General features: G+C 41.6%; 7 protein-coding genes across 22 annotated transcripts; 6 read left to right on the forward strand and 1 right to left on the reverse strand.

Annotated features, from left to right (window-relative positions):
- Positions 1-1071: 1071 nt before the first annotated feature.
- On the forward strand, positions 1072-28393 carry PDPK1 (3-phosphoinositide dependent protein kinase 1). Of its 5 annotated transcripts, none has more exons than XM_058850206.1 (14): positions 1072-1165; positions 12398-12667; positions 16162-16204; positions 16395-16532; positions 17719-17863; positions 20207-20304; positions 21060-21135; positions 22855-22923; positions 23438-23534; positions 24807-24980; positions 25404-25621; positions 26424-26481; positions 27396-27548; positions 28149-28393. In XM_058850206.1, the coding sequence occupies exons 2-14, from the start codon at positions 12455-12457 to the stop codon at positions 28254-28256; spliced, it is 1590 nt and encodes a 529-aa protein (XP_058706189.1). In that variant the 5' UTR covers positions 1072-1165; positions 12398-12454; the 3' UTR covers positions 28257-28393. The 5 variants fall into 5 exon arrangements, with proteins under 5 accessions (XP_058706189.1, XP_058706186.1, XP_058706185.1 ...); XM_058850203.1 differs by lacking the exon at positions 1072-1165 and adding an exon at positions 1341-1456; XM_058850202.1 differs by lacking the exon at positions 1072-1165 and adding an exon at positions 1501-1655.
- Positions 28394-33450: 5057 nt separating this feature from the next.
- On the forward strand, positions 33451-73263 carry KCTD5 (potassium channel tetramerization domain containing 5). 4 transcript variants are annotated; one of them, XM_058850210.1, is made up of 8 exons: positions 33451-33879; positions 41161-41269; positions 42368-42459; positions 43300-43395; positions 46397-46513; positions 59828-59953; positions 62427-62485; positions 67039-73263. In XM_058850210.1, the coding sequence occupies exons 1-7, from the start codon at positions 33463-33465 to the stop codon at positions 62469-62471; spliced, it is 1002 nt and encodes a 333-aa protein (XP_058706193.1). In that variant the 5' UTR covers positions 33451-33462; the 3' UTR covers positions 62472-62485; positions 67039-73263. The 4 variants fall into 4 exon arrangements, with proteins under 4 accessions (XP_058706193.1, XP_058706194.1, XP_058706195.1 ...); XM_058850211.1 differs by lacking the exon at positions 62427-62485; XM_058850212.1 differs by lacking the exon at positions 46397-46513.
- Positions 73264-75063: 1800 nt separating this feature from the next.
- Positions 75064-87386, forward strand: UBE2I (ubiquitin conjugating enzyme E2 I). Of its 4 annotated transcripts, XM_058850216.1 has the most exons (8): positions 75068-75345; positions 75455-75676; positions 79270-79348; positions 79591-79674; positions 82001-82073; positions 83696-83805; positions 83965-84044; positions 86730-87386. In XM_058850216.1, the coding sequence occupies exons 1-8, from the start codon at positions 75080-75082 to the stop codon at positions 86791-86793; spliced, it is 978 nt and encodes a 325-aa protein (XP_058706199.1). In that variant the 5' UTR covers positions 75068-75079; the 3' UTR covers positions 86794-87386. The 4 variants fall into 4 exon arrangements, with proteins under 4 accessions (XP_058706200.1, XP_058706199.1, XP_058706202.1 ...); XM_058850217.1 differs by lacking the exon at positions 75455-75676 and having other exon boundaries at positions 75064-75345; XM_058850219.1 differs by lacking the exons at positions 75068-75345; positions 75455-75676 and adding an exon at positions 76370-76394.
- Positions 87387-88913: 1527 nt separating this feature from the next.
- TSR3 (TSR3 ribosome maturation factor) lies at positions 88914-92754 on the reverse strand. Its single transcript, XM_058850226.1, has 6 exons — positions 92595-92754; positions 92281-92497; positions 91249-91442; positions 90352-90525; positions 89567-89630; positions 88914-89488 (listed from the first exon to the last, which is right to left on the reverse strand). The coding sequence occupies exons 1-6, from the start codon at positions 92686-92688 to the stop codon at positions 89356-89358; spliced, it is 876 nt and encodes a 291-aa protein (XP_058706209.1). The 5' UTR covers positions 92689-92754; the 3' UTR covers positions 88914-89355.
- GNPTG (N-acetylglucosamine-1-phosphate transferase subunit gamma) lies at positions 92707-101962 on the forward strand. 6 transcript variants are annotated; one of them, XM_058850220.1, is made up of 11 exons: positions 92707-92795; positions 92876-92930; positions 93184-93251; positions 95358-95412; positions 95526-95609; positions 96641-96734; positions 98018-98132; positions 98676-98758; positions 99011-99139; positions 100549-100630; positions 101775-101962. In XM_058850220.1, exons 1-11 carry the CDS (start codon positions 92753-92755, stop codon positions 101900-101902), a joined length of 936 nt encoding a protein of 311 aa, XP_058706203.1. In that variant the 5' UTR covers positions 92707-92752; the 3' UTR covers positions 101903-101962. The 6 variants fall into 6 exon arrangements, with proteins under 6 accessions (XP_058706203.1, XP_058706204.1, XP_058706207.1 ...); XM_058850221.1 differs by having other exon boundaries at positions 93217-93251; XM_058850222.1 differs by having other exon boundaries at positions 92741-92795; positions 92899-92930.
- Positions 101963-102385: 423 nt separating this feature from the next.
- On the forward strand, positions 102386-103669 carry LOC131584772 (ubiquinol-cytochrome-c reductase complex assembly factor 4). Its single transcript, XM_058850231.1, has 2 exons — positions 102386-102750; positions 102908-103669. The coding sequence occupies exons 1-2, from the start codon at positions 102725-102727 to the stop codon at positions 103218-103220; spliced, it is 339 nt and encodes a 112-aa protein (XP_058706214.1). The 5' UTR covers positions 102386-102724; the 3' UTR covers positions 103221-103669.
- A 20828-nt stretch (positions 103670-124497) lies between these two features.
- LOC131584337 (histone-lysine N-methyltransferase EHMT2-like) lies at positions 124498-127600 on the forward strand. Its single transcript, XM_058849323.1, has 3 exons — positions 124498-124788; positions 125228-125332; positions 127583-127600. The coding sequence occupies exons 1-3, from the start codon at positions 124651-124653 to the stop codon at positions 127598-127600; spliced, it is 261 nt and encodes an 86-aa protein (XP_058705306.1). The 5' UTR covers positions 124498-124650.
- The last annotated feature ends 13475 nt before the right edge of the window (positions 127601-141075 follow it).

The raw sequence follows: 141075 nt of genomic DNA on the forward strand, positions 1-141075 counted from the left end.
TAAAAATCTTTCTGAAAAGAGTGTATCAACTCTGGAACACTGAGGTTGCCCTGGCCCTCCACGCCACCCCCATTTGAAGCTAAATATCTGTATTTTGTTGATTCTGATGTTCAGTATACTAGATGGTCTTTTCCTACCTCATCCTTTTGAGTAATCCCTCACACTTCTGGGAATTCCTTAAAAACTCAATTTGTTCGCTGCAGTGTTGTGCACTGTCGCTAAAGGACACAAAATGATTGACACGAACACCTCTCAATGTTAGAACAGGAAAAGAAAAACTTTATTCTCTGACTCCAGTATTTATAGATTCTCGACAATGACCAGGGATTGGATAATTAAGCTACCACCTTCCCAGGCACACCGGTCATGCGAAATGTGATACACAGCATGAATAAATTCATGCTAAAGTTATAATCTTGTCTGACAAGAATCCTAGCATATTTCCAGGAAACTTTCCCTGACGAGATTATAGTGATAGGATGCAAGGCCAAAATGTTCATCTGCAAGGGGCGTATTTCCAAGACACCTCCGTCCGGTAAGATTATAACAATGCGCACTCATAAATATTCGTCTGCAAGAGGTATATTTCCAAGAAACCCAACGAAATTACAACATATACGCCCAAAACAGCACGAATATTTGTCTGCAAGCAGTGTATTCCAAAGGACTCCCGAAAAGCCTGAAAACATATAAAAAACACCCTGGGACAGTCACAGTTTGTGAAGCATGAGTGGTGGAGTGTGCTGCAGAAAGCCTCCTCCCTGTCTCACCCGGCACTGTTCACCCGGCGCAGTGCCAAACTGATTTTTGCTTATGGTTTCTTTTTACGATTGTATTTTGATTATAGAATATTTTTTTTAATTAATCAAATTGGCTACTCATTTATAACAGAAACGTCCATCAAAAGACGTTTCTTAGAAGGAATGTGATAAGCAACTTATGCTTATAGAACTTTCATGGGAAAGTAACTAAAACTATGAAAACATTATCAGAAGGCTTTAGGTTTCAGGGTGACAGTGCACCGCTGGCCCCACCCTTCCGGCGTCTGTGGCCCGCGGGCTCACACATGGCCTGAAGCCGTTAACGGGCACCGCGGGCTCCTGCGGACCGCAGGGAAAACAGCCTGGCACAACCGGCGAGGGAGCGCGGGTGTAACGCAGACGAGGCAGGTTCTCAGGAGCAAACACCCCCACTGGAATTACTCTTATGACACGCTTGAGTTCCGAGCTGTGCGGAGAGCGCGGCGCTCCGGGCGCTCCCGGAGCTGACGATCGCCGCTGACGCCGCCGTCGTGGCACGGACGCGGCTGTGAGCGTCCGGAGGAAGCGCTGCCCTGCGGCCCCGCCCTCTTCCGCCCTTACTGCGCGGCTTCCTGCGGGCGTCAGCCCAGCACTACGCAGCCTCGCCTCGGCTCGGGCGCTGAGGCTGACGGGGGCCCCTCTGGCCCGACCCGAGTGTGAGTGACAGTTACCACCGCCAATGAGCGAGCGCAGGCTGCGGAAGTCCTGCCTGCGACGGGGGGGATTGTTGTGGTGACGTCAGGGGCGGGGGACGCGGGTGCCCCATTGGCTCAGGCTGGGCCGAGCGCCTGGCGCGGAACGGGTGGGGAGCGGCCCCGGTCCGGGCGGGCCATGGCCAGCACCGGCAGCCCCCTGGTGAGTCCGGGCGCGGGGGGCGGCCCACGGGCCAGGCGGGCCGTGACCAGCACCAGCAGCCCCGTGGTGAGTCCGCCCGGGGCCGCGGCCCCCTGGGTGCTGGGGGAATAAGTAGGCCCGGGCGCCAGGGCCGGCCCGTGAGAGGTGGCTGCCCGTGGCCAGCGCTCTGGCGGCGGCGGGATCGCGGTGGGCTGTCGCGAGCGGCCCCATCTCCTGCCCCCGCTCGAACAGGGCGGGTGAGCGGGCGCTGCCGTCCGTAGGACCAGTCTTATCTCTGCTGCTCGCATTTCTTCTTCCGCCCCCCGCTCCTGGGTCGCTGCGGGCCTCGCGGGAAGGCCCCGTTCTCCGCCTAGCGTGGCCCTTTCGCGGGAGGAGGTGAGGCCGATGGTGAAGGGGCCGCACCGCGGCCTTCCGCGGACCTTCGTTTTCGGTTCCGGGTGCGGGGCGTTGGCGTGGCTATGCCGGGCCGTATCCCACCGGGAGAACAGGCATTGTTGCCCTGTAGGAGCTACCTGTCACTCTGTAATCGATTTCTTTTGTAGTAGGAACAAACGCGTGAGGAAGATCGTGAGGGACACAGTAGGACGCCGTTTCAAACGCAGTTGTTTACGTTAGTCTGACAGCGTAAACTCGTTTTGTGTGCGCTGACATATCTAGAAGACGAAGTTGTAGCTGGTGTACAGACGTGGTAATGGTAAATCTTCATTTGTGTTGTAAGTTACACAGTTCAGTTAGTGTAGACATTCCCTTATGAAAAGAAAAATAATCACCAGCTTTCACTCATGTTGGCAAAACTATGTGGCACGGATATCTTCCTTATCCTTGTGTGCAAGCTGCTGTGCTTTTGGGTCTTGTGTTCTGTCAGTAGCAAGTTGCCAAGTTTCAATCTGCAGCACTTAAAACCTTTTCATCAGCTGGAATTGACTAAGGAGGGTTTTCTGTGGAGAATGGCACAGCCATGTTGATTCTTGACATCCTGTTTCAGTGCGCTCTCGTCTTCATACTCAGTGATTTTTTTCATCAGGGTGGTACACAGAATCTTATTTATTGACTGAAGATGAGAAGTACTGTGTAAATAGCTCTACAGAGCACATAAAATGCTGCATCAAGGAGAATCAGATAAGCCGCTTTTTGATTATTAAAGGAATTAGTTTTGCTTTCTTGCTAATTGATACAGCTCTATAAAACTGCTTCTTAGCATCAGAGATGACTTCTGTTTACTTGGACTCTTAAACAGAGGGGTATGCTTCACTTTGTGTTTCTGCTCTTGCTTGTTGCTCATCTTTTTCAGGGTTTTTTCTCAAAAATACTTGCATTTCTGTTCCTTTTCTATATACAGTTTAGGTTCTTGCCCGTAGGAAAAACATGCAGAGAGGGGGGAAAATTAAGAGCACAACTGATGACCATTTTGGTAAAAATTAGGATATTTTGTCAGGATAATTCTTTTTAATTCCTTCTTTTCCATTCTATTTAATATTTTCCTGGTAAGGTGAGTATACTGACAGGCAGTACCGGATAGAGGTGGTCTGATTCAACTAACCTTTTTGTAATTCAGATGGTATAAAATATAGGAAATCCAGTGTTTCTGAGACTGAGCAAGTTACTGTTAACGTTTACGTGATGGAGTTAATGACATAATGAGTTCTGTGATTATTGAATTGTAAATGCTTAAGATGGGATTAGGGAGGGGAGGTGTGAATAGAACACAGCTTTGCAAGAAATATTCTAACAATTTTCTTCCAAAACAGTTAATATCTGTATTTTTGTATACAGGAACAATTCCTAAAAGTGTTCCATTATTTACTAAAGATGTGACACTTTGTACTTCAAAGATGGAAGCTATTTTAGTGCAGCTTTAGTTGCAGATGCCAGTGTGATCTGTGTTATTTGCTGTTAATACTATTGAGAGTATATTGGGTCTCAAACCAAGAAGTGCCCTTCCTTTCAAAATGAGGAGTTTGGAAGTATGGTAATTAACGTCTTCATTTGCAGCAACATCTTCACTGGAATATTTAGCTGCACTAGCAATTACTAGATTCTACCAGTGTTTCTGACCTGATAAAACATATAGTGTAGTTACGGATCTGGCAGGATGAAATTGCTAGCTTCTTTTTATTCCCCCAGTGGAAGTAATATGAACTACACTTTTCAAAGAACTGGGCTTTCAGAGCTTACATAGGAGTAAGTTTTGTATCTATGTTAAGAATTAGATTACTCTGTGTTAAGAGTTCTGTTTGTATTTATTTGTAGGTGTGCAACTTCCAGATACATATATAGGGAAAACCCTTCAAACCTATCTATTTACTGTTCTCCTCTCCTTGGTTTTCAACATAAAGCCATGACTAGTCTTTATCACTCATGTGTAGGCTTTTGACTAGGATAAGTTTTCAGTAAATCCCTTACAAGAGCAGGCTGCAGGAATAAAACATAGTAGAAGACATGGATGTTGAAAAGGTGCTCAAAGGTGGAAAAGTCAGAAGTTCTAAGAGGAGCAGTTTTATATGCATTCATATTTCTAACATTAAAAATTCTTAGAGCTAGTGGAAACTACATGATCCACAGAATAATCTGAGTATAATAGTGATGTTCTAGTAAACAGTGATTCCACTGTGTGGGTAGACTTTTTTTTAAAACAAATTTTTCTTCAGGTTATTGATCTATTACAGTGCCAGAAGTAAAATCTGTTTCATTTAGCTCTTGAAACTCTACAAGCAGATTACTGTAGCTGGATGTTGTAAGATACCCTGCAGGCTCAGGCTCATTGCACTTTGCAAAAGCAGATCAGTTGGAAAGCAGCATTGCTGGAAAAACTTGGAAAGGGATGCTGACTACTGAAGTACTTGGAGGAATTTTTTGTACAGAAGGCATGAAACCAGGAGCAAAATCGCTTTGTTAGACTGAAAAATGTAGTAAACTGGCAAAGTAATAAATTTGGTCTATGAATATGCGAAATACTTTAGTAGTATTTGTTTTTAACAGTAAACTTGTATTTATATATATAAATATCTTTGTCTGGAAAAGCTATAGAACTAGCACATTTATGGCATTCAGAAAATATGCGAGTGACCTTAATTTGGAAAACACTATTTTTGAAAGATAAATCCTTTTCCAAGTTCCTCATATTGGAGCTTTCCAAAGAATATGTACAATGCCCAGGAGTTATTGTTTCTGGTATTTCAAATGGAAAAAAACTTTCTTTGCAAGTGGCCAAGTTAGATTATATATATATAATGTGTATATAATAAAAGAATAAAAAAAGGGGAAGAAGCAGATTTTCCTTCCTTCCCACTTCCCTTTCTGACATCTTATTTGCAGGTAAGCTTATGGAAACTTACTGCGGTCTAAAGTATCTGGAAGGACTGAAGAGCAAATGCACAAAGCTAGCTATTTGGTCTAGAACCTTATTTTTCACCCCATATGAATTCTACTCAAAATTGCTGTAGGAAATAAGTGGTTTGCTGCGTGAGTACATACTGAACTTGAGAATTGATTTCTGCTTTAAAAATACAAGCTCTAAATGCTTCACTTGCAAATATTGCAATTCCTTATGGTGAAAAAATTGCAAGGATTAGCTTGCTTAGTGCATTCTGAAAAAATACTAAATTCAGTGTTTGGTTCTTTATTAGTCCTGCAGGAATTTACAGGTCTTGACTGTGCCATGAATCCTTTGTGCACACACTCCATCTACATACTGCCACCTTGGTGTGTCTGCTTCTCTGTTCTTCACTCCAAGCTGTTCTCTTTGCCTTCTATAGCTGCTAGCAAGGAGCCTGGCATAGCCTTTTGTGTTTGCTAGCCTGAGCCCCCATCTATGCTGTGCAGCACCTGATTAGCAGTGTGCCTTGTGAGGTAGATGGTGGTGTGGCCTGGGATCCAGACTGTTGTGATCACAGATGGTTTTTGTTTTCTTGTGAGCTAGCCTAGATCTGTTTATGTTAAATGAATTCTCAATGGCTTGTTTACATTATGGCTATTTGGGCCATAGGCTGACTTTATGTTCTTGGAGATTTGAATGGTTTCCTGTTTCTGATTTGTTTTGAAGCACTAGGCAGTGGAAGGAGGCCTTAAATTGTCTATCTCTGAAGATGAGTGGAACTTAAGTGTTTTGCTAACAGTAGAGGAGGTTAGAGAGTAACTGGCTGATATGCAGGTTCTTATAAATTCTTTCATTAGCTTGAATCCCTACCTGATTTTGGAATCAGAATCCTGGAAATCATTGGCAAGAAATACCTCAGTATGTAAGGCGGTCAAATTTAGAGGAAGGCATTTGCATAAGCTAAAATTTTGGATCAGCATTGCTTGGTATGTGAAAAATTAATTTCTCTAAAAATGAAAAGAGTCTTGTGAATAAAATACCTTTATTCTCTAAAGGTCAAAACAACCTAAGAATGTAGAGGTGTTCTCTGTGCTTCCAAAGCGTTGAGCCTCTTGGCTGTATTTTTGCTGATATGTGAAGCCGATGTCCTCATTATTCACTTACGGATGAACTGTTTTACGGATTTACTGCACAAAGCAAGAAATGTCAGTAGACAAACAATAATTCTGTTTCCCACTACTGCAGAGGTACCAGCCATTTTAGGTAAAATAGTATGTTTGGATAGGGGAAAGCTTGAAGATTTCAAGTTTTCTCCTTCCATTAATTTGTACAGTCTGTAATCATGAAATGTATTACCAGGGCATGATTTTTAAAGCTCTTTTGTTTTCTTTTAAATTATGGCTATTTCCATCAAGATACTTTGTTAAGAGATTTTTTTGGGGAAATGGTTTTATGCAGTGCTTCAATGAGTGCTTACATTTCAGCACTAAAGAGGTTTCAAACGACACTGGGCATGAAGGTGAGCATAGTTGTTTTGGTGGGTTAGAGCCTAGACTTCATTAATCAGTTAGCACAGCAGTCTGTCTGGACAACAGCAACAAAAACTCACTCCTTTTATGCAGCCAGATGCTTTTGAAATTTACATGATTAATTCATAAAAATGGTCTTTAAACAACAGGTTTTTTATGTGGCAACTTCTGAGATAAAAAAATTTCATAGATGTATGACTTCAGATTCTCTTGAAAAACAAATTTGTGTTAAAATAGTTTTTATAATTGAACTATGAGATTTTAATATGTTCATTTAAATGTAGTAGTTGGTAACCATTTATGAATCTTGATCAAAGTATAGATTTTGACAAATTGGCTTCAGACTGGTTTGCTGACTGCAAAGGTCAGTTTTTTCAAGATACGTGGTGTTAAACAGGTAGTTTGTTGGCTTGTGTGCTAAATTTTAAGTTCTCTACAGTAATCTTTTGCATACCGTTTGATGATGAGGTTTGAGAGAGTGCTGATGCACCTCTGCAACATAAATGAAAACCACTACTACACAAGAATGTTTGATGTTAATGCTTTTTAAATACCTACAAATTACTAATACGTGGAGTGGGGTTTGTTTGCTGCAGCTTCAAGAAAATGGCTTACTATTGTCTTCCAAGAACTCTATAGAAAAAGAGTGTCCTGTTGTTACGGGAAAATATTTTTGCAACCTAGTATACTTTTTAATAAGTGTTCTTGGTTTGTTTTTTTGTTTTTTTTCTGAGAGAAGTCTTTGCTCTTAGAAATCATGTTAAATTTCTGTCAAGCTGAAAGTGTGAGCAGAGTACATCTTTAAAAACCTTGCAATTATTTTGATGTTTTAATATGTCTATATGTATTTTAGTGTCAAAGTTAACCTGTTAAGTGGGTGAACAATTACCTTAAAGCTGTGTGATGCATTCAAAGTACTTCTGAGGCTTGGTTTACTGTGAATTTTGTCCCGTTCATTTCATGCTTGATTTTATGTTACAGTCAAAAGACAGTCTGGTAGCACCTAGTCACCTTTTCTAATGAAAGTTTTTTCCCTTTAGGCAAGTATTTTAATTATTTTAAGATAGTAATAATGTTGGTAGTTAGATGTATTGTTAAAATCTTGAGTTTATCTGACAAATTTCTAAGCATATTCAAAGTGTATATAAAGAGAAACTGGAATGCAATGGAGTTTGATTAATCAGTGTATTGTTTCTCTCTATGCAGATACATGTACAATTGGTTAATAGAAAAAAGATGCTGTTGGTCGCTTAGCAGAAAGTCTGACAATCCATTTTTAGACAGACATCCAGAGCATAAATAGACATGAGCATATAAGGTCTGAGAATTTACGCTTACTGCAGTTCATGAAAGCACACCATCTATTATTGCTCTGTGTTGTCTTCATTCAGGGTGCTTCACTCTGGTGCAGCAGCAGACAGAATTTATGAAAGGAAAACTGCTGTTAAATATTGATAGGGATCACACAATAACCATTACACTTCCTGCAAACAGCTCCTGTATGGTATTGGTATTTATTGGTACAAACTGTACTGTACTCTCTGCACTGAAACGTGAGGCCTTCAGTTGGATTTTGTTTCTCTGAATCAGTGGGTTTGTATCTTCAGTTTCTTGAAGTTTCCGTTTCTTGAATGCTTTTGCCTGCATTCTCATTCAGGTACTATGAGGCATAGTTTGAAGACGTGTATTTGGGTCGATCTAAGTATCTGACCTGATCGTTTCCTTTTTTCTTTTGGAATATGCTAGAATTTCCAGGGTGTAGTTACACAGTAACCTTTGAACTGGAGATTGTCACAGCTAGATATTGGGAACATAGAGAAAGTTAACATTTTAATGGGATTTTAGTGGGGTATGAGGGGGTAGGAGGCCAGTGGAAAAGCTGTGTGTAGTATCTGTTAATTATCCCTTTATCCCTTCTGATGCTCTTTTTCAGATATGAGATCTGTGTCACATGCAGTTGGTGCATCTTTGTGGTAGTTTGGCATTTAGGGAAAGAAGTAGGAAACAACCCTCTGAAGCACCAGTGTGCTATGAAAAGAATATATTAAATATAACTGCTTAGCTTTTAATTTTTTCACATCAAAACTTCAGGCTGTCAATATTTCAATCGTAAGCAATACAAAACAAATTTCAGTTTCAGAACTTTTGTCTTACGTGGCAAGGTCAAAACAGTTTACAAAACAGCTCAGGCCAAACCTGTCTTAACTTAAACTGCCATTAGCAGACTCTTGGGTTGTGCCAATCTTCTAGCTTATAGTATCATTAGCATTATTTATAATAAAGTACCAATTAAGGTTTAAAGGTCATGTTGCTTTATATAAAAAATACTTTCTGTTACCAAGGTCTACTTCCAAAATAAATTAGCCTTCTAAGTAGTTAGATGGAGGAGGTTTTTTCATCATGTCTGCCCTATGTCTTAATGCAGCTTGAGATTCTGTAATAGTCAGCAGTCAGACTCAGTGTTAACAGACAGCTGAGAGGTCAGGACCCTGTTCATACTGATCTTCTTTGTAATAGATCTTGCTAATAGAAATTCAGAAATAGCAAAGATATTCTCAGTCATATTCAGTGCTCAGCATCCTGTCAGTTAGTACAGAAGTAAAGGATACTGGAAGCTTCAGAAACTCAGTCTCTAGAAGTATTTTTTGCTGTTCTCACTATTGATAGAAAGGTCTCAGCAAAGTAGTGTTGCAGATTTTGTGTTGGGGAAAAAGCCAGTGGAGATGCAGTTGCTGTGGTTGTAGTTGCTTTAGAGAAGTGTGGTATGCATTTGATGCATATATTAACAATTGTAGTGAGTGCATTCGTCAAAATGCTGAATTGCTAAGGGAAAAAGTACGAGTCCTTTTAGGTGGTGGGGAGGAAGGGAAAAACGTGGTGCTGTATAGTGGGCTTTTTGCATTGATTACAGTTTACTTAAAGTTTATTTCTACTATTTGCAGGCAAGTGGGGAAAAGAACAGTGTTAGTGCTTAGTTCATGTATAAATAGAAGGAGTGCTGTTTCTAGTTATTTAGTGAAAACTACTTGAAGAAGATTTTGAAATGACTATTGGTCTATAATGCCACAAATATTCAGCAGATTTGTTATTTTCGTCCTTGAAAGGTTTTCAAACTCAGGTATGTTGCACTAAGAATGAAACTACTTCTATATGAAAGTAAATGAAAAGGAGAGCCCTTAAGGTTTTGGGAAAGTAATGTTAGAGATTAATTTTTAAAGAGATAGAATTACTAAATCAGTGGTTATCAGAATGGTCCGTGGTGATACATGACATGCAATAGGTAAGTCTGTTGTTACTATGTGAGGATCTGTGTTTTCACTGGCTTGCCAGCTGAGAAATGTTGATAATTGCTAGAAGGAGAGCATCCTCAAACTTCTGAGAATTGCAGATGTAGTTTAGAACATTTTAAATTTCTGTAACTGACTATCTCACTGAAAAAATGTCTGTATCTGGCAGAAGAAGGATCTTACGTCTGATTTTTACAAAAGAGTGATGGTTAGATCTGATAAGGTAGCCTGTATTTATCTCTGGCATATTTGAAAACCGGTATGTAGACATATATGGTTTCTGCAAACATGTTTTTTGGACCCTTTCAAAATAAAACTATGAAGGTAAATAATACAGGACAAAATACTAAGGGAGAATATGTGGAAGGACGGGTGTAGGAATTACCTTTTTCTATGAACATTGAGGTGCAGCATAGCACACCTAGTTGCATAGTTCTGTAATTTCTTAGGTAACTGATCCTTTTAAATCTATTGCATGTTCCTCTGTCCTCCTTGTTGCTAGTCTTGACTTTCCTTTGAGAAAGTCAGGGGACTAATTGGTGTTATATCCTGGTTGAAAATAATCTTCTCTTCCTGCAAAGTTCTTTACTCCTGTCTCTTCCCTGAGGATTTTTCTGTACTTGATATTCACTGTGACTTAGTTTCAGCTTCTGTGTAGTGAAACACAGTGCATCCAGCACCTTTTCCCCTCCTTTCTCACAGTGTTCTCTGATGTTTTTTCATCATGTGGTGGGTTTTTTTCTTCCTTATTTGCTTTCTCAAGGTGATCTTGCTAGCTGCGGAATCTCATTCCCCCTCACCTCACAGTGCTACTGCTTTATTTACCTGTAAAACCTCATTTGTGACTGGAGCCAGTTCATCATTTAGATCCAAATATTTAGTCTGTGTGTATGTGTGTTTTATTTACTGTATTTCATTTAATGGGATGGATTTTATACTGGCATCACTTCAGTTGCTGAGCACTCGTGCTTCTGTCAGTCTTGCTGCAGGAAAGGTATAATCTGTTTTTAATTCTAGCTAGTGTGTATCTTCAGACACAGTGCTGTTTGAGTAGCTGTCTGAAGGAGAGGTGATTCATCTGGGATGCGAAAATGCTGTGGACAATAGTTAGTCTGCAGAAGGTGACAGCTAACGTGTACATATATATATGTATGGCATAAAAGGAACTGTGACCTACAGCATATGCATTTTAATGTGTCTATGCATAATAATAGTATAAATTTTAGCAGTAAATAAGGGCAGCTTTTCTCTATTGCACAGAGCACAACCAAGTGAGGAGTTGCTGCTTATTTGGGAGCTAGGTTCCTCAAGACCATGTGCAACAGTGAGTGCCAGTCCAATTCCCTTCTAAGGTGGTTTCTGACAAAAATGCAGAAAACTGTTTCAAATTGTAATTCATGAGGTAAAAAAATCATTTTTGTGAGAAGTAATTTTTGATTTGGTAACATGATGTATGTTACAGACTCTCTGACATGGTTGTACAATATGTCTGGTTTGAGATTAGGTGATTTTCATTAAGTCATAGTTTCATTCTGCTGGGTGTATGTTAGAATACTGAGATTTTAAGAAAATGTTCCGCTATGGTGTTAAGTTTCTTAAATATTTCCTCAGTTTCTTATTCCTTGGGGTTTTTTGGAGTTTTTTTTGGTTGTTGGTTTGTTGGTTTTGTTGTTGGTTTGGTTTGGTTTGGTTTTCGTTTTTTTTTTTTTGTTAGCAGTAGTTTAGCAGAGCTCTCCTATTTATTTGTATTTTCTGGCCAGTTTCAGGTAAAACATCAGAAGCACTGTCTGACTGACAAGGTTCCTTGCTCTTACTTAGGGGAAATTGATAAATGGGTAACAAATGACAATTTGCTTTGTATATTACATTAATCAGCTTTAGGAGCGTGTCTCCTTGTATTTGCTGTTTTCCGGGCTACATCTGTTCTTTTTGTTTTGCAGTTGAGTTGTCTTTATGTGGCCATACGGAAAATTTAAGTAGTGCACTCCCTTGTTTTAAAAGGTCATGAACCGAGCATTCTTCAAAAGAAGTTTTAGGTGTTGCTGATTATTAAACCCTCCTGCTGATCTGCCTTTTTTATGTTATCTCTTTCCTTCTCATCCTTTCCCAATGTGTACTAAAGAGAAATACTACCAGAGAAAGTGAAATTCCAAGTAAAAAATTAAGAATGTGTCCTTTGTCTCCATTAAAGTTTTCATGTGTTCATTTGGAGTTCATTGCAACTTGGATTTCTGAACTAATGTTACTGGTAAATACAGGTGTTCATTGTATGACTAGAAATTTAAGGTGATGTTACTCATAGAAGATACTAGGAAATTTGATGACTTGGTGTTAGGAGCATTTTTTTTTTTTGAGCTTAAAAAAAAGCATTCTTGAATTAAAGTGTTCAGACCTCTGACCTATGGCTATATGACAGCATGACCTAAACAGAGTTATTTATCATACTGAAGCTGCCATTTCCAAAATAAATTCTTATATTCCCTCCTAAAGAGATTTTTAATGATAACCCTTTCAAAGAAGATTTTTTATGATACTTGTATGGAAATAAAGTGAAGTTGTGCATGGTAATTATGTCAGGTGTGGGAATAATAGTTAAATTTCTCTTTTCAGTATGATGCTGTTCCAATCCAGTCAAGCGTGGTGTTATGCTCCTGTTCATCCCCTTCAATGGTGAGGAACCAAGCAGATTCCAGCACTCCATCTGTCATTTCCACTTGTGGCAGCAGACAGGGATCTAACATGGAGGGAACGGCACCTGAATCAAGATCTAATTCAAACTCCTTGCAGCAACATACGGGACAGCAGCCTCCACAGCCTCGAAAGAAACGACCTGATGACTTCAAATTTGGGAAAATTCTGGGTGAAGGATCTTTTTCAACGGTAACTTCACTTTTTATAAGAAGTGACAGATATCTTAGATAAACTTGAAAATTTGTTGTGTAAGATTGATGAGATTGAAACGTGGAGAGAACAGCTTGAAGAGTAAATTAATAGGGCATAGTGGATTTAAGCTTAACTATTAAAATTGAGTGCCACCCTAAATATGGGTGGTGAGTTGTTTTTTTTAAGCTCCTTTTAAATTGATCAAAAGTCCTGTTGTATCCTAATGACTTGATGCTTGGATATTCAGTCAACATTGTTTTCTAATGTGATCTAAGTGTGATAGCTATAGTAGGTTATGTAAAAAGTTTGATATAAAGGATTGGAACTGGTCTAGCAGCTTGTGGTAAAAACTATGCGATGTCCTGTCTATGGCAGGAGGTACTGCCAGATGCTTTTGAAAGAAAGAACACTGATACTTCTCCAATATTCTTTCTCAGCCTCTGGTCCTTGAGGACTTAGTGAGTCACAGCCAGTATGTTTGTGTTCAGTAGCCTTAAATGGTTTGTTTCTCACATCCATGGCATTGCACAAAAATAAATTACTTAAGTATTACCTTAATGAATCCATGAAGAAATTAATACTTTCATCTGATGGTTCAGTAGTTTCCCAGTTGTAAGACAATAATATTTCTGTATATTTTTCATATTATTTTGGTTGTAGGTCACTAAATGTTGGGGTTTTCTAGTTCTTACAGTACAGCTTACTGCTGTGTTTAGGATGCAGGCCTCTAGTATCCATCAAGAGTAATTTGCATAACTTGCAGGTTTCCCTAAAGAATCTCCAAGAGAGTCGTTGTGGTTTGGGTATACTAGGATGGTTTGCTTCAGTTATACACTTTTCATTTCTGCTTTTGGTCTCTGAAAGTTAATGCCATGTTCTATTTAGTAGAGAAATACATAGGGCTTAGCTCAGACTCTGAATAAACTTTTGTCCAGCTCTCTGCTACCTGTCTCCCTGGACTCCAGCACAGCCCTCTGAAGTATCAAATTCAGAGCATTCGATCTGTGGGGCATGTATCTTTATGTTGTTCTCAAAACGTATTGTTAAAGAGCATATGATTTGTTCATATTCAACATGGTTGTAGACCCAGAGAGCTGACTGTACTCCCTAAGATCCTCACCAATATGTTAACTGAAAAGTGTTTATCGCAAGCAGCAGGGGTCTTCATATTGCCTATATCCAATGACAGCTTCAGATTAAAAAAATATTTTGTTCAAGGTCGTAATTAATATGTTCCGTTTTCTTTGACTTGTGTACCACAAACTCTTACCTGGTTCCAGGGCTGCATTTTAAATTGAACAGAGATACACATGATGTGGCTTCACGGTTTTTCTTCAGAGCACTCTCCAATCTTGTGGGATCTTCTTCTGCAGCTGCAACTTCTTGGGCCCATACTTGATATAAACAAACACACAAATGCAGGCCCTTCTACTTTTGTTCTGCTCTTTTAAATTAATGAACATCTACTTGCTTTGTAGACAGCTTCAAGCTTCTTTCAGAATGATATCTGTTATGTGGTGGAAAAATTGTAATTCTCATGATTGAGGAGGCATGTTGTGTAGCTCACCTCCTTCTATATGGCGGGTACATATATATTCCACCTTTGTTTTGTCACCACCTATAAATGAGGCCTTTCTTAAAAACAGGAGCTCTAAGGAAGTATGATTGTCTGACCAAAACCAGTTCTTAAATGCAGATTTAATCTGGCAGCCTTGAAGTATTTGTTCAAGTTTAGAGTGGGGCTTAGTCATGATGTATCCAGGTATGTTGGCAGTTATTTCTGCTTTGTAGCCTCTAAGGGTTCTCTGCCTATCTCCCCTCCCTTCAATTTGGGATGTTTAACTACTTTTCTTGCATTGCTGTTGTCTAAATTTACAACTTACACATCTACATGTTCTATGAATGCTTTTGTTTTTCTGTTAGTTTTACAGTTTTGGTTTTTTTTTAAGCTATCCAGCTAATGTCTAATAACTTTCTATAGAACTTGCATTCCTTAGTGATATTACTTCTTCCCATAGGGTGGATAAGATTCAGGTCCCTCATAAGAGATGTTGTATTAATATTAACATGTGCCTCTGAGTGGGTTTTTTTGGTTTGGTTTTTTTTTTTTTTCCTCCTGTGCATTTCTACTGTGGGTAATACCTGTGAAATACAATGGTAAGAAATTGGACTGGAAGAGAGTCAGCCTTACGCTTAATTTGCCAAGATATATTTTCATCTGTGTCAGCTGATCCCTTCTGCCGTCTGAGTATGGTCTCTGTGTATGTGGGGTCTTATTTAATAGCTGCCTTTTAAACTGGCCTCCTTTCAGAAGATTTAATGGTAGATATGGTTGATGAAACCTAGCTACAAATACTAGAAAAGTTAATAACATTGTCATTCAACTGCACATCAACACAATTTAGTGTTATGTGTGTAAACAGAAGGATCTCAAAAATCCTTTATGTAGAGATGCAGATGTTAACAGACTGGTTTTTAACATTTTTAATATAAATTTTCATTTCATTTTCAAATACTGTAAACTTCAATGTGTTTTTAGGAGATGAAATTTTAAAGAAAATTAAGGGTGCCTATTACTCCTGAATTGAGGTCAATTTTCTAGTACTAAAGAGTGTAATTGCATGCACTTCTTTCATCTGAAAAAATGCCTTATTTGGATTTCCTAAATACCTAAAATTTAGCATCAGCTGTGTGTAGTAATATTTTGGAGTTCTCTTGTTATAACTGATTTTGCAAGGGATTAGAAGCAAGCCTGGTGCAGTGATTAAAAGAAATAGTATAAAGTTAAGATTTTAGCAAGCTGTTGAAATGGTATAAACTTAAAATGAGAAAAATAGAAAACTGCTTATCTATTGTTACAAGGTTATTGATTCTTTCTCATGCAAGAGAACTTTTCAGATTGTCTCTAAAATTGCCTTCTATAAAGTTCTTTCTTGAAAATGAGCCTTGTATTCTTCCAAAAGCTTTTCTCTTTAAAAATCTAAACCTGCTTGCCTGAAATTTCATCCCTTGCTTCTACTAGTTGGAAATATTTTGTTCCTTTTATTTAAATATTTTTCTTAACAAATTGTAAATAGTTGAAAGTTCTGTCTCACTTCTTACTTTTGCTCACTCAGATAAAGTTTATCTTTCAATCTTTGCCATCTGCATTAAGGGAAATACTGTGACAATTATTTTTATGAATATTCCTCAGTGTACTTCTTGCGTTTTGTTCCCCTTGTTAGGAAAATTTGGCAGTTTACTTTGACTTACATTACAATCTTCAGAATTCTTCTGGAAAAAAATAATTCAGTATTACACTCTTACATGTGTCTTTTGGCAAAACAAACATTGGTCTACTGAACTGAGTTTCTGCAGAAGTCTTGCTGAAGCCAGCATAATATGAACACATGCTTAAATATTTTGCTGTGTTCAAGTACCTACTGGAAGATCAGTATTAGTGTATGTGTTTAGTGGACAGTTTCAATATGTTTTCTTTCCTCTGGCAACAGGTTGTCTTGGCTCGAGAATTGGCAAGTTCTAGAGAATATGCCAGTAAGTATTGACTCCTTTAACGTGAACTTTTTGAAAATATGGTATCAAATGTAGTCCAGTTACAAAACACCTGTTGAAGTAACAGAATTAGTGGTTTCATGTTAATTATATGTAACCAAAAAACTCCAAAACAAGATGGGCTTCATTTACTTGTACCTCTTGCATTTTTACTCTCTCTTTTTTCATTAAGTTAAAATTCTAGAAAAACGTCATATCATAAAAGAAAACAAAGTACCGTATGTGACACGAGAGAGAGATGTAATGTCTCGTCTGGATCACCCTTTTTTTGTGAAACTCTACTTCACCTTTCAGGATGATGAAAAGCTATGTATCCTTTGCATATTAAAACTCGCTGTAACACTTTCTTAGGAGTAACAAGTTCCTTTCCTAACAGAAATGATGGAAATAACTTGAGGTGTTTAGAATATCCTAATGCATGTGATGCAATTTTTGTAGTCATGCTTTTAACAGAAATTAAGCAGATCAAATCAGTGGGTCCTCTCAAAGAAAAGAGTAGGTGTCTTATGAGATGGGGGAGCAATTAAACAAAGTGTCTATTGAAGGGTGGCTTGTAACAGTCCAAGTTTGAAATAATTTAAAAATTCTAAATCGGGAGGATGTATGGGAAGAGTTTTAGAAGTGTTTTATTCATGATGCATATATATGTGTGTGTGTATCTATCTGTCTATCTGTAGTAAAACACAATAAGTTCTGCATTTAAAGTAGGATAGCCAGCTTTGTTTCATACTAGTTTAATTTCTATAATTAGAGCTATTGTTACTTTATTACTTTTTTTTTTTGTAAAGATGAAGGTACTTAGAGAATAATCTGGATCCTCTGTTTAGGCTACTGCTTCCCCAGCTCTCTCTAGCAGTAATTGCAAAGTGCGGTTTCATCCTGGAAGCTCATTGCTTGGCAGTTGGCTTTTATCTTTTTTTCTTTTTTCTTTTTTAACCTTGTGAAGAAAATATTAATTATATGAACTTCCTCTTAAACCTTCTGCTTGGAATTGGCTGTGCCAAGCGTAAAGGTTTAGATCATTCTATTTCTGGGGTCAGTAAGTAGTTTTCTGGTTTCCCCAGAGGCTGCTAATAGTGCTGGCAAGCCCTATATATCATAAAGTATGAGCTCACAAGGCTTCTTTTGTAGTGTAAACACTTGCTCTGGTACTTACCAGGTAATGGGACAATTTTTAACTTCTATCAGTTATTACTGTAAATAACTCGCTTTGAGGGCAGTTATGTATGTCATTTAAATTAATTATTTAGGTCACTCTGGAAAAACTATGAAGGTAACCCTTTATGTAGTTTTTGCTATGCTAAGAAATCTGGACCCATGTCCTGGGTTGTTAATATATTTAAGAAATTATTTGGCGTTGCTGCTTAAGTCTCAAATTAACCAACTTCTTCCCTGTTGTTCATGTATTTTTAGTAGTATTTTTCTCTTTGGAATAAGATGTGGAGATTTTTGTTTTAGAGTGGCTTAGAGATAAACCTTAACTAAGTTACATTCAGATTTTGGACTTAGCTATGCCAAAAACGGGGAGCTGCTAAAGTATATACGCAAAATTGGCTCATTTGATGAGACCTGTACAAGGTTTTATACTGCTGAAATTGTATCAGCCCTGGAGTATTTGCATGGCAAAGGAATAATTCACAGGTAATACAAAGTTGAGACAGACATGCAGTTGATCATGTAAGAAGTGTTTTTTTTTCTAGAAATGTTCTTCTTGATGTTAAAAGCAAAGGTGGATTTTGTGGAAAGCTAAAGAGAGCACAAATTGCATTTGATCACCTCTAGCACAGTTAACATAAGTAGCTAAACATAGCAAACCTGAGGAGTAGAGCCAATCACTGTTATAGCAACTGTTGGAGCAGGAAAAAATAAGAAAACCTGGCCTGGAGTTAACATTACCAAAAGCTCGTGTTTCAAGCTTCATCTGTAGGCCTGAAAACCAGAAACTGACTTTTTTGTTTACTTTTTTTCGTGTGCTGTCCTGTAGCAAAAGTAACTAGAATTCTTTTTGTGTTTGGCTTAATGTTTACTATATAATCAAATAGAATTAATCTATATCAGTTTTTATTGAGTGAAAAATTTCCACAAAGCTGCACAAAAATTAGGTAAGTGGTGAAATCGGTAAAGTTTTGAGTGGTACTTTCAAAGTTGTTCTTGATGTAATATATTGTTTGGATAATCATGTTTTGTCATTCATGTTTATTAAATAAAGCTTTATGTACTAGGCATTGGAACTGCAGAACTTCTTTTTGGAGAAGAAATCTATTGTGTCTAGGTTACCAAGCAGTTGTTATGGGACACTAGATGCTGTTTGGCAAAAAGCTGACTAATTACAATTCTGATAGCATTATTTCTTTCAGTTATTACAAAAACAGTTTTTCCTTTTAAATATAAGATTCTGTGAAATAATTTGAATTAGAATCTAAGGCGGGTGGATGTGGAGAGTACTGAAAGCGTAAGATTTTCTATGGGGGTGGTGGGGGGGGAAGTTCAAGAGCTCCCAGTTTCACTTTGGTTCTACAGTTCATGTGTTTAGGCTGAGAGAATGCTTAAAAAATGAATGCAGAATGATTGTTAGTGTTACTAAGCCTGTATTGTAAACCTTATATTGGAGAAGAGCTGCTTTATATTTGTTTCTATATGAAGGACCTAATGAGGAGCTCAAAAGAAAACAGTGAAATTGTGCAATTACAGAACTTAGTATGAAGTTTAGGAGGACACAGCTCTAGCAATGCCTGAAAACTCTTGGGATGTTTTGCTGCCTGAAGAAATAGGACATGGGATAGAACCACTTCAAGATGTCAAGCTGCCCTGGAAAATTTATTACAGATATCTCTCTGTATCTAGATATATATCTATAGATCCATAATCCAGTATTAATGTAGGTATACAATATGTTATATAAGCAGTATATATAAGTGTGGATAGAGCACAATATATCTACTTACATACATATCTTAATAAAGCCCTACGCAGAACTGTTAGAAGGGTCCCTTCCATTCCTGTACTTTCTACTTCTCTCGTAGGACAGGCAAAGGAAAATCAACAGGATTTTTATGGCTTGTTGCTCTCTGTGCTAGTTTCCAGACTTTGAACTGTACAACTCATACTTTTCCACAGTAGCGGGCTTTAATCTGAAGAAAATAATGCTGCACAGTGATTGACAGAAATAGTTTTCAGTTTTCACTGTTTTGTTCTTACCAGTCAAGCAAAACAACTCCCATGTTCCTAGATTTCTTTAGGAAAGCATTCAAAGCTTCTGCTTAGAAGGGAAGTATGTGGGGTTTTTTTGGATCAGCTAAGGAAACTTGATGCAAAGGCATATCATATCAGTGTAACTGAATGCTCTTAAGATGTTTCTAATGCACCTATTGACATCTAACTCTGTACTGCTCTGTACTGTTGTGTTTTTGATACTGTGAAGCCTGTTTTTATTCAGAATCAGAGGCAGTATCTATGCAAATGGTAGGCATGCATTTAAAATGCAGATTATGCATGGAAGTGATACACGGTTCTTACCTGGTCAGGACATTTAGCTGGGGCTGGGTTTGCCAGTGTTTAACTAACTGGAGTTTTCCACTGAGGAAACAGGTGTAGAAAATCTTAATGCCATATCAATCTGTCAGATGTTATTTAAATTAAGGCTTTGGAGTGAAGGGGTTTGGGGTTTTGTGTGTGTTTTTGTGAAATGGGGTCTTTGTTGGGATTTGTTTTGGGTTTTTTGTCAGTTTTGTTTTTTAAAATTTTTGAACATGTGACATGCACATTAGCCTAGTTTTGAGCTTGATGTTTTAAAAAAAAATGTTAATTAATGGATTTACCAAAATCTGTTAGTCTGCAGGTTGACAGCTACAAGTTAGAGAAGTTGTTGTAACATTGCTGATAGAATGTCTGCATCATTTATTATAGCATTATGTACCCAAGTCACTAGACAGTTTTTCAACTTTAGTTGTATGTTGTTTGAATATAAAAATTTGTCTTTTCCAGGGACCTTAAGCCAGAAAACATCTTATTAAATGAAGATATGCACATTCAAATAACAGACTTCGGAACAGCAAAAGTATTATCTGCAGATAGCAGACAAGGTTTGCCATTATTCATTATGTGACACAAATAATTATAGCAAGTAATCCTTTGAAAATGTGCATATGTTGTATTTACCAGATTGTAACCTTCAAATATCATTACCTCAACTAAATCACTAAAAGGTCTCGAAATAGTTTTGATTGTCACTACTTAGATTATGTCAGAGGAGGTAATATTTGGTGTAGTGGAATACCAGCTAGATTACCAAATATACTGGGAAGGTAAACTACTTCAGATTACTTAGTTTTCATTTGCAAGGCAAGAATACAAAGAAATTGGTACCATGGCTCACCTAATACAGTAGGTTTTAACTCTGCTTACATGTTTAACTCCAGTGGCTGTCAGAATTGCTTAAATGTGAAGGTTGTAGAACTAATGTGTCTGCAGTTGTTACTAATAGCCTGTAAATAGATGCTGCAAACAATGCCTGAAAAAAGTACTAGGCTGAACTGAATTCAATTGACTTTCTTTCTTGACTGTAGCAAGCTTATGTAGGTAGATTTTATAGCTAAGTACGTACCTAATTGCCTAGCTTCTTGAATCAAATAGTTATCACTGGAGATTGATGAGTTTCTTCCAAGCAGGTTTTGTGGATAGGTAGAGAAGTTAAATTCTCATTGGTTCTTTGCAGCATTATGTAACTTGCAGTGGATTGCCTTTTGGGTTGTTTTTTTACGTGGGTGGGGACAGGGGAGGAAGGGGAATATTGGCTTATACATAAGTGTTTGCTTATTTCTTTCTATTTCCTTAATAGCACGGGCAAACTCATTTGTAGGGACAGCACAGTATGTTTCTCCAGAACTGCTGACAGAGAAATCTGCCTGTAAAAGGTGAGGACTATATTCAGAACTTTACTGACTCAGTCAGGAACCTGTCAAATGGAGAGGAATGGATAAATCAAGCAAGCAAGCTTAGTATTTTAAAGAAACAAGACGCTCAAGTATTTAAAGAGAGTTTGAAATTCATCTACTTTTTTGACTTCTACTAACAGGATTAGGTGTTGTTGAAAAAGGAGGTGTGTGTAAGATGAAGCTGGATTTCTTACGCATAAATACATCAGAAAAACTTTTTTCTGTTATCCAAGTAATTATTTTAATTACATTTTATATAAGATTGCTCAAATATGGTATTTCCTGCAGTAGTAACAATGGAATGTCACATGCTGTTCAGTTAAGGAGAAGGCTACGGCTTTTTTTGACTTGTATTTAGATCAACTTTAGATCTTTCCTAAACTGTACTTAGGATTTGAAACATTTTAAAGCTCATCTCTCTCTCTCTCTGTATGAGTTATGCATTTAAGAAATTTCTTAATGCATTAAAATTACTAGTTGATGGTAATCTACTCAATGTGTATACCTATGTTATTGCAATAATGGAAGAATAAGCTAGTCATTGACAAATCACAGGTAAAATGGATCATCTATATGAACAGGTGTAGTAATTTGTGCTAGCATTTCTTGAAGTGATAGAGATACCATCATGTCGCTAAAGGACACGAACACATCTCAGTGGTATGACATGAAAAAAAAGTAACTCGATTTTCTGACCCCAGTATTTATAGATTCTCAACAATGATCAGGGATTAGATAACTAAGTTACCACCTTCCCAATCACACTGGTCATGCAAACGGTCCATCAAAGAAGTTTCTTAGAAGGAATGTGTAAACAACTCATGTTTTCAGTTACTTTCCTGGGAAAGTAACTAAAACTATGAAAACAAGATCAGAAGGCTTAGTTTTCAGGACAACACCATCAGATTTTTCACATCTTTTTGTGAAGCGCTTTTGTCTGTTTTGGCTAATGGAAAGACAATCGTAATACCATCTCCTTTTAGAAGTTGCATAATGCTTCACCTGTACTGTACAGAAAACTCTTAATTTGAGTAGTTTTAAGTCTTTGTTAGTATTTTAGTCTTCCATGAAGATTTTGAAGCTTTAATCAAATCTATGGATTTCTTACCTCGATGTAAAATAAGTTAGAAGTGTTCTTTCAGGCTGACACACTAAAACAACTTTCCTTTACCCACCACACTAAAATGTAGCTTTCCCTCACATACCATTATAGCTTGTCTTTTTTTTGTGTGTGTCTTAAGAGAAGCTTTAAGTGAAAAAGGTAAAAAACAACTGCATTGTAATATATTCCCTCTCTTTTTTAAATCAAATATTTAGAGGAAAGTATTTTAACTCTGAAGGGACATACAATGAATTAAGTTGGATGCATCTTTGAATTGTCATGTGGATAATCAGTACTCTTTTCAGAATCATTACATACCCATTATTTTGACTGAGAATTCTGCTGTCTTCCACTTGTGCATGGAGTCAGTTTTTATGGGACTGTTACTCTACAGTTTTTTCTAGAAAGTTGTGTTGCTTGCCTACTCTTCTGTCAAGGGCTGAAGTGAAAATAGTGTGGAAATTACACAAAGCAGGTTTGTCCACTGCATTCATGCTATGTTCTAAGTAGCAGAAGGTGAAGACTTTTTCTTCTTAAATTACGTTTTAAAGATTTCTTCTGCAAAAAGGTGCTATGTTTTTTCCTTTGTTTTGAAGCTCTGACCTCTGGGCTCTGGGATGCATAATATATCAACTTGTAGCTGGATTGCCTCCATTTAGAGCTGGGTAAGAGATTTGAGCTCATTATTACATGTGGATAATAAATATATTGTCTCTGATTAGATTTTTACCTTACTACCAGCTCTGAAGTATTTTCATAATGCAGAGCTGGTATTAATGTCATGCATGCTTTTATTTGTCATTTTTGATGTCATGAAGTTGCTTAGACAGGTATGACTAGAGTTCCTGTGAGAGAGATTCCTTAAGCTATCCTAGGATTTTGCATGTAATTTGTGCCACGATGGTAACTATGTAACTATATGTGAAGAGGTTTATAAGCCATATCCTCAACACTCCGTTGATTCATTTGAGCTTTTCTTGTTATTTCTCAAGTATCTGGTGATTACAGGATCATAGTACCCCTTCACCCTAGGAAGATTTATGGGAATGTAACTTGTAGATTTCTTGTTTAATATTTATTATCTTGTTTATTTATTATTAATAAGTCTGGGTTATTCAGGTTCCAATGGAAGAACCTGGGAGAACTAATAGCAAGAGTTAATATTTTTCTCTTCTGCAGAAATGAATATCTTATATTCCAGAAGATAATAAAGTTGGAGTACGACTTCCCAGAAAAATTTTTTCCCAAGGCAAGAGACCTTGTGGAAAAGCTACTGGTAAATATTTGTGCTTTTCTTCTTGAATGCACTATGCTTGTCTTGGTCCATTTTGTAACTGACCAAGTACCTAAATGCCTAATTCCTTGAACCAAGAGATATCACTGAAATTGATTTGTCATTAAATGGTTTGGTGACATTGGAAACATTCAACTTATGTAGTTCTCTTTTCTGAAAGTTTCTATGCACTCTTGCAAATCTTATAATATGAACATCTGTGAGCATTACTGATTGTGCAAAGGATGGTCTTGAAAATCAACATCTCTTATTAAAGAACACTTCATTTTTTTTTAATTTTTTTTTTTAAATCTGAATTCTAAAGTAAGGTCAAAGAGTGTCTTTCTGTGAAATGGAAGCAAACAATTCTAGATACTGTGTATTACAAAAAAATTAGATTCAAATGCTTAGGCTTACATAGTTCATTGTTTTTGAGTTGTATAATGGATCGTTTAGTTGGAAACAGCGTTCTGTACATCACAGGCAGATATATTCATTCTAGTATCAATCCAGTTGCTAGCATGCACTTTACGTGTCTCAGTAGTATCAGCCTAAGAATTACTGTGCCTCTGAAGGTTTGACAAGAAGGAAGAAAAAGTAATTTTGTTCCATCAGTGAGATTGTAGTTGTGACACTCAAGTGAATATGCAGAGAACATTTTAGGTGTTAGAAGCTTTTTTAAGTTCAAAAGTCTATCACATTAGCAGGGGATGAAGAGGAAACACTTACCTTTGTGGATGATGATAAATACAACCTAAAAGGCCTATGAGTGTGTTCCTGTATCCAAGACCAGTTCTATGGCCAAGCCAGTGTCTCCTGAATGGTGAAGTCCAGGTTGTATTAAGCTGGTTGTATCCTGAGAACTGTGTCATTTTAAGGTGCTCGAGAGGTTGATATTTGACACTGACTATAGTTCCCGCAGCTTCTTGCATCTCTAGATTGTGATGGTGTACTAAAATGAAGTGTGCTTCATCAGGCTTTCTCTGTGTATTTGTTTCAGTCTTTACAAAGAAGCAAAGCCAAAAAATTGTGTGGACCTAAAGAAGTGCTCCTGTCCTTAGATCTGTGAGCTGATCTAATACAAAATGTTGTTGACAGGACATACTGACAAATAACATCTTTTATTATAAACAACCTCCTTATATTATAGATATGTATGATTAGGGCAGGGGGACAAACTGGTTTTATGTTTTCACATGGTGCTTTGCAAATGTGAATTAATGCTTGCCCTTTGTCATTATTTTATGCAGCTTACCTTAATTTTCATTTGCTTAGGTTCTAGATGCTACCAACCGATTGGGTTGTGAAGAAATGGGAGGATATGGACCTCTTAAGGCTCACCCCTTCTTTGAATCCATTGTGTGGGAGAACCTACATCTTCAGACACCCCCTAAACTCACAGCATATTTGCCTGCTATGTCAGAGGACGATGAAGACTGTTATGGAAATGTATGTTTGTCTACTGCTATACTCAGCTCTGCTGCTGCCTGAGACTTCCATTGTAGCATAATTATAGAATATTAATATAAATAATATAAATGTTAATATAAATATTTTCACTGAAACTACTGATTAGTTATATTTTATTGATTATTTTAATACTAAGAAACTAATAAAAATTGCTAGTTAAATTTTTACTGAAATCAGCATTTGTTTTCTGATAAAGCGAGTATTTAGAAAAAACAAGGCTGGCTTGCTTTTGATCAATCATACTTTTTTGCGTAAATGTCTGCTGATCTATAGGGAATAGGGTGGGGTTTTGCCCAAAAGCAAAATAAACTAAAGCATGCTTAAATTAAAAGCCACAGTTTAGTACAAAATAAGCTTTTTAATAAAAGACATTTAATTAATTCATTTTGTTTCTTCCTTTAGTACGACAATCTCCTGAGTCAGTTTGGTTGCATGCAAGTTTCTAGTTCTGCCTCTTCCCATTCACTGTCTGCTGCAGAGACAAGTACACCACAGACATCAGGAGGAAATATTGAACAGTATATTCATGATCTTGACAACAATTCCTTTGAGCTGGATTTACAATTTTCTGAAGATGAAAAGAGGTTACTTCTGGCAAAACAAGCTGGTGGAAATCCTTGGTAGGGTCTTTGAATATAGCTAAATAACTTGCACACCAATAAAGAATCCTGAAAAATAAGTGATTTTGACTCAAATTAGTATTTGTCAGTCTTAGTATTTTCAAGTAAACAATTACCAACTAGATTTTTCTTGGCTTCTCTTTTTAAAGCAGGTTTTAAAGCAAAACCCTAATATTTCTAAAATTTACAAGGTCTAGAATATGATGCGGAGTGTGTTTATAAGATAGGCAGAATGACGCTATCCAGCGCTGCTGAGTCTTTGCTCTACGGTCCTAGAACTAGAAAAGGTTCCTCTTTTTTTATGGATGCCATAAGTTATTGGAATTTTTTGCATTATAATATTCTGTGGATATCTAACCAAAATAGCTTCAGACTATGTAACAGCATTTCTTTTCACTCTTTAGAGAAGTCTCTCATTTGTGAATTTTTGTCATTGTTTTTGTTCCTTGGGCAGGTGGAAGGGGTAGCATTTTGTTGGTTAGTTGTTTGGTTTGTTTGGGGCTTTCTTGTTTATTTTTTGGTGCTGTTCTGTTTGGTTTTATTTTTTTTTTTGTTTTGTTTGTTTTGTTGGGATTTTTTTTTTTTTTTTTTTGGGTTGGTTGGGTTTTTTTACCCCCATCAAATTTCAGAAAAAACTCTTTGGTCAGGACTAAGGAAGAGTCCAAAACTCTTGTACTGAAGTTGTTCAGGACTCTCATGGAAAATTACATGCTAGGAAGTGACATGAAAAACCGCTTGATCATTATAGCTGTTTCTGAGAAAGAATTACTTCTGGAGTAATAGTTATTTTCCTTTTTCTAAGGCATCAGTTTGTAGAGAATAACTTAATCCTAAAAATGGGTCCAGTGGACAAAAGAAAGGTAAGGGCTTTTGTTAATTTCCTGTAACAAGATGGAGATGTCAAATTTTTGCACACTTGCAGCATAGATGAAGCAGCCTGTTTTAAAGCTTCTTTGTTTAAACAATTTGTCACCTATAAACAAGTTATTTTAAAAAATTCAGTGTTTTCTTGTGAGTAGATTTTTTTTTTCTTAATTTATGATTTTTCTGATATTGTGATGTGCTCTTGATTTCTTTGAAAAGCCTAAGTGAATCTGCTATATAATTTTGAGATTGTAGAAAATAAGTGTTTGCTTGTCCTCTTCCTCCCAATCTGATATAATCTAATAAACAGTCTTTCTTGATGCATGCCTGAATGTGGTTTGAACCACAAATAACAAAAAATTATGTACAAGCCCATGTGTTCCTCAACTGTGGTTTTTTTCATGGATCTGACTTTGTGCCTTTATCCTTAAAGAGGCAGAGGTGATGTTAGAACAGCTTAAAGTGTTAGCTTCAACAGTTTACAGATAAGCAGGGTGCATCAGCTTTAGACAAAAGAGAATCTTCTTTCCTCTAAGTTACTAGCTGCTTCTTTGTAGTCTTTTCCACAAAATCATGACTACTGATTTCTCTGAAAAACAGATTCTGCTTCACTCGGTACTGCTAGGTGGTTTATATTTTGTTAGAATTTGTAGATACTTTCCTAATATAGTACTTGTGTTTTGCCATGTAGTAGAAATGCACTGCAACACCCTAAAAAAGGAGTGAGGTCAAATAGGTAAAGAAAAATTAAAGACACACACGCACACAACCCCCAAACACAAATATACCGTCCTAGCACTGAGCTGGTTTTATTCTGCCTTTGTTGTTCAGTTCAGAGATGTGTAAATTTACATTTTTATTTCCCTCATGTTTTTTTTTTTTGCTTTGCTGCTTCTACTTTTCTTGTTAGGGATTGTTTGCACGTCGGCGCCAATTGCTGCTTACAGAAGGGCCTCACCTGTATTATGTGGATCCTGTCAACAAAGTTCTAAAAGGAGAAATTCCATGGTCTTTAGAGTTGCGTCCAGAAGCCAAGAATTTTAAGACATTTTTTGTTCACACAGTAAGTTTCTTTTCTGAATTTATTTGTAAATTGCTCTAAGGTCCTTGGGCAATTTCTGTAAGTTATCGAAAGGATTTTTCTGGAGAAAGTATAACTGCTTAGATACAAAGTTTCATAGTCCTAATTTAAAACAAAACTAAACAAAAACCTTAACGAAGTCAACCAAAAAAAAGGACAAAATCTATACCCCCCAAACAAAATCAAATAATAATAAAACAAAAATCATACAAAAACTCACTCTGGCATACATGTTTATCCCAAAAATGCAACTGTATTTTTATTATTAGGGTTTTAATAAGCCATAAGTTTTATGGGATTTTGGGCTTTGAAGAATGTTCTTAAGGATTTCTAAAATTTAGCCCCCTTTGTATGTAGCGAATCATGAGAGGTGTATAATATATTTTCAGATGACTGCTTAAAAATATTCAGGTGCTAGATATATGGTTAATCAGTAATATATAATTTATATAGCTGTAATTCAGTTTAACTTTCAGAAAGTTAATGAACTAATTTTGGATAATTATTGATAGGTGCAGAATTACTACTGCTTTTTGGTTAAACTTTGTTCGGTATAATCATTAAAATGTTGTTCACTTATAGCCAAACAGGACATATTACCTGATGGACCCAAGTGGGAATGCTCATAAATGGTGCAAAAAGATACATGAAGTTTGGCGGCACAGATACCACCAGAATGCTGCAAAATAGTAAAGCTCATCCAAAATTTCCCAGTTTCCCTACTTGCTGCTAGAACTCCGTGTGCAGCCGATCAGAGGAATCTTTTCAACCCACCTATTACCATCTCAAGGGGAAGCATACGTCTGAAATGTTCTTGGGAGGTTTTTTTTGGTGTTTTGGGTTTTTGTTTTTTATTTTCTTCTTTTGTTTGTTTGGGGGTTTTTTGTTTGTTCTTTTTTGTTGTTGTTTTTGGGGTTTTTTGTGTGGGTTTTTTGGTTTTGGTTTTTTGTGGTTATTTTTTAAGAAGAAAAAAAGGAAGAAAATCAAAAACCTAATGGAATTCAGGGTTGCTTTGCTCTCTCCGTGCTTCTGTTGAGGCTTCCACATGCATATCATTGCAGTGAAGATCTTGCTTTTGTGCACTTCAGTTTCTGCTCCAGACTAGTAGACAGACCTTGCATTACCAGCCTCACTTGATTTAAAACAAATCCACACGCACACACACCAAATCATGTACCAGCCTTGCATTTTTATAGGGCTGGAGTTTTCTGTGACTCTCAGATTATCATTTAACTGTGTTTCATCAGGGAGCTTTTTTATGCCTCTCCTAAGTACCACCTCTTTGTTTTCCTTTCCTCACAGTCCCCCAGCTTATTGGTATATGGCATTTGTAGCCAGGTCAGTTGCACTCTTGTGTAATTCCTAACATAGTTCTGGTTGCAGGATTTGTGTGGTACTTTTGTAATTATGTGAATGAATCAGATGTATTTTTCTGGCAGACAGGCTCCAATGGTAAGGCTTTTGAGAGAGTAAAATGCTGAACATAGCACTGAAATTTCTAAAACTGAAATGTTTGCTTCTGAAGCATTTTAAACATTAAGTCTAAATTTTAATATAAGTCATATGTGTGTTTAATCAAGGGACAATAAACTTACAAGCATGCTTTTAACTAATGCTAACTAAAAGAAAAACTAGTTAGTATGGGGGAGAAAAAGCTACTATTGAAATAGTAAATAGTTTTTCACCTTTTCAGCAAATGAGGGCTAGAAGCTTTCTTTCCAGGGTGTGCATGTGTTGTGCATATTAGTGGGGCCAGCCTATTTAATTGGGTAGAGAAGTGAAAACTTTGTACAATTGATTACCTGACCTTTTTTTTGTCTCATTGGGTAATGAGATGTCAATTCTATTTTTGGTCCTTGGCCAAACATTCAGGAACTCTAGAAAAAATGCAAGGAATTGAAATATAGATAATAAAGTAATCTGGTGAGAAAATCAAAGGCAAATATTGATACAAAGGGGAAAATATATGGTACTTAAAGCATATCTATAAAATGAAAATATTTTTCATATCAATCTCCTTTATCCGCTTCAAATTATGACTGTTTTTTGTGGTCAAACATTTCTTGTTTGTCTTTGTTACAAAGACACAGCTTCCTGTGTGCTAAAAAAAACTCCCCCGGTGGTATTTTCAACATGCCTGTGTTCCTGAACCTTGCAGAGGGGAATGACCTAGGTCTGGACAAAGGCATTCCTTCCTTGTTTTAAAAGCAGTGTAAACATTACCCCTATTCATTCACTCACTACACATACCGTTACTCTGCATTTTGAGTTGTCATTCTATGATGTGTTTTTCCTTTCACCAAAGAAAGGTTTCTCTACAATGTTGAAAAAACTTATAGGCTACTGTTTTCAAGAAGCAGTATTTTAAAAACAATGGTGTATCAGATTTCTCAGAAAATACATGAATGTTGAATATTTTCTTGTACAGGGTGAAGGAGATTTATTACTGATCTCTTAAACTGTTATGTGGTTGAACTTGATGGCAGTTCAGCTTTACTCATCTTTAAAAGAGACAGTGCAGTTGCCTTTTCTTTTGGAGCAACTGCATTCCTGTCCTCTGTATCCCTCCACGTACAAAAACCTGAGAGAAGCAAATCCCTTGCTTACTGTGTCTGGTGTTAAGGGAGAGAAGGGGTCCTGTAAATGGCTGAGATGAGGAAGACAGAAAAGTGTTCCCTTTGCATCATGAGAAATTTCATCACATACAAAATACACTCCTTGTTACTCAAATTTGAATAGCACAGTGCACCTTTGATCTGTGTCTGTAGTAAGCTCTATGTACCATTCTAACCAAGGTGACATGTATTTTAAGTCTGTTGCGGTGCTATCCCTTTGTTCTCCAGCTGTCAAATTCTGGCCATGTGTTGTGTCCACTGGAGGCAGCCCTACCACTTTCAGATTTAGTCTGTGGTGTAGAGATCTAAACAGACATATTCCCAACTTTATACAGAAGAGTTTGGCGGTGATGGAGATTCACAGTGCCACCGCTGTTCAATGTGTGACATAACTTGGTCTCACATAGAAAATCTGGCAAAATGACCTCCATTGGCTTTTTAACTAGGTAGGAATCTAGGTGTGCTTAAACATCTTTTCTCTAATATTTAGATTTTTACCATAGCAAATTAATTGTTTTTTCACACCTTGAAAATCTTCTCTCAGTAGACTTTCACTGTGCCCACCAGAGGCTTTTAGCAAGCCAGATCTTGGTAGCAGTAAGCTGTCAAGAAGGTATCAGAAGGTTGATGTCTGCATCCTAGAAGTCCTTTTTTTTTTTTTTTTTTAAATTTACAATGCTGTTATTGGAAAATGGTGAGCATCTCTTACAGTAATCACTCCACTTAAAACTTCAGTATTCCTAATCCAGTCTTACTTAGCTACTGCTTTTTTTGGGAAGGAACTAGAACTTTCCTGGGAGAGGTATTTCTATTTCTTGTACTACACGTAGAATCTGTGGGTTTGAAAGGTGGGAAGAGTATGGAGTGAGGCATCAAAAAGCATTCACAGATTCAAGTATGTTTTATCAGTTTGTCCACTTAAATGTGTGTTGACTGGTGCTGCATACTATGGAGGGCTAATACCCATTTTAAATGCTTTTGCCTGATGTGGGGTAAATTAATCTCTTTGTCCTGAAAATCACTTCTGTGGTTCATGGGAGTTCATGGAATGAAATGTGCAAGGGAAGTTCTTCAGAGCTGCACATAGGCCAGGTGATTTTTCTGCTTTTAATCCAGGGTTTTCAAAGCAGAAAAAAAAAATGTAGGTACTTGAAGACTCTTCTTAAGATTCCTCCTTACTGCAGACCTACTGAAAACCCAGTATGTTGATTCATTCCATCTCTTGCAATTTGAACAATTGCCAATCATTTATGAAGAATTTGGTCAATAATGTAATTTTGCTTTGCTTGGTATTTGAACTTTAGAAAGGTATTTATTCCATTTTTTTCTGTGGTGTGGAGTTTAAGAAAGAATGAAGTACTACTGCCCAGTCACAAGAAGTTTAAGACTACTTTATTAAACTGGGAAATCAGTTTGTTACCATTTGCCTTAGAGTCCAGTTTGTAAAGGTTTTGTATTAAGAAAGAGTTACTTCAGATGTGATGTTGAGGCATTGTTAGCAAACTGATATTACCTATTAAGATTCCATTTGTTAGGCATTTAGATGCTGAAAAGATAAAACTATCAGTACTGTGTTCTACTTTTCTCCTTCTGACATAATTGTGAAGTATCTGCTATATATGTCTGAAAAGAATTGCAGATTACAACAAAGATGTGATGATTCTAATTCATAGAATTAGGCGTTTATAGTTCAAGATGCTTAATTTAATGTGCTTGATACAATTACATTTTGTGCCGTGAATTTTGAAGAAGTGAGAGCTTCCCACATGTACATTTTCTTTTGAATGATATAGTAAAGTCAGGACAATTATTTCATTTGGCCTGTGTACAAAACATTTGATTTCATCACCTTGCTGAGGAGAGAACTTGTGTATTAATAGTTGCCCAAAGATGTAGCCTCTGGATGGATTCTGATCATTCTTTCTATTAGTAAATTGCACAGATAGGTATGGTATTTATATCTGAAATTTTCCTGAATGCCTGTAATACTCCATGGAAATATTTTATGAATCAAATGGAAATACTCCAGCAAAGCCTCGTGATGCAGACTGTCCATCAGTTGATCAAGTGAGCTTATAGACAAGTCATTCTGTGACCCAAAATGGCATGTTTTTATTTATGACTGATAATTTCAGAATGTTTCCTCTTTCATAGAAGAAATGACTGTTATGCAGCAAAGAGTTGGAGAGGTTCTGAAGCTCCCAATAGCCTGGTTTTAGAATAAATAGAATATGCTGAATTGGAAATGTCATCAAGTCCAACTCCTGGCCCTGCACAGGACTCCCCAGCAATCCCGCCGTGTGCCAGACACCTTCTTGAACTTGGGCAGGCTTGGTAGTGTGACTGCTTCCTGGGGAGCCTGTGTTCAGCCACCCTGTGAGTGAAAAACCTTTTCCTGACACCTAACCTAAACCTCCTGTGACTCAGCTTCATGCCATTTCCTCAAGTCCTGTCCCTGGTCAAGAGAGAAATCTGTCAGCTGGGCAGTGGATTGTAGGTGGTTGCTGTTCGAGAAAGCTTCCTATGGCTATGTACTAACTGACTTGAGCTGGTGGATGTTTGAAATGGTAGCAGAACTGAAAGTTACTATATCTGACAAAAGAGAAAAAATAGGAACCAGGAACCATAATAAATTTTGATAGTTGTATGCTGTTTTCAGGTTGGTGGCAGTCAGTTACATGTGTAATATGCTCTACCTGATTTGTAGCTGTAACTGTGATGTACAGAAAAAAGAAAAAAAAAAAAAAGAAAAAAAAGAAAAAAAAACCCATCCCAAACAAACAAACCCCCTAACCTCCCCTCAACAAACCATAAAACAATCTCCCCTCCTCCAAGAACTCATGAAAACAGAAGCAAATAATGCAATGCTATAAGATACACTTTTTTGTATTTTTATTCTTATAAGGTTATTTGCTGGCTCTTGTTGGCCTCTAGTTCAGTCTGTGTTATTTAAATTCTAATATATGAATTACTTGGATTGAATTCATGTTCGGGGCCATGGTGTTGTATGTATTGATGTACAGCCTTGAATGTGAATAATTATTGTAAACTATATTTTACACCTTTTTTCTGGCTTTATTATATAAATTTTCTATTGGTCGATGATTTAATCATATCTCATAATTTAATGACTGTTTATTCTCCCCTCGACAGATCTCTGTGCTGTAGATGTGTAGTTAGTGACTGGATGACGGATTTCACTTATGCTTGGTAGCCTGTAATAAAGACATATAGGGTTCTGCGCGGTCTCCGCCTCTTCCTTCCGCCGTGGGGCGGGGGGCATGGGGCAGACGGGGACGAGCCCGCGGCCCCGGCCCGGCGGCGGCTCTGTGGCTGCAGCCGAGGCGCGGAGCCGCCGCCGCCGCTCGGCCGAGCAGGGGCAGGGCGCTGTTCCAGCCGACGCTTCCGGTGGGCGGCGCGCCGGGGCCTGGCAGCCGGGGCGGCCCCTTCCGGCGGTGGCGAGCATGGCGGCGGAGAACCACTGCGAGTTCCCGGTGCCCCCGGCTGGCGGCCTCGGCGCGGGCGGGCCCTGCCGTCGGTGTAGCTCGGCGCCGCTGCCCGGTGCGGGGCCCGGAAAGTGGGTCCGGCTGAACGTGGGGGGCACCTGCTTCCTGACCACTCGACAGACGCTCTGCAGGGACCCCAAGTCCTTCCTCTTCCGCCTCTGCCAGGCCGACCCCGACCTGGACTCGGACAAGGTGAGCGCGGGCCCCGACGCGGCCGCTCCCCGCTGCGGGCCCGCTCCCCGCCCGCCGCGCTGAGGGTGTGCCGCGGCCGGTACCCGCTCCCGCTGTGACGCCTGCCCAGGCGGCCGCCGGCGTGAAGGGAGCCCGGGGCCCGGCGCCGCGGTGAGGGGCAGCAGGAACGACTTTGCTGCCGCGGAGGGAGTCTTTCTGAAGAGTGTTGCTTAATGAGTGATGTGGTGCGAAGCAGTTGGGTTCGTGAATAACAAAACTTCTCATAAATACAGCAGAGACCACAGTATCGTTTGTACGTTTGTGTAATTTTTTTATGTTGTCTGACGGGGTTTAAGTTTTAGCGTTTTAATGGAATGTCTGCGTGCACTGACACTGTTATTTCTGCACTGTCATTATTCACTTGTTCAATTACAAGAACCAGAGCAAAGTACTTTTGATAATAATCTCTCACTTAGATGTAGCATTCTGTCTTTTCAGCAGTTCTTGGAGAAAAATGTTATATATTCTGCATAGATTGCAAGTAGTGGCTAAATATTTCACTCTGACTCATTGTTAGTAGAGGAAAAAAAATTGTTAAGACTTTATTTGTGGTGTGGTATGTAGTACTGGATATAAAGTATATAGTGTTGGCACTGAAGGATTTTGGAGCATCATGAGCAAAAAACGTTTTCCAGTACAGTTAGGGAAAAGAAAGAAACAGCTAATAACCCTGTAACCAACAGGTTGAAAATGAGGAGTTGAATATTATATATGAGTTTTGAAATTTTTTTCAATGAAGTTAGTAGATTTCATCCTTTTATCAGACATAACTTCTAGAAAGGATATTTGAACACCTAGGATAGGGAACAGGATGTAATGTTCCTGAGTTAGAAGAAAGAAAAGTTGAAGTGTGGTGGTGTGGGAATTGTTTTGTTGTTGTCCTTGGTTTTGGTTAAGGTTTTTATGGAGAAATTAAACTAGCCTATGAAAGTAAATTTAAAAAATGTAGGTGGCTTGCTGATAGATCAGCTGTCTTTGGGACAGAGTAGGAAAGTGTTCCTCTAAGGTTTCTCAATTAAAAAATAAAGCACTGTCGCATGCTCTGGCAGATGGGAAGGCCAGCTGTATCCTGGGGTGCATCAGGCCCACCATTGCCAGCTGGGCAAGGGAGGGGATTGTCTCCTCCTGCTCTGTTTTGGGGTGTGGTCTCACTTTGAGTCTTGTAGCCAGTTTTGGGCACCACAAAATCAGAAGGATCTCTTAGAGAGCATGTGAAGGAGGAACACAAAGTTTCTGAAGGGGAAGCCATATGAGAAATAGCTGACGTCACTTAGCTTCTTCAGCTGGAGAAGGGGAGGCTGAGGGAAGGCTCATTCCTGTCTGCATCTTCCTCCTGAGGGGCAGTATTGATCTCTGTTCTGTGTGACCAGTGACAGGATCCAAGGGAATGGCATGGAGCTGTCAGAGGAGGTTAATGTTGGATATCAGGAAAAGGTTCTTTCCACAGAAATTGGTTGAGCACTGGAACAGGCTTCCCAAGGAATGGTCATGGACCCAAGCCATGAACTTGACAGAGCTCAGGCACATGGTGGGATTCTCGGGGCTGTGCTGTGCAGGGACAAGAGTTGGACTTTATCCTTGTGGGTCCCTTCCAACTCAGAATATTCTGTGATTCTATGATTTCCTTAGTGCTGCTGTAAAGAGCTGAGAGGCTCCAGAAAGAGGTAGCATGTTGGCCTTTAAACTGCCTTCAGGTACTAATGTTGAATAGGACAGGGCAGCCTGTACTCTTGCTGTTAGGTATGTTTCCTTCCACTTGTAATGGAAGAAAGATTAACTAACCTTTGGCACACTCTGTGGCCAAACTAGTTTTGAATGCAATAGGATAGTGACATTGACTCTCTGAATTTAGTATGTTTCACAGTGTCACTCACAACTTTGTATTTAAAACTTTGAAAATCGTTTCAGCAAATGAATGAGCAGCAGTGGTCATATTTACTGTTCAGAATAGGATTTATTTTCCACAGTATTTAAATCTTGTTTTAGAGATGAATACATGAAAATAGACAAGCAGAGCCTTGCTCACCTTTTCGTCATTGTTTAGCTAATTTAATGCTTTTACTGCATTACTGTTAGTAATTTACATATATTTTCCTGTTTCAGCATCTTCCTATTTTAGCTATATACCAATTTTTCTTTTGCAAACTGTTCTAGCATTCTTTTAACTTTCCCGTAAGAAGGAGATTGTCAAACTTTCTGAATAAGGTTTTGGCAGTAGTACTTATGCTTGGTTTTTAATGCCTTTGTAAAGCTGGCATAGAATCTGTCAAAGAAGAAAGCACACAAGCACTGAGTGTTTTAGAAAAATCAAAATCTTCCTAGTAGCGCAACCTTGACTGTCAGCATCAAGAACTATCTAAATTGTAGTCATTATTCTAAGTAAGAGATACATTTCATTTGTCCATGAGATTTCTGACTTGTCAGATGGGTTGTGTTACTGATGTAGTTTTGATAAGTACTGCTAGTCTGCAGACACTCATTAGGCTACACAGTTTCTAAAAAATTCACTAGTTCAATATTTTAAAAGCACAGATTATAGGGGAGACATTTATAAATCCAGATTTAATACCAAATATTACTGTATTTCTGTGCATGTTGCTGCTTTATCAGAGCTCAGAATATGTAAATTGTGTCATTTTTTTAAATATTCATGTTAAATATTCATATAGCCTTGAGCCAAGAGCTCAAGCATAACTTGAGTGTATCCTGATGCAGCATTGGATCCCAATGAAGATAACTAATCGGAAATAAATTTATGACATTTCAGATAGTGTTTTAGTGCAGTTCTTGGGGAGATTGTTAAATGAGATTAAGGAGGTGAATGTATTTGGTCCACCTTTTGAGTCCTACTGGAATCCTGTACTGGATTCTAGCATCCACAGTTCAAGGTCATAACAGGGCAGTGACTAGTCACAAGGTGAAATATGGTTTGGTGAAAAGTTTTAAAGGACAAAACTTACTTTGGCAAGAAGTTTTTGAACTGACTTCTCAGTCCAGAAGAACATACATGGAGACAAGGAATCTGTTGATAGTGAAGCCTGTTCAGTCTAGTAAAGGTGTTGTGAAATCCATCTAGCAAAGTGTCAAACTATAGATGTCCTTGCTAGAAAGTATATAATATTAGCAGTGACAGTAATTATTTATTGGAATGGTTAAGTTTCACTGCTACTTTCTAAAGGTTAAATTTCACTGTAAATAAATTGAGTTCTTTGTGTGTTTTAAACAAGGATCAGGGTAAGTGTTCATTATGATTCCTTTAAGCCTCAGTCTATAAAGATTGAAGTGAAAACATTTGCAACTGGAATACATGATCATTTAATTGCTTTAGTCAGTATTTTTACAAAGGAATGCAGTTGTGAGCTACACATGACTTTTCATTGGTATGCTGAACCAGGTGATTACTAGGTTTCCTCTAAAATTCCATGGTGTTTGTAACTTGAACTAAACATTAGTGTGGGAGAGTGGTAATAAACACATGCAGTCTTCACTGTACATGGGCAGTGCTGTCTTTTAAATGGTGTCCTCATAAGCACATATGAAACTACTAGAAGGCCTAGAACTTACAGGCAAGAAAAAACTCTTGAGAGAAGAATGTAATGCCGAGGTAGAACTGGGTAAAGATACAAACATCCATGTGATTAACTAGCAGTTTAGGGTTGGATGCACAAAGACAACGTGCATTTGTTTTGAGTTTTCTTATGAAGATTGTCAACATTTGCAGGAAAGACCTCTAAGTGTGGGATGATGTGACTACACTGAATAGAGAAGAAACTAGAATTTCTGCTGCTGTTCCAGTAAACATTAACACCTGTTTGTATAAAATACATCTGAAAGAGAGAGAACTTTGAAACATTATTAGAATATAGATTTTTCTAACATTTGTGTTATTCACCTGAAGTTTGGGAAATGGCTTCAAAAATACCTACGCTTGTTGTGTCAGCAAAGATTCAAACTTGTTCAAAGCTTGTAGAAAAACAAATTACTAGTTAGCAGAGGAATCTGCGTAGCTGGAACATCAAAAGCTATTAATACTTAAGCTAGCAAGCCTAAGGCTAGTTACGTACATGCAAACTAGCTGCCTCTTTAAATTGTCCAGATCACATTGGATCACGTTTGCAATTTATTATTTTATCTTACAATAAAACTGTTTATATTAAAAGTGTCGAAATGCTAATTACATGTGAAAATACAGTGTGCTTTCATGTATATGTGGTTGAAAATAGTCCTGATAATATTCTGAAAGACTTAAGACCTGTATTTTTAGAGTTCTAGGTAGAGCAGATGACTGCACTTCTATGTCAGCTTGTATTGGATTTATGTTTACATTAATATCCTTAAAGATCTAGTGTAATCAGCTTTTCTTAGTGGTTTCAACATTAAGTACTTAGCATACATTGAAGGCTATTCAGGCAGCTCACTCAAAAGGAGTGATAAGGCATTGTCTGTAGGAAGATGCTGAGGCAGTAAATATTTTGCTGCACTCCTGTGCATTATTTGCATATGGTTACAATATTCTTTACTGATTGGTTCATCTTTTGGCTCTTGACTCCCTGGTGCTAGTGTGTAGTGTATCTGAGCTGTAAGGTCAATGTTCAAGACACACATCCTCCTCTTAATGTTAATTAATGCATATTTTCTATGTCTGTAATCTGAGTAAGCGACTTTGGTGTGGAATTTAGATGCTCAAGTGAATCCTGCTGACAGAATTTGGGTTGCACGCTGCTAGAATTTAGCCAGAGTTCTTTAACTGTTGATATTTATTAATGTAAAAAAAAAAAAAAAATTACAGCAGAAATTATAGGGCTTTTGTGTGCCTTCTTTTTTATTATTTTTCAAGACACCTTGTTGTCTGAAAGGCTTTGTAGAGTATGACACTACTGAGATGGTATTTTTTTCATGTATGACCTCTCATAAGGTAGAAGTTGAACGACAAGGCCTGATACAGCTTCTTCCCTTTGTGGTTTCATTTGAAGCTTGTTTAGTATATAGAAATCAACTCAGAAAAAACTAATTTCAGATAATGTAGGCCTTTAAATTATTCTTTTTCATGCCTTTTGTGCAAGGAGTGAAGTAGCCATTGTTACTTAAGATTTCATTTAGAGCTTTTAATCACTTTGCTTCCGTGACCCACCTCTCTGTCTCTGTAGTGGTATAGAGCTGATGACCGGTATTGCTTCAGAAGGTGATGTGAGAAAACACTGCAGTGTAAAAAATTGCAATCATCTTAATGAGGGACATTATTTCTAGAGATTTGTTTTTATTAACTGGGAAGACTTCTAGTTTTGTAACTATGTGTTTCTTAATGCAGTTCAGATGATGACCAAGTACAGGGTTCTTTTCTTTAAAACAGAGTTTCTTTTTATCTGTTTTAGATCTTCCTTTCCAACCTCACTGGTTTCTTTTCCTTTACTAAATAATACTTTTCAGCTTATAATTCATACAGTTGTTCATTCAGCTGTTTTTATTTCTTTGGGTTGTATCTGTAGATTGTACATTCCTGAAGTGTTACGGTAATGTACGTATATTTATAGATGAAATATTAAAACAATATTGCTTCATCTATCTATGGTTTTGGTTCATAGTCTCGCTTTTGTGAGGCCATGAGCTTAGATCAGAAGAAATTGCCATTAGACTTCATAGAGTATTGTCTGGTCTGAGTGTAGGTTAACTGTGAGCACGTTTTAACATGTTAGCATTTTCTTGAACAGTTAATTTTATACAAAATTATAAACTCCTTCACTTCTTTTGAAATGACACTGTGTTTAGGTGTGTAAAGCATTTAACTGTAGTTGTAGAAAGGATTTATGGCTTTTGTAGTTCAGGCTGTCGTCTTTCTACATTCTACCAGTCCTGGTTAGACAAGTGCAGTTACTCAGAAACTAAATCTATGTACCTGAAAATACATCTGCCATGGTTTTTTTCCGGCGAACCATTTTAGGAACTCTACGTACAACAAGTAGAGAGAGCTTTCAGGTATCACAGTTCAGTAATCAAACCTTTTTGTATAAGCATTAATGTTCAAATGCAGAGGATTGAGTCAGTAGAATTTCTTTCATATGGAAGAGCTATTATTGCTAGTACCTATGGTTTTGAGGGAGCATGATTCACACATAGCTAGGAATATTAGTAATGATGACTTTTTGAGTATCTCCCTTAAAATACTAGAGCATTAAAAATAAGTAAAAAAGTATTTGGGGTGCCGCCGCATCTCTCCAGTATATATCTGTAGAATATCCATGGCACCAAAACCTTATGTACTAATGGATTAATACAATCAGTAATCCACTTGGTAGTAGAAAGGAGCAGTGGATCCGTTAGAAATCTCTCTTTGAATCTTCTTTCAACCTCTGGCCAGCACAAAGTATGTCAGTACTGTCCTGATTGTAGGGGTTCACACATAGATTCTAAGTAACATAGGAATTATCAATTTTACTTCTTTATCTCTTTGTCAAGAATATCAGCTCTGCAGGTGAATTTTTGGAACTGTTTTGCAATTCAGAAAACACTGTGGTCTCTTTGGTAAACTGAGCATTAATTTGGTCTGTTCATCTATTCCTTCACTTGTCTGCATGAGATAGGTAGGAATTGCATCTTCAGTGTACTTTTTTCTTTTTTGAAGATGCATTTACAGCCCTTGCTTGGTACACAGCAGTTCTCAGTGAGAACCCTAACCTTAACTGTGAGTACGTGTATATCTCAGCTAAGACAAAAGCAAATGTTTTTAGAGCGAAGTGTTGAGGTTAAAAAGAGTTAGGTTTGTTTGCCTTTAATAAAAAAAAAACAAAATAAAAACCTGGTATTTGAAGCTCACTCGAATGTAGACTTCGTTCTGATTCTTCAGGCTCCCAAATAAGATTTCCTGGTTTTAAGAGCTATTTTTAATCTTAACTTTCAGTGTTCTCACTTACCACTTAGGTCTTTCATGTTAACAATGTTGTTAATCATTGATAAGGCGTTGGGGGATTTATCAGATAAGAAAAGTCATGTATTGGATAGTTTGATTGATCAGTCTGACACCATGACAGTTGTATTGTTTATTATTGTCTTTAATAAATCCAGCTTTCGGGACTGTGGCTACGTCTGAATACCTGCTCACTACAAGATGAATATTAGCTCCCAGTTCCCACTTAGATGTTCAAATCATTGTTTTGGTTTTTGGTTTGTTTGGTTTGGGCTTTGGTGTTCTCTTGCTTTGTTTTGGGTTGTTTGTTTGGTTTGTGTTTGTTTGTTTTTCTAATCTAGGATGAAACAGGTGCCTATTTAATAGACAGAGACCCAACCTACTTTGGGCCAGTGCTGAACTATCTCAGACACGGGAAACTGGTCATTAACAAGGACCTAGCTGAGGAAGGTAAGACATTTCTAACTACCTTGTTTGTTGCCACTTAACTATTTTCACTTCTTTTGAGTCAAACCAAAACTAATGGCAAACGTTAACCAGTGTAGCATTTGTATCTGTTCCAAGCAAAACTGATAGGTATCAGGCAGTTGTAGTATATGGGGTTATTTGAGCGTTTTGAGTATGATTCCTGATTTCACAACCCCCATTCTCAGTTGGAACATAAGCATTCAAACCAGGGGGGATATGCCTTTTATTGTGTAATCGTGTATCTTTCCTGTGTGACTGTGAAATACTTGGGTTTAGTCCTCTTTAAGCAAAAGAATGCTGCCTAGGAAACAAGCTTTAGAAGATATAAAGCAAGCTAAAAGTGAAGCTCTGGCATGTTCAGATGTGTGGAATATGCTTTTAAAGACTGAATTCTGCCCCCAGCTTCTCCCTCCTTGTTCCCAGTTTGTATCAATTTTACCCTAATGGTGGATGACTGTTTTAAAACGTACAGTAATAAAACTGTATCGATAGCATGTTGAAGAAATTTATCAAAGAGAAATACAATTTAACAGTACTAGGAGGAAGGAATATGAAATACATTTTCCATGTGCATTGTTAAGCATACTGTGTGTGGAGAATAGGTAGGCCTTGAGTAGAAGCAGTATGTGTCCTTAAGCTTTTCTTAGTTTCAGACTCTTAAGATCTCAAATGACAGGAAGAAAAATTTTCTGTTTGCTAGCAGCTGCAGAGATTTTCAATGGGATTATTTAAATTTCTCTCTTATATTCCAGCCTGAGGGAGGGCCTGAGGTATGGTGGTCTTATCAGTCTCCTATGGAATGGTATCTGTGTGCATTTTTTTGTTTCTTGCCTCATTTTGTATGTGAAATGGCATCAGTTATATTTGGGATATTTTTAGGGCAATTTTTTAGAATGAGCCAAACATTGAATTACATGTGCCTGAAAGAAGCCAGAATCATTAGGTTGGTGAACTGTCTTATCATAGGGAAAAACAAATAATTTTCTGTAGCTGTTGAGAGGATAATCTTATGAGCTAGTTGGTGATTTTGGCATGGAATCTTTAGTTACACTGTCTTCCCAAAAAATGTTTTCCTACTAGGTGTACTGGAAGAGGCTGAATTCTACAATATCACGTCTCTAATAAAACTGGTAAAGGACAAAATAAGAGAAAGAGACAGCAAAATCTCACAGGTGAGGCTGTTTTCTTGTGTGCTTTTGATTATTTGTCTTATGACTAGTAGTGACCGGGTTCCATTTGTTTTTTTATATAACTCCTGATTTTCCCAGTAGGATACTGAATGGCTGCCTTCATCACTGGATGATCTGCAGCCACTAGTATACAAAGATTGATATTCTTAATTGCTGGCTCCTGCCAACTTGCTTACAAAGTTCACAGATCTTGTTCAAAAACTGAAAAAATTCCAAGTAATTGGTCCAAAATGTCCGGTAATAGTAGAATTTGTCATAATATCATTTCTGGAAATATTTGTTAGAGAGCAGCTTTTGTAAAACATAGCTTTCTCATTGACTTTTAAATGCTCTAAATATGATGAGGTTGCCTAACTATGGTATATCTGCTGTTTATACAGCATGTTTATGCAGCATAAGTACAGATGCTTTTTAGCTCCTGTCATAAATTTTTGTAGCAAAGTTTCTTCATTTGTAAGGCTCTGTGATTGAGAAGGTTGCCTCTTCTCATAGCAGCTCATATTTTCCATGAAAGTAAATGTGATAAAGTTTGTTCTTTAATTCTGCTACTCAGGCTTCCCTGGTAACTGAGTCTTCATGGACATATTACAAACTTTTATTGTTATTGACAAATTTCTCTTGAAGCCAGGTTGCTGGATCACAGGGTTGCTCTTGCTCTGATAGCATTTACTATAGGTCTCAGCCAAAATGGTCCTAGTTCATTGCTCTGGATGGTTCAAAGTGGTGTTGCTTACCATTTCTAGAGAGTAAGGGCAACTTCAGACAAGTCACAAATGCAGTAAATTCCATGCCCTATTGAGCATCTTATATTTTTTCTTGAAGGTGCCAGTCAAACATGTCTACAGAGTGCTGCAGTGTCAGGAAGAGGAACTCACTCAAATGGTTTCCACAATGTCCGATGGCTGGAAATTTGAACAGGTAAAAATTCCACATGGGATACAGTTAATGTAGTCTTCTAAAAAGGAGTATGAAGTATCTTTTGAGAAAGAGGAATATAAATTAAATTCCATGCATCTTTTTTTATTCAGTAATTTTTAGAATTTGGATAAACATACAGAGCTAAGTTAAAATGTGTTTGCATTTATCATAAAACAACAAAAAAGTTCCAGGAGGTAAATTTTGCTGACTTTCTATAAAAACATCTGCAACACGTCTGAAATGTAATTCTTCAGTGTCTACACATGGCAGCTGAAGGGTGAATCAACCAGAATTAAGTAATACTAGTTTATATGAATGGTAGGCTGGATGTGAAGAGCTCTGGGTAAAAGAGATGAACTTGGGAGATAAATGTTTGCCAGGCCCAAAGAGTGGTTCTTCAGATAAAAAAACTGATACACAAAGGAGGGTGAACTTTACCCTGTGTGGATGTGAAGCTTGACAGCTGTGAGCTATGTGAATGTTTTAGTTTTTTTCAGTGCATAAAAATAGCTTTGTGTGTACATTAAAGAACACACTGTAAAATCACAAGATCTGTTATCTTTGATAGTTGGTGTAAGAAATTGACTGTACAGCTGCTTCATCCTTCACATTCCTAATCCAGCAGGGTATTTAAACTGCATTGGAGCAATGAATTTGTTAACTCGGAAACACAAGTGTTCATCTGCTAGCACCTTTTCCAGAGTCTGATGCTTACAACAGGAAAAATTGAAATAAGCACATGCCCATTTTCCTGTGCAGTCTCTAATAACACAACAAAGCAACATTTAAAAAATGCTCATGACACAAAGGTAGAAGAGAACATTTTGTTTATATTTGATAAAATGTGTAAGGTGCTAGTGACATGGAGACAGCCATGAGCCAATAGACTAAATGGGCACAGAGCGACCTTTTTATGCTTCAGTACTCCACTTCAGGTATTTCCAGGTCTGTTTGCCGTGCCACAAATGTTGTTCAATTCCCTGAAAAAAAATCTCACTTAATACACAACTGTTTTTTGGCCAGTGCGTGGAAAAAGGTTTTTCAACATTCTTCTTTGTCAGGGGAAACTGGCTTTTATTACAAATAGAGCTCCTTTACTTTTTAGTAGATTAAATGAGACCATATGTTTTACCTGTTCTAAACCCTTTGGGGCTATTGTATTTGGGAGTGATACTGCTTTGACAGTGCAACTGCTGAAAGACCTATTATAATCTCTTATAGAACTGGAAGAATCCAGTGGTTTTCTTGGACATAACATCCTTGTTTCATCCAGCTGTCTCCCTACTTCCTCCCTCTCCCACGTTGCACATATTTAGACACATAGTTTGAAGTAGATAAACACAACACCTGTATGATCTCATAATACTCATTACCTCACTATAGGCCATTCCCTCCTGTGTACTGCAGACCTGCTTGTAGCAGATGTCATTCACTTGAAACAGGATTAGAATATTGTGCATAAACAGTTTTATTGTCAATACCTTCAAACACTGTAGTATTTCTGTAATTTTTTCTAAGCCCGTGTTGCTCAGCAGCATGTTGTCTTTCAGAAGCAGTCTTTGGGGCAGTACCCACCGTGCTCTGTATGTGAAAAAAGATGGAATCGTCAGCTTTTTCAGAGGAGTGTTATTCTTACAGATTGAGAGTCCTTGTGCTTTGAGCCACATATAACATGTACAGGTTGTTGATTTTGAAAAAAAACCATGTTTTTATGCTTAGCATTTCAAAATTTTATCATTAAATATGATTGTATATGGTTATTAAATAGGAGTTGAAAGTGCTGAACTGTTGGTGCACTTAAGCAGATGTATTGATACCCTTTTCCAAACAACACATTTGAAAGCTCTGCTAGAACAGTACAAGTATGTATTAGTCCCAGTCCAAACTCCATTACCAAAAATTATGCTGCCTCACTTTTGTGGTTTATTTTGTAGAGATTTTTAGCTTCGATTGTTGCCTCTTCAGACAGTCAGAAAAAACCCCAGTATTTTGGCACTACAATAGAATAAAAAACTGTGGGCTATACAAAGTGGCTAAATAGAAAATGTTGGTCATGTAAATTTTAATGATTAATGTAACCAGAGTCTGACACCATAATGCAGTTGTAGGAATGTTCACGGTATGAGTAGGATGGTATTTAAATGGTGTCTTCAAAATTATTGACATACAATAGCAGAATATATGTAAAGTTACTATTCATAGACCTTCTCATCCGTCATAATCTCTAGTTTACTCAGAATAGGCAGTTGTTCTTTAACTCTTCACACTTAATTTTAAGTTCTAATCTCCCTAAAGTGCACTGACAGGCTATGCTTTAAATTTAAATGGGCTAGGAATTGTCATGTGTTATTTAGATAAAATACATTTTGTAATAAGAGGTTGAGAAATTTAGCTGAGGTTGAACTTTAAATTATTAGATGTTTGGACAGTGTTCTTGATAGTGATTTTTGTGGGAACGAGACAGTTTTACACTCCAGTTATTTTCTTGGATCTTCTGTAAATTACTCCTTCTAAAGCTAATCTAGAGCACTCAAAGTTTTTTCCTCTTGTTGACTTACGTTTCCTTATCTGTATTTTATCAGTATTTGGAATAAGATTAAGCTCTTTAATACCCAGGCTTTATATATTGCTTTACATAACACCTTCCAGTCTTATATCCATGTTACCTTCTTCACTTGTCAATCAATGTGTGACAGAAAAATAATACTTACTTTCACAATGCACCAAACTTTGTTTATCGGAGTAGTTGGCTACAACACAGGTGTATGGGGAGTTCTCTGTCTTCTTATCAGTAACCCTTAACTTCCGTCTAAATTAAAAAGGGCTTTGCAACTGCCTCAGTAAATTTTATGTTGAAGTGAAAGTTGTAGCTTGATAGCAACCTGTTCTAGTGGCAGGTAAGCATTACCTGAATGTTTGAGCTCATCTGTTACTTGTACAATTTGGATAACAGTATGTGCTTCAGCTTTACAAAGGTTTCTTTTTGATTGATTATTTTCAGCTTGTCAGTATAGGTTCCCAGTACAGCTGTGGCCGGGCTCAGCAGTCAGAGTTGCTGCTGATAGTGTCACGGGAAGTGAAAGGGGAAGAGAGATGCTTCCAGAAATACTGCAGTGAGGTGTGTCACACCATTCTTTTTGCCCTCACACTGATGTGCTTGGCCTCCTTGCATTTCTGCTGCTTTCAGATCATTCCACTTTTTTTCTAAATGTACGGCACATAGTAGTTTGTGTGTATTTGTGACTGGCTTTTATTTACATTCACAATATTTCATTACACATTATGAATGTCCACATTGTAAAAATAATAGAAAAACAACCTAACAAAATTCCCTTGGTACTTTAGTTCAAGGGTTTTTTTAGGAAGAGTTATCTCCTCAATAGATAACTTCTTTTCCTTAAATTTTCCTCCAAAATTTAGCAGCCTTTGATCCATACTTGTTAACTAAGAGGTACAATTCAAACCTAAGGAGCCCTAAAAATACAGCTTTGAATTCAGTGGGTCCAGAAGGGGACATTTCTGGTAAACTGGGAAAATTATTATTTCATCCACCAAAATTAAGTTCTGAGTTTGAACCCTTTATTTCTGGTAACGCAGAACATAACTGGAATAACGAATAACAGGAGTTTTTTAGAAGTAAAATACAAAAGAGCGAAGGGAGAACAAAATGAACAGTTTTGAATCTTAGGTTGAAAAAACTTGAAAAACTGTGTTTCCTTGGCTTTATTGTTTTGTTGCTTTAGGGTTTTTTTCCATCCTGGGAAATTTTCTTGAAATCCAAATGGAGAATCTTAGCTTGCTTCATTCACTTTTTTCTTTTTTTTTTTTTTTTTCTTCCTTCCTTTTCCCCTTGTTCTGCTATTTTGATTGCTGTGTTACTTCCAAATATTCATGAATTTGGGAAGGAGTTTTTGCTCTCAGTAATATTGGAGGCAGTTTCTGGATCTTTAAATACCTGTGCTGAATTTTGAAGTGTGTATGTGAATTGATTTGGGAACCTGGTACTTTGTCATTTTTTTCATTAACAAAATGCCTGGAGGACTTGTGTCGCTGCCCGAATCGGCCTCTTTTGCCTCGGCTAGCTGTGGCCGATGTCAGCGGCAGGAGTGGGGAACCAGGCAAGCACTGCGAGGCTCAACCTGGAACCTCCAGAGCTCCTCTGCGCTCTGGCGTTGAGGCTTACAGGGCGACACAGGTTGTGACGAAGGGAGAAAGAGTGCTCAAACTCCTCCGATTTCCCAGGAACAAGTTTATTCCAACAGGTGCAGAGCTGGGACCACAGGGGAGAGGTCTGAGCCGAGACCCTGGGCACCCCCATGCGCCAGGTTTTAAGGACCGTGGGCGGCTCGTATGGTGACCAATGGGACAACAGCCACGGAGGGGTTAAGGGTGGGGATTACAATATGCAGGACCAATGGTAGGGACCCGGGGGGGGGGAAAGCAACTGTACAATCAATAGGGCGTCGAGGAAGGGATGATAGGCAGGGAAAGAACTGGAACAAAAGGTGGGGGTTCACATAGATTGACAGGGCTTAGGGGCAGGATTAGGGTGATGGATGGGGAACAATCTGGAAAAATGGGAAGGGTTTACCATGATGGGCACCTGGGGACAAACCATTCTTTATGACCGGGGAGCAACTGGGGTAAACTACCTCTGAACTTAATAAAACCAAGCAATATGGGCGGCAACATCTCCCCCTTTCCTTTTAAGAAACAGAGGAAGGCGTGGGGTCTAGGGGAGCAGAGGGTACAGCAAACCATTCAGGAGTGGGAGAGGGAAGAGGAGGAGGAGGGGAAAGAGGGTTTACATCAACATAGTTAACTTGCCGTGGGGGGAATAACAAAGAAAGGATAAATTGAATTAACCACTTCCGCAATACCGCGAATGTACCTAATAAAATTCACAAAAACAATCTATAATATGGTTCTTATAACAGAAGAGAGCCATCCGGAGACACCCCATCCTGTAGGAGCACGGTGGCTAGTGCGACGTTCGGGGTGGTCATCCTTCTGATGGCTCTCTAAAATTAAAGGAAAACAAATACTTCAGTTAACATAAAGGGAGAGCAAAAAATCAATAGAGAAAAGGGGTTCGAGACATTCCTCCTCCTCGTCGTCCTCGGGGGTTACTGGGGCGGCCTGCACGGACGCAGCGACATCCTCTTGCTCATCTGGTGGCCTGGTAGGATGTTTTGGGACATAAGGTTTCACCCACTTTTGTGGGATCCACCTTAGTCCCTGGGGCGAGGAGACGCAAGCGTAACCTCGCCCCCAGGTCACCAGATCGAATGGACCCATGATCTTTTGGGTCTCTGGGTCCCGGACCAGCACTGGAGGGCGATGTTGGAGCTCGTAGTTGCTGGTGGAGTTAAAGTGCAGTGCCACTGGAGGATTGGGATTAGTATCAGTACAGTTCAGAAAATTGATAGTAAACAGCGCCTTTGATAGCCTATCCTGAGGGGCGCAACCTTTCATTGAATCCCATTGACGTTTTAGGACGCGTTTGAGCGACTGGTGGGCTCGCTCTACAATCGCTTGGCCGGTGGGGGAGTGTGGGATGCCTCTCTTATGTGTCACTCCCCAACTCTGCAGGAATTCTTCCAATTTCCTGGAAATGTATGCTGGGCCATTATCTGTCTTTAGCTCTTTGGGGACCCCCAGCACAGAGAAAGCCTGCAAGAGGTGTTTGCAGACATGCTCGGCTTTCTCTCCTGTGTGGGCAGAAGCAAAGACTGCCCCTGAGAAAGTGTCTATGGATACATGTACGAACTTCAGCCCGCCAAATTCGGGAATGTGAGTTATATCCATCTGCCACACCTCACAGCTCCCCAGGCCTCGAGGGTTCACCCCCGCCCCTAGAGAGGGCATGACAGTGGTCTGGCAATGGGGGCATGTGGCCACAATGGCTCTGGCCTGATCCCGCCGCAGGTGGAATTGGCGGACCAGGCCAGGCACATTCTGATGGAACATTTGGTGGCTCAGCTTAGCTTGTTGGAACCGATCGGGGAGCTGAGCCATGGAAACAGGGGCAGCGAGGGAATCAGCCATCTGGTTTCCCTCGGCTACTGGGCCGGGGAGATCTGTGTGCGACCTCACATGCATCACGAAGAATGGTTGCTTCCTGTGGGAAACAGTATATATTAATTTAGAAAGCAACTCGAACAATTTTGGGTTAGAGACCTCCTTCAGGGCAGCGTGTTCTGCTCTGGCAACCACCCCTGCAACATAGGCCGAATCAGTGACTAAATTGAAAGGTTCAGAGAACCTCTCAAAGGCCCTGACGACTGCATCCAACTCAGCAACCTGTGGAGATCCCTCCACATATTGAACATCTGCTTCCCACTGCTGAGTCTCAGGATTTCTCCAAGTCACCACAGACTTGTGAGATGCCCCGGATGCGTCAGTGAACACAGTCAGGGCTTTGAGGGGCTTCCTGCTCCGTACTTCTTTTGGAATTGGTTCGAATTTGGAATTGAAAAATTTGTGGGCAGGGGCATGAACAGAGACCTGGCCCTCAAAACTATCTAAAGCAATCTGGAGTGTCTCATTTTCCCGAAGTAACTGATTAAACATCTCTTTTGTCAGCTTATTTGGGGACTCTTTGTCCCGAGACAAGCTGACTGGTACCCGAATGCATGCAAAGTCGCACCCAGCCATCTCCCGAAGCCTGGCCCGAGCTCTCCCGATGAGCTGAGCCATCAGCTCCTGTGGCCGGGTGACACTTTTGGACCTTTGATGACTCAAGAAAACCCACTCTATGATTAAGAGGGGATCCTTTGAGCCCTGGTCCCACTGAAAAATCAGCCCACTGAGGTGTGGCATTCTCCCGAGCACAATAAACTCAAAAGGCAGGGTCGGTTCGTACCGATGCGCCTGTCTTTCAACAAGGGCCTCTTCTACTTTCTCCAGGGCTTTCCTCGCTTCTGGGTTCAGGGTCCTGGGAGAACTCAGCTCTTTCTCCCCCTTCAAAAGTGTGAAGAGGGGGGCTAGGTCTTCAGTGGAAAGGCCCAGCCAAGGCCTGACCCAGTTTAAGGTCCCACACAGCGAGTGAAGGTCTGACAAGGTTTTCGGATTGCTGTTTATTGCCAATTTTTGAGGCACAACGGTCCTCTCAGCAATCCGCAGACCCAGATACTTCCAGGGTGGCATCCGTTGAACTTTATCCTCCTGGAGTTGAAAGCCTGCAGATGTTAAAGCCTTAACCACTCGGTCAAGTGATCGGGTGAGTAGATCGTCATGGGGGGCGCACACTAGGACATCATCCATATAGTGATGGATGATGACCTCCCCCATCTCTTTGCGCACGGGAGACAGCAATGAGGAGACATACCACTGGCAGATGGTGGGTGAATTCTTCATGCCTTGTGGCAACACCCGCCAGTGGAATCTCCTCATTGGGGCTTCTCGGTTGAGGGTGGGCACCGAGAAGGCAAACCGTGGGGCGTCATCAGGGTGCAAGGGAATTTGAAAGAAGCAGTCTTTTATATCAATTACGGCCAGATTCCAATTTCGGGGGAGCATCGTTGGAGTAGGCATCCCTGGTTGGAGGGGTCCCATGTCAACAATGATTTTATTGATGGCACGAAGGTCGTGAAGGAGCCGCCACTTGTCTTTCCCCGGCTTCCGGATAACAAATACCGGGGAGTTCCAAGGGCTGGTAGTCTCTACAATATTACCTTTTAATAATTGCTCCTCCACGAGCTCGTTGAGCGCTCTTAATTTGTCTTTTCGAAGCGGCCACTGATCAATCCAGATTGCTTCATCAGTGGTCCAATCAAGTTTTTGGAAGGGGCGCTCCACAGTGGCCGCTATTAAAAATCCCGAGGGGTTTTCGGGATTTCAATCTTTACCCCCCATTGTGACATAAGGTCTCTCCCCCACAAGGGAACCTGGAAATCCGCAATGAATGGGCGTAAATTTGCTAATTGCCTATCCGGCCCCATAATTTGCACTACGCTCCTTGATACTTGCGCTAATTGAGTACCCCCTATACCCTGAATTTTCCCTGCCACAGGTTGCAGCTCCCAATGTGACGGCCATCTCCTCTGGGGGATGATCGTCACATCTGCCCCCGTATCAAGCAGACCCTTCAGATGGACAGATTCCGCACCCTGCTTGATGCTGCAATCGATGATGGGTTTGTCCTCACCCACTATTTCTGTCCAGTAGACGCCTGGTGCGTGGTCGTCCACTGGGACTCCCTCCGGGACAGGAATATATTGGGCTATGATTTGCCCCTTTGGGAGAAAATATGGTGGGTGAATGCAGCGCGCTAAGAGGAGGAGATCTTCCGGACCCTCTGGGAAGGTGATCGGGGAGATCTCAATCTCTGGGGGTGTGTGTTTAGTGTCCCCGATGGCGATGTACTTACAGTCACATCCAGTGTTTTTCTTGCCTCCCTCCAGTGGATCCACAGCAACTACTGTCCAGTGCTGGGTTTGAAAGAGGATGTCCTTGGTGGTGGTTAGATGTCGCGTCCGGTTGGGTGTCCAAGCCTGATGTGAAAAGCCCCCCTCCCCCGCAAGACCTGCCCCATTTATCGCTTCGCGCGGGGCAGGCTCGCGCAGCTCCCCTAGTTTTTTTTTATTATTGTATTGTTTGCCCTCGCCCCCGCACTGCTCCCTTGGCTAGGATGCTCTGCCGGGCAGTCCCTAGCTAGATGTCCAGGTTGCCTGCAGCGGAAACACAGTGGTTGACGCGCTGGTGATGGTGGAAACTGCATCACTGCTGCCGTAGGCGCTCGTCTCAACTGTTGCGGTGGGATGGCTCTGGACATCCCCATCATCGGCACCTTTCTGGAGCAGGCTTCGATGAGGATGTCTAGTGTCGGGGTTGGGTAGAGAGGCAAACTGAAAATTATCTGTTTACAAATGTCATTGGCATTGGCTTTTGCCACTTCTAATACAAGCTGTTCTTGTAGATTTGCCTCTTCTACTTGCTTCTCTGCCTGGGCTTGCAATCTATTGATAAACTTATTAAAAGGTTCATTAGGGAGCTGGAAAATACTCATTAAATTTATCTGGGGTCCCTCCTCAGGTAATGTATTGAAAACCTTTTCTGCGGCCTCCATGATTTTAATCAGGACAGGCCGGGGTAATACCCTGGCCTGCTCCTCTGGCTTGTCCCAATTTCCCTCACCGCACAAGTGATCTAAAGTCAGAGGGACTCCATCTATACATCTATCAATACTGTGCAAGAGGCTTGGAAGGATGGTCTCTAATGATCTCTTCCACCCCTGTTTCCACAACCTGAAGTCAGCTGTGGAAAGGAGGCAGGAAAACAGCTCCTTCAGATCACTGGGCACCATTTCGTTCGCAGAAAAGGTAGCTTTTAATAGACCTTTAAAATATTCACTACCTCTCCCAAACTCCTTCTGTGCCTTGCACAGCTCTCTCTTAGTCTGGAAGGAGAGGGCTTCCCATTCCCGGGACCGCCCCCCCCTTCCACTAGAAGTCACCGGTGCGGCAAGGGGGATTTCTACCTGTTCCGGGTTCTGGCTTCCAGGCTTACCACCTCTAGCTCCCAAAGCATGGGAACCGGGTGTGGGACCGTGGGAACCGGAAGAAAGGGCGTGGGAACCAGGAGCCGGAGGGGGCGGGACTGGAGGACCGACTGAGGAGGAGGGCAAGGGGGAGGAGCGGCAATCAGAAAAGGCGGGGTTTAGGTGCATGACTTCAGAGGGGCCCGCCCCTGAGGAGGAGGAGGTTTTCGAGGGGAACTGGGTGGAGTTAGGGTAGGGAGAAGGGGTGGAGCTAGGGAGGAAAGGGTTGTTCCTGGGGGTCTGAAAGGGATTATGGGGAGAAGAGGCACAAGGGAAGGTCCCAGCCATGTGGTCCCCGCCATTTTGTGCCCTCCGGGAGCCCTCTTGAGGGTTAGGAGAGGGGTAGGGGAACACAGGGGAACACTGGAAACTGGGGGAAACTGAGGCACGGGGGTCTGAGGGTGAAAACTGGGGACTTGCAACTTGGGAAATGTTTAGCTGAGGGTTTGTAACTGGGGAGACGGGGGAATCGAAAAGTGCTCTGGTAACTTGGCCAGGGCTACCAGGGCAGGGGTTCTGGGAGAGACGTGGGGGGCCAGGGGTCCTGTTACCCTTGGGGGAACCCTGAACAGGACAATTTGCCCTGCAGGTCGCTCCGCAGGTCTCCCTCAACTCGGGATCAGGGGGAGAGGAACACGGGGATGGGGAAACTGGGGAAACCGGGGCAGTCTGTGGCAGCTGCTCCTGCAAATTTTTTTCTTTTATTACGGCAGACTGAATTAAGATAAACAATGTTACAAATTTGTCAGCCGATGTATCTCCTTCATTTACTAACTCTGTTAACTTTATTCCGACTTCATTCCAAAACTCTACGGTGTTTGCTCTGTCTGGGGTGAAGTTGGGGAAATGCAGGAACAGCCATCTCACAAACTGTTTTACCCTCCCACGAGAAAACCGTCTACTCTCTCCTTCAAGGGTAGTCACAACTTGGTAGAAAACTCTTTTTTGCTGTGCTGACGGACGTGCGCCCATCTTTTTAACCCCAGCACAGCAATTCCCACCACCCCCTGCAGTTAAAGGCACACGTAACAAAGTACGGGTCTGAACCGGGCTACCCCACACTCCCTCCCCGAGGGATTCTCAACACACAGCAGGGGGAGCTGCACACCAACACACAGCAGGGGGAGCTGCACACACTTGCACACCCCCTCGTCCCCCACGTGGGGCTACTCACCCAATTCCAGACCGGTGCTGCAGGAGACGTCCACAAACCCCGAGGCGATCGTCGGCACGTCGACGGTTGCCACCTCGATCCCCAGGAGCAGCACTCGACAAAAATGAGTTTGCTCTACCGGGGTAGCTGCCGCTCACAGTCTTTTGTAAAATCCACACAAGTGCGTAGATTCACCGACTTCTCCGGGGGTCTCCACGTCTCACGAGAGGCCCCACGTTGGGCGCCATCTGTCGCTGCCCGAATCGGCCTCTTTTGCCTCGGCTAGCTGTGGCCGATGTCAGCGGCAGGAGTGGGGAACCAGGCAAGCACTGCGAGGCTCAACCTGGAACCTCCAGAGCTCCTCTGCGCTCTGGCGTTGAGGCTTACAGGGCGACACAGGTTGTGACGAAGGGAGAAAGAGTGCTCAAACTCCTCCGATTTCCCAGGAACAAGTTTATTCCAACAGGTGCAGAGCTGGGACCACAGGGGAGAGGTCTGAGCCGAGACCCTGGGCACCCCCATGCGCCAGGTTTTAAGGACCGTGGGCGGCTCGTATGGTGACCAATGGGACAACAGCCACGGAGGGGTTATGGGTGGGGATTACAATATGCAGGACCAATGGTAGGGACCCGGGGGGGGGGAAAGCAACTGTACAATCAATAGGGCGTCGAGGAAGGGATGATAGGCAGGGAAAGAACTGGAACAAAAGGTGGGGGTTCACATAGATTGACAGGGCTTAGGGGCAGGATTAGGGTGATGGATGGGGAACAATCTGGAAAAATGGGAAGGGTTTACCATGATGGGCACCTGGGGACAAACCATTCTTTATGACCGGGGAGCAACTGGGGTAAACTACCTCTGAACTTAATAAAACCAAGCAATATGGGCGGCAACAGACTTGTTCTTTTTCTTGCAACATATGTGGTTATTTAGTCTGGAAGATGAGTATAAAGTTATGAAAATAACATGATAGTGAAATGACTTAATAGAAACAAAGCTTTGCTTATGATTTTATATGGACACTTAATAATGAAATTCTAGATTTGAAACATGGACTGTTACTCTGCTTTATTCCAGAATCTTCTTTCAATGTACCAAGCACTGTCTGTTTCTTGCAGTTGTATAGGTAACATTTGGAATGTGAAATGTGGGGTTTTCAGACTTCTGGCAACAGAGAAAGAATTGTGGCTTTTTAGGGATGTGTAGGGTACAGGCAGAATGACGTTATTCATGTGTTCATGTCCTCAAAGTAAAAGTCAGCATTGTAAAATGGAAGATGGGGAGGACAGTGAAGAAATTAATGTAGGTATAAAATAAAATAAAAATTATAATTTAAAATAATTAAGCTTTGAAGTCTGACTCTTGGATTAAGAGACCTGAAATAAATATTCTTTCAGGCCTGGTGTCAGTCATCAGTGCTGAATTATAAGAGCTGTTACGTGCGTATCTTCATAACCTTTTACAAATCCTTTGGGAAGGCAGAACAAATGTATTATATGTCTAAAAGGCATAAAGTCCATTCTTAGATTCATACAACTTGATTCTCTAAAAAAAAATTGAGTGGAGGATTTTATTTAATTCTATTAGCTGATAGTATAATTAAAAACTAAAAAATGGAGTTTTTTCAGGCTTTCTAGTGTACAAGGAGTTCACCACATCTGAAGTAGAAGCAGTAATATTCAAAGTACAAGAATATTTAAGATAGAATTTGAGAATAATTGGTACAGAATTTACTTGTTTTTTGATAATCAGACCATCACAAAATGGAGAAGGAAGTTATTAGTGGTGAAGTAGAAAAGCTAGTTAATATGAGTAACTTTAGTGGTAAGCAGAGGAAGAAGAAGAAGAAAGAAGATGACTGGGCTGCTGTTTGTGCAAGCTGGAGTGGTTATCTGAGGTAGCAATACTATTGCTGAATTGTCAGGTAGATATACTATATAGATTTTGAATCAGTATTATTAAATCAATATAGCAAATCTGTATAGTAACATCTGCATGTTACTGAAACGTGTGTGGTTTTGAGATCTGTCTCAGTTCAGTTAGGCATGAGATTAGTTCACTTCAAAAATAAGGTTCCTTATTATGAGACAGGAAGTTCCTTCTTGTGATTTCTTTGTCTTTTCAGGAAAACTGTGACCTCTGTTGGCACATGAAGCAATAGCTATATGTCTCTTGATTTAATAAAAATAAAAATAATTCTGCTTTCCATTCATGCCCTTTTTTAGCTGTAGCTGACAGTTTACCAGTACCGTCAACCTTTATTCCATGCAAGCAGTAATGGATCCTTATCTAATGAATTTTCTGCAATAAGTAGCATTGCCATTTTCCTGTGCTCAGTTCTGGCACTGTTGGGGCTCATAAGGATGCTTAAACAGGATCACACTGCTTTAGTAAAAGGAGTGTAATGAAACAGGTCATGGAAAGGTTAAGCCAATGCAGAAAAATAGATACATGCATGTGTATGTACATATGTATGTATATAAAAGCATACAAATCTATGGAATTTACAGTTTCAACGTGTCCTTTTATCCTTCCTTAAGTTCTTGGTAATTTAAGCCACATGAAGCAAATGTGGCTTCAAAACAAAAACAGTTTGTCCTTTCAGAAAGTCTGAGAAACAGTAGTCTGGATAATCTGAAATCCTTTGACCTGTTTTTCATACCACAGATTACTCTGGTGTGTTGTGGCTTCTTTTAGGGGGTAGGATGGCGGTGGTAGTGTGGGGGCAGATGGACATGGCAGGGGTGGTCTTCCAGTTTTTTTTACCAGCATTCTTCTTAAAGTGTTGTCACCAATACTGGGAACAATGAAGTGAGTTGGAATAGGAGTGCTAAAACATATTTCTGATCTCAGTTCCTGACAGAATAGATCCGTTCTAATCGGCAATCATTTTCCATTGTTTCTTTTTCTGCCGTCAGCCTTACTGTTGATCATTTCAGAAAGCTACAGTTACATTTCTAGCATGCAGTTGCTACTATTCAAATTATACATTTTTAGCTGCACACATACGAAACTGTTTATGAGAGTATTGTGAGTTGGAGTTTTGAGGAACTTGGGTCTAATTCTGCAAAAGTGCCTTTATCAACTGATCAGTAGTGGCAAAAAGTCATTCAATGTTTTGCAGTCAGCTAAATTAATAGTTCTACCCAACTGGCCAAAACTATTCAGTCTTCCATGTCTCCTGAAAAGACTTATGTGCAAAAGGTTAATTTATGTAGTTGAATTATGAAGCATTTGTTAGTAGCTACCCACTGAAGACCTGTCAACCTGGTTGAAGCAGGATTGATTACTTGGCTGATGTTTGGGTCTTGTATGGTATCTACTTTCAGAGAGGTCATTTGTTTCTTTAGAGGGTCAATAAGTAAAGAAGTATTTTACCTTCTGGTAATTATCATAGCTTACCTAATAGCAAGTTATTGCCATTTTCCAAGAACAGTCAACTGTATACTAATTAAGTCTTATGTTTGAATTTTATTCTTCAAACTTCTCTTCAGAGAACATGAATTTTGAGTGGCTTTATTTAAATATGTATGCAAGCTTTCTGAATGTTTTCTAGCCTGTAAGTGTGTTTAAAACGTTGTTCAATGTCCTACCTTTCACCTTAATGATTGAAGCAGTTACTGTATTTGTTCTAAATGGTTTGCAATTGCTATATAGTGTATAGTTTAAACTTTATACCACTCTGTTGAGTTTAAGGCAACTTAACTGCTATTTTTTTCTGAAAATTTGTGTATATTTTTGTTGATAGGGAAAACAATCAACAAATCATCTCAATATTTGAAGTAAATTTGGGTTGATTTTCCAGCTTTTCAGTATACTTTCTTAGTCCATCTTGTGCAACAAAGAAACTTATTACTCTGTGGGTTTTGTGATTCTATAATACACAAATATGTTATGGTGCATACTGCATAGTGCTCATTGCGAAAGATTAGCTGATTTAACATCTCAAGGTAAATGAGGTCTTTTATATGCATTGGTGCATCTAAGAAACCTGGGTGTTCGTGACTTCATTGCACAGTTTAGGTTGAAAAAATGTCTTTAACATATTAATGTTTGATCAGCCTGTGTTCATTACTGATTATGTATATATTTTGCAGAACTAGAGTGGTGTTAGAAGAGGAGAAGGCAGGGGAGGTTTCTGGTGGTCACACTCGGTGTTATTAAAGTATGTAATTTGAGAGCGATGAATTTTGATGGCCAGTACTGCTCATGGAAGGCTGAGCCTTGTATGCTGTAATATCATCCAGAAACTTTTTACAGTGCCTAGGCCTGGCATCAAGTTGATTCATTATGTAGACAGACTGCCTTGCTGCACTATGTAGACGTTGGCTTTGTCCGTCTGTGGAAGTGATTGCTTGGCTGTCTTACTGCAGTTCAGGAGCATTTGTACATCTCTGTCCCCTCCTTACTAAGTACAGTGAGGCTTTGTTTTCTTCTGACAGTGCTATATGGAAGCTGCTTTTAACCTTGGTCTAACTTCAGTTTTTGTTGGGGGAATAATTTAATCCCTGAAGTACAACCTCTGGATCAGGATTTCATTTTGGCTTCATCTCTCATGCTTTAATAAATATTTTACTCTCTTTGGTGTTCTTCTAGACTAATGGTAGTACATTATTTGTCTTCACAGAGATAACTACAGTGTTTTAAGTGCTGTTACCCTAAAAAAATAAGTTAGGACTTTTCTGTGTGGCCATTTCTAGAGCACTTGAATGGTATAGTGGAGATTTGGGAATAGGGCACTCTTACTGTATATGTGTGGTGATTTGGTGAATAAATATAATTTGGGTAACAACAGTTTTATTTTTAGGACTTTGTGTCAGTAGATCTGACATTATCTTGTAGATCACACATTGTCTTATTGTGCTTTTGAAATAAAACTTTAAAATAAATGAAACAGCTACATATGAATTGAATCTGGCTTGGAAAGGCAGGCTATGTAAAGCTTCTAGCATTAGGTAAGTGTATTGTGTGTAAGGTAAGACAATTTCTGCCATTTGAAAAACATGCTTCATAAGAAGTAGTAGTGATGTTGAGTATATTCTTCTTTCTCAGTAAATTGTCATTTATCATTCAATATATATAGAGACTGCAGGGACTTGAAAATATGTTGCATTTCATTATACATGGCTTCTGCTTGTAGCACTTCCTTGATTAGCTTTCTTGTAGCAGTATGTATGAATTTCAGATGTTAATCTTGATGTCCCACCACACTGTGTCTTGTTGTTTTCCAGTCAGATGCAAATACTCTGTTTGTTCATTCAAAATACGTTTTAATAGAAATACCATTATTCTGTAAGTAGTGATGGGTGTCCCTTCAGGCTAAAAAGGTTCCTGCATGCAGCCATTTACATGTAAATCATGTCACGTTAAGATACCACATATAAACTTTAAAAATTAACTTTGGAGGATAGGAAGGTTTCCAGTAAATAACAGAAACAGGGAACAGGCTACTTCTCCACTGGCCTGCCTCCACAGTCTTTTCTTTCACAGGATAATTATAACTGTAAATCATTAATTCTGTAACTGTTGAGAAAAAAAACCCGTGTGTATCTTATCATCAAAGTGTGTATTGTCAATGTATTTGTCAGCATCAAAATGTATTTGCACTGAAGTGGAGAATTATGCTTCAGGCACAGCCTACAGTCTGAAGAGTGAGGAGTCTTTGTACTAATCATGAGACTTTATGAAATTTGCTTTATGTGGAAATACAATTTACTTTCTTTTTTTTCATCTTTCAGCTGGTCAGTATTGGTTCTTCCTATAACTACGGCAATGAAGATCAGGCTGAATTTCTGTGTGTTGTCTCAAAGGAATTGCATAACACTCCTTATGGCACAAGCAGTGAACCCAGTGAAAAAGCAAAGGTGAGTTACTAGACACTGGACTAAAGAAATGGTGCTGAATTGGGTGGGCTTCACAAGTCATGATAGATCTACTTCCATTCTGGACTATTATTTAATTGTTATTTTTTCCCCTTGTTCAAGACTAATAATGATTCCCTGTCCATTGTATGAGGGACTGTAAATGGTACAGTCAGCATGCATTTGTTATGCATGCCTGAATTATTTAAATATGATACTCCACTTTTTCAGTAACTCTTTTTTTCAGGTATTGGCAGATACTTGCTCTTTACAGCTGAGAAACTAGGTTTTGTTTCTTATACATTTGAATGACACTGGTTCAGTTAAAAACTGGTTTTCTTGCTTGACTTCAGCTGAAGCAGTCTTACTGTCGAGAGTGGAACTTGAAAGATGCTATCTCTGTAAAACAGTAATGTGCAATATGTTATAAAATGAGGGTACTTGTTAATGTTTTCAGGGTTCTACCAAGTTTACTTTCAGTAACCAACTTTACACAAAGATTGTAATGGGCACAGTATCTTAACATTTTACACAGTTGTATTTCAGAATTGGTACAAAGGAAAATGTAAATCCACAGCCGACTAGTCTTAAGGCAGAGCAGTTCTGTAATGTAAGTGTATTCAGTGTCATGAGTAGTGAACAGCTTTTATCACTGTATTGCTGCTTTGTGTGAGGCAATGACTACAAAATGACAATGACAGACAAAATGCTTATACCTGTTGTTTGCTTAAGAGCTTTTGATTTCCCTTATGTAGATGGAAAACAATTGGTAAAACATCAAAGCTTGCTTCTTCAAGAATCACCTTCAAAGAAATTGATTGTGAAATAATGCTAAGAATGGTTCTGAGTCCTGGTACTAAGGCCTCAAATAGATTAAACTTCATTGCTTTCTATGCTTTGTAACATGTTTATGGAGCTACGCATATTGAATAATTTTTATAATTTGCACTATAAAAATACTCTAAGCTGTATGTTGGATCCCTAGTGAAATGAGTAACTTATGTTCATCACTGTAGAGATATAACTTCCAATGGGTTGTAAAGGATCAATGTAGTCAGAGGTAAACAGTGAAACTGAGTAAGCTATGTCTTACTCCTTCAAAACCCTGGTTTAGGTCTGCTTTTGCCAGGATGCTTGAGGAAGACTTTGAAAGTTGACATGTTAGAGGTGTGTGGTGATAATTTAGGGCTGAGATTTAATAATTTTAATGTTTAATAAACATCTTCATAAAGAACGGTAGTGCATCTTCAGGTAGTTTCAGAAGTTGCCAGAGTCACATTGCATCCTTAATGTAAAAGAAAATATGGATCAAATGCAAGTGTTAAAGACAAAAAACAAAAGCTAGTTGAGACTGCATTGTGACTGTGTAAATGGAGTAGCGCTGAGAGAGGCTGTCTTAGATGTCTCCATTAATGTGTTGCTTGGTCATTGTTTCAGAGATGAGAGCAGAGCATCATTTGACCACTGTGATGAATAGGAATTACTGTTAATTTTGGTTGGAGATATAAACATTCACTCCTTTTGTCTGGAAGAGTTAAGCTGTTGCTAGCAATTAATAGACAATACTTGAAGAATAATTCTTTTATATAGTATTTTCTAAAAGATCATATTTTTGTATATTGGTATATGTTGTGACTGGGGAAAAAAAGGAAAAATAATTATTTTTTTTTCTTGAGAGGTTTCTGACAGCTGTGTTCAGGAATCTTGACTTTGGGAGATGTTGTCTCCAAAGTTCCCTCTTAGCAAGCATTATCTTCTAGTCTCTGTAGTGTCTGAGTTGGTCTTCATGAAGTTCATATGATAGAAATTCTGGTACCTACTTTTATATACAGACTAATATGTTCATGTACTGGGAGACTGAATTATAAGAAAGTCCTCCTATTACCTTTACAGCAGACTGAGTTAGAGAAAAAAAAGACCTGCCAGTATGTAATTTTTATTGACAAACACTTCAGTTTCAGTTAATAGTCCTGGATTTTCAGAATAGGTGAAAGTATCTTCAGATAGCCATCTAATCAAGCTTCACCTTCATTCATTCTTAGGGACTTCTTTCTTGTGTTTTCTGGTTTTAGTTAACAGCATAGTAAGTTAGTAGATGACTTCTTTGTAACCTGCTACTACACCTAAGCAAAGGAAATTAATCATAAATGGTTCCACTGGCTTTTACTGGTAGCCTGTATTCCCACAAGCAGTCTTCTCTTTCATACCACTTTATTGACCTGGCTATTGACGTCTATCTGCTGGCTTCACAATATTTGGAAGAGGAAATTGTCATGAAATCTGTTGCATTCCATCTTGTAATGGTCAGCTGTCTTACTTTTTTATACAAAGAGTGAAGGTCCCAGGTAAAAGTGAATAAATGTCATTGCCAGATGCTTCAGGTGTAAGTGGATTGTACTTTGTTGCAGCTCTGACTCACTTACAATCTCTTCTTTTCCCTTCCTTCTATACGTGCTGCATGCTGCATGACACTCAGAGTGAGGATGAAGAAACGGATTACGATATGAATGACTCAGATTAAGTGTAAATGTCATGGTGAGCACTAGCTGCCCTAGGATTTTAACCAGATGCTTTTCTGCCCCATCCAATTCCCACCCCTACTAGTGCTGTCCTTCGGCAAGTCCTGGTGGTGTGTGTGTGTTTGTGATTATAGTTGTGGAATGGTAGGCAAAGGTAGAATTCCTGTTCTGGATATTGCTTCTCTGACAGAATAATTTGTGTTGCTTTTATGAGCTGTACTGTGAGTAGTACCTTTAAAGCTTTGCTGAGAAGGAAAGTTCTTCATGTAGATTCTAGGGCCAGAATTGCTTTTCATTCATTAATTTCTTTCTTTTTTTATGTGCACCAGCTTTTCTGTCAGATAGGTTTTTTACATGTAGAGGCATCTGATAGAAACTTACTGTATACATTTTCACTAAATATCTGACTCGGCAATAATTTTAACAAACTTGATTGAAGTGCCACATAGTTCAAAGGTGGTCTTAACTGATAACTTTGAAATTAAGGATTTTTTTAGTAAAGATGTGCCAAATACAAGTAAATAGTGTCATCTTGGTGCTACAGTTGTATTTATGACAGGAAGCAACTCTGGGGAAGGATCCTTTCCACTGTAGTTTGACATCTGATTGAAGATCAAGTTACATTAAAAGTCACAAATGGAAGAGCACAAAAAAAGCTTCATCTGAAAAAACAATTTAGGCACTTTTCCTAATATGTCTTTAAGTATTCTACTCATATTTATTCTACTCTCTAGTTTCCAGAAGGTAACATAGCATTGAATGTTCAGTGGTATGTTCTGGGTGGTCACTTGAACCTATATAAATTGAAGATAGGTACCATTGCATGAGATTAAACTTCAGCTTTTCACCTGTATACCTGAATTTTTTAGCTGTAAAGCAGCCTTACAGTTATCTCTGAAGTTTGGACAATGCTCTCACACACATGGTGTGATTCTTGAGGTTGTCTTGTGCAAGGCCAGGATCGCCACTTAATGATCCTTGTGGGTCCCTTTCAACTCGGGATACGCTGTGATGCTATGAAGTCGCTGCGCTTGGCTGCAAAAGAACCGATATTATTTTCTGAAATGATGCGAACAGAAGCTACTGCTAGGGTAGTGTAAAGCCTTTTGCTAGGTCTTCAGGAGTGGCTGAAAGGAATGGATCAAATCTGAGGCTTTATTGAAGCAAAATAAACTGGCACTCCGCTGGAATTGAATGTAATATTCTTAAGCTCCCTGAGAGGCACAGTCCTTGAAACACTTTACTATCAGCAGTAGCTTTATTTTGAGTGGGAAGAAATAGTTTTCATGTTCTGCTTCTCTAAGAAGCAATCACATTCAGGTCCCTAGAACATGAGTGTTCATTCAGCATTGTTTAGAATTTTTAAGCCGGCTTTGGATCTGGTGCACCTATAGGGAAAATAGAACAGAAATATGAAGATAAAGAAAATCCTCTATACAGCAAGTCTGTACTAGAGTTAGGACAACCCCCAGTATCAGTACAGACTGGATGACAGATGGATTTACTGCGGCATTGCAGAAGACTTGGGGATAATGGTAGGTGAAAACCTGAATTTGAGCCAGCCATATTTGCAGACTAGAAGGCCAGTTATCCAGGACTTCAACAAAAGATGCATGGCCAGCAGGTTGAGGGAAATTATTCTCCCCCTCGACTCTACTCTCACAAAATCCCACCTGGAATGCTGCATCCAGCTCTCAGATTCCCAGTACAAAAAAAACCTGTGAGAGTGGGTCCAGAGGAGAGAGATGAAAATGGCCTGTGGGCTGGAACACCTCTCCTGTGAAGACAGGCTGAGACAGTTGGGGTTGTTAGGTCTGGAGAAGAGAGCCCCAGGGCCGATGTTACTGCATTTCCAATACTTAAAAAGCCTTATAAGAAAGGTGAAAAAAAGATTTTTTACCAGGGTTCATGGTGACAGGACAAGGGGTGAGGTTTTTAAACTGAAAGAGGCTAGCTTTAGATTGGATATAATGATGAGCATGCTTTTTAACATTAAGGTGGTGAGACACCTGGCACAGGTTGTCCAGAGAAGCTGTGGTTGCTCCATCTCTGGAAGGGTCCAAAGCCAGGTTGGACAGGGCTGGAGCAACCTGGGACAGTGGAAGGGTGACCTTGCCCATGGCAGGGGTTTGAATGAGATGACCCTTAAGATCCCTTCCAACCTAACCCACTCTTGTGATTCTATGATTCCACCTTCAGTAGAGGTAAAGGTTACAGAAGAAGTACCCTGAAAAGTGTGTTAAAATATTGCCTGATGGAATAGACTTCTCTGCTTTATATTGGGATTACTGGCTCGATAAAGTGTGCAAAATTCAGTGTCCAGATCTGGCTCAGCTTTATCTTATTGCATGTGCTCCTGATGCTACTGAAAACAGTTCTAAGTCTATTAATCTTACAAGTACTTTTCTAGGAATGAATGAACTCAAGCACTTCATATTAAATCGGGAATATTAACAAAATTAATATATCCAGTATTATTTTCTAGTTGCACAGATACTTGTTTCAGCCATGCTTTTGTCTCTGTTGGATATGGTTTCACTTACTGACTCCATTGGCTGGGTCAGACTGTTATCTCTGTTGTGGGTGTCTACTCCAGCATTTTGTTCTCTGCTCTGATCAACAGCAAATACTTGGGGAAGGAATTTAAGTATGAAGCATTTATGATTTATGATATCTACTTCTGATATATTTCCCCACCTTCCAGTAAAACTCAGTCTGGGAATTTGGGCTTCAAGCCTTCATCCAGGTCACTGTATGGAAGCTACAATGGCACTGTCATACCACAAGCTGGTATCAGTGGCACTGTCTTCTGTAAGTTTATCTAGTCCCTTTTGTATATATTACACAAGCAGTTACTGAGTAATTTACAAAGCCTGTTTTTTTCCCACAGAATTCACTTACATCTTTCCTACAGTTTCATATGAAATGCTTTTTGCTTTAGTACACATAGTCATGTGTAACGTTCATGAATTATCTTCATGAAATAAGAGGTGTTTGCTTCTAAAATGTTACCATAAAGCATGACATGGCCGGTGGAAAACATCTTTCTGTATTTTGGAAATTTTTCAAAGTAGTTGCACTGACATCTGTCTTCAATACCTTCAAAACAGTAAAGCTGAATTTGAAATGGAAAAGAACTTTGTACACACAAAGCTGGATCCAGGTGTAGGAGGGAGTACAGTGAGCAAGTTATGAAGTGGATTTTAAGTTTTTTGGCTAACACCACACTGCCTCTGAACTGTCCCTGAGCTACACAGATGGTAATGGGTGTTTTATGAACTCCAGCCCTTAAAAAACATCCCATGGAGCTGGGCAAAGCAGGTGAGACCTTGCTTGACTTCAGTCACTATGAAAGATAAAATAGCCATTTTAACAGTATTAAAAGGAAATCAAATACCTCAACTTGTAAAATTTAAAACCATACTTGAAACTGCTGTGTGAAGCAGTTGCCAGCCTTTACCTTACAAGCACAGAGATTGAAGTGTTTGAATATGCTGGCAGATTCTGTGGGCTGGAATGTGTTACTGAGTGTTTGTTGCAACATCAGGCTGCACGAAGATCATAATAGAAGGAAATTCCATCTTGAGGGTAGCTCTGCCATTGTTTAGGGGTTGTACTTTTGCTTGCTTTCAACTTCTGAAAGAAAGAGCCCTTCCCCATACTAGGAAGACTATCCAGAAGCAAAAGAAAATGAAGTATCATAAAACTTTTACTCATTGATTAACATTCTTAAGTACTTGTGCTCAGTACATTTGAAGCTTTGCTTAGTGCTTTGTTTGCCTTTTGTCGTGACTGGTTCTACAGCCTGCTGACACAATTCTGAATTACTACACAGTAGTACGACACTTTACCTCGTTATTGCTGGTTGTGATTCAGTTTAGAGCAGCAACATTAAAATATTGTTGCTTGAACAGTCAGTCCTAACACTTGGATCCTTTCCTCTTTGGAGGAGTCAAAAAAAACTGAAACAGAAAAGGAGAGAAAATAGTCAAAGTGGTAGTAGAATGGGTGTCGATTTAAATCTTGCCAGGTTGTACTTGGCCTTTAAAAACTTTGTGCATCGTTGCACCCAGTGTTCCATTTCTGCACATTTTGATTTACTAGTTCATGTTTTCAGTACTAATTTATGGAATACAATTTGCATCTGAAACTTCAGAAACTTAAGGACATTCTACTGGAACAGGATAAATGAAGATTCAGTTTCTAGTGAAGTACCCAGGTTAATTTACCACATAGGACCTCAGGATCTTGTGAACTAAGCTGAGGTGCAGTGGCTTACTTTTTACAATTGCAAACTCTTAAGTCTTATTAATGTATTAATTATATATATTAATAATACTCAATTCCTAGCAGTATTTTATATCTGATTTAATACTATTTGAAAGTAGACATTGTACATATCAGTCTGTCTTTTTTCAGATTTAAAGCACAGACCCCAGGAATGTCCTCAGTCCAGGTCCCTGACACATTACCACTTATTTAAAATAGTCATTATGTTGCTATTTGATCTCTGTGCTTTAGGAATGACAGCTAATTTTCATTTATAGAATTTTTATTGGTCTATTTCAGATTTTGCAAGAACGAGGTTCCAGGATGTGAAGAAAGTATTGAACGGTGACAATTTTTCTCTTTTACTCGAAGATGCAGTGAATTGTCACACTGAAGAGGCTTGGCTGCAAAAGAAAAAAATCTGATTTAGACAATTTTCTGTTGATCTGGGTTCAACCATATTTGCCTATAAGCTGGTGTCAACTTCTGGAAGCATTGCCAGATTACATAATGGGAATAGATGATGTGGGAGTGTGTGTTAAGTTTTGGTTGTAGTGCATGGTTGTAGTCTCTTGTTGGCTGATTGATACTGGTCATTTGAAAAGAAATGACCATGCACTCATATTTTCCTCGGAGACATGTAGCACTTGATGTCTGGTGCTGGACGACCCAGTGTTGATCAGTTTGGAGACATTTTCCTACTGATCATTGTAAACCTTAAAAGGACAATGTAATTGGTGCTACACACACACACACACACACACACACACACACACACACACACACACACTCTTTCAGACATACGCATGCACACACACACACACACACACACACACACACACACACGTTACAGCCCAGAAATGCAAGTATTTGGGCGTATGTTGTTTCAGAATCAGTGTCAGCCCCAGTTGACTGTATTATACTGCACATTCCTTATGGCTCTGCGACATAATCTATTATGTAATAACAGCCTAGGAGATCAACTGAAACTAGCATGTGTAAAAGTTACACAACAGAGAAAAGGTTTCTCTGAAGGGTGTATATATTGACTGGATAGATAGCTTATTTTAATACCCAAAGGGAAGACTAAACTCAGAGAAAATGGCCTTCCTCTGAGTTATTCTTGATGTTCTCTCTGTTAAAACAGTCTCCTGCAAAAGTTATGCTCCAGTCCTGGTCACATGCTTGAAAGTGGAATCAAAATTCACTTAAAATGACCAACTGAACATTCTGTTTCTTTGGAGGTGTTTGTACTTAAACGTGTGTTTGTGCTTTTATAAAATGCCTATAAACATTGAACCGTGTTGGATTAGGGTAGAGATTTCTCTAGAGCGGAAGGTTTTACAGAAATACAGCTGGCTAGTCCTAGGCCCCTGTCTCTATGACTCAGATTAAAATCAACCTTAGTGTGAACATAAACTCATTCAGTTGAAAAACCTGATTACTTTGGATATTCAGGATACCTGTAATCAACCTTTCTCTTTCTATACAGTTTCAACTATGCAGTTAAGAACAGTGTGTGAACAGAATGTGGTGCAGCTTTGTTAGTTTGTCCTTGATGCAGGCTAATACACAAGACACACTATATTTTGAGCAAAATCTTTAGTGCATCTTTAAAACACTTAATGAAATGGACAGTGTAAAACTTGGCTTCATTGACTCATGGAACCCATGGAGGGGGGTTTCAAAGAGCTACAGGATGGTTTTAAATTCTAAAGACATTACAGTTTTCATTCTTATCATTTCAGATTTTATGCATATACTGTAGGTAATTCTTTACACGGAAACCTGATTTTCAAACACCCAGGCTCTACTTTTTTTCTTTTATTTTTTTTAGAATTTTTTTTAAAGGACTTACATATTGATAAAAGTTTGGAGAAACAATTTGTAAGAAACATTTCTACTAAACAGGTTAAGCAGTGGGCTAAATGTTTTGTCTGTGTGCCTAATGCTTGAAAGGATTTGTAATGCATTTTGCGACTTGGATGTGGTCTGCACAGGAAGCTGCTGGCCCCACCACAACACATACAGTTTTTGTCTTTTTTTAAGAAGTTAAAACTGAATTTAATTTACTAAAATTGTAATTGTGTAGGGGGAAATGTTTATACTTTTATACTTTTTTAGGTACCCATATTTTATCATCTCAATTTGAGCACACAGATGTCCTCTAAATAGCGACAGATTATCTTGTGTATCTGAAAATAAGCATAACAATTGTCTGTGTTAAGTGCATATTAAAACATTTCCTCTGCTGCAGTAGTCACTGTGTTTTTAAGCAGTATGACTCCACCAAATTCTCTGAGCTCCCTGGCTCATGGAATTGCAGCTAACCATGTCACTTGTTTTCTTGATGTGCTCTACAGAGTAATTCAGCATTGATCTTAGTGGATTTTAATGCCCAAGATACCAGTTTCACAGTGATCCTTCTGAATCAGCATTTCTGTTGCCTCTCTTACTTAACCCAAAAAGGACAGGTTATTTAATAAATTGAAATTTTCCAGAATTGCATCAGCAAAGCATGAGTAACAAACTAAGCAAACTGAACAAATTTAGAGTATGTAAAAAGAGTGGTTTTTTTCTAGGTTTGGGGTTTTTTTTTCCACTAGAATATTTTCAGTTTTAAAACCTGCTTTTATGATGAGATTACCTGCAGTTTAGTTTACAATGTATCCCTACCACAGCTAAATTTAGGGAAATGAGTGTTTAAGATTTTTTTGCACTTTGTTTCCAATACCTCACAAAGATTTTAAGAAGAAAATAAAAGAGTGAACTTGCAGGTACCTTGTAATTATTTTAAATATGCTGTTGTTTGAGACCGCCTGAACCAACTACTTTCCTGTTCTTGCTTTTGTCATTATTGCTTTAATTTTTGTGATCATGTGAGGCTTCCAGATAGATGGAAATGCTCTCTTCAGCTTTTTTCAAGGCATTAAGAATTTATCCCTAAATAAGTTTAGTTTCTTTTTGTTTGACTGTTGCAGTTTCAAATAAAGTTAGTGACAGTAACAAGGTAATTGCATTAAAATCCAAGCTGCATCACCATGCTTTGCAAACATTGCTTCATCTGTTAAGATCTTGCAGGATGAAGCAATGTACATGTATAGTTTAAACCAGAGTCCTTTGTTCCTTCTCTGCCGTTTGGAGAGTACCTACGTGAGAATTGCCTGTGACTGTGCAGAGCTGAGGGGTTCACTATCAGGCTGGAGCTGCACAGCTGTACTACAAACTCCTTGGACTTAACTCTGGACATAGACAGCTCCTCTATCCTTAAATCAGAACAGTATTCCAGGTTAGAACTTTAGATCCTGAGCTCGAAGAGATCATAGCAGAAGGAATAAAGCAGAGGAAGGGAGAGAGATGAAATTCCTCAGATGCATTTACATGACAAACATCTTGCAAAACTTGTTTGAAAACAGAAGTTCAAATCCGCTGTAGCAATTTTGTGCTTTGAGTTAACAAGCAGCATATTGTTGGCCTTAAGTTTTCTCAGAGGCTATTTTCCTTTATTGGAGGTGACATTTTTATATTACATGCTTTTGACTTCTTCAAGCGACAAGTGAATCAGAATTTGTTTGCAGTGGACATGTAATTCTGAGTCCTCAAAGACATGAATGTCATATGGTCCATTAATAACTGTCCAGACGTATACTCTGACTCGGCAGCTCCCAGCCCAAAGGTTATCTGGGATTTTGTCCTACTTACTGTGGGATTTCCATGGATTACGGTTAATTGCAGTTTCTTTATCCTACAGTAATTTAATTGTGTGTCAAAGACTTGATCAAATTAAGCAGCTTTTTTTAATTCTTTACTAAAGTTTCTGTCATCAGAATCATATGCTCATAAAACTTGGAAAGTGTACTGTGTTTTTTTCAAACTCATATTTCTTGTAATGATGAAAGATCCTTTCATCTTGCATTTAGCATTAGGAGAAGATATTTCTTTAAAAATGAAGCTTGGTGAATCCATCTGACTTCTTTGTTTTCAGATTTTCTTTGGACAATAGCTGTGTAGCTCCATTTCTACCAATGTGAATGCACAGTTATGATTGATTAGAAACAGGACTGTTTCCTGCAGATTCAAAAATGGAATCAATCTTCTCTTTTTCTGAGAGATGTGATTTTTTTGGTTTTTTTCAGGAGAAATATGAAAACTGGTAGATTAAACAGAAGATAACTTGGTTGCAGGCATGCAACAAGGGGAAGAAGTTTGCTGAGTAGGATGATAGTGTTATCAGAACAGTGCTTCTCATAACAGCACACTATTCTGTGGATGTCTGTTGAGGTTGTAGAGAGTTGTCAGTCCCTGTTTAAGCTGTAGAGGGCTACCACCAGCAAATAAACACATAGTAGTTACAAATTTTTATTAGTATTACAAAAATTAACTTGGAGTGCAAAAATGCAATAGTATCTGGTCCAGTGGAATTAAATAGAGTCTGGATTATAATTACCCAGGTATACTGGAATGTATTCCTTGGGAAGTACTGGGGGAAGAGTGAAGTTTTCCTGGGCACTTTGAGGGAGATCGAAGTCAAATGAAAGCCTGGAGATGAAGTCTGGGGTTTTGTTCTCTTGAGATGTGATAAAATCAGAAAGTGGCATTCTCCAATTTTTATTCTCTCACCACATCAAAAGTTTCAGGTTTTTCAAATTAACTTTTTCACTCAGCCCTTGAACTGTGGGGCTCTTGAAAAGAGATGAAATTTTGTTACACCTTTAACAGTGTCTGTTATCTTAAGACAGTAGGGTTAAAATCCAAGTGGTCATTGGAGAAGTGTCTTTTCTAACACAACAGTATTGAAATACTTAAGTCCGAGGATTACTGCCTGTTACTTGGTTGTAGTTTAGACTGCAGTTATCTCCAGTTTTAAGGACAATCTTGGGATCTTAGGTGGGTTTTTTTGTGTAGAATTATTGAGTCTTTAAATAGTATAAATATTTAGTTTAAAAAAAAAAAAAGTGGAAGGCTCTCTGAACTCAGTGTCATATAAGTTTTCTTTTGTTTCACAAAAATCAGGAGCTGTCTTTAAAGGCTTCTTAATGAACAGAGGCTTTAAAGGGCTAAATAGATCTTACTGTCCAGATTGCCTAAATGACTGTCAGAAGGAACTCTTTCCATTTTCAGAGCATAAATGCTAAGGGCTAAAATGCTTTCCAGGGCTAATTTGAGGTTCCAGAGACATACAGTGTTTAAAAAACAACTAGTCTGTTTTCCTTTCAATTCATGGATGCTAAAATAATTTTTACAAATGGCTGAACCAGTTGCAGATGTAAGTGTTCCTATATGGCTTGGATTTTCAGTATTCAGATTGGATAAGAGCACACTAGAGAGGGCAGTACTTACCCTCCACTTTATTATTACCTTTGCTGAAATCTAACAACTTTTTATGAACAGCACTGGCAGTAAAAAAGCTTTGAGGGAGATTCTGCCCCAGGAAATTGTCACAGAATATTTCTTTGCAATTTAGTTGATCTTTACTTTAGCAACGTCTACCAAGGCATAAACTTCTCAGAAGTTCAGTATAGATACTGAATAGATAGCTCAGAATAGATACTGCTGCAAATACAGCTTTCTGGACACATCAGAGGGTTCTCTTAAGGATGTTGTGTCTTAAAAACTACCATAATGAGAGAAACTTTTAGAAGTTATTTTGCTACTTTGGGGGTGAGTGGAAGGGGGAAGAGGTTCTGTGTCAGTGCTCTTCCTTGCCTTAGAAAGCTGAGCCTAAATTTTGACCTAAGACCTGTTGTGATTTTGAGGCCTCGTCATCTGAAATGAGTAAAGAATAAATGTATTTACTGTACATGATTCTTGCTACTTCTGAAGATTTTCCGAAAGCTTATGCACAGCTTTACTCACGTTAACTTGCCTCATGTGTACTTGCTAGAATGAAGCAAAGTGCCAAGGCACTCTTAAAAGGAATGTTGCCAACCTCTCTACCTGGAACTGAAAGAAGATCACCAAACTGAAGAAGTATCAAATGGCAGCTTTTTCCACCTGCTTCTGTCTTTACCTTTACCTCAACCTAGTTATAAAAAAATCTACTTCCTATGCACTCTTTAGGACCACCTACCCAATTCAACAAATGTTCTTTTTTTTTTTTTACCTTTTCCTCCAGATCACTGGTCTCAAAATTAGTTGTGCATCAGCTGTTTGTGCTTATAACCGAGTGGCCATACTTGCAACATGTTATTTCCTGGATAGTGGATTAGCAATAACACTTTATTTTGTGCCAATTCATTATCTCTGAAGTGTTCTTACTGCAGCAAAATTTGAGTTTTGATTTGGTTTTAATGCATTTGCATTAAGCAAAACTCATAGCACAGGCACAGACAAGAAACTGAATTCAGGGAAATTTCCCTGGGAAAAAATCTGCTAGGGCTTCCCAAATAATTTGAAGATGGTTACAGTTAACCATCACTTTCAAAACTAACAAATTAAATGTGTGTGGGTATTTTTTTAACTTCTTTTTCATAACACTAGTGTATTGTAAACTGCATGGAATAAACCTGTTTTTTCCCTTTTAAAGTGTGATGTCTTATATCTGTCTTTTCTAAATGCACTAATTGATATTAATAGTGTCATATCCTGTGATAATTCCTAGTTTAGCACTTCAGATGTAAAATGTAGTTGCATATTTGTGCAGTGATTTAAAGCATTAACACTTTCTCCTTTGTAAAGATACATCCTTTACTGCTTCCCCAAAGACTGTCACAAAAAAAGTTAGGTCTATTCAGATATTTATCAGTTGGGAAATCATTTACTTCGCAGTTGCTATGACTTACTGATCATTATAGGAGGAAATAGTTGTCTCATGTATGGATATATAATCACATGAAAAAGTTTCATCTAATCACTTTGCATACCTTTCCTTTTGCACAACTCAAAAACCACCCTAACATCAAAGATTCTAGAATCTACTACTGCGCTTTTTAAAGCCTTTGTTTGAAAAACTAAGCTAATGGAAATTGATGCTTTGCAATAAGGCAAACATATAATAAATTCCAAGGATAGAAATGGCTGAAGGAAGTAAATTATTTAAGTACAAAGAACAGGTTGTTGAAATTATCCAGGAAGTTTGACAGCTGTGTCCTCTACACCTATGGAAAAGTTCATAATTGAGTATTAGTACTGAGAAGACCACTGGACAGCTCTTATTTTCCAAACTGCTATTAAGAATTTGAGAAGCTAAGACCCAAGATTTTAAAATTCTTAAAGGCTCTGTAGTTACATATGAGGTGAATTTCATCTTAACAATTTAATCAGTTGTAAGTGCAAAGCACATCCTTTTATTTCGTCGTATATCCAGCAACTTCAGTGAAACTGTGTTACTTTACTAAATAAATCTGCTGCATTTAATTGCATTTGAATTTTACTAAAATAAATGCTAAGAACAAACATTGCTGTAGTAATCAAGTACAGCAATTGTTCTAATTAAGTAATCAATGTGTGCATCTGTATTATCATCAGACTGTCCTACTAAAAGTACTGGCACTTTAGAGTCAGCCAGCATGACTTTCAATCCAGATTCCTACTCTACATATCTGTTGCTTCAAGTTTTTTCACCTGTTAGGAAAAGTGGGAGCATAAAAGGGTCAAGTGTCTACCCTGAACCAACCAGGTTATAAAGGGGACAGAAACGACTAAGTCATTAGCAACCTGTTTGGATCTTTCATAACATTGAGGGTTCATTTGGCATTAGTTTTCCTTTCAGTGGGAAGTTTCACTTCAGAAAGATGAAAATGATCCTGCAAATTCACCTTTTAGAGTGCTGTTCATCTTTCAGTGTGCTGGACTCTTGCCTGGTAGTCATTTACACATGGTCCGTATGTATGTGACATCCTCGGAGACTAACGTGTACTATTTCATGAGTGAGATCCTGTAAGCCAAGTGTTAATAGTTTGCACTGCTTTTCATAATGCCACTGTAATTCTGTGGAAAGTTACACAGGGAAGTATGTGTTTATCCTGGTCTATGGTGGGCATTTGATACTGATGAAGTTTTCCTAGGTAGAATGATCTTCAGCAAATATTTTGATCAGGGCTGATTGGAATCTACGTAATTTTTTATTGCAGCAGTCAATTCTAGCGTTCCAAAGAAACCATTTTGAACTTCAACAATACTACACAGAACATTGTTCAAGTAACATTGACACAGACTAGCACCAAGGCATAGCTAGGCAGAGGTTTCAGGATTAAAAATTCTTCTGTTTCAGTAAGAAAGTTCAAGATGAGAATAGAATGTGATTCATACTCTACTTGCCACTAAAAATGCGTTCTTAGAAACCCGAACAGCAGCCCTCCGCCCCCCCAAGGAAACCAAACCGAACCAAACTAACAAAGCAATGGGAAACAAAAACCAGGCCACAAATCCCGCAAAGGTCAGTGCAAGTAGCGCGGCCGGGAGGAGAGCTGGGGCCCGCCCTCCGTGCCGCCTGCGGCTCTCTGATAGGCCGCTCTGCCCGCCCCGCATCGGCCGCTCCTCCAATCGGGCTCGGCCGGCCACAGGGGGCGGGGCTCGGCCTGCCTCGAGTTCGGCCCGCCAGACCTGCGCGCGCCCGCCGACGGACCAGGCGCTCCTAAGTCGCAGGCGGCTCCCACAGCGCCAGAGGTAAAAATTGATTCAGCTTTCCGCCGGAGCTGGTGGGCGCGAGAGGCACGAGGAGGTGATCGGTTTTGCGATGGCCCCGCGTGGATTTTTTCCGGTGCTTCTTACTCAGGCATTGTTGGGGGCACCTCTGGGTCCTGTGTCGCGAGGATGCGAAAAGCGTGACGATAGGCTCACAGACGGATCGGGCCGAGGGACAGAATAGCCCTTTCGCGTTCCGCGCCGAGGCGAGAGGGAGGGAAACTCCGGAGTGGAGACAAAGCAGCGGGAGCGGGAACATCCGGGTCACTCGCGCGGCCTCGATCCGGGACACGCGCGGCGGCGGCGGCTCTCGGTGAGGCCCGGCCGGGAGTGGGGCCGCGGTGGCCCCGGGGTCGGGGAGCGGAGCGGGGCTGGGCCGGGCTAGCGCTCCTCGCCTGCGACGGGTCGGGACGGGACCGGCGGCCATGGGTGTGCGGCCCCGGCTGCCCCTGCCTTTTGGCTGGGCCGGCCGGCGTAGCGCTGCTCGCCCGAGGCTCTGAGCACCCCGCAGGTCTCGGTAGTGGCGGGCGGAGGTCGCCGAGCAGGGCGTGGAGCCGCTGGGCCTGCGCGAGCCGGTCCCGCCCCGCCGGGTATCTGCACGGGAACGGCGGGCAGGCCCCTGGTGCCCCGTGCAGGCCTTGGGCGCTGTCCCGGCCCCTCGCGGGGCCGACGGGACCAGCGGCCCTCCGCGATGGGGAGCAGTGCTCGGCCCTGTCCGGTTACTTGGCCGTCGAACACCGAGCCCATCGCCGCGCGGCATCTTCTGTTGTTTAACGTGCGGCTCCGGTCGGCCTCTTCTACCTTTCTCTTGCCTCAAGCAGAGACTTTCTATCCTAGTCCAGAGCTAGCGTGCTTCGATTAAAGCTCAGACTGTGGCTTTCTCCACCTTTCTGAAAAATAAAGTTTGTATAGTTCGGGGCAAACTACTTAGATAATAATTTCTTCCTATGTCAGTATTTAACCTGCAAAGTAAAAATGGAAGGCTAGCAGTCTTAACGTTTTTGGGTTTTTTTCTTGCTGCTTGGAAATCAGTAAGTCGTACGGAAAGTTCTTGAACCTCAACGAGCATGTTGTTGATGTGTTTATAAAGTTGTCTGTGGCACGGGAACGATTCTTTGCAGGACGTGCATTTTGTGTGTGAAAGGAGATTGTTCCACCCCATCGGAGGGTGTGAAGGGGTAAGGTATTCCGTAATGGGACACAAAAATTTGCATCTGTGATACCGTGATGGTTTTATTTTGTCTTTTTTCTAAAGTAAGCAGTAACAGCGGCAAAGGCAAGCTACTGAGTAAATTTGGAAGTATCTGTTTACTTTCTGAGTTGATGGCAGTAAAAGGGACGTTACTACCTATTAATGGCGGGGGTAAGTTTGGGGAATTAAAACGTGAAGACTGATCTCTTCGACTTTTGTGGCATGTGCAAAATAAGATTGAATAGACTTCCTCTGGTGCAAAAATCTTTCTGGTAATGTAGTAGATTAATAGATTGGGATATAGAGAGTATATAGTGACAGTTTGTTAGCAGATTGCTTTTGAGGGGAGGTTTAACTCATGGGATCTTAGTTTTTGAAATGGGCTTTGAGTCTTATTGTCTAATCTTTATTTTCTAGTAGACTGATGAGGCTTTAGACTCTTGTCTGTTTTCCTCAGTGTAACTGAAGTCTGTGGAAACCATATATGTGAAGCCTGTCGTCTCTCATATACTCTGAAACATTTCAGTGCTTAACTGAAGTTAAATGCCTCGAGATTTGGAAAGCTGTTTGTAGAGCATTAGAAAAATCCTTATTTTACTAGGGCACAGTATATTGTGTAACAAAAGCAAGTAGGATTCATGGCCTGAAAATTCGGGATTTTTCCAATTACATGTAAAGTTACTTGATTAGTGATGTTCTGCAGAAGATACACTGTTTATTTACCCAATGAGAAACTCACATTTCCCTTGAGGTGCATGTTATAATTAATTGGCTGTTAGCCACAGGAAATGGAATAAATGTATTTGAAAGCATCCTGTAATGTGTCTTTTGGCAGAAAAAGTAACTGAGTTTAGTGAACTGTGTAAGAATATTTGGATGGTTTATAAGCACATAGGGTTTTCTCAAGCTAGGATGGGAAAGTTCGTATTAGTGCAGTGGACTACCAGGTACCAAAAGCACAGCTGAAATTCTGCTGTATACTCAGTTCATTTACATCTCTTGCAAGTCCGTGGGCTCACAGCATATGAAAACTTGCTCCCTGTATAATTTGGTTAAGGGAGAAGTTTTTTTTGTTGTCTTTTGTTTTTTGGTTGGTTTTGTTGGATTTTTTTTCGGTTCCACTGGTGTTTTTTTCAATGGCTCTGCATCTCCTGCTTGTGAGCAGACTAAAATCTGAAGTTACGTGTACACATTCACTAATTCCTGCAATTCTTCTGCCATAGTTAAGATACAGGTGTATGTGCTAGGATCACTAGAGGAAAATTGCACTGAATATAGGAATATTTTTGTGTATGTTCACTGTGTGTGAATTGTCCCTTTTAAAATGCTTTATCTGACATTAATTTAATTGCTACTTTGAAGGTGAATTAGGGAATATGGCCATCCAGGCAAAACTGAATTGCTTAAAAGGTTGAAGAATGTATTTAAAATACCTGTTGTCCTAGGAACTGCATAAATTGCTTAATCTGGTGTTTTTAAAACTCTACAATTCATATGCTTATAATAGTAGCAGACCACAGTACCTTATAAGTAATCAACATATTGAGAGGAGGTGAAATTTTTCATAATTCTTAAGCAGTGTATAAGTGTTTGTTTTATTGGAGTGGTAACACTGCTTTCATTCATTCTGTGTGCTTTTTAAGTGGAAGCATTCTACTATTCTGCTGTCGAAAAGGCTCGTTAGGTACATGTGGAGTTGAGAACAAATTGGCCTGACTTCTCCCACTGCCAATTATCAGCTCTTATTTAAAATGTGTAGAAGTGCAATTATGAGGAGGATTAAAAACCTTCATTGGAATTTGACCCTGTGGCTAGTGAAACCCTTAGTTTAGACACAGTTTGACAGTGAAAAATAAACTCTCGCTTTGAGTACTGTTCTGGGTGAATGGAGAATCCTCTTTCCTGAATTTGAAAGCACCACTCGTGTGATCATCCTGTCTAGAGCTGTTGTTCGGTATCACGCAGTAGCGAATGACCTGCGCTCTGCATATTTTCTCTGTAGTCATGGTCACCGTGCTTGGCTGTTACTAAGGCACTGGAGATGCGGAAATATTCTTCAGTTTATACGGGAATTGAAAATCTAGTGGAATTATTCGGTTGCTCTTCCATAGCTGAATTCTGTGTTGCTGCCTGTTCCTGTTGTTGTCTATAAGTTTTATGATGGCATCATTGCAAAACTGAGATGACTTTGTTAAATTCTATGCCCATGTTGCTTTTGTGTGGAATACTGACTTTCAATGGGAATTTACCCGAAAAGTAATATTTCTTATCCCCATTTGCCAGAAATGGGAGTAATACAGGTGTTTGCCTACAGAAGAAATTTGCCATACCTGATGTGGTGTAGGAAGGAGATAAACAGAGTGTATGTCAGTTGCACAAATAGGAAGTCTGAGCATGTTTTCCATTACTAATAGCGTCTCTGTTGTCAAGCTACTGTCAAAGTTGCTTCTAAGATGGGGCTCAAATATAAAGCAATAAGGTAAGAATGGAATTTTGTAGGTCAAGTCCAGTAACTAAGAGCTTGATGGCATGGGGAAGCTTGATGCTATTCCTGATGATAAATTCTGCAGGCGGTGCAGAAATGTGCATCTAGGTTATTGAAGTGAAAATGAGAGGTCAAAATAATTCTTGAGTGATCAGGGCTTATAAACACATAATGTATTGTTTCTGCTGTAGGTAAAAGTATATGCTAACAGCAATTACTTTGGTTTTAGAGGGACTCTGAATATGTCTGGCATAGCTCTTAGCAGACTTGCACAGGAGAGAAAAGCCTGGAGAAAAGATCATCCATTTGTAAGTATGAAAACCACCAAATTGCTTACTCTGGAGTTGTTTCAGTGTTCTGGTGACAATTTTTTTTCATTACTCTGATAGTTTTTACAAAAAAAAAAAATTAATATCTTTAAATTAAAAAAAGCTATTTGAAACCATGTAGTGCAAAAAGAAGTAACTTTGTGTAAAGATAAAATATATCATGAAGTATTTTAAGTATATCTTGTAAAATCTACACCCTATGTCTTTTTGCCTTAATTCAGGGATTTGTAGCAGTACCTACAAAAAATCCAGATGGCACAATGAACCTAATGAACTGGGAGTGTGCTATTCCAGGAAAGAAAGGGGTAAGAAGAGTCTTGTACTGAACAAACAGGAGGATGTCTTCTGCTTCTTCTTGCTTCTTCTGAAATACTACTATTAATTACTTGGGGGTTTCAATTCTTGCTTTCGTGTCTTTGGTGTGGGACTTTTACGCCTTGCCTTTTATACTGCCTTTTGCCAATTTGCTTAAATATCCTTATGATCTCGTTTCTTAGATTCCAACGCTCTGTGTGTTGGCAGAACCTGCAGGGTCTGTGATGCTGCCTTAGTTGAATGCTGAACATAGCATTGCTGTTACAGTTGCAACTTAGTTTTGCTAGTTAGCTGCAAACAGCATTAGTTAGTTCTTAAAGGAGCACCAACAAATAATCTAACACAGCGTAAGAAAAAACTCATCCCCTTGTGTTCTGCCAAGACAAGATTATCCTCCATAACAGTTTATGTACCTTATTGAGATGTCACCTTTAAATAATTAGGTAAAAATTTTTATGCCATACAAAATCTTCATGATACTGCTTTGAAGTTTTGTAAACCACAGAATGGAGAAAACAAGGCCTTAAAGCCAGCTTTCATGTATGCTAGAAAATGTGTCACACCCAGGAAGTATCCATTCTGCCACTGTGATTCCTGCTAATTAAAAAATTATATTTAAAAAGAAGCAGGATTACTTACTCATCTCTACCAGACCAGGCAGGTGCTCTCTATTGCCTTTGTGTTTGGAGGCATCCTATACTGCAGCTGCTTTCCCTGAGATGAATAGTTGAAACCACCAAAATGCTTGCTTGTCAGCCACACGAAATACTGAAGTGGTGTTAGTCCTGGGTTGGATACTCCGTTCACTCATCAAATCACTTGTTAACTACCTAAAATTTGACTGAAAAAACATCTGCAATTAGTCCCATAATGCAATATGGTCTTGATGATAATGCTGTCATATTAGCCTTAGTAAGGTTTGTGAGTGTCTGCTATCTTTCACCCATAAGGTATATTGCTCTATCAGAAACATGATAAAAATTTTGCCAACTGTTCTATTCTTCTGTGTAAATTATTAAAAGCTATTTGTCTTCCTCTGTTCCTGAAAGCAAACAAAATAGGTAGTTTATTCTATCAAAAAGCTCATATTTTCTAAAAAGGAACTGCTCTGCGAAGGTATGGAGAATAGATTTTTCTTGTTGTTAACTGACTACAGTGATTTAGAACAAGTTCTTTAAATACACTCTAGCAAATATAATCAAATTCATTCACTTCTGGAAATGGATTATCTTATTAATTCCTTGAATGTTTTTCTTGCTTTTCTAGCTTGAGATTTTGCATAATGAATACCAATGATGATGGAGCGATTTTTCTCTTTTCATGTGTGTTTTTTGGGTGTTTTGTTTTGATTTTCATTCAGCTAAAAACCACATAATTCAGATAGGACCCAGCATTTACTTCCATTGCAGTGTTTCCATAGCGAAGGCAAGTTACAGAGAAGTAGCAGAGAAGTGCATTTTACAGCTACAAGAATCTTTCCTGTATTTCTACACCTCTTAGCAGATCTCAGTTTGTCAGAAGATAGGCTTTTTTTCTTATGTTTTGTATATTTGAGACAGTCTTTTTCTCTGATGCTAGATTTTGTTTTGGTGTTTTTTGTTTGTGGTTGTTTGTTTCTTTGTTTATATGACCCTTTTGAGTAGTGCTGTCTTATTTGGTTTGCTCTGTGTCTGCTCCTATGAGTGCTCTTGCCAGTTTTGGATAGGGATAAAGAGCTTTTTGGAGTTTCTTGTTATACAGAAAGATGGAATCTGTGAGACTATAGTCTACCAAATGCAAACAGACTAGTGAATTTCATGAACTGTAGTAGTACTACAGTCCTGTCCATGTTTTTAGTTAATTTGTGCTTTTATTAGCCACATTCTCATAAAGCACAAGAGAAGCCATTTACATTCACACGCTTAAGGGGTGTATCCATATCCTATCTTCTCAAACACAAGTGGGGGTACAACAGCCTTTTCCTCACTGTATGTGTATCATGTAAAACTTGAGAAGTATTCTGCTATTTCACATAGTGTGAAAATTTTACTTTTATGTGGAATTACTGGTGATGATCCTGGCTGTGTTGATGACTCAGCATCACTTACTAGCTATAATGAAGAAAGAAGCCCCTTCCTTTCCACTTCAGCTTCCTGTATAGGTAGGATAGCTTACCATGGTCTAGACAGTGTGCTGCAGTGCAGGACAGCTATTTTCTGCTGTGTAGCAGAAGAATGTCATATTGTTTGTCTGAGAAACTGTATTCTTGGTAAGCATTTTTCCATAATTTTGACTTTTCCTTGCTGTAACTGAAACTCTGCATTAACTTTTTTATAGACACCATGGGAAGGAGGCTTATTTAAACTACGGATGCTTTTCAAGGATGACTACCCTTCTTCACCCCCAAAATGTAAGTAAAATCACTGAAAATCACAGATTTATTAGAACAGTGTTGAATCAATCCATGGAGTTCTTACAAATTATTATTACTGTCCTACAGTTTTGTTTGATTTTGTTTTGTTTTTTAAAGACACATTGCTTCTTCTTTTTTGCCCACTCTGCATTCAGAAAGTTGTGATGAAATCAGCTAAGTGCTCGATATATCAAAACTGGGAGGGGAGGGAGATCGGTTTGTAAGTTCCCTCAAAGTGTGACAAAAGCATCACTTAAAATGCTCACTCCATTATCAACACTTCTTGGAAACTAATACGTGGGCATGCTTAGACTAAATCCCTGTGTTCTTACTGCTGAGTTGGTCTTCTAAGCTAAGAACTCAGAAGACAGGAACTAGGAAAAAAGAGTTCTATAGCTTGAACCTTTTAATCAACTTGCTCTAAAGTATTCATCTGTTCTTTTTCTGCTACTAACAGATCTCCAGATACCTAGTTTCCTTATTAAGTTTTTGAACTGAATTTTCCTTATACCATCTCAAACCTACCTATTACAGAAACCTGAAAATGTCTATTGCACCGTTTCTTGGTTCTCGAATTGAAATTGAAATCTCAAACCAATGACAGTGATTACAGATAGCTCTTTTGACAGCAATTCGTCTCTCATCACATTACCATATTTCAGCTCTAGCAGTTCCTGGCTACTTCTTTTGTTTGATACCACCTAAATACATGTAACACAGGCGGAACATCTTTTTTAACTGAAAACATTTCACATTATTTTCTTGAAAAATACCAGCTTTCATATCCTGACAATGTTAAAGGAATTGTCATGCCTTAAAATAATATGTGTATGTGACTGATAAGATGCCCTAACAGTGCAGCTTCTGAAGTACCATTGAACTTGACAGGGCAGCAAGACTGTTACGTCTTGTGAATATTTGTGATGTCAGGTAGATTAGAAAACTGCACTAACATGTAGATATTTCAGGTATTGCAAAAGAAGTGTTCATAACTTTACCCAAGATGCTGGCTGTTGCATGTAAGTCCTGTGAAGATTAGAAGCAATGCCAGAATACAGATTTAGCGGCAGAAGGAAAGTTGCACAAGCCTTCAGTCAGTCTTGTAATTTAAACTTGGTTCCTCTTGTTCAGTGCATCTTGATTATACATAGAAAAATATGAAACTGAAAAAAATGCTAGGAACTTAAGTCTTCCTTGTATGAAACTTCCATTATTTTAAACTGAGGAGAGAAAAGATGAATGAAGGGTAGTATCTTTCTTTTACATAGTAGTATGTGAGGCTGAAAAGACAGAATTTTTTTAAGAGGTTTTTATCACAAAGCTACTAGAATTACTTTGTCAGTTTCCATTCCTTAACCAAAGTATTATCAGTCAAAAAGACAATGTTAGATTGCCTGGACTGATATCACAGATGTGATGAGTTTCTGTTTTAGTTGTGGGCTGAGCCAAGAAGAAAACTGATATTAATAGCTCCAGAAATCTGTGGGGTGTTATTTGGGGGTTGGGGGTCTTTTGCCGGTGTTCATTTGGGGATTTGGAGGTTTTGTTTTCCCCTACTGATCTAGCCCAACTCTCTTCCTCTTAGCACTGTATGCAAGTAATTTCCTCTTCTTCATCAGGTAAATTTGAACCACCGTTATTCCACCCAAACGTGTATCCTTCAGGCACCGTGTGTCTCTCCATCTTAGAGGAGGATAAGGACTGGCGGCCAGCAATCACAATTAAACAGGTCATTAGTTGTACTTAGACTTTTGCTTTGCTTGCTTATCTGATGCAAATATAAGATGTTAGCTGTGTGTTGCTAAATTGGCTTCTAAGGGTTTTTCACTGATTCTCTATTAGTAATACTCATAAAATATGCCTGTTACTTCTATTCCTTTTTCCATAGATCTTGTTAGGAATACAAGAACTTCTAAATGAACCAAATATTCAAGACCCAGCTCAAGCAGAGGCTTACACAATTTACTGGTAAGTGTCTTTGCGTATCAGCTTGAAAGCTGTCATATTGCCTACAGTCGTCTGTTACTTTAGCATAACACGCAAGTGCTTTTACAAATGACCGGGGGAATTTTCTTACCTTCATGACTGTATTCTGTGGAGATGCCTAGATTGGGCTAAACTTCAGTAAAACAGTAACTTCATGGCTATTAGGCCATTAGAATGGTTAATAGCAAAGCATCAGCAATGAAGTGTGAAGACTCCTTGTATCATGATTTTTATCCTGGTTCTAGCCCAACACAGAGTCCTTCCCCTTAAAGGCTGAGTAGTAACAATGGGGCGTAATGGTGTCATGAGACCAGGAAGAGACTGAATTGGAAGACAAGCCACATCTGTCAGTACAGGAGTAACTTAGTTCTGTCCCGTGGTGTGTAACTGTAAGAACTTCTGCCTGAAGGATAAAGGAGAGCTGTGGTCACTGTAGGAAATGTAGCATTTTGGGAGAATAGGTTGAAAAGTACAGAATGCCTGTATCTTTATCAGAATGAAGTTTGCATTGATCAGGAAAGGGGATAATTCGTGAGCTAAAGAGAGTTTTGGAGGTTTGTTTGATTTTTGTTGGTTTTTTAAGGCTTAATCTTAAAAGTTTTGCCACCATTAAAAATGGGTTCTATAACCTTCTGGGAAGCAGCAAATGCTTTTGGCACTGGCAGCTACTGAAATAATAACCAAGATGGAACTGTAGAATTACAATTTTGGACAGAAGAGGCCTCCAGGAGAGTGCCAGTTTTGAAAAATAATGTTTTATGTGACTGCACAGCCAAGCTATGCTAAACATGTGTTTTTGTAAGGTCCTAGTGAAAAGGGAACACAGGGGACGGGTAGTGTGGCTTGCATTTAATTAATAGGTTCTTGCAGTGTTATTTTTTAAAGTACTTACTGAAGGCTTGATGGAGATGAGTGCATATGGAAGACAGTTCAGTGGCCATAGTTGTAGGAGCCAGGAATGATGAGGAAGGCCTCAATAATATACTTCTATACATGTATAGATAGTCTGTGTTTAATTTTTTTTCATCACCTCCCACATGCATGTATGTACAAAACCAGTCTTGGCTAGTCTCGTTTCTGTTTAAAGTGCTTCCAGGGGGAAAAAATATCTATTTAGCTTAAAATATTACATGATTTTTGTTACTTCAAGTAGGTATAGTCTCCCATTTATCCTCCTCGTGTCTCTTGGACATGCAGAGCATTTCAGATGAGTTACTATTATTCTGCAGTCTGAGAGTGTGTCTCTCTTGCTACTGAGTATCTGGTAGAAATTAAATAGAGCAGGATTGTGCACACATCTGTAATGCTGGCATAGTTGATAAATACTGCAGAAGATATACCATTGTTTAGATAGATGTCTTTTAGTTGTTAAGCTTTTATTGTTAAGCTAATAAACATTGTATTCAAAATAAGAATACTTACTCTCAGGATTCCTTTGGTACTGTCCTTCAGTAACCTTAGCACTCCTAATGTGGTAACCTACTTCCTCGTCTTTGCTGTAGGCATTCAGGGCCTGCACTGGAGGGCATTCTTCTGTGTGGATTCTATGTGTGCAGGACTTAACAGCCATGTTCTCACGTGGCAATGCAATAGAACTTAGAGAAAAAATGTAGAATAAAGTTTGTAAATCTCTTCATGAGAAGAGAGTATCTTCAGTCTCTTTGCTAGCAACTGTTCATTGTATGTGACCAAAATTGGTTTCATTTCCTCTTCCCTCCCAATCTGTCAAGTTCTGAGGATATAATTTGCTGCCTTTTTTTTTTATTTTCACTGCAGCAAGCCTTTATAGCTGAAAGCAGGTTAAATTTACTGCAAAGCTGTCTACAAAATCTACTCATTCTATCTCTGAGAGTAATGGTTACAAATTTTTGTTTAGCTCATCTCACACTTCTGACAGCCGATACAAAATGGACAACTGAATGTAAACGTTATGCTACTATCTGTTGTTGGCACAAGAACAGAAAACAAAGAGCTTGCCCTTTTACATCTTGAGTCTGAGGCTCAATGACTGGACATATTTCCCTCAAATAATACTTACTTGTTTAATCAGTCTGTAGCAAGTATGCTACACTTAGTTATGTTGAGCTGGGTGGTGTTTTTTTCCCAGCTGAAGATTAGGATAAACCTAAATCTGTGAGTCAGGGTCTCTAGAGATAAAGGCTGAACTTACCACACCATTATCATTTTCCTGTTTCTTAGGAGTGTTTCCATTCTCTCTCCAAAGCAGTAAAGATGGTAATTTAAAGCCATATGGAATCCACCAGCTGTTGGTGAAGTGCTCTCTTCACTTTGTACTGTTATGATACTGGAATTTGTTGTTAATGACCTCAGGTCTTAATGTGAGGGGGGAGTAGAAAATTTAAGATGAATGAGAGAATGTTTGCACGTGAGGTACAGTTGGTCTTGAGAACAGCAGGTGCAAACCTGTTTGAAGAGACTGGTACAGTATAAAGTCAGTGTAGTCATTTGACAACAGGTGATGTTGGGGAAGTACCTAGTTGAACAGTACCATACTTGTAAAGAAAAGCCTTTAATTTATTGTAGTGTTCCGTGAATTGCTATCGAAAGGGTCTGCCTCCAGCGATCACTCCTATTTCTCTTCAATATGAAGCTAACTCTGTAATACAGCCTGATTTCTCCAGCTATAATTACCCTTTTCCTTTTCAGCCAAAACAGAGTGGAATATGAAAAGAGGGTTCGAGCACAAGCCAAGAAGTTTGCACCATCATAAGCATTTGTCATGCAGCATCTTAAAAAGGAAGGGATTGGTTTGGCAAGAACTTGTTTACAAAACTTTTGCAAAATCTAATGTTGCTATGTACAATTAATATCCACATGAGGGGAGGGGGTTGTATGTGTGCCATTTTCCATATTCGCCAGTTGTATACAGTTCTAAATTTGCTGAATTGCCCCCAGTTTTTTCATACAGGGTCTCTTCCTTCAGTCTTTTGTATTTTTGATTGTTATGTAAAACTTGCTTTTATTTTAATATTGATGTCAGTATTTCAACTGCTGTAAAATTATAAACTTTTATACTTCTATAAATTCACTAGTATCTCTAGTTACTTTGCTATCTGATGCAGGCATGCTTTAAAATGTTAGAACGATATTTAGCCTCTAGCTGGCTGTATAAAAAAAATCATGCCCTCCACCCCCTTCCCTCCCTGAATTTGTTTTTTCTATCTTTCAGAAACTAGGTTGTTATTGCTTAAGAGCCTCTGAGATCCAAAGTTAGCCAGCATCCTTACTCTGCATCACTTTCTTTGTGTTTATATGGCATTCTGTCTGTGTTGCTGTTTAGAGTAAATAAACTGTTTATATAAAGGGCTTTGTTTCATTTATCTTCATTAAAATTATTAAAAGACTGCCATTTAAATGGCTCTGAACACAATTCAGTGCAAGTCCTGTTTTTAAGGCCTGTGATGCTGCGTTTGCCTTTTGTTTGGATGTTGCCTTCATTTGTTTTGCCTGTCCCTGATCCGGAGCACGTGTGGCCCTTCCTTGGGCTGTGTGTGGTAACTGCAGCGAGTCAGTTCTGATCAGTTCCTCAAGCAGAGACCAATTGCTTACTGTGCATAATGGGATCAGCATACTGGTGCGACTATGTTAATGTAACGTGAGCTTAGATTGATATGAACAATAACAGAAGTTGTCCAAGGAATGCTGAGGATTTTTAATGGTGCTTGTTTATCCGAAATAATTTTGTGCCTTTTTCCGTATGTTAATGCATATAGCTTCTAGGGAAAGGACGTGCTCTATGCAATTACAGTTTCCTTCTGTAAAGGAAATCTGTTCAGTTATGTAAGCCATTTTCATGTATGTCAAGCTGATAAAGCCCTTTATTAAACTTTCACTGCTTTTTTAATTGTATTTTTTTTAAGTCAAAATTATTCTGCAAAACAAAAAAAAATGTGAAAGGCTTTGTTCCATCTGAGCTTAGCTTCTTCAGTGTTTTTATTAAAAAATAGCTACTGCTCAACACTTAAGATAATTTAAGTTTTACAGCTCTGTTCCCAGGTCTGTTTTGCTTGTCTGCATTTGATTACTATAGCTTTAGAATGTAAAAGCATCCCCTGCAAATTAGAATAGCTGACATGCTCACATTGTTCTCAGTCCTTCAAAAATTACGCTGAATTGCTTTCTTGTCACTATCTAAGAAATCCTTGCTAAAACAGCACATTTGGTAAGGACTTCATATGTGTGGGGAAGTTACTGAAAAAACTGAATCAGAGGAAAAGTCTCCTTGTAGAATTAATTTACTTGTGCTTCTTGTTTTCAAAAGGGAAATTGAGTATTTGTACCGCTCAAACTGCTGCTGTTACTCCCAGCTCTAGCTCCAGTAGCGCTAGTATTTAATCCCTCTAGTAGTGGAGGGACGAGAAGGTCCTGTGACGTGAAGAACTTTGATTTGTGAAGGTGAGTCTACAAATTCTCCTTAGTATCTCCAATTCTACTGAAGGATTGCTAAAGTTTAGGTTTCTGTTGGCTGCTTGAAACTCCAAAGAGTATTCTGTTTAAATATGTAGAAAACAACCGCTAACAGCTTATTTTCACGATACAAACTGGGAGGCATAGGAGAAAGTGACCTAAGATACCAGTGCTGTTGCAAGTCTGTCACAAAGCTTTAAGGGCCAGACAATGTGAATTTCTGACTTGGTACAGTGCCACTTTGAGTGATGGAAAATATACAGAGATAGCACTGATGAACCTGTGATCTGAAATTTCACAGTACAGTTCTGAATACGAAGCGCCAAAACACTGGTATTGCTTAGGAATGTGTAAGAGTAAACAAAGCGAGCAATTAAAGTTCTGAAAAGACATACTGAGATGTTAAAGCAATTCCAAGAAGCATTTTTTCCTTTCGAGCTTAACTCAGTTTATTCAAAATAAATGAAGTAGTTTTGCAGGTTCAAGCCTGCAAAAAGTCAGACTCCCTATGTGGTACATTGTGCCTGTGAATAGGTCAATAGCTTAGTCATGTTTTCCTGTTGAAATATAGACCAGAAGTTAAGAAAGTTTACCTAATATACTATTAGTTAAAAATAATCCCCTATGAACCTATTTCCAAACACGTTGATTAGAATACAGGGTTATTTTTTAACTTGTAACTATGCTTCAAACTCCTTACAAAATAATTTAGCATTCCATACTTACCTAAAAATTAAATAACCCAGAGCCCTTGTGCATAAAAAGACCTACAAACCTGCACCGAGACTGAGATTTGCTAAGCACCAAGTTACAGATGAACAAGACGCACTCAAGTATTCACAAGAAAATTTCTTTATATGAGGTATTACAACTCTGTGGGATTATTGGGGGGGTTTATTTCATCTTGACTGCTCTCATCAGTGCTTTCACTGCTTTCAGTGGCATCATCTGGATTGCTCATGCTGTCCTCCTCAGAGTCTTCCTTGTTTTGTGCTAGACTGGAAACATTTTTCAAAATTTAAAGAGCAAAATAACTCATAGTAAGTAGAACTAGTATATAGATTAAATTTCATTACCCTGAGGAATTGACTGGCCTGTTGGGATTAGAAAATTCTTTTTCTAAGTCAACGTCAAATGGATCTGGAAAAAGAAGGAAAAACTGCAGAAGGAGAAAAAAGCATTTTCTTACAGTGTGAGCCCCTGGCCTAGTTTACAGGGCTTAATCACCCTGAAAGGAAAATGTTAATTAGGATTATCTCTTCATACGTTCTTGATTATTTGCCTTTCTTTGCGCCATCTTGAATGAGACCAAGCACTCACCTGTGAATACAGCATGAAATACTGGGATAACAATAAATTACTGGAAGAGTTTGGGAATAAACTACTTGTACTTATGAATTATTTTGATTATGGGTCTCATTTTAAACATCTTTATTGAGGACTGTATGTCTGTAACTAACTTGCTGTCTGACTGTATGCCTATATTTCTCTTACAATTCATTCTCAATTCCTAGTCTTTTTACTGTTAATCTGCTTTTAACATCTGTATATAAAACAAGGAAGCATCGTATTTTGCTCCTAAATTTTCCAGTTTGGTTAGTTGAATAGGGGTAGACTGCTTCACAGTTCAGCCGTGAATACACTACTCTGCATTAAATTGCTTCAGTCATTTTCACCTGTTTTACTTGGGGGGGAAAAAAGGTCAAACAGGCACACTTAGCACAGGATAAAAACAGAACAGCACATATCAGCAAAGCACTTATCTCCCAGATTGCTAATTATTTCCATGAGATTTAAGGAAAAGACTGAAGAAACTAGTAAGAAAAAGGGTATGTGTAGTGTTTCTGTGTTTTTCTCTTACCTACTTCTTCGCCTTTTTTTTCTTGGACACAGGCTAGAAAGTCCTTCTCAATGCTTAGCACATCGTCCTGGCAATGACAGGCTGCATATTTTTCCAAGAGATTTTTGTTCAGGTCAATAAATGTCTTACCCCATTTAAATTTCCTTAGAAGAATGGTGGCTAGATCTGGGAATCCTGAAACAAAATAAATTATCAGTTTTCTTCTTTAGTGTGAGATTTCACTCAGCTTACATGTTTCTAGTTCAGTATGTGCATACATGTCAATTCAATACAAAGATGTTTGCCAGTGTTTCATTCAGTGTAAGGGAATTAAAACTTTTGGAAAGACTGCAAATATTTTCAAATTTCAGTTTAACTTGAAACATGGAACTGAATCCAAGAATAGTTCATAGCCTTTTAGCGAGTGTTACATAAAAATAATTTGTACGGGTAATGAATGATTCAAGCTCTAGAGCCCACAGCCCCTTAGGACAAGACCAGTTGCACATACAGTATTTTCACACGATAAGATTTGTCTGCAGTATGGTAGAGCATTTCTCTTACCAAAGTTCTGTGTCTGCAAACCATTACAAGAGGGGGGGCAGTTTCTTTTGTTCTTACCCAGACCTCACCCTATAAGCCCGGCAAAGGTGCCTAAGGATTGATTCATGCTCTGTCTTCTAACATTACGCACCATCCAGACAGAATGAGAATTATCAGTTTGTGTCCTGTTTCGTAGCTAACATGAATACAGCTATCTCAGTGCCACTGATACACATACTTGGAAGAAAGCTAGACAATCTGATCCCAAAGTCAAGAATGTGACAGCATTTATTTTGTCGTAAACCATCTCTTCTGATTTATTAAGGATGTAGGAATTGCTAGCAACATACTTCACATCAGACAAATTGAGCCTACCGACAATGCAAAACGCTGCAGCAAAAGCTTCCACACAGGACAGCTTGCACGGCCGACCATAGTTAACCGGATTTGCAGCCACTAAGTAAGGCAGCAATCGCAGATGACTCCCCCTCATTCTCTTAAAGGGAGTTTCTTCTAATTTGGCCCATGAGCAATCTATGACTGCAATCCCACTCTGAGCAATGACACACCTGAAAAAAAGAAAGTCACTGTATTTGAAAAATTGTCACCATTATACTGATGAAGTGAGAATTCCAATTGCCACTTTATACTAGCAACAAACTTGCATGCAACCCGTTTCTCAATCAAAACCCACAGGCTTTACAAGAGCCTATAACAGCGATGTAATGAGAAAGAATAGTAGCATGGTTTTCCTCCAAATATGCAAATGGCAAAAAAAGGTTTATCCGTATATTTCAAAATGAAAAGTGAATAATGCTAGGTTTAAAAATGTGACAGAGAAGTGTGATTAATAGTAACATTTAATCAAACCTTAAAGTACATAAAAGTTCCGATTTAGGTTCTCGGCTAGCTTATCTCTGCTTCTAGAGACAAATCTTTTCTCTGAGTAAGTATATATTCGTAAAAATTCTGCAGGCACATTTGAAGAAAATTCTCATTTCCCGAAAGAAGTTTTCTGGTTAACACGTGTTGTCTAACCGAAGAACTTAAATATGGCATGATAAAAGACACAGTAGCTACAGGCCCATGTTCTGAAGAAATTAACCTACAAAACGTGCACCTTGATTTTTCAGTGAGATCTACAGATGATTTTCTCATCTGATACCAGCTGTGTAAAAATGTTAAGCTGATTTAATAAAACGGCCGTTTCTCGTGTTCATGCACCAGAGTAATGTATTAAGAAGGTCAGTTTTATTCCGTGTGAGTTTTGGCCATGAGGCAGTAGTTCAAATGCTCTCCCTAATACAGCATCAGGACGGTACTTGAACCAAATGCTCTCCCTCACAGTCGGCGCCTCCCCGCCTTCCCCCGCCGCCCCGGTTTTGCCAACAGGCGCCGGGGCCCCACCTGTCAGCGGGAGAGACGTACTCCGTCGCCAGCGGACTCAGGACGACGCCCGGGAATCTCTGGCGGAGGCGCAGTGTTCGCAGCAACCCCTTCCGCGCTAGTTTTCTCCCGGTGCATTTCTTGGGATCGCAGTGTCCGAGCTCCCACATGGCAAGGGGGCAGGGGAATCTGGCCTCCCGAGCGTCCCCATCCGTGGCCCTCTCGCCCTCCAGGCAAGCTGAAAACATCAGGTGTACATCAATACCCATAGGCGACGCGGCGCTGCGCGGCAGAACCCGCCTGTCCTTGCCCGCGTCCCGTGGCGCCTCACGCACCTCTCAGCGCGGCCTCCGCTTCCGCCGCGAAAGTCTCGAGGCTGCGAGCTCCGCGCCGGCCCCCGCGCCGGCCCCCGCGGCGGCCGCGTTCCATGGCCGCGCTCGGCGGAGACTCCGCCCCGCGGCGTCGCGCGCTTCCGCTTCCTGCGGCGCAGGCGATGGCGGCCCGGCTGCTGCTGGCGGCGCTGAGCGCGGCGCTGGGTGGGTGCGGGGGCCGCGGCGGGGATGGGCGCGCCGGCGGCTTGGTCCATCCGCCGCCCCCAACTGCTCTCTCCTAATAGGTCTCTTCGCCTCGGCGGGGAAGATGAAGATCGTGGAGGAGCCGAATACGTTCGGGTACGTGGTCGCCTGCTCGCCGTGTCGTCCCGCGATCCTCCCGCCCTCGGCGGGTTCGGGTCTCTGTGCCGTTGTGCCCGCTCCAGCCCGTTTCTTCCTCCGGGAATGGGGCGCCGAGCCGGGCCGCTGCCGCAGACCCCTCTGTTGGCCCGCGGGCAGCGGCTGTCGGTGTTGAAACACACAGGTAGGGGAGGATGTAGGCACGGCCAGATGCATAACAGCCTTAAACGTTTGACTTTCCTTCTTTTGAAAGGTTGAATAACCCATTCTTGCCTCAAACAAATAGGCTGCAGCCAAAGATGTCCCCGTCTGCAGTATCAGGTATATGCAACCCGTTACTTTTTTTTTTTTTAATTTTTTTTCTTTCCCTCCAGTTTTCATCATTTAGCAGCACTTGTTTGCAGGGCAAATAGTCTGTTTCTACTTTACACACACAGAACCGAATTTTGCGTGAGACTTTATAGGCATCCTATAAGCACAGGCAAATATATTTCATTGTGCTCCTGAAGGATTAAAACCTAGATTAACTTCAGTGGTGGTTCCAGGTCCCAGTGCTGTTAATGCTGTTTTTGTGACAGAACTATCCGTGTGTTTTTTTCTGTGTTTTTCTAGCCTGTCACAGGTTTTGATTTTATTCCACAGTAAATACTCTTTTCTTCTTGACACAGTCCTCAATGTCATTGAGATTATCATATAAAAGTTGTCCCATCATCTGGTAGTGCTTAATACCCAAAAATAGTTTAAAAAAAAGTCCTAAAAGTACTCTGGAACCAGTCAGAAGGGCTCAGTTTCACACAGAGCTTAGATGTTGCAACATAAATACACCACTTATGCAAAATAAACAGGAATGTAAAAAATTCTAGGCCATCTATAGAGGGGAGCAGATAAACACTGAAGGCAAAGACTAAACAAAAGGGAATGAATCTTGTCTCTCTGCTAACCTTAGGCACAGACTTAAACCTTGTTCAGATTCAAGGAAGGCATTTTGGTATGACGACATTGAATGTGATTATGCTTAATGTTTTCTTTCGTGTTTTATAAACTCATATCAAGTGTATAATGTGTATAACTGCATGTGAAATGTGAAATAGTTAGAAATGGGATTAGTCATAAAATGCAGGATGGAAAGATGGAAAAATGTAACAGGAAAAAAGGACAGCACACCAGAAATCCCTTTTTCTATGTTGTAGGATCTTACATGTAGCCAAAAATTGGAAGTGTATATGGAACGTGAACCTAGGGCATGGAACCTTGCCTTGCACAAGTACTTCTTTAGCATAAAAACCGTACTTGTTCTTTTCTTCTACAAAACAGTTGGCATAATAGTTCTGGTAATTTCTCTTCTGGCATCTGCCCTGGAAAGGGAGACACGAATTTCATGTGTTTCTCACATTTGCTTCTTTTCATCTGCGGGGAGAGCATCCTAATCACCGGGGCACAGATTTCACGTAGTAGAGGAGCAAACCCTTTGGCCAAGCCCATCTCTACAATGAAATGCAAGATCATACAGTCAGAAGAATACTTGGGAAAGAGAACCTGCCTGTATCCCAGTGGTTAAAGCATTATGGAGGGCATGATTCTGATAGTCTGACCTTTGTAGGATTGCTTGTCTAGATACCTGGAAAAAGTACCCTCACAATCCTGACAGTGGGGAATTAGAATCCAGGATGGGGTTTTACTTTATATGCTTCGTAATCTCCTTTCTTCTTTCCTCATAAATATTTAGTAATTCCAAGGAAAATTTCCTTATGCAAGAGATACTGAAATACTCCTCTAGCATTCAGAACTTTTCACCCTCTTTTTAATGAAAAGTTACCTATCTTGGATTCCTTTAACAGCAAGCCTTGTAATCAATAATACAAGAATAGAATCGCAACTGCTGACCTGTCTGATGGCAAAAAGTCTGTCTTGTTAAATATTACCTGGATCAGACCGTGAAGGCAAACAGTGAAAAGGATTATCCAGTTAGAGAATCTCAGTGAACCTTAACTATGCAGCACTGTCAATATTTTGAACAAGTGGGCTTTACTAGTATAAACTTGCAGAGTTTGGATGAATTTGGAGATAGCTGCCAAGCAAGAGTTTCAGTGATTTCAGTGTTAGATTGTGGCAGGATCTGCACTGATGATTCCTATTATGGACCCGGCCTCCAAATGTTTATTTTTACACAGGCTTCTCATTTTTGTTGTCGAAAGAGGCTTATCTGTCTCACTGGGTAGTGAGAATGAAAAACGTTAAAGATCATGACGCAAACCAGTATAGTGCTAGTGAGAACTTACAGTAATTCTTATGGAAGATAAAAATTTCCTTGTGTACAGCAGGTAACTAAATTTGTCACATACTCCTTGCACTTTTGTCACCACAGTAGCTTGCTTAAATTTAACCAAAACATTATTTTTCCTTTATGTCATGTTGTGATGTTTTTAGGCCCTGCACATCTCTTTAGGCTTGCTGGCAAGTGTTTCAGTTTTATGGAATCCACGTGAGTAATGGATTTGGATATTTGTTTATATACTTACTAGGAATTAAATAGATTTTTGTTTTATTCCAGTCTGAAACCTTTCTTATTTTCTGTTTCTTTTCTCTCATTTTAAGGTACAAGTATGAGTTCTGTCCATTCCATAATGTCACTCAGCATGAGCAGACTTTTCGATGGAATGCCTATAGTGGGATTTTAGGGTGAGGCATTTAGACCTTTTACGTTTTAGCTATGTTGTCAGCAGGCCATTTCATAGATTGCGAAAAGGAGACAGTTTTAAAAATAAGATTCTTCCATTGGTCATCTTAGGTCATGTTAGCTCCCAAGACATTATACGTAAAAATATTCTGTCTTGAAAAATTCAGATTCTTTTTTTGTTGATTAATACTAACCTCGTCTTTTAGCTGGAGACTGATTAATAACCAATGACAACTGCAAGTATGATATGTTCATGTGAGAAATTCAATAGTGTCTAAATACAGCTTATATTAGCACAGATTTCATGTCCAGTAACTATTTGCAGTTTTAGTTAAATACAAAAATTACAAAATGAAAAGAGTGCTTCATGCCTAATGGTTGTTAAACATAATGTACACCCCAAAAAAAGTATCCCAAAGTAGTTAAAGACCCTGGATCATAATATTGCCAAATCATAATACCTAAAATAAATCTAAGTATAAATCAGACCATTGCTTTTCTATATATTTTGTATATAGATGCCTCTTTTTTTTCCTATGTGCAAAATGGTAAGCCGGTATGTGAGGAAACTGGTACATCACCATGCTGAGGGTATCATTTGCTTTAGGACTAGCAGAAGTAGACAGCTACCAGTAGTTTCTGTAGATGCTTCCACCAGCACTAAAAATCCTGCAATCAAACTGAGTTGCATATGGTACTTAGCCTCATGGAATTTGTTGTGGGATTGATCTATAAACTGTATGTTACTGGACTTAAACACAGATTTCTAAGTGCAAATAGTTTGCAAACTGAAATTTTATCCAAAACTCTGCTCTCAAAAAGTGCTATTGAAGTGTCCTATATGGCATCCTGAATAACAAACTACACTCCTTCCATGGTGTTGGCTATAGGAAATGGAAATACTAAGACAACAAAAATGAAGTACATACACTTAAATTGAACATGGTATTAAGGGTATTGTTGGTCTTCTTCCTGAGGGTTCACATTTTTCTGCCCAGTAACTTAAAACAAAGTAGTGTCCTCTTTTTTTCAGAATCTGGCATGAATGGGAAATTGACAACAACACATTTATTGGAATGTGGATGAGGGAAGGAGACTCCTGTGAAACCAAGAGCAGACAGACAAAGGTATAATAGCGGTAGACTATGCTAATTCAGACAGCATGACTCTGCATATGCTTGGGACACTACAAACTGAAACATTCCTACCCTGAAGAAGTCATCATTTAAGCTGTGATAGAAAACAGAAAGATGAATTCCTGCAGAAACTGTGTGAATGACTGGAGGAGGAAAGCTAGAATCAGGATAAAATTTAGAAGACATTTACTTAGGTTTTCTTGTCGGTTACTTGCAACTCTTTTTCCTTGATAGAGTGGTATAATTACTACTGTAGAAATACAATGCAGTGCTTTGTAATTAGTGTCAGGCAAAATAAAGAAAAAGAGCTCTTTGTTGAAATCAAGATGCCAGCTTATTAAAAACATCCAGGAAAAAGGAGGGAAATTAATTAGGTAGGTAACAATAGCATCCTGAGAAGCTAAGCATGGTGTTAGAGCAAGCACTAGGGGCATTTCAAGCAGGACTTTGAAGTGATGGAGCATGTCTGGAGAAGGGCACTGGAGCTGTGGAAGGGTCTGGAGCACAAGCCTGATGAGTAGTGCCTGTCAACCAGCATCCCCAGGTCTTTTTCCACCAGGCAGCTTTCCAGCTATTCTTGCCCAGGCTTGGAGCAGTGCATGGGGTTGTCATGAGCCAGGTGCAGCGCTTTGCCTTGTTGAATCTCTTGTGATTAGCTGCCAGCTTGGCTGCCATATCCTGGCCAAGGTGAAAACGTTATACTCTAATGGAGGTGCCTGCTTAACATCTTTATTTCCCATAGAAGCTGCAGAAAGAAATTATATTCTTGTATGATCTTTGGTATTGTGATTTAAATCTTTCACTGGTATTTCATTTTGGAGACAGAAAATATTGGTGCTGCAAATCTAAAGGTGAAAACAATTCTCTGCAGTCTGGATGTGTCTTGTATTCTTAAGTTAGCACATTGGTCAGAAATAAAATTTAAGAAAACCATGCTTATGTTAGATGAGATTCTAAAGGGTGTCCTATTCACCATCCTTTTTAGTCTCATTATTGCTGGAAATAGCGTGCTTAGTAGTCCAAGGAACAGTGCTAGGTGGGGAGAATAATTTCCCATTAGAGAAAACAATTTTCACATTTGAAAAAATAAATGGACAATGTCCTTGTTATGATGTTTTTTCTGTTGGGAGAAAAAAAAAAGGCACTGGAAGCTTTGACATGACAGTATGTAGAGCAGTGCATCTACTGGCATTGGAACACAGCAGGTTGAACATCAGTGATGGTATTGTTTCACGTAGACTTTTTTGCTCATCTTTGTTTTTACTGATGTTTAGGTTCATCTTGTTTGTGGAAAGAGCAATAAATTGGCATATGTGTCTGAGCCAAGTACTTGTGTTTACTCTTTGACATTTGAGACTCCTCTCGTGTGCCATCCCCACTCACTTTTAGGTAAGATTTAAAAAATACTTTGTGGAACAGCTGGCATATTACGCTATCCTCAGAATGTCCATTTCTAGGTTGAGTTAGTACCTTAATATAAATTGGTATGAAATGTTAGCATATAATATGAAGTGTTTTTTAAATCCCAGTCAATATAACACACAGGTATTTCTCAAATAAATTGTCACTGCTAGTGTAGACCCAGTGGATGTTTTTTGGCTTTTTTTTTCTTTTCTCAAATGGTAGGAATAAGCCCTGTCGTATCTGCCCATTTACTTACATTACGAAAAAGCTCAGTTGGAGTTACACTGAGCAAAGGAATACGAGGCCTTGTATCTCGAAACAAGAAAAATTTCTAGTCATACTCCAGACACTTTAAATGCGTGAAGCACAATATAAGTGTAAGGCAAGCTCTTGAAAGCAGTAGAGACTGTGTACTGTATAGAAACACTGAGTTCTTAGAACAGATATTCTTGCATGATACTAGAAGAGGAATTAACTAAGGCAGGACAGTGCTCTTGATGTTTATATGGTTTTACTTCCATTTTTCAGTTTATCCAACTCTGACTGAAGCACTGCAGAGGAAGTGGGATGAAGCAGAGCAGCTTCTGTACGATGGACTAATAACTGACCAGGTTTATTAATTTTTTCCAGCTCTATTTGATAAAAAAACGTTACTGTCAAATAGCCAAACTTGGCTTCTGTAGTTTCTCCTTTCGGAGTAGGTGCATTTATTCTGCAGTTGGCAAATAGTAATTTTCATGTTCTGTAACTACTATATGAACTGGTAATGAAGCTTGAGGACTTGGAATGGCCAGTACAAATTGCAAGCAGAGATAAGAGTTGAATAGATTGATCTATCACCTTTTGGCAACTTTCTTTTTTAGGGTTACAAAAAAACTCTGAAAGAGATTTTTGAGGAAGCAGGACTTCTAAAAGCAACAGAAGAAAATGAAGTTGAAAAACATAGTAAGAAAATAACTCTGGAATTTGAAACAATGGAAAAATGCAGTAAGGTATAGAGCATAATATTTACAATGTGGAATTGCCACCTTTTTAATGTATGACAATATCAGTGGGATAGCATTATGTAAACTCCCTTGGTATTCAGCTGAATCTCTTCATGGGGTTGTCTTTTCTGGTTTCCATATGTAACAGCCTGCATATAGTGTCATTTGGTATTTTTATTATAGCCCCTAAGTCAAAAACAAACCTGCAAAAATGAATGCCCAGTAAGAAGATGGGGGTTACGAAGGAATTAGTGTATGCGCTTGGGTTATGTACCTTGTAGGTACTCCTGGGGAATATCAGTCGGGAGACAGGATGGAATTACTAGTGAAGATAAATGTGTAAGCAACCTTGAGAATGTTGACACTTCTCTCTCTGGATAATTACCCAGACTTGTGTAAGAATGTATTGGCTGTTGCACAAGCAATAGGCAGAATGGCTGTATTCATTTTTGAATGACTCTTGTGTATGCCAACAGTTCTACTGCAACAGAACTGGAATGGAGAAAATAGAGGTAGAAGGTGTGCTCGGCCTAAAAGAGTGCAACCTGACTGTCAGAAAAAGAGCATGGAAAGGAGTTCATTCATTATAATGCACAGTAGCAGTTGCTGTTGTCTTTTTATTTGAAAAATGTAGCAAAGACAAAACACCATGTAGTAATTCATTAATATAACCAAATAAAACCATGGCTAAGGTGAATATACTTTAATATAAAGATCATCATTTTGATCTCATAGGAGCTGGAACAGTTACGTGATTTTTTTTTTTTTCCACTCATTAACAATACAGTATTTAATAATTTCTACTTCTTTTTCTGGCTTCATCATAGCTTAATTGACATAAATTGTCTGGTTTGGTAATCAAAGAATCTTAAATACTTATTCTTTTGCTCTATCTTTATTTATGTAAACACCAAAACACACACCAAAAAAAAAAAAAATAGGGCTTCTCTGAGATTTCAGGTATGTGCTTTGAGTCTCAAAAGAACTCAGCAATCCCTGTCAGTTAACAGAAATTGCTGAGAAGCAAGAACATGAAGTTGCTAGGTCAAGAGTTGAGAAGCTGACAAATTTCCAGACTGCAGAATTATGATAATTATAAAATAAGGGTAGTCCCGAAGCAAACTTAAGATTTTGTTCTACGATAAAATGCTAGTTACAGGACAGATTTGAAATAGTTCCAGAAAACATTCCTAAATTTTACTCTTGGACTTGAAAAAAGCTGGCTCCTCTTTTGGCGACTCAGACATGTATCTTTTTCTAAAATTTGCTCTGTGTTCTTTGAACAAGCATTTTAAGATCCTTAAAGTCAAAAGGTGTAACAGCTGTGCACGGAGGCATTTTTTTCTTAAAAGGTTCCAATTTAGGTACATATTTGAAAAGTGGGAGAACTATTTTTAATGTGTTTTCTTTCTTAGGAATACAAGCAACTTTCTGAAGAAATAAAGAAACTTAGAGTTTTATTAGGTCAGCATGGTATTGCATACAAAGGAAATTCTGGTGAGATTTTTTGGTATCATTCTTTTCCATTGTTGTCAGCTCAGAATGTTAATACCCCAATGTTGTTTTCGATTACAGCAACAGTTAAATAATCTGGCATAAAATATGACGGTAAAATTCAGTAGACAAAGTTTTAAATAAGTACTTAGGTTTTGATTCCTGTGCACAAGGACTTACTTTGTCCTCAGAAAATCTGTTGATGACTTGAAATTCTAGCTTTATAGAAAAATTTTGACGGCCGTTGTAACTGAAGCTTGTCTACAGTCCTTAAGGTGCCAACTTAAAAGGAAATCTATATCACATCATTAATAGCACAAATGTGTCTTTTAAGTAACTCCACTTTCTGTATTTTAACCACGAGGCCTGATTTCTTTCATAACACTTGAAGTTTTATCTATATCTTTTTGGATTAGTTTTTCCCCTTTTTGAAGTTGCCTGGGTTTTTTTTCCCCTCTCTTTGATTTCTGTTAGGTAAGTACCATATCACATGCAGTTTTTAGAAGGAAAGACTGGTGCTGCCCATGAAGGGGCACGGCTTATCTGGATTAATTCCAGACAAGTTGTTTCTTTTTTTTCCTTTTTTTTTTTTTGAGGGGTTTGTAGGTTGGTTTTCTGTTTGTCTGTTTGTTTGTTTGTTTTCCTGCATTCTTTCCAGACCATCAAGCCCTTTATTTCATGAACTATTTGTCAAAGGAGAATTTAATGTCTGGGCATATGTGTATAGACATAAATACATATATCTTCTATTTTACAGGTTGTATGTTCAGAATTGGCATTTCAACAAAACAAAGAACCTTTGACCTAATTAAATTAGCTTAAAAGTAGTGACACAGTTAATGTTTTCTTTTTGATTTGAAAAATTTTTCTAGGAAAAAACCTCATATAAAAATTTTGTAGAACATGTTGTCTGCACATTTAAACTATTAACAATGTAATTTGCACAGTATTTCTGCCTGTTTGGTTGTTCTTCCATTATTGCATAGTTCTTTTAATTACTGCACATTAGCAGTGTATAATCAAAAGCAGAATTCAGTTTACTCTAGATGATTTATTTCAAAATTATTTAGTGAATTCTGTGACAAAAATGTTTTGCTATTTAAAAGCCAGAATAACTGTTGTCTTACTAAAAAACTAAATTTTACAGCTGGAAATACCGGTGCTGAGTATGTAAGTCACCAACTGGCATCTGCATCGATGGCATCAGTTCTTAATGGGTCAAAGGATGATAAGCACCTGCATGGCAATACAGGAATTTGGAATTACACTGTATGAAGAAACTTGGGTGGTACAGAATATAAATTAAACTCAGTGTGTATTATGCAAAAAAGATGATTTACCTTCTTGTGAGTATTCTTGACTTTTTGAATTTCTGCCCTAAAACAGTGCAGTGGAGTGAGGGCACACCATTATGAGAACAGCTGGCTAGTTTCTGCCAACATTTGTAACACTGATTTGCTAAGACCAGTATTTGGCATGAATTTACAGATTCTGTGTGTCTAGTCCCAGCTTTTGCTATTTTCATTGATCAAGTGTGGTAGAAGTTGGAATAAATACAAGCCAGCCCAAGACTAGTGCTGAAAGATGTCGTAATAAAGGTACTAAATACAATACTAAGGACGTATTATTTCGTCTATATGCTAAGAATTTTTCTGGGCACAGTTTAGCAGAAAAATAAACGTTTTCTGCCACAGCAGTACAGAGCACAGCAGTCCACCCACTCGCGTTCAAAGGCTGATGCCGTCTTTGGTTGTCAGGTTAAAAGAAGTTGGTCAGAATCTAACAGAAAGGTGCAGTGAAATGTAACTGAATTGTTACAGAAGCATGAAGGTGTGTTGAGGGAATACCTGGCAACTCTTTGTGCGTAATACGGAGTAAAATGGACTCGTCCTACACAAACCGTGGAAGCATCACTGTAGCAGTCGCTGAACGCCACGCACGCCTTCTGTGGTCACCGTACCACCTCCTGTTGTGCGGTTCGCACCCCCCCTAGCCCAAGGGGCTTTCGGCCTTGCCCTCACGGCGGCAGCAGCGTCGAGCCGCGGCCCAGGCCGCGGGAGCCCTCGCACTTTCGCTCCCCCTCACGGCAGGCGCGGGATGATTGGGGCGCTGCGGCGCTGGCGGTGAGGAGAGGGCCGGGGCGCCGGGGGGCCGGACCGTGACCGCTGCCGGTACGGACGGAGCCTGGGGCGGGGACGGACTGTGACCGCTGCCGGTGAGGACGGGGGCCGGGACGCTACGTGAGCGCTTTGCGCCGCTCAAGCCTGTGTGTCTTTGCAGAGCGCGGCGAGCCCCATGTCTGCCCGGGCCTCGGCGGGGTCTGGCACGACGGCGGGACCCGGAGGATGCGGCGGGCGCGGATCTGGAGGGCGAGGGGCACATTCCCTTCTCCAGCAGCAAGGCCAGTCCGCGGTTTTGGAACGTTAGCCGGTCGATGGGGAGCAACCACGACAGGCCCTTAGTGAAGGTGCTGCCTCTTAGTGTGCTGGGCACGGGCCTGTTACTATGGTGTGTGTTCAGAGAAAAAACGGAGATCGACGAGCGACTGCTCAGCGCCTTCCAGAGGGTGCTGGATCCGTCCCGAGGGTGCTGAGCGCCTTCCAGAAGGTGCTGGATCCATCCCGAGGGTGCTGAGCGCCTTTTAGAAGGTGCTGGATCCGTTCCGAGGGTGCTGAGCGTTTTCCCGAAGGTGCTGGATCCGTCCCGAGGGTGCTGAGCGCCTTCCAGAAGGTGCTGGATCTGTCCTGAGGGTGCTGAGCGCCTTCCCAAAGGTGCTGGATTCGTTTTGAGGCTGCTGATCGCCTTCCAGAAGGTGCTGGCACCGTCCCGAGGGTGCTGAGCGCCGTCCCGAGGGTGCTGAGCGCCGTCCCGAGGGTGCTCAGCACCATCCCGAGGGTGCAGGATGAGTGCCAAGGGTGCAGGATGAGGCCCAAGGGTGCTGAGCACCATCCCGAGGGTGCTGAGCACCATCCCGAGGGTGCTGAGCGCCGTCCCGAGGGTGCTCAGCACCGTCCCGAGGGTGCTCAGCACCGTCCCGAGGGTACAGGATGAGTGCCAAGGGTGCAGGATGAGGCCCAAGGGTGCTGAGCACCATCCCGAGGGTGCTGAGCACCGTCCCGAGGGAGCAGGATGAGTCCCGAAAGTGCAGGATGAGTTTTGCGGGTGCTCAGCACCATCCCGATGGTGCAGGATGAGTGCCGAGGGTTCAGGATGAGTGGCGAGGGTGCTGAGCACCGTCCCGAGGGTGCTGAGCACCGTCCCGAGGGTGCTCAGCACCATCCCGAGGGTTCAGGATGAGTCCCAAGGGTGCAGGATGAGTCCCGAGCGTGCTCAGCACCATCCCGAGGGTGCAGGATGAGTCCCGAGGGTGCTGAGCATCATCTCGAGGGTGCAGGATGAGTGCCGAGGGTGCAGGATGAGTCCTAAGCGTGCTGAGCACCATCCCGAGGGTGCTGGGCACTGTCCCGAGGGTGCTTAGCACCGTCCCGAGGGTGCTGAGCACCATGCCGAGGGTGCAGGGTGAGTGCCGAGGGTGCTGGGCACCATCCTGAGGGTGCTGGGCACCGTCCCGAGGGTGCTCAGCACCATTCCGAGTGTGCAGGATGAGTCCCGAGGGTGCTGAGCTCCCATGGGCCGCAGCCTCAAAGCTTCCGCCAATCCCGGCCCGCCTTGCTCTGCTCTGGCCAATCAGAGCCGCCCTTTGAATCCGGGCGCGGTCCCGCCCAGCTCTGCCCGCTCAGTCGCGGCCCGGCGCCTCAGGCAGCCCGGCCCCACTCCCCTGTTCTGCTGAGGCGCCGCTGCGGCCGCTGTCGCTTTGGGATCCGGCGGAGCCGTGCTGCCGCAGCCCCGGCAGGTGCTGTTGGGTCCCGGGAAGGGTGGGCGGGGGCTCCCCGTTCAGGTCCCGGCCATTGGTTCTCCCAGGGGAACAGGGAGAAGGCGGGGAGCAGATGGGGTCGGGGGAGCAGGGCCTGAGGGGACAGCGGGGGGTCGCGGAGTCGAGCGCGGCGGGAACAGGCGGGCTGAGATCGGCGGGCCCGGCGCTGCCTCGTGCTGTGATCGGCTGTGCTGGTCAGCCCTGGGGCACAAACAGCGTGTGCTGGAGGGGTGTGGGCGTTAGTTCGGCGGTGAGGCTGCGAGCGGCGGCAGGAGCTGCGGCTGCCGATCCGGGGCGCGCCAGGACGGGACCCCCGCGGCTGCCGATTCGGGGAGCGCCGGTGAGCTCGGGCGCGACGCCCGCGTCTGCCGGGGCCAGCATCTGGGGGCCGGCGGTGTCCTGGGGCGGCGGGGCCGGTCGTGGCCAGTTCTTTCCGCCACGCCCTGGGCTGTTCGGGCAGCCGGAGGCGGGTGCGGGGTCTGGAGTGGCACAGCGGCTGCTGTGATACTGCGAGACGGATAGGAGCTGTTTCGTAGTTTCTGGATTGAAGATAATATTTAAAATATCGGGAACAAAGCTGGGTTTTTTGCGATTTTATTATTGTATTTTGCTTTTATTTAAAATAATAACGGTTTTCTTTATTACATTATTTTGTTTTGCTCGTTTTATTAAAATAATAAAATTATTATTAGTAATTATCATTACTCTTAATAAGATATATTTTTATGTTTAGATTTATTAATCTATTAATTATTATTAATAAATAATTATTAACTATTATTTATTAATTACTTTAGGGGCTTTTTTGCTGGCTAGCTGATGTTAATTCAGTAAAGACTGTGGGGCTGGGGCTGAAACACCAGTTGTGGGGCCAGTGGAGACATAAAGCCCTAGGGTGTGGAATAAAGACCTTGGCACTGGAGTCAGGCCTAAACCAATGTGGGGCAATGGAAATACTGAGGCTGGAGCTGGATAAATGCCTGGGGGAAGGGGATGGAGCTGCAGCTCAGGGCCTGCAGGAGGTGCCTGGGGGCTTAGCAGCCCCTGCCCGCTGGTACCAAGCAGAGGCTGAGGGTCTGGGGGCTGGGAGGGCTCCAGGGCCCGAGAACCAGCCCAAGGGCACCTTTTGGGATGGGGGAGCAGGGGCCCAATGGCTATTCCCAGCCCCTGGTGCTGCCTGGGGGAGGTGAGGGGGCCTTTGGGCAAGTGCTGGGCTGAGACCCAGGGGGAGGGGGAAGGTACCTGTTGGGCTTGAGGCCTCAAGTGGCCCCAAAGTTGGGCTCCCATTGGGGTGGGTAGGACAACTCCTAGAGACATTGATGTGATGGTGATAACTGATTTGTGGCCTTATCAACAGCCCCGGGCTGCAGTGAGAAGCAGGAGCAGCTTTTAGCCACTGGCAGTGGGAAGCTGAGGAGCTGGAACTGAGGAAGCAGAGCTGGAGGACACAAATATGGTAGGGTTTAGGGTGAAACTGCTGTGGGTCTGGGATAAGGAATATGGAGCTGGGATGTGAACTGCGTGGCTGGAGCTGAAATCAATGTAAGGGCTGGGATAGGGCCTTGCAGAGCTGTTCCTGCAGTAAGGATGGTCAGGTTGGGCTGGAATGTGGGTTCAAGAGCTAAGCTCACACCCCAGAGAGCTAGAGCTAAAACAGAGATCCTGCCTGGAGAGCCAGAAAGCAGCATGATGTGGCACTGCTGGGAAGATGTGGAGCCAGAAGCGCAGCACAAGAGCCGGCAGTCAAATAAAGCTTGTGGGACTGAAGCTGAAATCACTGGGGCCGGGGTGGGGACTGCAGTGCTGCAGCTGCAAACGCTGTTCTGAGGGGATAGTGACTGTAGATGTGGGAAGCAACCATAGAATGGTACACAATGGGATGGGCTGCAAATACAGTGAAGATTGATTTGGGGTTGGCATGGGGTTAGAGTGGCATTTCTTGGCCTGGAGGTGAAACCGCGGAGCTGGAACCAAAACAAAGACCCTTTTGTCTCAACCTGGAGCAGCTTCACCTAGCGGAGCAGGGGAAAAGGAAGCAGATGTGGAGCTGGAAGAAGAGAGCTGGCCGTGAAATAAAGCTTGTGGGTCAGTCAAGAGCTGAAATCACTGGGGCAGGGATATTGACTGTGGGGTGGGCTTAGAGGCCCTAGGGCCAGAGCTGAAATGTTGCAGAGCTGGAGCCAAGAGGAAGATCCTGCTCCTTGAACCTGGAGAATTTTCAGCCAGCAGACTTGGAGAAACACACATCTGGAGCTGTGAAGAAGAGAGCTGGCTGTGAAATAAAGCTTGTGGGTTAAGAGCTGAAATCACTGGGCCAGGGAAGGGGTCACTAGGACTGGAACTATAATCACTGTGGGGCTGGGATAGAGACTGAGAGTGGGATTGACACTGCTGGGTGAGATAACTATGGTAGCATTCATATGCTGAAATCACTGGAGGTCAGTGATATTGATGTTGGGGCAGGGTCAAAGGGCTGAGGTCAAGGGCAAAAGCTCAGGAGTCAATGGTTAAAGTGAAAAGTCAGGGATTCAAACTTCAAGGGTCACATGTGAATGGTCAGGGGTCAAAGATCAAGAGTAAAGGGTCCAAGGTCCAATGTTACGGGTTAATTTTCCAAGGTTGTGTGGTCCAAGGTCAATTATCAGGGAATCAAACTTCAGAGAGCAGAAGAGTCAAAGGTCAAAATTCAGAGGTTAAGAGTAAAAGGTCAGTGGGAAGTTGCCAGGGAGTTGCAGGGAAGAGGAGTATTTCTAAACTTTATCCATATTTCCCTGTAATTCTGGGTGTTTGGATTTCCTTTGTGCTCGTCAGGATAAGCCATAAACGAGCCCCTGAACTCTGCATCGATGTGTCAAACCCTTCCACAGAAAGGCACGTCAGCAGTGATTCTAGAGGAAAAATTAGAGGTGATGTCTTATGATCCATGGGGAATTACATTGGGAATCATGAAACTCAAACACATGGAATTGTGGAGGTGGAATTCCATTTTCAGCCTTGGGCACCTGGAGGAGGAGAGGTGTCCTCATCCATAGCAAGGAAAGCCTGGTGCCCCCGTGTGTCAGGTGCAGACAATGAGCTGTCCAGGGAATGAGCAACAAGTTCCTTCTGCCCCTGCCCTCACCCGTAGGATGGCAACAGCACAAACTGAACTGAGGATGATGAGGGCTCAGAACAGCCCCAGGTGTGAGCAGTGAGGATGATGAGGGCTCAGAACAGCCCCAGGTGTGAGCAGTGAGGTTGATGAGGGGACAGAGCAGCCCCAGGTGTGAGCAGTGAGGTTGATGAGGAGCGGGTGGGTCCTGCCCGGGGCTGTTTTAGGGGGAGGGTTTCCCTCAGTTCACTTGGGCACGGAGCAGCTGGAAGAGAGTCATTTATGGTGGGCTCCACGGGGGTATCTCATGGAACGATACCGGGAGCATCTCATAGGGTCTGGGAGAACAGCTGGATGCACTTGGACATGGAGCATTGTTTAAAGGAGGTGCCGAGGGACAAACCTTTGTGTCGCAAAGCAGCATCGGAGCAAGTAAGCCAGTGCGGGTTTGCAGGGGGGACTTTTCTCCTTTTCCTTTTTGATTTCCTCTTGCCGGGGAGCGACAGAGCCGTGCGGAGGCGAGGTGAGCTCTGCCGGGCCGGCAGGCGGGAGCTGCGGCGCGGAGCTGTGTCCGTCCGGCCGCTCCGCCCGCTCCGGGCGCGGGGCTCGGGCACCGCCGGGGTCCCTTCGGGCCGGTCCCGGTGCCGCTGGGCGGGCCGGGCTCTCCCGGGGCCGGGGCCGCCCCCGCCCGCCGGAGGAGCCGCTTTCCTGCCGGGAGCCGCGCTCCGTCCGGGGCCGGGAGCGCGGGGCCGCCCCCGGGTGCCGAGTGCCGCCGCTGCCGGGGCTCGCGTGGCTCTCCCGGTCCCCCCGCACCTGGAGCAGCGCCAGCCCGGGAGCGAGTCCCGGCGAGGGCCGCTGGCGCACACCTGTGGCTCGTCAGCTGCAGAGTGCCCTGGCCAAAGCCGCTGGGAGGCGGGGAGGGGGAAAAGCCCGACCTTCCCGCCTTTTTGTCTCGCGGCTTTGTCGGTGTTGCTCTTTAGCCGAGCCGCGCCTTTAAATAACGATGTGACGCTTTCTAGAAACTGTGTCCAATACCTTTTGCACCCTCACGTGAGGGCTCCGAGCTCAGGTTTTTCCATTGCCGAGTTAATTGCAGGTCCAAGCTGGCAGCGTCCCGTGCATCTGGTGTGCGTGAATCTGTTTGTGATGTTCATTTCCTCTGGATGCAGAGTTGGGCTTGTTGGGCAGACCGTATTTCTCAAACCTCGGAGCTTGTTTAAGGCTTGTACACGATTTTCTGGAGACGCGGGCTGGGGGAGAACTTTGTCTTGCGGCTGTACTAGGGAATGGAATGCAGGGGGTCCCCGCAATATCCCCGTGGAAGCTGGAATGTCCGAGGAAATGGATGTGACAATTCTCGGGGCTGAACCTGGCTCCCAGCGCTCTGCAGCGTAGGACGCGAGAGAGCAGGGCCGAGGGACAGCGGGGTAGGAGCGGCGAGGTGCTTCGTGCTCTGGGTTTGGTGTCGCTGATGTTTCCAGAGCCAGAGCAGGTTGATTTGGTTCTGGTGCACTGGAACGGGATCCAAACCTTGGAAAGGTTTGAGACCAATGGGGAGGAATTGTTTTAAAATGAATGTGTTTCTTAATAGAGGGAAGGTTTCAGTCCGTTTTTTAATAGATTTTAAGGGAATTTTTTTTTGAGGAAAAGTGAAAACAAATGTTTATTTTAATAAGTAGGGCGTAGGAAAAAGGATGAATAACGTTAGACAATTTCTTTGTTGTGGAGTAAAGATCAGGAGATTTAGAAGGTTGGTTTGGTTTTTTTTTTTCCACGTGTGGCTGTGATGTGGTGTGGGTCTTTTTGAGCCGTGGGGTGTTTTGGTGGTAGCTTGGGTTTTGGGATTGGAGTAAACTTGAACAGTTTTAGAAGAAGAAGTTACTATGGTTTTGGCAATTATTTTGTATTCACTAATCAATGAGAAGTTATTTTTTAAAAAGTAAAAAATGGATTTTTTTGTTGTCTGTGTTAAACAATAGAGTTGAGAGAGAATTTGGGGTAAGCTGTATTAGTATTGTATACAGATGGTGTGTTCAAAGAATTTTTTTCTTTTATAGTTTTGAAGTTACAGAATTTATGTTTGGGCATAAAGCAGATGATGGGGATATAATATAATGTAATTTTAGAACATTTTATTCTTTATTGTATGTATTTGGCTTAATGGTCAAATTAATGTTTTTTAATTTTAGATACACTTTTATAGAGATAGAGGTAAATATAAATAGTGGTAGTAATACTTAGTAAGCAGAGGTATTTATATGTGGTTTTTATTCAATATTAGGGTTTTTTTTGGTGGTACACTGTGTTGTTTGATTTTTTTTTGTGTTGTATACTAGGTGAAATTTGGTTTTTGAATAAAGATGATTTTATGAATAGGTTGGTTTGTCTTTTAGGTAGAATGAATTAAAATAGATTTTGATATCGATTAGTGGGTTTTGTTTATTCTATGTAGGGGTTCAGATTGGGTAGGGTTTGTTTGGTTAGCTGAGTTTTGGGTGTTAATTAGGTGGCTTTTGTTAGATGCAGTTTTTAATTTTTGAAAGTTTTTTATTGAGTGGTTTTAAGGTGATTTTTAGTAATTGATGGTATAATTTTATTTTGTTTGTAGTTGGTGTATAATAATGTATATGTTCTATTTATTTAACATTGTGCTTTTTAGTTTAGGTGTTGATAAGTTTAGATTCCTTTCTGTTGTGGTGTTTCTTAGTTTCATTTCTGGGGACACAGGCATTTATATGGTGGCTTTTTATAGGTATATGTTTGGGGGTGATGTTTTTTAACTTTTTAGTAGTTTAGATTTTTTTTTTTGTTTTTAATTAGTTATTAAACATTTTTATAGAGTCTTGGTAATTATTTAGGTATTACTATAAGTGTAGAGCTTTGGGGTTTTTTGACTAATGTTTAGGGTTAGTCGAATGGTTTTGAGTTCAGTGACTTGGTTTGATTATTTTTTAATAGTTGGTGTGATTTGGTGTGTGGAGTTCAATAGGGTTGCTTTTTATTTACATTTAACTTTTCTGATGTGATAAGAACTGTTAGTGAATGAGCATAGCATCTGTTTTTGCTGGTAGTTGGTTGTACGGTGTGGGTTTTGTTTGTGTTACCTGTTTTGGGTTTTTTTGTTAGTGAGATTAAAGTTTTTATTTTGGGGTTAATTTGTGATTATTTTAAAGATTTTAGGGTAATTTAGTTTTTTGATTGGGGGTGCTGTGATGAGAGTACTTTATTTGTTTTATGTGGTATTGGTGGTGTGGATAGAGGGAATATTTGTTTTGAAAATTTTAGTATTGTTAGTTGAAGTGTTAGGATGAGTTGTGTTTCAGTGTTGAATCTTTTTGAGGGGGCTCAGATTTTTTCTAGGTTAAGATTTTTTTCCCTTGGTTGGTGGAGGTATTGTGATTTTATTGATGATATTGGTGGGAATTTGATGCTGTTTGTTTTTTGGTTATTTTATTTTTAGGAATGTGATTTTTGTAGTAGGCCTGGGAGAATTCACTTTATTTCAAAACATACTAATTTAATGATGTAAAGGTTTCCATTTTAACTCCTCAGTGTCTTAGATTTTTTCTTATTTAGTTTTTCCAGAGTTTATTGATAATTTAGCAATCAAGCAGGGATGGCACCCCGTTCTTGAAAACATGGCTATGGAAAAAACCTGTGTCTAACAACACGTACCTGACGGAGGGCAACAATTTTGCCGTTATTACAGGGCCAAATACGAGTGGCAAAACAACGTTGGCATGGATCTGTTGGAGGAGAGGAGTTTGTGGTGGGCTCCCAGTGACATCTCACGGAGTGACGGTGAGAGCATCTCATAGGGTCTGGGGGAGCACCTGGATGCACTTGGACCCGGAGCACCGCTTAAAGGAGGTGGTGAGGGACAAAGCTTTTTGCCAGGAAGCAGCACCTGAACAGCTGAGCCAGTGTGGATTTGCAGGGGTGATCTTTCTCCTTTTCCCTTTTGATTTCACTTTGGCAGTCCCTCCCCGGTGCCCTCAATCTGTCACAAGAATTCCGAGAAAAAAAAAGGCTGAGCAAACAGTGAAAAGAAGGGGTATAGGTAAGGTGGAGTTCAGGTGTACCCCACCCCAAACCCTAAACAGCAGCCCTAACAGTACTACCATTTACCTGAGACAGCTGCAGGCAGGAACCCTAAAGCAGCAGAGTGCCAGAACCCCTGGTACTGCAGACAGTACCCCTGGTGCTAGGGCCAGCCAGGAGATAGTGGGGGGACGATCCGTAGGGTTGGGGAAACAGGGGGTTTCCCGCCCCGCCCCACCCTGGGCTCTCGGTCCCTCCGCAGCCGGGGATTGCTCCCACCCCTCCTCGAGGCGGCGGTTGGCAGGGCTTCGTGCCTAGCCTCCGCAAAGAGTTCGGCTCTGTCAGCCTCTGCCCTGTCTCAGGGCCAAACTTAGGTAGGGTAGGGAGCAACTGTGGATTGCCTGGTCCGGGCTAATGGACATCTCTTGGGGCCTATGGATAAGGAGCATCCCCGGTTGCAAGCGTAGGGTTCTAACTAAGTTTGTAGGGTTCAGCGGGGGAGCTTGGCAGTGACACAGAGAGGTTGAGGGAGGGCTTCAGAGGTCGAGGGCTGGAGACAAACAGTGAAAATAAAAGGGGTACAGGTTGGGATATAAGGTAGAGTACAGGACTATTCAAACCCTAAACAGCAGCCCTAACAGCGCTCCCGTTTCCCTGAGACAGCTGCAGGCAGGAACCCTAAAGCAGCAGAGTGCCAGAACCCCTGGTACTGCAGACAGTACCCCTGGTGCTAGGGTCAGCCAGGAGATAGTGGGGGGACGATCCGTAGGGTTGGGGAAACAGGGGGTTTCCCGCCCCGCCCCACCCTGGGCTCTCGGTCCCTCCGCAGCCGGGGATTGCTCCCACCCCTCCTCGAGGCGGCGGTTGGCAGGGCTTCGTGCCTAGCCTCCGCAAAGAGTTCGGCTCTGTCAGCCTCTGCCCTGTCTCAGGGCCAAACTTAGGTAGGGTAGGGAGCAACTGTGGATTGCCTGGTCCGGGCTAATGGACATCTCTTGGGGCCTATGGATAAGGAGCATCCCCGGTTGCAAGCGTAGGGTTCTAACTAAGTTTGTAGGGTTCAGTGCGGGAGCTTGGCAGTGACACAGAGAGGCTGAGGGAGGGCTTCAGAGGTCGAGGGCTCGAGGGCTGGAGACAAACAGTGAAAATAAAAAGGGTACAGGTTTCGATATAAGGTAGAGTACAGGACTATTCAAACCCTAAACAGCAGCCCTAACAACACTCCCGTTTCCTTGAGGCAGCTGCAGGCAGGAACCCTAAAGCAGCAGAGTGCCAGAACCCCCGAGAGCTGCAGGCAGTACCCCTGGTGCTAGGGCCAGCCAGGAAGAGATAGTGGGTGCTAGGGCCTACTGCTGTCATATAAGCTGGGGTTTCCATCCTTGGGGTACCCTGGGCTCCCTGTCCCTCACTGACTGGAGAGTCTTCCTCCCCTCCTTGAGGTGGTGGTAATTTGGCTGTGTCAGCCAATACTGCTGTGAAGCAAGCCTCTGCCTCCCTGTGGGGTGAAGTCTGCAGCCCATGAACCTGGGCGTTCTCTAGAGAAGGTAAGTGCTGGGTTTTCACAGATGTGCCGCTAAGATCCTGCATTGAAATTTGGTCTTCTAGATTGTAGCTGACCAGGAGACGACATCCTGGCGATGGCAGGAACTTCCCGGATAGCACAGCGGCCTTCCTGGGCATCCTCGTGTGGATCCTCCCCGCCGGGCATCCGAGAGCTGAGTCAAAGGCTACAAATTGCAGAGGGGCTAAAAGCGGGGTGCCGGGTCGGGACTCGTGACCTGGGATATTTGAGTCAGCTTTGGGGACGGGGAGGTCCAGGCTGTGGTCCCTTAGGCCACGTGAAGGGAGAGCCTCACTTTTGTTCACAGTGCTGAGGTGCGCAGGACAGAGCAGCCCCAGGGTGAATTGTATCACTTGTCCATTGTGCCTTCTGTGTCTTTTGTGCCTCTCGTGTTGTACGTGCCTCGCCTTATCTCTTCTGGGGGCTTACCAGAAACCCCGGCATCACTCCTCGCATCTCTGATCTCTGGGCTCCTCAGCCCGACACCATCGAAGCTTTGCCTCTGGAGCTCTCAGAGGCCTCGGAATCGCGTCTCTCTTTTAAAAGCATCCGATCGGATGTCTTTTAGAGGTCTTGTTCCGAGCTGTGTCGACAGCCGTGCGCCGCGAGGATCCATTGCTGCGGCTTAGGTCTTGAAGAAACGCAGAGATAGGTAGGGGGCTGTGGCCCTCAGATTCTCGGGCATCCGTCTTGGCAGTTGCTGGAGTTTGTCATTCCATCAGCATCTTCTTCCTCCCGGGTTCTGCGAGCTTCATCAGCTCGCCTTCATTCTCACCCGGCTCATCTCGTTCCGCCTTCTCTCGGTCCTTGCGGCCCTTCTTGTGGCCGAGAGTTTTGTCTCCCCATTGTGTCCCCTCGTCTGTTGTCTTGTGTGTCACGGGTGTCTGGGTGTAGTTGTCCCGGAGCTGCTCTGTCCTGCTGCCCAGCCTGGGTGTAGGTGTAAAAGGCCAAGTCCCAGGCCCCTGTAATTTGAAATTTGTCACGTAGGGTGTAGTTGGAGTCTAGAGGGTATTCCTGGATTGACACAAGATGTCTGGAGCTGTGAAGTTACCCTGCAGCACTTTGACTTTTGTCTCAGCTTTCTTTCAGATGCGGACGGATGAAATCGGTGGCAGAGCGCCCCATCCAGGGTAAGGGGGTTCCCGCGAGAAGGTAAGTCAATGTTTGTCTTTGCAGGGCAACTGGAACCGGTCACTGTGTTACAGGTCTCCTCTTTGTCTTTATTTTTAGGAAGTAGAGCCAGCTGGCAGCAGTCAAGGCGAAGTGGGCAAGGTGAGCATTGACCAGTGGAGGGAAGCAGTTGTTCTTGCTGGGCTCTCAGTTTCTGCTGCCAATGCCAAGCGTCCCTTCTTGTTTGCGTGCTTTAGGCGGTCCAGTCACATTTCGCTGAGACGTCCTCGCCAACCGGCCGGCACAGCTGTTTCACCGCTCCCGTGAGCCCTGCGGAAGCTTTACGGGACCGTGAGACGGAGCCTTTTCCACGTAAAGGGGTCGTGTTTGTGGCCTTCAGGAACGGGCCGAGGGGTTGCCGTGAGTTGGGGATGTTGGGAGGAGGAGCGAGGGTCCCTTTGAGTTTCAGCAATGCCGCATCACTTTGTCTTCTCTTAACTCAGGCGCGCCCTGTGACGATGGCGTCCGGCTCCCAGCGCGGCCGAAGCGCGTGGCCTCAGGACGCAGCTGTTCGCAGGAGACCGTGAGTAGCGGAATTGTCGGGTTTTGGCTGATGCCCTGCAAAGATCAGCTGCTGATTTTGTGTTTTATTTATTGTAGCTGACCGAGAGACGGCAGCCTGGCGATGGCAGGAACTTCCCAGATGGCGAGGCGGCCTTCCTTGGTGCTCCATGTGGATCCACCCTGCCGGGCATCTGAGAGCTAAGTCGAAGGCTATGAATTGCAGAGGGGATGAAAGCGTGACCTGGGATTATGGAGTCAGCTTTGTTGATGGGGAGGTCCAGGCTGTGGCCCCTTAGGCCACGTGAAGGGAGAGCCTCACATTTGTTCACAGTGCTGAGGTGCGCAGGACAGAGGAGTCCCGGGGCGTGTCGTATCACTTGTCCATTGTGCCTTCTGTGTCTTTTGTGCCTCTCGTGTTGTATGTGCCTTGCCTTATCTCTTCTGGGGGCTTACCAGAAACCCCGGCGTCACTCCTCGCGTCTCTGATCTCTGGGCTCCTCAGCCCGACACCATCGAAGCTTTGCCTCTGGAGCTCTCAGAGGCCTCGGAATCGCGTCTCTCTTTTAAAAGCATCCGATCGGATGTCTTTTAGAGGTCTTGTTCCGAGCTGTGTCGACAGCCGTGCGCCGCGAGGATCCATTGCTGCGGCTTAGGTCTTGAAGAAACGCAGAGATAGGTAGGGGACTGTGGCCCTCAGATTCTCGGGCATCCGTCTTGGCAGTTGCTGGAGTTTGTCATTCCATCAGCATCTTCTTCCTCCCGGGTTCTGCGAGCTTCATCAGCTCGCCTTCATTGTCACCCGGCTCATCTCATTCCGCGTTCTCTCGGTCCTTGTGGCCATTCTTGTGGCTCAGAGTTTTGTCTCCCCATTGTGTCCCCTCGTCTGTTGTCTTGTGTGTCACGGGTGTCTGGGTGTAGTTGTCCCGGAGCTGCTCTGCCCTGCTGCCCAGCCTGGGTGTAGGTGTAAAAGGCCGAGTCCTAGGCCCCTGAAATTTGAAATTTGTCATGTAGGGTGTAGTTGGAGTCTAGAGGGTGTTCCTAGATTGACACAAGATGTCTGGAGCTGTGAAGTTACCCTGCAGCACTTTGACTTTTGTCTCAGCTTTCTTTCAGATGCGGACGGATGAAATCGGTGGCAGAGCGCCCCATCCAGGGTAAGGGGGTTCCCGCGAGAAGGTAAGTCAATGTTTGTCTTTGCAGGGCAACTGGAACCGGTCACTGTGTGACAGGTCTCCTCTTTGTCTTTATTTTTAGGAAGTAGAGCCAGCTGGCAGCAGTCAAGGCGAAGTGGGCAAGGTGAGCATTGACCAGTGGAGGGAAGCTGTTGTTATCGCTGGGCTCTCAGTTTCTGGTGCAATGCTAAGCCTCCCATCTTGTTTGCGTGCTTTAGGCGGTCCAGTCGCGTTTCGCTGAGACGTCCTTGCCAACCGGCCGGCACAGCTGCTTCACCGCTCCCGTGAGCCCTGCGGAAGCGTTATGGAACCGTGTGACGGAGCCTTTTCCACGTAGAGGGGCCATGTGGGTGGCCTTCAGGAACGGGCCGAGGGGTTGCCGTGAGTTGGGGATGTCGGGAGGAGGAGCGAGGGTCCCTTTGAGTTTCAGCAATGCCGCATCACTTTGTCTTCTCTTAACTCGGGCACGCCCTGCGACGACGGCGTCCAGCTCCCAGCGTGGCCGAAGCGCGCGGCCTCAGGATGTGGCCGTGCGCAGGAGACCGTGAGTAGCGGAATTGTTGGGTTTTGGCTGATGCCCTGCAAAGATCAGCCTCTGATTTTGTGTTTTATTTATTGTAGCTGACCGAGAGATGGCAGCCTGGCGATGGCAGGAACTTCCCAGATGGCGAGGCGGCCTTCCTTGGCGCTCCATGTGGATCCTCCCCGCTGGGCATCCGAGAGCTGAGTCGGAGGCTGCGAATTGCAGAGGGGCTGAAATCGGGGTGCCGGGTCGGGACTCTGGACCTGGGGTTATGGAGTCAGCTTTGGGGACGGGGAGGTCCAGGCTGTGGCCCCTTAGGCCACGTGAAGGGAGAGCCTCACATTTGTTCACAGTGCTGAGGTGTGCAGGACAGAGCAGTCCCGGGGCGTGTCGTATCACTTGTCCATTGTGCCTTCTGTGTCTTTTGTGCCTCTCGTGTTGTACGTGCCTCGCCTTATCTCTTCTGGGGGCTTACCAGAAACCCCGGCATCACTCCTCGCATCTCTGATCTCTGGGCTCCTCAGCCCGACATCATCGAAGCTTTGCCTCTGGAGCCCTCAGAGGCCTCGGAATCGTGTCTCTCTTTTAAAAGCATCCGATCGGATGTCTTTTAGAGGTCTTGTTCCGAGCTGTGTCGACAGCTGTGCGCCGCGAGGATCCATTGCTGCGGCTTAGGTCTTGAAGAAACGCAGAGATAGGTAGGGGGCTGTGGCCCTCAGATTCTCGGGCATCCGTCTTGGCAGTTGCTGGAGTTTGTCATTCCATCAGCATCTTCTTCCTCCCGGGTTCTGCGAGCTTCATCAGCTCGCCTTCATTCTCACCCGGCTCATCTCGTTCCGCCTTCTCTCGGTCCTTGCGGCCCTTCTTGTGGCTCAGAGTTTTGTCTCCCCATTGTGTCCCCTCGTCTGTTGTCTTGTGTGTCACGGGTGTCTGGGTGTAGTTGTCCCGGAGCTGCTCTGTCCTGCTGCCCAGCCTGGGTGTAGGTGTAAAAGGCCAAGTCCCAGGCCCCTGTAATTTGAAATTTGTCATGTAGGGTGTAGTTGGAGTCTAGAGGGTATTCCTAGATTGACACAAGATGTCTGGAGCTGTGAAGTTACTCTGCAGCACTTTGACTTTTGTCTCAGCTTTCTTTCAGATGCGGACGGATGAAATCGGTGGCAGAGCGCCCCATCCAGGGTAAGGGGGTTCCTGCGAGAAGGTAAGTCAATGTTTGTCTTTGCAGGGCAACTGGAACCGGTCACTGTGTGACAGGTCTCCTCTTTGTCTTTATTTTTAGGAAGTGAGGCCAGCTGGCAGCAGTCAAGGCGAAGTGGGCAAGGTGAGCATTGACCGGTGGAGGGAAGCAGTTGTTCTTGCTGGGCTCTCAGTTTCTGCTGCCAATGCCAAGCGTCCCTTCTTGTTTGCGTGCTTTAGGCGGTCCAGTCACATTTCGCTGAGATCCCCTCACCAACCAGCCAGCATGCCTGCTTCACCTCTGCCGTGAGCCCTACGGAAGCATTACGGGACCGTCTGATGAAGCCTTGGCCTTTTCCACGTAAAGGGGTCGTGTTTGTGGCCTTCAGGAACGGGCCGAGGGGTTGCCGTGAGTTGGGGATGTCGGGAGGAGGAGCGAGGGTCCCTTTGAGTTTCAGCAATGCCGCATCACTTTGTCTTCTCTTAACACAGGCGCGCCCTGTGACGACGGCGTCCGGCTCCCAGCGCGGCCGAAGCGTGCGGCCTCAGGACGTGGCCGTTCGCAGGAGACCGTGAGTAGCGGAATTGTCGGGTTTTGGCTGATGCCCTGCAAAGATCAGCCTCTGATTTTCTGTTTTATTTATTGTAGCTGACCTAGAGACGGCAGCCTGGCGATGGCAGGAACTTCCCGGATGGCGAGGCGGCCTTCCTTGGTGCTCCATGTGGATCCACCCTGCCGGGCATCTGAGAGCTAAGTCGGAGGCTATGACCTGCAGAGGGGATGAAAGCGTGACCTGGGATTATGGAGTCAGCTCTGGGGACAGGGAGGTCCAGGCTGTGGCCCCTTAGGCCACGTGAAGGGAGAGCCTCACATTTGTTCACAGTGCTGAGGTGCGCAGGACAGAGGAGTCCCGGGGCGTGTCGTATCACTTGTCCATCGGGCCTTCTGTGTCTTTTGTGCTTCTTGTGTTGTACGTGCCTTGCCTTATCTCTTCTGGGGGCTTGCCAGAAACCCCGGCGTCACTCCTTGCGTCTCTGATCTCTGGGCTCCTCAGCCCGACACCATCGAAGCTTTGCCTCTGGAGCTCTCAGAGGCCTCGGAATCACGTCTCTCTTTTAAAAGCATCCGATCGGATGTGTTTTAGAGGTCTTGTTCCGAGCTGTGTCGACAGCCGTGCGCCGCGAGGATCCATTGCTGCGGCTTAGGTCTTGAAGAAACGCAGAGATAGGTAGGGGGCTGTGGCCCTCAGATTCTCGGGCATCCGTCTTGGCAGTTGCTGGAGTTTGTCATTCCATCAGCATCTTCTTCCTCCCGGGTTCTGCGAGCTTCATCAGCTCGCCTTCATTCTCACCCGGCTCATCTCGTTCCGCCTTCTCTCGGTCCTTGCGGCCGTTCTTGTGGCCGAGAGTTTTGTCTCCCCATTGTGTCCCCTCGTCTGTTGTCTTGTGTGTCACGGGTGTCTGGGTGTAGTTGTCCCGGAGCTGCTCTGTCCTGCTGCCCAGCCTGGGTGTAGGTGTAAAAGGCCGAGTCCTAGGCCCCTGTAATTTGAAATTTGTCACGTAGGGTGTAGTTGGAGTCTAGAGGGTATTCCTAGATTGACACAAGATGTCTGGAGCTGTGAAGTTACTCTGCAGCACTTTGACTTTTGTCTCAGCTTTCTTTCAGATGCGGACGGATGAAATTGGTGGCAGAGCGCCCCATCCAGGGTAAGGGGGTTCCCGCGAGAAGGTAAGTCAATGTTTGTCTTTGCAGGGCAACTGGAACCGGTCACTGTGTGACAGGTCTCCTCTTTGTCTTTATTCTTAGGAAGTGAGGCCAGCTGGCAGCAGTCAAGGTGAGCATTGACCAGTGGAGGGAAGCAGTTGTTCTTGCTGGGCTCTCAGTTTCTGCTGCCAATGCCAAGCGTCCCTTCTTGTTTGCGTGCTTTAGGCGGTCCAGTCGCGTTTCACTGAGACGTCCTCGCCAACCGGCCGGCACAGCTGTTTCACCGCTCCCGTGAGCCCTGCGGAAGCTTTACGGGACCGTGAGACGGAGCCTTTTCCACGTAAAGGGGTCGTGTTTATGGCCTTCAGGAACGGGCCGAGGGGTTGCCGTGAGTTGGGGATGTTGGGAGGAGGAGCGAGGGTCCCTTTGAGTTTCAGCAATGCCGCATCACTTTGTCTTTTCTTAACTCAGGCGCGCCCTGCGACGACCGCGTCCGGCTCCCAGCGCGGCCGAAGCGTGCGGCCTCAGGACGTGGCCGTTTGCAGGAGACCGTGAGTAGCGGAATTGTCGGGTTTTGGCTGATGCCCTGCAAAGATCAGCCTCTGATTTTCTGTTTTATTTATTGTAGCTGACCTAGAGACGGCAGCCTGGCGATGGCAGGAACTTCCCAGATGGCGAGGCGGCCTTCCTTGGTGCTCCATGTGGATCCACCCTGCCGGGCATCTGAGAGCTAAGTCGGAGGCTATGACCTGCAGAGGGGATGAAAGCGTGACCTGGGATTATGGAGTCAGCTCTGGGGACAGGGAGGTCCAGGCTGTGGCCCCTTAGGCCACGTGAAGGGAGAGCCTCACATTTGTTCACAGTGCTGAGGTGCGCAGGACAGAGGAGTCCCGGGGCGTGTCGTATCACTTGTCCATCGGGCCTTCTGTGTCTTTTGTGCTTCTTGTGTTGTACGTGCCTTGCCTTATCTCTTCTGGGGGCTTGCCAGAAACCCCGGCGTCACTCCTCGCGTCTCTGATCTCTGGGCTCCTCAGCCCGACACCATCGAAGCTTTGCCTCTGGAGCTCTCAGAGGCCTCGGAATCGCGTCTCTCTTTTAAAAGCATCCGATCGGATGTCTTTTAGAGGTCTTGTTCCGAGCTGTGTCGACAGCCGTGCGCCGCGAGGATCCATTGCTGCGGCTTAGGTCTTGAAGAAACGCAGAGATAGGTAGGGGACTGTGGCCCTCAGATTCTCGGGCATCCGTCTTGGCAGTTGCTGGAGTTTGTCATTCCATCAGCATCTTCTTCCTCCCGGGTTCTGCGAGCTTCATCAGCTCGCCTTCATTCTCACCCGGCTCATCTCGTTCCGCGTTCTCTCGGTCCTTGCGGCTGTTCTTGTGGCCGAGAGTTTTGTCTCCCCATTGTGTCCCCTTGTCTGTTGTCTTGTGTGTCACGGGTGTCTGGGTGTAGTTGTCCCGGAGCTGCTCTGTCCTGCTGCCCAGCCTGGGTGTAGGTGTAAAAGGCCGAGTCCTAGGCCCCTGTAATTTGAAATTTGTCACGTAGGGTGTAGTTGGAGTCTAGAGGGTGTTCCTGGATTGACACAAGATGTCTGGAGCTGTGAAGTTACCCTGCAGCACTTTGACTTTTGTCTCGGCTTTCTTTCAGATGCGGACGGATGAAATCGGTGGCAGAGCGCCCCATCCAGGGTAAGGGGGTTCCCGCGAGAAGGTAAGTCAATGTTGTCTTTGCAGGGCAACTGGAACCGGTCACTGTGTGACAGGTCTCCTCTTTGTCTTTATTCTTAGGAAGTGAGGCCAGCTGGCAGCAGTCAAGGTGAGCATTGACCAGTGGAGGGAAGCAGTTGTTCTTGCTGGGCTCTCAGTTTCTGCTGCCAATGCCAAGCGTCCCTTCTTGTTTGCGTGCTTTAGGCGGTCCAGTCGCGTTTCACTGAGACGTCCTCGCCAACCGGCCGGCACAGCTGTTTCACCGCTCCCGTGAGCCCTGCGGAAGCTTTACGGGACCGTGAGACGGAGCCTTTTCCACGTAAAGGGGTCGTGTTTGTGGCCTTCAGGAACGGGCCGAAGGGTTGCCGTGAGTTGGGGATGTCGGGAGGAGGAGCGAGGGTCCCTTTGAGTTTCAGCAATGCCGCATCACTTTGTCTTTTCTTAACTCAGGCGCGCCCTGCGACGACGGCGTCCGGCTCCCAGCGCGGCCGAAGCGCGTGGCCTCAGGACGTGGCCGTTCGCAGGAGACCGTGAGTAGCGGAATTGTCGGGTTTTGGCTGATGCCCTGCAAAGATCAGCCTCTGATTTTCTGTTTTATTTATTGTAGCTGACAGAGAGACGACAGCCTGGTGATGGCAGGAACTTCCCAGATGGTGAGGCGACCTTGCTTGGCGCGCCCCATGTGGATCCTCTCTGCCGGGCATCCGAGAGCTGAGTCGAAGGCTACAAATTGCAGAGGGGATGAAAGCGGGGTGTAGGGCTGGGACTCGTGACCTGGGATTATGGAGTCAGCTGTGGGGACAGGGAGGTCCAGGCTGTGGCCCCTTAGGCCACACGGTGGGAGAGCCTCACTTTTGTTCACAGTGCTGAGGTTTGCAGGACAGAGCAGCCCCGGGGCACGTCATGTCACTTGTCCGTCGTGCCTTCTGTGTCTTTTGTGCCTCTCGTGTTGTATGTGCCTCGCCTTATCTCTTCTGGGAGCTTACCAGAAACCCCGGCGTCACTCCTCGCCTCTCTGATCTCTGGGCTCCTCAGCCCGACACCATCGAAGCTTTGCCTCGGGAGCCCTCAGAGGCCTTGGAATCGCGTCTCTCTTTTAAAAGCATCCGATCGGATGTCTTTTAGAGGTCTTGTTCTGAGCTGTGTCGACAGCCGTGCGCCGCGAGGATCCATTGTTGCGGCTTAGGACTTGAAGAAACGCAGAGATTGGTAGGGGACTGTGGCCCTCAGATTCTTGGGCATCCGTCTTGGCGTTAATCATTCCATCAGCATCTTCTTCCTCCCGGGTTCTGCGAGCTTCATCAGCTCGCCTTCATTCTCACCCGGCTCATCTCGTTCCGCCTTCTCTCGGTCCTTGCGGCCGTTCTTGTGGCCGAGAGTTTTGTCTCCCCATTGTGTCCCCTCGTCTGTTGTCTTGTGTGTCACGGGTGTCTGGGTGTAGTTGTCCCGGAGCTGCTCTGCCCTGCTGCCCAGCCTGGGTGTAGGTGTAAAAGGCCAAGTCCCAGGCCCCTGTAATTTGAAATTTGTAATGTAGGGTGAGTTGGAGTATAGCAGGTGTTCCTAGATGGACACAAGGTGGCTGGAGCTGTGAAGTTATCCTTCAGCTCTTTGAGTTTTGTCTTAGCTTTCTACGCATTACATTATTCACTGCCCAATGTGGGGTTCAAAAGAGTAAGAAAAACCTATACTAATTACATCATATTGGTACTTCCTGTGTGTTGGGAAAAAGGACTGTGGGATAAAGGACTTTGTAATGGTGTTCCTTAAGTTCATGTCTCTCAGGGTGGAGGCCTTCATGTAGTTCTAGTCTCTGAGCTTTTTTTGAGGTTTTAATCTACTTGTCCAGAAATGGATTACTTGTATTTATTTCTATTTTATGGCTATCTATGTATCTTCATTTGTTTATTATAGATGTGTATATTTTCATTTCTATATTATTCATTTAAATGCCATGCCTGTAAGTAAATAAAAAACAAAAAGTCCCTTGATTTGAATATTTTTCATACCTATTTCTATCATATTGAGCTTCTTTTTTTACACACCTAGATATAATACACAACAGATATTAAAATATATTATATTAGCATCTATCCATATGGTTTTCATACTGAATATTAATCTACTTGTCTAGATTTGGATTACTTGTATTTATTTCTTTTTTCTTTCTCTCTAACTCTCTCTCTCTGTATATCGGTCTAGCTCCCCTATATTTACTTTTACATGTATATATTTATATATTTCTCTTTCTAATGTTCTGCTTTTTGAAATTTGCATTGCTTTCTCTTTGAAACTCTACCCATTCATTCAGCTAACAGGTCAGAATGACAAAAATATAAAGCTCTGGTGAACCCCGAGTGCAGAACACGCTTGTCTCTCTGGAACTTAGGCACAGAAATTTCTCTTGGTGCATTTTAGTACCTCATGGATGCACAGATGTGTTTTATACACTCATATTTTACAGGGAAGTAAGAGGTGGAAAAACAAAACCCACTTTCTTAACCCTAAGCTGTTGCTGACATAACAAAACCCTAACGACGGCATGCACAGAGAGGGGGTTTCTTTCCAAGGGAATTTAGAGAGATCAGTTCCCGTTCCTTGCCAATACCTACCGTAAAAACCAGAACAACTCCACAGGTTTTTGGATTCTGCATCCAGCCCTCCCAGGGAATTTCCTGGCAGCTCGGGGTCCCCTCTGGGCAAGGGTACCCGGCACGAGCCCTCCCCATTCCCCGCTCACCTTGCTCCTCCAGCGCAGCGCGTGCCTCCCTCTGCCGGGGACCTTGGCGTGCCCCAAGGGACACGGGAGCCCCCCAGTGCCCACCCCGTCCCCCTCAGCCTTTGCTCCTCACCCCCAAAGAAGGCACAGAACAACTCCAACTGCCCTGGACAGCAGCACCCTGCTTTATTGGAAGCCCTTCTAGGTCTAGACCCCCTCCCAAAAAGGAGCTGTGCTGCAACAAGAAAAGGGGTGCCCCGGCTGCGGGCATTTCTGCACCACCGTGAGTCCAGAAAAACCCAAAATCACCGGAATTTAACCCAAAAAATCCTCAGATCCAAAAAAAACCCTGTGAAAATTGGGTAAAATATGCAAAAACGGCAAGAAATCCCATAAAAATCCTGAGTTTTGGGGGTCAAACACCACTGCTACCCCGGCTGCGGGCACTTCTGCACCACCATGAGTCCAGAAAAACCCAAAATCACCGGAATTTAACCCAAAAAATCCTCAGATCCAAAAAAACCCCGTGAAAATTGGGTAAAACATGCAAAAACATCATCGCCAGCTCGTGACGTCACCGCCCCCTGTGTGATGTCACAAGCCCCAATGTATGACGTCACCACCCCCCCATGTCTGACATCACCACACGCCCCCATATGATGTCACCACCCCCGTGTATGACGTCTCGGCGCTGCTGTTGATGGCATCATGGCGGCCCCGTTGATTACGTCACTGCGGCCCCGTGTATGACATCACGGCTCTGCCGTCGATGACGTCACGGCGCAGCCGTCGATGACGTCACTGCGTCCCCTGTTGATGACGTCACAGGAGGAGGACGGCTCCACCTGCCTGCACCACGCGGCCAAGAACGGGAACCTGGAGATGGTGGAGCTGCTGCTGGGAACCGGACAGGTGGACGTCAACGCCCAGGTGAGTGGTCAGTGAGTGACCACTCACTGTCCTGAGTGTCCACTCACTGTCCTGAGTGTTCTGAGTGAGCCCTGAGTGTGTTCTGAGTGTGTGAGTGTCCACTCTGTGTGTCCGTGCTGGGAACTGGACAGGTGGACGTCAACGCCCAGGTGAGAGGTCAGTGAGTGACCCCTGAGTGTCCACTCACTGTGTCCTGAGTGACCCCTGAGTGTCCACTCAGTGTCCGGAGTGTTCTGGCAGTAGTCAGAGGGTCAGGGCTGCTCTGGGGCTGTTTTTGGACTGTTTAGGGGTTGTTTCTCGGGTGGTTTTTTGGCTGTTTTAGGGCTGTTTTGGGGGTTGTTTTGGGGCTGGTTTTGTGCTGGTTTTGGGTTGTTTTTGGGGTGTTTTGGAGTGATTTTGGGTGTCTGGAGGCGGCGCTGACCCCTGGATGACCCCTCAGGACAACGGCGGCTGCACCCCGATCATTTGGGCGGCCGAGCACAAACACATCGAGGTCATTCGGCGACCGCTGACCCGAGGGGCCGACGTCACCCTGACTGACAACGTGAGCACACCTGGGGACACCTGGGGGGACCTGAGACACACCTGGGGACCCCTGGACACACCTGGGGACACACCTGGGGACACCTGGGGGGACCTGAGACACACCTGGGGACACCAAAACCACACCTGGGGACAGCTGAGATACACCTGCGGACACCTAGTGACACTAGGGGGCCACCTCGGGACAACTGGGGACACCTGGGGACAGCTGAGGAACATCTGGGGAACATCTGAGATACCTGAGACACACCTGGGGACACCAAAACCACACCTGGGGACAGCTGAGATACACCTGCGGACACCTAGTGACACTAGGGGGCCACCTCGGGACAACTGGGGACACCTGGGGACAGCTGAGGAACATCTGGGGAACATCTGAGATACCTGAGACACACCTGGGGACACCTGGGGGGACCTGAGACACATCTGGGGACACCAAAACCACACCTGGGGACAGCTGAGATACACCTGGGGACAGCTGGGGAACATCTGAGATACCTGAGACACACCTGGGGACACCTGGAGAACATCTGGGAGACATTTGGGGACACCTGGGGGGACCTGGGGACACCTGGGGACAGCTGGGACACACCTGAGGACACACCTGGAACCCAGTCTAGAACCCAGTCCAGAACAGTCTAGAACTCAATCTAGAACCCAATCTAGAACAATCTAGAACCCAGTCTAGAACGCTCTAGAACCCAGTCTAGAACAATCTAGAACGTGGTCTAGAACGCTCCAGAACAGTCTAGAACCCAGTCTGGAACCCGATCTAGAACAATCTAGAACACGTTCTAGAAACACACTTGGAACACACCTGGGGACAGCTGGGGACATCTGGGACACACCTGGGGACACCTGAGATACACCTGGGGACATCTGGGGACACACCTGGGGATACCTGGGGACACCTTGGGGACACACCTGGGGACACCTGGGGGCCCCTGAGATACACCTGGGACACACCTGGGGGCACCTGAGATATACCTGGAGACACCTGGGGACACCTGAGATACACCTGGGGACACACCTGGGGACACCTGGGGATAGAAGGAACACACCTGGGCACACCTGAGGGTACCTGGGGGGGGTACCTGGGAACATACCTGGGGACACCTGAGATAGAGAGGATACATCTGGGACACACCTGGGGACACCTGGGGACAGCTGGGGACACCTGGGGGTACCTGGGACACACCTGGGATGGAGAGGATACATCTGGAACTCACCTGGGGGGACCTGGGGACATCTGGGGACACCTGGGCACACCTGGGATAGAAGGAACACACCTTATTGGGTTTTGTTTATTGGATGTAGGAGTTCAGATGGGGTAGGGTTGGTTTGTTTAGCTGAGTTTGGGGTGTTAATTAGGTGGCTTTTGTTAGATGCAGTTTTCAATTTTTGAAAGTTTTTTTATTGAGTGGTTTTAAGGTGATTTTTAGTAATTGATGGTATAATTTTATTTTGTTTGTAGTTGGTGTATAAAAACGTATATGTTCTATTTATTTAATGTTGTCTTTTTTAGTTTAGGTGTTGATGATAAGTTTGGATTTCTTTCTGTAGTGTGTTTCTTATTAGTTTTACTTCTGGGGACACAGGCATTTATATGGTGGATTTTTAGAGGTATATTTTTTGGGGTGATTTTTTTAACATTTTAGTAGTTTAGATCGATTTTTTATGTTTTTCATTAGGTATTATTTTTTTTATTGAGTATTGTAATTATGTATTAGTATAAAGTTAGAGCTTTGGGGTTTTTTTAACAATTGTTTAGGGTTAGTTGAATGGTTTTGAGTTCAGTGTGTTGGTCTGATTATTTTTTAATAGTTGGTGTGATTTGTTGTGTGGAGTTCAATAGGGTTGCTTTTTATTTACGTTTAACTTTGCTGATGTGATAAGAACTGTTAGTGACAGAGCATAGCATCTGTTTTTGCTGGTAGTTGGTTGTACGGTGTGGGTTTTGTTTGTGTTACCTGTTTTGGGGTTTTTTTTGTTAATGAGATTAAAGTTTTTATTTTGGGGTTGTGATTAAATTAAAAATTTTAGGGCAATTTAGATTTTTGACACGGATGCACTGTGATGAGAGTACATTAGTTGTTTTATGTGGTATTGGTGGTTTAGATAGGGGGAATATTTGTTTTGAAAATTTGTTTTGGTATTGTTAGTTGAAGTGTTTGGATGAGTTGTGTTTCAGTGTTGAATCTTTTTGAGGGGGGTTCAGATTTTTTCTAGGTTAAGATTTTTTTTCCCTTAGTTGGTGGAGGTACTGTGATTTTATTGATGACATTGATGGGAATTTGATGCTGTTTGTTTTTTGGTTATTTTATTTTTAGGAATTTGATTTTTGCAGTAGGCCTGGAAGAATTCACTTTATTTCAAAACATACTAGTTTAATGATATAAAGATTTCCATATTAACTCCTCAGTGTCTTAGATTTTTTTTCTTATTTAGTTTTTCCAGAATTTATTGATAATTTAGCAATCAAGCAGGGATGGCACCCCGTTCTTGAAAAGATGGCTATGGAAAAACCTGTGTCTAACAACACATACCTGACGGACGGCAACAATTTTGCCGTTATTACAAGGCCAAATTCGAGTGGCAAGTCAACATCGGCATGGAATGCCGGAGGAGAGGAGTTTCTGGTGGGCTCCCAGTGACATCTGATGGAGTGACTTTGTCTCTTTATGGACTTTTAGATTTGGGTTCTTTTTCCCTTTGAACTGAAGATTGATGAGAGGGAGGCGAGTTTTCTCTCGTTCGGTCTCAGTTGTTTATTTTTTCTTATCAGCATTACAAGGTACAAGGAGCTATGTGCACTATGATAGAAAAGGGGTAAAATGGCTAACAAAGATCTTCAATGTCTTTTATATGTCCATTTACCCAATTAACAGGTGCCAACTAAATTATTTTTCTTAGTGACCCAATGACCCAACACCTGTGTGCTGCACTCTGACATTTTCTACCCAATCACCTACTACTACCCAAACACCCCTAGGAGAAGAACATGAAGAAGAAAGAAGAAGGACAAGAGACAACACCCTAAATCCTCCATCTTGTCTCCTGTTCTCTAAACTACTTTTTCACCCAGTGATTTAAGAAACTTTCTAATCTACACATTTACACTTTTCCTATCTAACTTTAACATTTGTTTTCATGTGTCACCATGAAAACATGCACATGAATTTCATACTATATGAAATTCAGTGTTTCCTTGAATCCTAGAACTAAATATTAAAAACAAGGGCACACAGTCTGTATCTCAGACTCCAACATCTGCCCCTCTCTTTTTAAAAAAAAAAAACAAAAAAACAATAAAGAAAATCAACCTAAATCTTTTATTGGATTACTTTTCAAGAAGGGTTATTTTTCCTTCACTCATGTTTTAACAAATGAGGCTTTACAATATCGATTTTCCCACTTTTTCACACGAAACCCAAAGTCCATTGCTCTTGCATGTGGGATCCAAGCCGTTCAGCCGTCAACTGCGGTCTCGATACGGTTCACATCGGCGTGCTCACTCTTCTGCTCTTTGGGCCCTCTGCTCGTCTCTGCAGCTGATGAGTTTCCATGGTTCTTCGCTAGGCAGTTACTTCTGCTTTGAACCTGTCAATACACAAAGATACGCTTTACTCCAAATTATTAATTGAAATGAATTTTTTAATCTTTTTGCTTCTGAACTTTTGACCAGAACCAAAGAATTCTCTCTCAACTTTGCTTGAGTCTTGTTAGAACAATACCTGATAATTGATGGAACTGGCTTAGTAAAAGACTAGTTTAAAAAGAACCGTTCAAGAATTATTTGCAATAGATATAAGATCTTTACACTTTTTCCAAAAATTTAAGATTTATAAGGTTTTTATACTTCTGAGGCATAGCCTTGGTTCCCCCCCTTTTTTTGTAATTAAGTAAGGTATTTGTTTTTTTTGTTATGACAATGAAAAACCATCAAATTAAAACACTTGCACATGTATACACATATAGGAAATAACACTTTTACAGAGATCAAAAACTTATTAAGAAGATTCATAATTAATATTATGCAATATTAATCTTACCTGAATAATCTGTAATATGAATTACTAAATATACTAAATATATACTCTCATCCCAGAGTCTGTCACTGCTGATAAATCAATGGAAGATTGGAAAATCATGTCCAGATAACAATTCTCCAAGCCCGCTGTAAAATCCAGCTGCTATATTAATTCACTAATTGCCAAGTCCAATTGACCTGAGTATTGTTTTGATGCAGAAAACTTCTGGGTTTATTGGTAAATTCTCTATCCAGGTAAAGTCAAGGCTTGGCCAGAGCCTTAGGCCTCATCTGGAAAGATGTCTCTTAAGTCATTTTCAAAGCAAGGGGTTTAAAAATAGCAGCTATAAGATGCTTAAAACACAGCAAACTTTTAAAAGACATTTGTATAAAACAATGATCAGATGTCTTAGGTAATTGACTAATTAAACCATTCAGTAGTTAATTTAATCTGAAGTTTCTTTCATAACCCTTGACTTTCAACCATGACACATTTTCTTAGAATTCTGGAAACTAAAATAATAAAGCTACATTGGATTAGGTAAATGCAAATCTTCTTAAACAAGGAAAAGAGTAAAAACCAAGACAACAAAACTCTGTATAGAAGCAGCTGCATAACTTATTTACCAAGATGCATCTGTAGTGAGAAAACAAAAAAATCTCAAATGACACATGTCTAAAAGGTAATTACACAAAGATATATTAAAATATGTATAAAGCTGCCTGTAAATACAATGACACTTTATACATAATGCTCATCATAGAAATCTATAAATTTACATTATAGAATGAATGTCATCAGTGAGTGTCTGAGGAAATCAAGATAATAAATTTAAAATATTCACGTCTTAGTGACTAAAAATGAATTAAAGTGAAAAACTTTAAAATTTTTTGTAAATAACAATCACTAAGTTTTTTATGCAACTTTTAGAAAACTAAAACTGTAGAGATTATAACAAACAATAGAACTTCTAATGAAATCACGGGTGTCACAAATTGCATTCACCTCTATTCTTAAGCAGGTGTTCACCAGTGTTCTGTCACCACTGTTTCAGTTGTAATTATCTTCATCTCTATAGGAAAATAACTATGCATTTTAAACAAATGTCTTCAATAAAACATAAAGAAATTTAAATTTTAACTTGTTAAAAAATAATTATGATAAAAGGAAGTAATAAAACTTAACGTCAAAAAATACTAAAGTTATAACTTAAGTAAAAACCACTCAAACTTAAACATAGTGAAATTTAACTTTGCTTAATCTTATTAACACAATCTATATTAGATGAAAACAACTTAATCTTACTCTGTTATTATAAAAAAAGGCAATTAAAAGTTTGGTATACACTTCTTTGAACACAATATAACAGGAATATTGATTCACTATAGAGATTATAGGGATGCAACAAATTTATCACCATTCTATGTTATCTGGTTTTGAGAATAACTTATAATAACTGCACATGTTATTAAAAATACCATTCGTAACAAGAATTTGCTTGGTATATGCTTAAATTTGTTAGGATTTTTAGAATTCAGTTTTACTAGAGAAAAAATACAACACCACAGATTTGGTAATTTGCGATTCAGCTTTTGTAGTACTTTTCAGAAACATTAAGTTTAACTTTTTTAACTAAAATCTAAAATCCAAATTGGTATATCTGCTGTTATACAGGTTTGGTTTTGTTTTTTTTTTTATAACAAAAGGACTCACATTAAAATTTCTTTATTAAAATTGTAAAAAAAATACCAAGCAAATGGGTAATATATGGTAAATATAACTTTGAGATTACTGAAAACTGTATTGAACTAAATCTACAATACACTTATTCAAATGAAAGGTTAAAAATGAAAGAAACCTGTCATTAAATCCTTTTTCTGTAGGATTAATCATATGATTTTTCAACTTAATTTTAAAGAAATGCATCTTGTAGAAACTGACTGTAACTACAGTAATACTGCTTGATCACTCTATATCATACAATACTACATTATCAGTAGATGTATAGAGAAGATAACATTTTCAAAACTTTCATGTGTTGAGAATACTGAAACTGAAGAAAAATCTTTTAAATTTCTTGGGATGCATAAATATAATTTTCTATGTTATTCTGTAAAAACAAAACCAACAGATATCATTAGAAATACAACATCTATATGTATTCTATTATGCAACATTTTTAAACTTTTTGATCCATTTTTGAAGGCACTTCAATAAGGGCTTCTTTCTGAAGCTTGTGACTGCTATAATTTGCAGATAAGCCAGTAATGCATCTTACAATGCTTTTGATTTTTACTTTTCGGCTATTTTTCTGAAACCATTCCAGAGATGCTGGAGTTTGTATTGACATGTCCCGTAACCCTGAGTCCATGTCTCTGGGAGGATTTGTAGAGTGAAAGAACTGTGCATTAGCACGGCTGTGCTCAAAAGACTCTTGGCTTTGTGTGGTATCCAGCGAATCAATCTGCTGTGGTGAAGCTGTTGTTTTTTCCAGCTGTTGTTGCTCTGCTGCAGCTGTATTGCAAAGCAAATTCAATTTTAAAAGTGCCGCCGCAGCGCTCGGTGCACGCTGAGGCTCGGTTTCTCCACCCGCCTGTGCCCCGACTCCGGGCTGGGCACGGAGGGACGGGACCACGCCTCCCTGTGACGTCACGGGCGCCCCGGATGACGGCTGGCCTGGGGCCGGTGCCGCAGGCGGGGTCTGGAGCTGCGGCTGTGGTTGCGTCACTGCTGACGTCACGTTGACTGACAGCTGTGGCTCAAAGCCCACCCCTGGCAGGCGGGGCGCAGGGGCCGCCGTGCCCGTGGAGGTCCCGGACCGCTCTGGCTCGGGCCGAGCCCTCCCGTACCCCCCCAGGGGGGACAGGGCTGTCCACTCCACTCCCTTAGGGCCGGAAAGGGACTCGGCTGCCGGCACGCAGGCGGCCAAGGAAGTTTCCCCTCCCTCTTCTGCCTGCAACAGTATACCGGGTGCTGGAACAGTTTCAAGAGAACTGAGACACTCTTGCAAAAGCTCTAAGACCCCTTTTTGCAGATTCTGCCCGCGTTTTAGAATTGCCTCCTCATCTCTGTATAGTTGTTTTTCTGGGCTTTCAACAGGCTTAGACATTCTCTTTCCTAAGGTAGATTTCAGGCTGAAACAGACTTTACAGCGTGCGGTAACAAGCATTCCGCATTTGACTGAAACAAACCCTTCTGTTTTTCTGGACCCATAGTGTCCCTCGCTTGAATTTCAGAGTCCCATTTACTGGCGATGACTTCATAAGTCACTGCAGAAGCCGTTAGAAGTTCAGCTGCTACCTCGTCTCTAAGAGTGGTTTTTTCATATACTCTCACATTTATCTTCTCCCACAGGCTTGGGGTAAAAATTTTGTCTGAATCCACGTTAGGGAATTCTACCCGTACCCAGGATAGAAGGCTTTTAAGCTCATCCGTGGACACAGAGATCGGGTGCTCCTTTACCATAGCTTCCAAAATAGCCAAAACCTCCCCCTCAGGTCTGGACATGTTTCCCTTTTGACGGCTTACCTGACCTCAGGGTCAGCTTTCTCTCAGCTCCTCTATCCGTGATCCGTTCCACAGCTCACAGACGTCCGGCTTGGCTTGTCCGCTCTCACCGGCGCCGGGATTACCGAGGTCTTCTTTTTCCCCTTTCCAGGGAGTTTTCCAGCTTTCTGCTGTCTTCGCTTTTTTCCTTTTTTTTTTTTTTCAACAGGAGCATTCAGTTCAAAGTGCCCCAAGTTTGGGAGCCACTTGTCTCTTTATGGCCTTTTTGATTTGGGTTCTTTTTCCCTTTGAACTGAAGATTGATGAGAGGGAGCATGGTTTTCTCTCGTTCGGTCTCAGTTGTTTATTTTTTCTTATGAGCATTACAAGGTACAAGGAGCTATGTGCACTACGATAGAAAAGGGGTAAAATGGCTAACAAAGATCTTCTTCAAGGTCTTTTATATGTCCGCTTACCCAATTACCAGATGCCAACCGAGCTATTTTTCTTAGTGACCCGATGACCCGACACCTGTGTGCTGCACTGCTGCATTTTCTACCCGATCACCTACTACTACCCAAAAACCCCTAGGAAAAGAACGTGAAGAAGAAAGAAGGACAAGAGACAACACCCTAAATTCTCCATCATGTCTTCTGCTCTCTAAACTACTTTTTCACCCGGTGATTTAAGAAACTTTCTAATCTACACATTTACACTTTTCCTATCTAACTTTAACATTTGTTTTCATGTGTCACCATGAAAACATGCACATGAATTTCGTATTATATGAAATTCAGTGTTTCCTTGAATCCTAGAACTAAATATTAAAAACAAGGGCACACACTCTGTATCTCAGCCTCCAACATGACGGTGAGAGCATCTCATAGGGTCTGGGGGAGCACCAGGATGCACTTGGACCTGGAGCATTGCTCAGAGGAGGTGGTGAGGGACAAAGCTTTTTGCCAGGAAACAGCAGCTGAACAGGTGAGCCAGTGTCGATTTGCAGGGCTGATCTTTCTGCTTTTCCCTTTTAATTCCATCTTGGCAGTCCCGCCTCAGTGCCCTCAATCTGTCACAAGAGTTCCAAAAAAAAAAAAAAAAGCTGAGCAAACAGTGAAAATAAGGGGTACAGGTATGGTAGAATACAGTTGTACCCCACCCCCAACCCTAAACAGCAGCCCTAACAGCGCTCCCATTTCCCTGAGGCAGCTGCAGGCAGGAATCCTAAAGCAGCAGAGTGCCAGAACCCTGCACCGAGAGGTGCAGGCAGTACACCGTGTTCTAGGGCCAGTTGAGAAGAGATAGTGGCCACGTAGGTCCCGCTTGTGTGGGATAACCAGGGGTTTCCAGCCCCGGCCCACCCCGGGGTCCCCGTTCATCCGCAACCGGGGAGGCTCCCAAACCTCATCAAGGCGGCGGTTCGTTCGGATCCACAGCAATACCGCTTGAAGAGTTTCGCTCCGCAAGCCTCAGCATCCCAGCGGGGCTGAAGCATGCAGGCGAAGGACCCAGCCATTGTCAGGAGACCGTGAGTGTTGGGTTTTCACAGATGTGCTGCTAAGATCTTGCACTGATATTTGGTTTTCTTTATTGTACCTGTCCAAGAGACAACAGCCTGCCAGAAACGTGCCAGACGGTGAGGCGGCCTTCCCTTGTGCCCCACGTGGCTTCTCGTCCCCACGCATATGAGAGCTAAGTCGAAGTCCAAGACCTACAGAGGGGCATGAAAGCGGTGTGCCAGGTAAGCACTCGTGCCCAAGGATTTTTGAGTCAGCTTTGGAGATGTGGCGGTCCAAGCTGTGGCCCCTTAGGCTACCTCAAGGGAATTCCTCACTTTGGCTCACAGTGCTGAGGTGCGCAGGACAGAGCAATCCCGGGGTGTGTCGTGTCACTTTTCTACCGTGCCTTCCGTGCCTTTTGTACTTCTCGTGTCGTACGTGCCTCGCCTTATCCCTTCCGGGGGCTTATCAGAAGCCCCGGTGTCTCTCTTAACATCTCTGATCTCTCTGAGAAGAACATGAAGAAGAAAGAAAAAGGGACAAGAGACAACACCCTAAATCCTCCATCTCGTCTCCTCTAAACTTTTTCACCCAGTGATTTAAAAAAACTTTCTAATCTACACACTTCCACTTTTAGCTTTTTGTATCTAACTTTAACATTTGTTTTCATGCATCACCATGAAACCATGCTCATGAATTTCATATTATATGAAATTCAGTGTTTTTCTGGATCTTATAACTAAGTATCAGAAACAAGGGCACCCACTCTGTATTCCAGACTTCAACATTTGCCCGCTCTTTAAAAAAAAAAAAAAAATCAACCCAAATCTTTCAAACCTTTTCTTTGATTAATTTTCACTCAGGGTTATTTTTCCTTCTCTCATGCCCTACGCACCAACAACAGAACTGCTGCTCTGTTCTACAGAGCGCTCTGCCTCCAGTTTTGAACATCAGTTAACTGACCACTCAAAGCTAGAGAAATAGATCTAGGTTGCTTACTTAACCAGTAGCTTAATTTGTCTAATTCCTTTAAAGTTTCTGCTGAAACTGCTTTGTTGGAATCTGAAATACAGACTGTGTGCCCCTGCTTTTAATGTTTAGTTCTGGGATTCAAGAGAACACTGAATTTCATATAATATGAAATTCATGAGCATGTTTTCATAGTGATACATGAAAACAAATGCTAAAGTTAGATAAGAAAGGTAGGTGTGTAGATTAGAAAGTTTCTTAAATCACTGGGTGAAAAAGTAGTTTAGAGAACAGGAGACAAGATGGAGGATTTAGGGTGTTGTCTCTTGTCCTTCTTTCTTCTTCATGTTCTTCTCCTGAAGGTTTTTGGGTAATAGTTAGTAATTGGATAAAAAATGCCACAGTACATCACAAAGGTAATGGGTCATTGGGTCATTAAGAAAAATAATATACGTGCCTATTGTTAATTGGATAAAAATAAGTATAAAGATAAAAGAGCTGCGTAGCTCGAGGCCATTTTGTGTATCAGACATGAAGTGTGCCACAAGGCCTTGTTTGTACCATCAGCAGAAAGAAATGTACCAAATTGCAAAGATTAACCTTGTAACCAGCCTGAAGAAACCTGTTAACTTTTGTAAGGATCCTGCAATAAACACGAGAAACAAGATTTTAACGAGCTCGAGAGTTTACTTCAAATAATGAAGATTGAGATAAGTGGAACTCCCCACGAGGGAGGATCCCAGAAGAATTCAGCCCAGAGAAGGCTGGGGAACTATAGAAAGCTGTATTCACAGAGAATTCAGCCCAGAGAAGGCTGGGAAACTATAGAAAGGCTGTATCTACAGAAAATTCAGCCCAGAGGAGGCTGGGAGACTATAGAAAGCTGTATTCACAGAGAATTGAGCCCAAAGAAGGCTGAGAGACTAAAGAAAAAATATATCCACAGAGAACAGAGCCCAAAGGAGGCAAAGAGAAGAGAGACAGAGGTAACACTGCTTGAATTGAAAGCTGAGATGTTATAAATCTCTATCTGAAATTTCATGACTCAAACTCTTCACAATCAAGTGTGACTAAGATTGATATAAGGTTACAATAAGATGTTGACTCTTTATATAGAACATAATAAATAAAAAGAAAAAATGAATATTATACCAAAATCTATTTTCACTGAGATAAGGTATACTTTCTTTTGAGTTAACTAAAAGAAGCGATGCAGGTGAAATCGCATCACAAAGCGATCACCAAAATGATACAGCTCAAGGGGGATACCTGATTCACCTTCATCTTCAAGGACTTTATCTCTCATGCAGGTTTCTGAATCTTGACACAGTTCACACCACGCTTTAACAAATGAGGCTTTACAATATCGATTTTCCTCCTCTTTCACACGAAACCCAAAGTTCATCGCTCTCGCACGCGGGATCAAAGGTGTTCAGCCGTCAACTGCGGCCTCGATACGGTTCACATCGGCGTGCTCGCTCTTCTGCTCTTTGGGCCGTCTGCTCGTCTCTGCAGCTAATGAGTTTCCATCTTCTTCGCTAGGCAGTTACTTCTGCTTTGAACCTGTGAATACAGAAACTACACTTTACTCCAAATTACTAACTGAAATTAATTTATCTTCTCGCTTCCGAACCTTTGACAGGAACCAAAGAATTCTCTCTCAACTTTGCTCGAGTACTGTTAGAAGAATACCTGATAATTGATGGAACTGGCTTTGTGAAAGACTTGTTTAAAAAGGACCGATCAAGAATTATTTCCAATAGATATACAATATTTGCGTTTTTTCCAAAATCTAAAATACATACATAGCGTTTCCACGCTTCTGAACCGCAACCCGTTTCCTCCCCCTCTCTTATAAACAAAGGTAAAATATCCACTGTCTTGTTCTGACAATGAAAAACCAAAGTAAAACACATGCATATGTATAGATATAGGAAATAAAACTTTTACAGCAATCAAAAACTGGTTAAGAAGACGCATAATTAATATTATGCGATGTTAAACTTATCTAAATGATCTGTAATATGAATTGCCGATTGTACTAAATATATACTCTCATCCCAGGGTCTGCCACAGCTGATAAATCAATGGAAGATTGGAAAATCATGTCCAGATAACAATTCTCCAAGCTCACAGTAAAAATCCAGCTGCTATATTAATTCACTAATTGCCAAGTCCAATTGACCTGAATATTGTTTTGATGCAGAAAACTGGATTTATTGGTAAATTTTCCATCCAGGTAAAGTCAAGGCTTGGCCAGGGCCTAAGGTTTAAACTGGAAAGATGCCTCTTAACGTATTACTGAAACAAGGTTCTCAATAGTAGCAGCTATGAGATGTTGGAGTCTGAGATACAGAGTGTGTGCCCTTGTTTTTAATATTTAGTTCTAGGATTCAAAGAAACACTGAATTTCATATAATATGAAATTCATGTGCATGTTTTCCTGAAAACAAATGTTTTCCTGAAAACATGAAAACAAATGTTCAAGTTAGATCGGGAAAGTGTAAATGTGTAGATTAGAAAGTTTCTTAAATCACCGGGTGAAAAAGTAGTTTAGAGAGCAGAAGACAAGATGGAGAATTTAGGGTGTTGTCTCTTGTCCTTCTTTCTTCTTCATGTTCTTTTCCTAGGGGTTTTTGGGTAGTAGTAGGTGATCGGGTAGAAAATGCGGCAGTGCAGCACACAGGTGTCGGGTCATCGGGTCACTAAGAAAAATAGCTCGGTTGGCATCTGGTAATTGGGTAAACGGACATATAAAAGACCTTGAAGAAGATCTTTGTTAGCCATTTTACCCCTTTTCTATCGTAGTGCACATAGCTCCTTGTACCTTGTAATGCTCATAAGAAAAAATAAACAACTGAGACCGAACGAGAGAAAACCATGCTCCCTCTCATCAATCTTCAGTTCAAAGGGAAAAAGAACCCAAATCCAAAAGTACTTTAACTAGACAAATGGCTCCCAACCTTGGGGTACTTTGAACTGAATGCTCCTGTTGAAGGAAAAAAAAAACAACCCAACAAAAAAAAAAACCCAAACAAACAAACAAACAGAAAAAAAACCCAAAAAAGAGAGAAGACAGCGGGAAGCTGGAAAAAAAAGAAGACAGCAGAAATCTGGAAAACTCCCTGGAAAGGGGAAAAAGAAGACCTCGGTAATCCCGGCGCCGGTGAGAGCGGACAAGCCAAGCCGGACGTCTGTGAGCTGTGGAACGGATCACAGATAGAGGAGCTGAGACAAAACTGACCCTGAGGTCAGGTAAGCCATCAAAAGGGAGCAAAAATATGGGAAACGTGTCCAAACCTGAGGGGGAGGTTTCGGCTACCTTGGAAGCTACGGTAAAGGAGCACCCGCTCTCTGTTTGCACGGATCAGTTTAAAAGCCTTCTATCCTGGGTACGGGTAGAATTCCCTAACGTGGATTCAGAAAATATTTTTACCCCAAGCCTATGGGAGAAGATAAACGTGAGAGTATATGAAAAAACCACTCTTAGAGACGAGGTAGCAGCTGAACTAACCGCTTCTGCAGTGACTTATGAAGTCATCGCCAGTATATGGGACTCTGAAACTCAGGCAAGGGACACTATGGGTCCAGAAAAACAGAAGGGTTTGTTTCAGTCAGATGCGGAATGCTTGTTACCGCACGCTGTAAAGTCTGTGTCAGCCTCCCGGAAATCTACCTTAGCAAAGAGAATGTGTAAGCCTGTTGAAAGCCCAGACAAACAACTATACCGAGACGAGGAGGCGATTCAAAAATGCGGGCAGAATTTGCAAAAAGGGGTCTTAGAGCTTTTGCAAGAGTGTCTCAGTTCTCTTGAAACTGTTCCAGCACCCGGTATACTGTTGCAGGCAGAAGAGGGAGGGGAAACTTCCTTGGCCGCCTGCGTGCCGGCAGCCGAGTCCCTTTCCGGCCCTAAGGGAGTGGAGTGGACAGCCCTGTCCCCCCTGGGGGGGTACGGGAGGGCTCGGCCCGAGCCAGAGCGGTCCGGGACCTCCACGGGCACGGCGGCCCCTGCGCCCCGCCTTCCAGGGGTGGGCTTGGAGCCACAGCTGTCAGTCAACGTGACGTCAGCAGTGACGCAACCACAGCCGCAGCTCCAGACCCCGCCTGCGACACCGCCCCCAGGCCAGCCGTCATCCAGGGCGCCCGTGACGTCACAGGGAGGCGTGGTCCCGTCCCTCCGTGCCCAGCCCGGAGCAGGGGCACAGGCGGGTGGAGAAACCGAGCCTCGGCATGCACCGAGCGCTGCGGCGGCACTTTTAAAATTGAATTCGCTTTGCAATACAGCTGCAGCAGAGCAACAACAGCTTGGAAAAACAACAGCTTCACCACAGCAGATGGTTTCACTGGATACCACATAAAGCCAAGAGTCTTTTGAGCACAGCCGCGCTAACGCACAGTTCTTTCAATCCTCCCACAGACATGGACACAGGGTTACGGCACATGTCAATATCAAGTCCAGCATCTCTCTCACGGTTTCAGAAAAATAGCCGAAAAGCAAAAATCAAAAGCATTGTAAGATGCATTACTGGCTAATCTGCAAATTATAGCAGTCACAAGCTTCAGAGAGAAGCCCCTATTGAAGTGCCTTCAAAAATGGATCAAAAAGTTTAAAAATGTTGCATAATAGAATACATATAGATGTTATATTTCTAATGATAGCTGTAGATTTTGTTTCTACAGAATAACATAGAAAAAGATGATACTTACGCACCCAAGAAATTTAAAAGATTTTTCTTCTGTTTCAGTATTCGTAATACATGAAAGTTTTGAAAATGTTATCTTCTCTATACATCTACTGATAATGTAATATTGTATGATATGGAGTGATCAAGTATTATTACTGAAATTACAGTTAATTTCTGCAAGATGCTTTTCTTTAAAATTGAGTTAAAAATCATATGATTAACCCTACAGAAAAAGGATTGAATAAGAAGTTGCTTTCATTTTTAACCTTTCATTTGAATAAGTGTATTGTGGATTTAGATCAATATAGTTTTCAAAAATCTCAAAGATATATTAACCATATATTACCCATTTGCTTGGTATTTTTTTACAATTTTAATAAGGTAATTTTAATATGAGTCTTTCTGTTATAAAAAAAAACCCAAACATGTATAACAGCATATATACCAATTTAGATTTTGAATTTAAGTTAAAAAGCTAGACTTAATGTTTCTGAAAAGTACTACAAAAGCTGAATAGCAAATTACCAAATCTGTGGTGTTGTGTTTTTTTTCCAGTAAAACTGCACTCTAAAAATCCTAATAAATTTAAACGTAGGCCAAGCAAATTCTTGTTATGAATAAGCATTTTTAATAACATCTGCAGTTATTATAGGTTATTCTCAAAACCAAGTAACATAGAAAGGTGATAAATTTGTTGCATCCCTATAATCTCTATTGTGAACCAAAATTCCTATTATATTGTGTTCAAAGAAGCGTGTACCAAACTTTTAGTTGTCTTTTTTTATAATAACAGAGTAAGATTAAGTCATGTTTTCATCTAATATACATTAAGTGTTAACAGAATTAAGCAAAGTTAAACTTCACTATGTTTAAATTTAAGTGTTTTTAACTTCAGTTCTAACTTTGGTATTTTTTAACGTTAAGTTTTGTTGCTTCCTTTTGTCATAATTAATTTTTAACAAGTTTAAAATTTAAATTGCTTCATGTCTTATTGAAGACATTTGTTTAAACTACATAGTTATTTTCCTAGAAAGATGAAAAAAACTACAACTGAAACAGCTGTGATAGAACACT

The sequence above is a fragment of the Poecile atricapillus genome, chromosome 14 (assembly GCF_030490865.1).
Source record: "Poecile atricapillus isolate bPoeAtr1 chromosome 14, bPoeAtr1.hap1, whole genome shotgun sequence".
Taxonomy (NCBI): Eukaryota; Metazoa; Chordata; class Aves; order Passeriformes; family Paridae; genus Poecile; species Poecile atricapillus.

Coding starts and splice junctions, on each gene's coding strand:
- PDPK1 (XM_058850201.1), top strand. CDS start 1,632: ATGGCCAGCACCGGCAGCCCCCTGGTGAGTCCGGGCGCGGGGGGCGGC. Junction 16,533..17,718: donor TCAGGATGATGAAAAGCTAT/GTATCCTTTGCA, acceptor AGTTACATTCAG/ATTTTGGACTTAGCTATGCC. Junction 26,482..27,395: donor GTCCAGTGGACAAAAGAAAG/GTAAGGGCTTTT, acceptor TTTTCTTGTTAG/GGATTGTTTGCACGTCGGCG.
- KCTD5 (XM_058850210.1), top strand. CDS start 33,463: ATGGGGCAGACGGGGACGAGCCCGCGGCCCCGGCCCGGCGGCGGCTCT. Junction 43,396..46,396: donor ATGGCTGGAAATTTGAACAG/GTAAAAATTCCA, acceptor GATTATTTTCAG/CTTGTCAGTATAGGTTCCCA. Junction 59,954..62,426: donor AACCCAGTGAAAAAGCAAAG/GTGAGTTACTAG, acceptor CATGACACTCAG/AGTGAGGATGAAGAAACGGA.
- UBE2I (XM_058850216.1), top strand. CDS start 75,080: ATGGGAAACAAAAACCAGGCCACAAATCCCGCAAAGGTCAGTGCAAGT. Junction 75,346..75,454: donor CGGCTCCCACAGCGCCAGAG/GTAAAAATTGAT, acceptor CTTCTTACTCAG/GCATTGTTGGGGGCACCTCT. Junction 79,675..82,000: donor CTATTCCAGGAAAGAAAGGG/GTAAGAAGAGTC, acceptor ACTTTTTTATAG/ACACCATGGGAAGGAGGCTT.
- TSR3 (XM_058850226.1), bottom strand. CDS start 92,688: ATGGAACGCGGCCGCCGCGGGGGCCGGCGCGGGGGCCGGCGCGGAGCT. Junction 89,631..90,351: donor AAAAAAAGGCGAAGAAGTAG/GTAAGAGAAAAA, acceptor TTCTTTTTCCAG/ATCCATTTGACGTTGACTTA. Junction 89,489..89,566: donor AGGCCAGTCAATTCCTCAGG/GTAATGAAATTT, acceptor AAATGTTTCCAG/TCTAGCACAAAACAAGGAAG.
- GNPTG (XM_058850220.1), top strand. CDS start 92,753: ATGGCGGCCCGGCTGCTGCTGGCGGCGCTGAGCGCGGCGCTGG. Junction 96,735..98,017: donor CCAAGAGCAGACAGACAAAG/GTATAATAGCGG, acceptor ACTGATGTTTAG/GTTCATCTTGTTTGTGGAAA. Junction 99,140..100,548: donor CAATGGAAAAATGCAGTAAG/GTATAGAGCATA, acceptor TTTCTTTCTTAG/GAATACAAGCAACTTTCTGA.
- LOC131584772 (XM_058850231.1), top strand. CDS start 102,725: ATGATTGGGGCGCTGCGGCGCTGGCG. Junction 102,751..102,907: donor GGGGCGCTGCGGCGCTGGCG/GTGAGGAGAGGG, acceptor GTGTCTTTGCAG/AGCGCGGCGAGCCCCATGTC.
- LOC131584337 (XM_058849323.1), top strand. CDS start 124,651: ATGACGTCACTGCGTCCCCTGTTGATGACGTCACAGGAGGAGGACGGC. Junction 124,789..125,227: donor AGGTGGACGTCAACGCCCAG/GTGAGTGGTCAG, acceptor ATGACCCCTCAG/GACAACGGCGGCTGCACCCC.